The sequence below is a fragment of the Leucopleurus acutus genome (assembly GCF_964270905.1).
Source record: "Leucopleurus acutus genome assembly, chromosome: 15".
Classification (NCBI taxonomy): Eukaryota; Metazoa; Chordata; class Mammalia; order Artiodactyla; family Delphinidae; genus Leucopleurus; species Leucopleurus acutus.
In genome coordinates, this window is record NC_139157.1 from 19,492,961 (window position 1) to 19,637,139 (window position 144,179).

General features: G+C 38.2%; 1 protein-coding gene across 1 annotated transcript; it reads left to right on the forward strand.

The window, feature by feature from the left end:
• Positions 1 to 3,081: 3,081 nt before the first annotated feature.
• Positions 3,082 to 111,443, forward strand: EPM2A (EPM2A glucan phosphatase, laforin; the record flags this gene model as incomplete). The annotated part of the gene is made up of 4 exons (XM_082855611.1): positions 3,082 to 3,382; positions 64,697 to 64,871; positions 102,521 to 102,762; positions 110,753 to 111,443. 4 exons carry the CDS (start codon positions 3,082 to 3,084, stop codon positions 111,028 to 111,030), a joined length of 996 nt encoding a protein of 331 aa, XP_082711737.1. The 3' UTR covers positions 111,031 to 111,443.
• Between the last annotated feature and the right edge of the window lie 32,736 nt (positions 111,444 to 144,179).

Here is a 144,179-nt window from a genome sequence, read left to right on the forward strand (position 1 = left end):
AACTCAGTATGTTCTGACAAGTAATAAACTAATACTTATAATGGTTCCTAAACTACTTGGTTGAAATATGTTTTACATCAGTGAGTGTGTGAATACATACACAATATTATAAGGAAAAACATGATAACTCACTGACTAGTGAAATATTGCTTCAGAAATCATAAATTACCAGAGATCCAAGTAAGAGCTTTCCCGGGTTGGGGGGGGGGTGTGCTTTGAAAGAATTTGCATTTGAATTGCATCCTGAAACTCTAAATTTGAACTTATCACCCATTCTTTAAGATACATTGTAGTTATATATAAGATAGCACTATAGAAATGAAATTCAATGACAACAAATTAGTTTGGTCTTTTAAAAATTATTATCAGAATTATGTTACTCTGCTGGGCTAATTCTTGTTCTAAATTCAGCTTGTCATTATAGCATCAAGAATCTGACCCCAAATGGATTTCATAACTAATCTCTTTTAATAAATATCCCGAGTCATTGAAATGTAAAAGAAATCTTACATGGAGAACTCAACAAGGATAACGAGTTGGGAATAACACAGCTTAATAATTGGTAAATTTTTTTACCTTGCCTTCTTAAATTTGTGTTACTACTGCCAACAAGATAGGCATATTAAGGCATAAAAATGACCATTTTCTAGAACCTGAGGTCAAATCCACTTTAGATACCAAGATATTTATGTCTTTACAGATCTCATTGATCAGTTTAGACTGCCACTTATGATTCTTCTATTCCATCATTCCTAAGCATGAATTTAGTCACAGGAAATATTTACAGAAAGTTCATTTCTTTATTAAGAATTAATGGAGAATAACTTATTTAAATATGCTGGGATTTAAATGCATTCTGTAAATTATTTACTTATCAGAAATCAAATATTATGTTATCTTATCTTATCTTAACTATAAGATGAATGGGTGTCTTTTAGCATCTGGCTCTGCCCCTTCCTTGCTGTGGGCTGTTTACTGGACCTTCCTTGCTTGTTTTCTCGCATATAAAAATAGGGATAACAATTGCAGTTATCTCATAGGATTGGTGAGAGAATTAAATGAGATATATGAATATGAAAACCATGTATCTGGCACATAAAAAGGGCTCCATAACTATTATAACTATCATAGTTAATAAATTAAAATGATTGACAGTTAAAGTATGATTGAGACTTTAAAATATGTATTTTTATATTTTGGTATTTCTCTCTTTCCAATTGCATTTTACTTGGGGCGCAATGTAGCCGTCACATTCGTACTATATTTAAATCCATGCATGCCATAAAATAAGCTGTTATAAATTTTATTTACGGGCTTAAAAGGGTGCTTCCAACTGTTAAAATTACGCAACTTCTTTACGAGGAGAGAGGAGAAAAGGAAATAAAGTCTATTGAAAAATATATTGTTTTCTTTTTTGTCATTGTTTCATCTACAGAATGGGCAGTATTCCCTTTGGAACAGCTGATGGGAATAATGCCATTTGGAAAGTACACAACACAGCAGCATGGCAGAACACAAGAAAGTTCTGAACTGTCAGCTTCCAGGGTCCTTGCATGGCCAAATGACTCTTATTTTCCTAAAATTAAGAATATTTTGTAGCAGCAATTTGAATAAACGGACTCACTTGTCACTGTGATTTAATGTCTGCTTTGCTACTGAATCAGCCGTATTTGGCCAGCCCTGCTGTCTTCACATTTTTCTTTGTGTTTATCCCTAAGCTTAGCAACTAACCAAACACTGAGTGGAATATCAATATTTAAAAGTGAAATGTATTAATAGTTTACTGATTGTTCCACAGAGAGACTGAGTTTGTATGGTTTACATTTTTGTACTTCTTTCTGTTCTACTTATGATATTCTGAATGTCTGAAATTTTTTGACTTTCCCCCCACTATTCACAAGCTTTCAAATACTGGTAAAGACGTGTCTTTGTGTGTCTTTAGTTCACATAAGATTGCTATGTTAAGTGCTGATGAATATAGAAATGTTAAGACCACGAGAACAATTTTAATAAAGAATCAAAAAGTAACAGATTATGTAAACAGGACAGGTGGTTTTCTTAAGGTAGTGACCAAATTAAAGCCCCCCTCCTCCACGCCCTACCCCTAACAGTTTTCTTTTGATCAAATAACTATAAGCCTGTGTTTCTGGACACAGAATGATGTTTTAAGTTGAAAAAATATTACTGACTTTTACTGAAAGCAAATTCAAAGCAAAAAGCTTTATTTTATGCCATTTAAAAATTGTCAGTCATATATTTACAGTCATAGAATTACCGTTTTTGGGTTTTGTTTTACCTTGGAAAGGCTTGAAAATATTTACTTTAAACCCATTTTTATACGTACTAAAGTATTATAACACTCTTTCGAAAAAAGAAAGTGATCATGTGTCATTTCAGGCATCAAATTGGTCTAGGCAAGGGAAAAGTATTCAGTGTTTTTGCACGAGCTCTGGGCTCTGAATGGCGCCTCTTCCACTAATCAGAAGCAGGGTCTTTAAAGATCATTATTTTATACCCTCAGTTTACAGGTAAGAACCTGAGGCCCAGAGAGTGTAAGTGACCTGTTGAAGGTCCGGAGCTCTCCAGACACCGCTGCAGGATCTTTCCCCAACTTCACTATTGTGGAGGCTGCTTTCTATATGCCATTCTCTTCTTCCTACGACCCTCACAAAAATAATTTCGAGGTTTTTAGAAAGATTACTGGAAAATCTCGGGGCTTATGAGATGTTTTATTTCCTTTCTTAACCCCTTTTCCTTGCTTCCGATGCGTCCCCAGACGTCCGCGGAGCCGCTGGAAGAGGCAGCGGGCAGGGGCCAAGCTCTTTCTCCGGGAGAGACGGATGGTGGCCCCAGCTGACCACTTCCCGCGGCCAAAGGCCCCGGCCTGGATCATCCTCGGGCTCCTGGGCCGCGTGATGCAGCCCAAAAAAGGTGCAGCATCGCACGTGTCCCTGCCAGCGTCCGCGCCTCGCGCGTCCAGGCCTCGCGCGCCGCCGCCCAATCGCCGCTGCCGCCTGGCGCTCGGGTCGCGTCCGCCGGTCGCAGGGAGACTGGAGCCCGGGAGCCGCGCCGCCCGCTGCCATGCGGTTCCGCTTCGGGGTGGTGGTGCCACCCGCGGTGGCCGGGGCCGGGCCGGAGCTGCTGGTCGTGGGGTCTCGGCCTGAGCTGGGGCGCTGGGAGCCGCGCGGGGCGGTGCGCCTGAAGCCGGCGGGCACGGCAGCGGGCGCTGGGACACTGGCGCTGCAGGAACCGGGCCTGTGGCTCGGGGAGGTGGAGCTGGCGGCCGAGGAGGTGGCGCAGGATGGGGCGGAGCCGGGCCGCGTGGACACGTTCTGGTACAAGTTCCTGAAGCGCGAGCCGGGAGGAGAGCTCTCCTGGGAAGGTACTGGGAGCTGCGCCGGCCTGCATCCCGGCCTCGGCCTGGGCCTTGGCCTCGGCCTCGGCCTGGGGCGGGCCCCACAGTCCCCGCCGCGACTTCCCGGGCGCTTTGCCCGGCGCTCGGGCTTCACAAGCTGTCTGAACTCCCCGGGCGCCCTGGGCTGACCCTTCTCTGTCCGCCCACCTGTCGCCCCAGCCGCGCCTCCCGCACCCGACAGGTTCGCTAGATGGAGGCTGGGTTTCTGTCCTCCCGCCCCTTCGGTCTTTGCTCCTCCGACCTCTTTCCCACAAACACAGGACCCGGTTCGGGCCTCGGTCCCCCTCGCCCTCCGCCTCCTCCCTGCGCGGGTTCCCGGGCTGCCAGGTCCCCCGCCGCTCCTGGGTTCGCTCCTTAACTCTGCCTTGACTGTTTTTGTGCCCTCAGTTTCTTGCCCCGATTCACTAAAAAATGACCCAACCAGTGAAGCTACCCTTTTCGCTAATCCTAAACTGCAACGTGCTATCTCTAGTGTATTATTTTTTTCTTCTTTTCGATTTGAGAATGAACTACTGGAAAAACGTTGAGCGTTTCTCTTTTTGATTTTTTTTAAAGCCCCGAATATATGACAGTTGAGATAGGCTCTGATTTCTTAAAATATAAAAACAATACATGCTGGCTGTAAAAAATCAAAAACAAAAGCAAAAAATGTACAAAGTAAAAACTTGTGTCTTCCACACACCCTAAGTCCACTGCACACCGACCAATATATGATATGTATCTATCTCACACATAAATTGGTTAATATATTATTCTCTATCCTGCTTTTTCTTGCTCTGTAAAGGTTGCGGATACCTTTTAGTGCCACTCGTATAAATGTATATTTCATTTTTTAAATGGCAACGAAATATTCTGCATTTACCAATGTGCATTTAGGTTGTTTTCTGTCTTCCTCTGTTATAAACAGTAATAGCTTAATTGGAAATCTGTGTATAAAGTTATCTTTGAGCATTTGGGAATGTTCCTGTATGGTAGATTCTGAGAAGTGAAACTGTTAGGTCAAAGCGTTGGCCATATTTTACATTCCAGTAAGGACTACCAAATTATTCCCTGAAAACTTTATGCCAGTGTAGAATCCTGCCCGCGATGTGTGAATTTAGACAGTCCTTTCTTTAAATGAAATGTGCAAAGTTGGGGATTGGAGTATGTGTGGCTCAGTAGTTGTCTCTGTGGAAGTTTATATGAGAAAAATGGGCCACTTAGCCCATAATGATGTGGAATCAAGGAATCTGCAAAGAGCATGAGTGTTCTGTAATATGTTTATATATATTTTTTTTCCTTGTTCCTCTTTTTGTACCCCGCTGAGTTTCATGGTCTGGTGACATTTATTGTCCTTTTGTATTACGATGCCAGAACTGAAAGGTACTCTCATCAATTATGCCCTTCTTTACAGGATATTACTATTATTAATAGTATTATATAATTATTTTTCATAATAAAGTAATATCTGATCATTTTAATAAAAATTAGGATGGTAAAAAAGAAAGATTCTTCCCTTTCCCCAGTCTTTCTCCTTTTCTATTTTTAGTTTTTCTGATATTCCTCCCAAAGTTCTGAATAATTTGCTTATATTGCTATTTCTTAATATATCAACTTGAGTTTTTCTGTTTTTAGATTTTCTGAGTTACCATACAAGTTATATATTACATTTAAATTAAAATTAGACAATATCTATTGACAGCTGCTGTATACCCATTAAATTAACCATGATACTTGCTGTGAAATATGAGGAATTTAGCTCAAGTTCATTATTTCTCTCCTCCCTGCTGGTTTTTATATTATTATTTTATACTGCATATATGTAGTTTATTGTTGACTTTCTATTATATAGAAATTTCTGTATTATGCTTCTGTTACATAGAAAGTTACTCCTATGTAAAAGGATAAGAAAAATAACTCACCTACACATTCCTCCCCTTCTCCTTACTTTGGTTAATCATCATTTCTACATTAAGTTCTATTAATACATAATTTGTATTCTGTTTTATAATTGTTGCTGTGCCTTCTTGTTTTAGGTGGATAGGTTGGTTCTAAGAACTGTAAGTTAACAAAGAGCATCACGAGGCGCAGCATAGCCTATTTTTTTTGTTTGTTTGTTTTTTTGCGGTACGCGGGCCTCTCACTGCTGCGGCCTCTCCAGTTGCGGAGCACAGGCTCCAGACGCGCAGGCTCAGCGGCCATGGCTCACGGGCCCAGCCGCTCCGCGGCGTGTGGGATCTTCCTGGACTGGGGCACGAACCCGCGTCCCCTGCATCGGCAGGCGGACTCTCAACCACTGCGCCAGGGAAGCCCGCATAGCCTATTTTTAAGAGCAAGAATTCTAGAGCCAGAATGCCTTCACCAACCAGTGTGTGACCTTGGGCAAGTCACTTTACTGTGCTGTTGTTGAAAGGACTAAACTGGCTAATAAATCTAAAGAGCTTAGAATAAGACATATATTAAGTGTTAAATAAGTGTTTGTTATTGTTACTATTATGATTAGGAAATAATTAGTGTGGAACTAAGTAGTTCAGTTGCACTTATTAAAAGTTTGGAAATATAATTCTGTGACATGAAACCTGTGTACCAGGAGGAAAAGCTCTCTTCTCTTACACTGTAAATCATGCTCAGATTTTTATTTAAAGTGATACCAGAGTTCATTTTACTTTATATTTGGGTGGCCATGTTCTACACCTTGTTTCAAACTTTCTAGTTACTTTTTAAAAACAGAAACAGCATGTTGATCATCAAAATTTCCTAGCTTAAATGCAGTATTGGATGAATGCAAATTCCTCACTTTTTGAAAACATTCTTTTCTTGAAGGATTGGGATTTTTGTTCCAATTTTCACTAATATATAGCTTTCTGAGCACAACTGAGACTTTTATTTTTGTTGTTTTTAATTGAACTCCGATGTGTGTTGCATTGTTAAGGATTCCAAATCTTCCACTTTCTTGAATGTCTTAATCATTTCATTGGATTGTATCCTCAAATAATTTTTTTTTGGTAATTTTTTATACTTTTTTTTTTCACACACACACCCTGTATTTTATTTTTACAAGAGATAAATAAACTGACACCAAACATTGTAAATGGATGGCCACAACAAAAGCAACAATGATTGCAATTACCAAACACGAAACACACTCACACTATGTCATAATATTGACATTCAGTCCAGTAATCCTCCACTGTAACAGCTCCTTTACTTTGCAGTGAAAATTGATTTGTATATTTTTTGCCTCTGAGTCTTTGTGGGATTTTTTTTTATTCAAACAGAAAGTCACAAAACTTACAATCATCCTCATCAGTTCACTCAGTCCCATGTAATTAATTTTTTTTCATCTTGATCTTTTGTTAGCACTTTTATAAATTCATCAGTTTTCCATTAGAGTTCTGAAAATGCTTATTCATTCAGTTCAGCAGTATAGTCAGTTACCAGAAACCTGTACTTGTCAGAGTCTTTTCCATGAATTCCTTGAAGATGAAACCCTTTTATAGGAATATATTTGCAAAAGCATCAGAGTACACTCAGAACTGTCTGCAAATGACAGAAGACTTCAAAATGACCATGGTTAAAGATTTGATGAAAGTTCATAATAATGCAATTGACAAGGAAATTTAGTTATTTCTGAGATACATATATTAAAGTAATAACTAGAATAATGACTTATAACATTATACCAGAACATATAAGATTTTTAGAAATTTCATGTAATGTCTGAAACATTTATATTAACATATTTCCATACAAATAACCCAAAGAAAATTTAGTATTAGTTGTTTTTGTTTGTTTGTTTTTTTATACTGCAGGTTCTTATTAGTCATCAATTTAATACACATCAGTGTATACATATCAATCCCAATCGCCCAATTCAGCACACCACCATCCCCACCCCACCACGGTTTTCCCCCCTTGGCGTCCATATGTTTGTTCTCTACATCTGTGTCTCAACTTCTGCCCTGCAAACCAGTTCATCTGTACCTTTGTTCTAGGTTCCACATACATGTGTTAATATATGATATTTGTTTTTCCCTTTCTGACTTACTTCACTCTGTATGACAGTCTCTAGATCCATCCACGTCTCAACAAATGACTCAATTTCATTCCTTTTTTGTGGCTGAGTAATATTCCATTGTATATATGTACCACAACTTGTTTATTCATTCGTCTGCCGATGGGCATTTATGTTGCTTCCATGACCTGGCTATTGTAAATAGTACTGCAATGAACATTGGGGTGCATGTGTCTTTTTGAATTATGGTTTTCTCTGGGTATATGCCCAGTAGTGGGATTGCTGGATCATATGGTAATTCTAGTTTTAGTTTTTTAAGGAACCTCCATACTGTTCTCCATAGTGGCTGCATCAATTTACAGTCCCACCAGCAGTGCAAGAGGGTTCCCTTTTCTCCACACCCTCTCCAGCATTTGTTGTTTTTAGATTTTCTGATGATGCCCATTCTAACTGGTGTGAGCTGATACCTCATTGTAGTTTGATCTGCATTTCTCTAATAATTAGTGATGTTGAGCAGCTTTTCATGTGCTTCTTGGCCATCTGTATGTCTTCTTTGGAGAAATGTCTATTTAGGTCTTCTGCCCAGTTTTGGATTGGGTTGTTTGTTTCTTTAATATTGAGCTGCATGAGCTGTTTATATATTTTTGAGATTAATCCTTTGTCCATTGATTCGTTTGCAAATATTTTCTTCCATTCTGAGGGCTGTCTTTTGGTCTCGTTTATGGTTTCCTTTGCTGTGAAAAGGCTTTGAAGTTTCATTAGGTCCCATTTGTTTATTTTTGTTTTTACTTCTATTACTCTAGGAGGTGGATCAAAAAAGATCTTGCTGTGATTTATGTCAAAGAGTGTTCTTCCTATGTTTTCTTCTAAGAGTTTTATAGTGTCTGGTCTTACATTTAGGTCTCAAATCCATTTTGAGTTTATTTTTGTGTATGGTGTTAGGGAGTGTTCTAATTTCATTCTTTTACATGTAGCTGTCCAGTTTTCCCAGCACCACTTATTAAAGAGACTGTCTTCTCCATTGTGTATCTTTGCCTCCTTTGTCATAGATTAGTTGACCATAGGTGCGTGGGTTTATCTCTGGGCTTTCTATCTTGTTCCATTGATCTATGTTTCTGTTTTTGTGCCAGTACCATATTGTCTTGCTTACTGTAGCTTTGTAGTATAGTCTGAAGTCAGGGAGTCTGATTCCTCCAGCTCCGTGTTTTTCCCTCAAGACTGCTTTGGCTATTCGGGGTCTTTTGTGTCTCCATACAAATTTTAAGATGATGTTTTCTAGTTCCTTAAAAACTGCCATTGGTAAGTTGATAGGGATTGCATTGGATCTGTAGATTGCTTTGGGTAGTATAGTCATTTTCACAATATTGATTCTTCCAATCCAAGAACACGGTATATCTCTCCATCTGTTGGTATCATCTTTAATTTCTTTCATCAGTGTCTTATAGTTTTCTGCATACAGGTCTTTTGTCTCCCTAGGTAGGTTTATTCCTAGGTATTTTATTCTTTTTGTTGCAGAGGTAAATGGGAGTGTTTCCAGAATTTCTCTTTCAGATTTTTCATTATTAGCGTATAGGAATGCAAGAGATTCTGTGCATTAATTTTGTATCCTGCTACTTTACCAAATTCATTGATTAGCTCTAGTAGTTTTCTGGTATCATCTTTAGGATTCTCTATGTATAGTATCATGTCATCTGCAAACAGTGACAGTTTTACTTCTTCTTTTCCAATTTGTGTTCCTTTTGTTTCTTTTTCTTCTCTTACAGCCGTGGCTAGGACTTCCAAAACTATGCTGAATAATTTTGGTGAGAGTGGACATCCTTGTCTTGTTCCTGATCTTAGAGGAAATGCTTTCAGTTTTTCATCACTGCGAATGATGTTTGCTGTGGGTTTGTCGTATATGGCCTTTATTATGTTGAGGTAGGTTCCCTCTATGCCCACTTTCTGGAGAGTTTTTATCATAAATGGGCGTTGAATTTTGTGAAAAGCTTTTCTGCATCTATTGAGATGATCATATGGTTTTTCTTCTTCAGTTTATTAATATGGTGTATCACATTGATCACATTGATTGATTTGCATATATTGAATTTGCATATATTGCATCCCTGGGATAAATCCCACTTGATCGTGGTGTATGATCCTTTTAATGTGTTGTTGGATTCTGTTTGCTAGTATTTTGTTGAGGATTTTTGCATCTATATTCATCAGTGATATTGGTCTGTAATTTTCTTTTTTTTGTAGAAAAAAAGAAAATTTCTTTTTGTCTTTATTTTTTTGTAGAAAAAAGAAAATTTCTTTTTCTTTATCTGGTTTTGGTATCAGGATGATGGTGGCCTTGTAGAATGAGTTTGAGAGTGTTCCTTCCTCTGCAATTTTTTGGAAGAGTTTGAGAAGGATGGATGTTAGCTCTTCTCTAAATGTTTGGTAGAATTCACCTGTGAAGCCATCTGGTCCTGGACTTTTTTTTGTTGGAAGATTTTTTTTTTTTTTTTTTTTTGCAGTACGCAGGCCTCTCACTGCTGTGGCCTCTCCCGTTGCGGAGCACACGCTCCGGACGCGCAGGCTCAGCAGCCATGGGTCACAGGCCCAGCCACTCCACAGCATGTGGGATCTTCCCGGGCCGAGGCACAAACCTGCGTCCCCTGCATCGGCAGGTGGACTCTCAACCACTGCACCACAAGGGAAGCCCTTGTTGGAAGATTTTTAATCACAGTTGCAATTTCATTACTTGTGCTTGGTCTGTTCATATTTTCTGTTTCTTCCTGGTTCAGTCTTGGAAGGTTATACCTTTCTAAGAATGTGTCCATTTCTTCCAGGTTGTCCATTTTATTGGCATAGAGTTGCTTGTAGTAATCTCTCATGATCCTTTATATTTCTGCTATGTCAGTTGTTACTTGTCCTTTTTCATTTCTAATGTTATTGATTTGAGTCCTCTCCCTCTTTTTCTTGATGAGTCTGGCTAATGGTTTATCAATTTTGTTTATCTTCTCAAAGAACCAGCTTTCAGTTTTATTGATATTTGCTATTGTTTTCTTAGTTTCTATTTCATTTACTTCTGTTCTGATCTTTATGATTTCTTTCCTTCTGCTAACTTTGGGCTTTGTTTGTTCTTCTTTCTCTAGTTCCTTCAGATATAAGGTTAGATTGTTTATTTGAGATTTTTCTTGTTTCTTGAGGTAGGCTTGTATAGCTATAAACTTCCCTCTTAGAACTGCTTTTGTTGCATCCCATAGGTTTTGGATCATCGTGTTTTCATTGTCATTTGTCTCTAGGTATTTTTTGATTTCCTCTTTGATTTCTTCAGTGATCTCTAGGTTATCTAGTAACGTATTGTTTAGCCTCCATGTGTTTGTGTTTTTTATGTTTTTTTCCCTGTAATTCGCTTCTCATCTCATAGTGTTGTGGTCAGAAAAGATGCTTGATATGATTTCAATTCTCTTAAATTTACTGAGGCTTGATTGTGACCCAAGAAGTGATCTATCCTGGAGAATGTTCCATGCGCACTTGAGAAGAAAATGTAATCTGCTGCTTTTGGATGGAATGTCCTATAAATAACAATTAAATCTATCTGGTCTATTGTGTCATTTAAAGCTTCTGTTTCCTTATGTATTTTCATTTTGGATGATCTGTCCATTGGTGTAAGTGAGGTGTTAAAGTCCCCCAGTATTACTGTGTTATTGTCTATTTCCTCTTTTATAGCTGTTAGCAGTTGCCTTATGTGTTGAGGTGCTCCTATGTCGTATGCATATATATTTATAATTGTTATATCTTCTTCTTGGATTGATCCCTTGATCATTTTGTAGTGTCCTTCCTTGTCTCTTGTAACATTCCTTATTTTAACATGTATTTTATCTGATATGAGTATTGCTACTCCAGCTTACTTTTGATTTCCATTTGCATGGAATATCTTTTTCCATCCCCTCACTTTCAGTCTGTATGTGTTCCTAGGTCTGAAGTGGGTCTCTTGTAGACAGCATATATATGGGTCTTGTTTTTGTATCCATTCAGCAAACCTGTGTCTTTTGGTTGGAGCATTTAATCCATTAACATTTAAGGTAATTATCGATATGTATGTTCCTATTACCATTTTTTGTAACATCTTTATTGGAGTATAATTGCTTTACAATGGTGTGTTAGTTTCTGCTTTATAACAGAGTGAATCACGTGTACACATACATATATCCCCATATCATCATTAGTGTATAGTAATGCAAGAGATTTCTGTGCATTAATTTTGTATCCTGCTACTTTACCAAATTCATTTATTAGCTCTAGTAGTTTTCTGGTGGCATCTTTAGGATTCTCTATGTATAGTATCATGTCATCTAGAAACAGTGACAGCTTTACTTCTTTTTCTCCAATTTGGATTCCTTTTATTTCTTTTTCTTCTCTGACTGCTGTGGCTAAGACTTCCAAAACTATGTTGAGTAATAGTAGTGTAGTGGACAACCTTGTCTTGTTCCTAATCTTAGAGGAAATGGTTTCAGTTTTTTACCTTTGAAAACAATGTTGACTGTGGGTTTGTCATATATGGCCTTTATTATGTTGAGGGAAATTCCCTTTATGCCTACTCCCTGTAGACTTTTTATCATAAATGGGTTTTGAATTTTGTCAAAAGCTTTTTCTGCATCTATTGAGATGATCATATGGTTTTTCTCCTTCAATTTGTTAATATGGTTTATCACATTGATTGATTTGTGTATATTGAAGAATCCTTTCATTCCTGGGATAAACCCCACTTGATCATGGTGTATGATCCTTTTAATGTGCTGTTGGATATTGTTTATTTGTATTTGGCTGAGGATTTTTGCATCTATGCTCATTAGTGATATTGGCCTGTAGTTTTCTTTCTTTGTGACATCTTTGGTTTTGGTATCAGGATGATGGTGGCCTCTTAGAATGAGTTTGGGAGTCTTCCTCCCTCTGCTATATTTTGGAAGAGTTTGAGAAGGATAGGTGTTAGCTCTTCTCTAAATATTTGATAGAATTCGCCTGTGAAGCCATCTGGTCCTGGGCTTTTGTTTGTTGGAAGATTTTTTAATCACAGTCTCAATTTCAGTGCTTGTGATTGGTCTGTTCATATTTTCTATTTCTTCCTGGTTCAGTCTTGGCAGGTTGTGCTTTTCTAAGAATGTATCCGTTTCTTCCAGGTTGTGCATTTTATTGGCATAGAGTTGCTTGTAGTAATCTCTCATGATCCTTTGTATTTCAGCTATGTCAGTTGTTATTTCTCCTTTTTCATTTCTAATTTTATTGATTTGAGTCTTCTCCCTTTTTCTTGATGAGTCTGGCTAATGGTTTATCAATTCTGTTTCTCTTCTCAGAGAACCAGCTTTTAATTTTATTGATCTTTGCTATTTTTTCCTTCATTTCTTTTTCATTTATTTCTGCTCTGATCTTTATGATTTCTTTCCCTCTGCTAACTTTGGGTATTTTTGTTCTTCTTTCTCTAATTGCTTTAGGTGTAAAGTTAGGTTGTTTATTTTAGATGTTTCTTGTTTCTTGAGGTAAGATTCTATTGCTATAAACTTTCTGCTTAGAACTGCTTTTGCTGCATCCCATAGGATTAGGGTCATCATGTTTTTGTTGTCATTTGTTTCTAGGTATTTTTTGATTTCCTCTTTGATTTCTTAAGTGAGCTCTTGGGCATTTAGTAGTGTATTGTTTAGCCTCCATGTGTTTGTATTTTTTACAGATATATTCCTGTAATTGATATCTAGTCTCATAGCATTGTGGTTGGAAAAGATATTTGATAAGATTTCAATTTTTTTAAATTTATTAAGGCTTGATTTGTGACCCAAGATATGATCTATCCTGGTGAATGTTCCACAAGCACTTGAGAAGAAAGTGTATTCTGTTGTTTTTGAATGGAATGTCCTATAAGTATCAATTAAGTCCATCTTGTTTTATGTATCATTTAAAGTTTGTGTTTCCTTATTTATTTTCATTTTTGATGATCTTTCCATTGGTGAAAGTGGGGTGTTAAAGTCCCCTACTATGATTGTGTTACTGTCGATTTCCCCTTTTATGGCTGTTAGCGTTTGCCTTATGTATTGAGGTGCTCCTGTGTTGGGTGTATAATATTTACAATTGTTATATCTTCTTCTTGGATTGATCCCTTGTTCCTTATGTAGTGTCCTTCTTTGCCTCTTGTAATAGTCTTTATTTTAAAATCTGTTTTGTCTGATATGAGAATTGCTACTCCAGCTTTCTTTTGATTTCCATTTGCATGGGAAAGTTTTTTCCATCCCCTTACTTTCAGTCTGTATGTGCCCCTAGGTCTGAAGTGGGTCTCTTGTAGATAGCATATATCTGGGTCTTGTTTTTGTATCCATTCAACCAGTCTATTTCTTTTGGTGGGAGCATTTAATCCATTTACATTTAAGGTAATTATCGATATGTATGTTCCTATTACCATTTTCTTAATTGTTTTCCGTTTGTTTTTGTAGGTCTTTCCCTTCACTTGTGTCCTGCCTAGAGAAGTTCCTTTAGCATTTGTTGTAAAGCTGGTTTGGTGGTGCTGAATTCTCTTAGCTTTTGCTTGTCTGTAAAGCTTTTAATTTCTCCTCCGAAACTGAATGAGATCCTTGCTGGGTAGAGTAATCTTGGTTGTAGGTTTTTCCCCTTCTTCACTTTAAATATGTCCTGCCACTCCCTTCTGCCTTGCAGAGTTTTTGCTGAAAGATCAGCTGTTAACCTTATGGGGATTCCCTTGTATGTTATTTGTTGTTTTTCTCTTGCTGCTTTTAATATTTTTTCTTTGTATTTAATTTTTGATAGTTTGATTAATGTGTTGTGACATATTTCTTCTTGGATTTATCCTCTATGGGACTCTCTGTGCTTCCTGGCCTTGATTATCCTTTCCCATATTAGGGAAATTTTGAACTATAATCTCTTCAGATATTTTCTCAGTCCCTTTCTTTTTCTCTTCTTCTTCTGGGACCCCTATAATTCAAATATTGGTGTGCTTAATGTTGTCCCAGACGTCTCTGAGACTGTCCTCAATTCTTTTCATTCTTTTTTCTTTATTCTGCTCTGTGGTAGTTATTTCCACTATTTTATGTTCCAGGTCACTTATCCATTTTTCTGCCTCAGTTATTCTGCTATTGATTCGTTCTAGAGAATTTTTAATTTCATTTATTGTGTTTGTTCATCATTGTTTGTTTGCTCTTTAGTTCTTCTAGGTCCTTTTTAAACGTTTCTTGTATTTTCTTTATTCTATTTCCAAGCTGTTGGATCATCTTTATTATCATTACTCTGAATTCTTTTTCAGGTAAACTGCCTCTTTCCTCTTCATTTGTTTGTTGTGATGGGTTTTTACCTTGCTTCTTAATCTGCTGTGTGTTTCTCTGTCTTCTCATTTTGCTTCACTTACTGTGTTTGGGGTCTCCTTTTTGCAGGCTGCAGGTTCGTAGTTCCTGTTGTTTTTGGTTTCTGCTCCCAGTGGCTAATGTTGCGTTGTGTAGGCTTCCTGGTGGAGGGGACTGGTGCCTGTGTTCTGGTGGATGAGGCTGGATCTTGTCTTTCTGATGGGCAGGACCATGTCCGGTGGTGTGTTTTGGGGTGCCTGTGACCTTACTATGATTTTAGGCAGCCTCTCTGCTAATGGGTGGGGTTGTGTTCCTGTCTTGCTAATTGTTTGGCATAGGGTGTCCAGCGCTGTAGCTTGCTCGTTGTTGGCTGGAGCTGGGTCTTAGCGTTGAGATGGAGATATCTGGGAGAGCTTTCGCCGTTTGATATTACGTGGAGCCTGGAGGTCTCTGGTGGACCAGTGTCCTGAACTCGGCTCTTCCACCTCAGAGGCTCAGGCCTGACACCCGGCCAGAGCACCAAGACCCTGTTGACCACATGGCTCAGAAGAAAAGGGAGAAAGAAGAAAGAAAGAAAGAAAGAAAGAGTAAATAAATAAAATAAAGTTATTAAAAGAAAAAAAATATTAAATTTTAAAATTATTTTAAAAATATTAAGAAGTAATAAAAAAGAATAAAAAAGAAAGAAAGAACAACAAAACCAAAAAACATATCCACCAGTGATAACAAGCGCTAAAAAGTATACTAAAAAAAAAAGCAACAACAAAAAAACGACGGACAGACAGAACCCTAGGACAAATGGTAAAAGCAAAGGTATACAGACAAAATCACACGAAGAAGTGTACACATACACACTCACAAAAAAGCAAAAAAGGAAAAAATATATATAAAAAAAAAGGAAGAGAGCAACCAAATCAATAAACAAATCTACCAATGTTAATAAATTCTACATGCTAAACTATGATAAACATAAAATCAGAAACAAATTAGATGCAGAAAGCAAGGTTAAGTCTACAGTTGCTCCCAAAGTCCACCTCCTCAGTTTTGGGATGATTTGTTGTCTATTCAGGTATTCCACAGATGCAGGTACACCAAGTTGACTGTGGAGGTTTAATCCGCTGCTCCTGAGGCTGCTGGGAGGGATTTCCCCTTCTCTTCTTTGTTCACACAGCTCCTGGGGTTCAGCTTTGGATTTGGCCCTGCCTCTGCGTGTAGGTCGCCTGAGGGCATCTGTTCTTTGCTCAGGCAGGACAAGGTTAAAGTAGCAGCTGATTAGGGGGCTCTGGCTCACTCAGGCTGGGGGGAGGGAGGGGTATGGAATGCGGGGCTTCCCCCTCCCCTCATCTCCACCAGTGAAGCGGCTTCCTAGTGTGTGGAAAGTTTTCCTCCTGCACGGCTCCCTCCCAGAGGTGCAGGTCCCGTCCCTATTCTTTTGTCTCTGGTTTTTCTTTTTTCTTTTGCCCTTCCCAGGTACTTGGGGAGTTTTTTTGCCTTTTGGGAAGTCTGAGGTCTTCTTCCAGCGTTCAGTAGGTGTTCTGTAGGAGTTGTTCCACATATAGATATATTTCTGTTGTATTTGTGGGGAGGAAGGTGATCTCCACGTCTTACTCCTCTGCCATCTTGAACATCTCCCCTCAAATAATTTTGAAGAAACAGTAAGTGGGTGATAAAATATCTGAGTCTTTATTTATTTATTTATTTATTTATTTTGCTGTACTTGGGCCTCTCACTGTTGTGGCCTCTTCCATTGCGGAGCACAGGCTCCGGACGTGCAGGCTCAGTGGTCATGGCTCACGGGCCCAGCCGCTCCACGGCATGTGGGATCTTCCCGGACCAGGGCACGAACCCGTGTCCCCTGCATCAGCAGGCGGACTCTCAACCACTGCGCCACCAGGGAAGCCCTCTGAGTCTTTAAATTCCTGAAAAGGTCTTTCTTTTGATTTCACACTTGATTAGTCATCTGGTATCCCAGTCTCAAAATAATTTTCCCTTTGAAGGAACTGCCACAGTACCTTCTAGCACCTGTTGTAGCTGATATTTCTGATGTCAAACTAAGCCCCTTTCTTTGTAGGCACTTTTTTCCCCTCTTTTGAAGTTTTAACACTTCTCCTTACACTATTTTACCAGGAGGTATCTGAGTTTGGTTTTGTTCTTGTGACTTGACAATTGGTTGGTTGTTTTGATTCCAGGAATTGTTTTTTTCAACTCATGGAAATTTTCTATTATTCCTTTATTTCCTCCTCTCTGTTTTCTCTCTTCTTTTGTCTGAAATGTATGTTAGCCATATATTGTACCTTCTGCTTTTATGTGAGTATCTCTTAACTTTTCTCCTGTATTTTCCATCTTTTGTTTGAATAGATTTCCCTGGCTGTGTTTCCAGATCACTGTTTGGTTTTTAATACTAGCCATTCCATCATTTACTTCCTACACTATATTTTTGAAACTTTTGGCAATTGTATTTTTAATCTCCCACCTTTTTTTCTGTTATTCTCTGATTTCTTTTTTTCCAGAGCTGATCGTTCTTCTTGTATGGATAATTTATACTTGAATCTTTCTGAGGACATCAAATAGAATTGATTAAAAGTTGTTTTTGTCTTGCATTAACTTTTTTTCCCTCTCTGTAGTCAATTTTTTTTTAATGCTAAGGGTTTTCCTCAAGTATCTGGTAATCCCTAGGTGACCATTCATTTTTATGAATAAAGGTTATGTTGATTTGTACAGGCAGCTGTGCTGTTCCCTGTTGAAGTTGCTTATGTTTATCCAAAATCTTCTCTAAATGGGAGGACACTCATGCGCTACCATGTAATCTGGCAGATTTTGTGGAGGGAAGGTTTCTTCACTTAGGGTTAATGGTTGAGGATCTAGCAGGCTCCAGGTCCTTATCATTAGCAAAGTAAAGAAACAGAACAAACAAAAACTTGACTATAGGAAGAGATATTTCAGTCTGTTTTATTCCTGAATGGTGTTGCCTTTTTCTCTCATCTTCAGGTATGTCATTGGGTCCATAGATGTCTCAAGATCTGTTCTGTTCAGATATCTAGCCCCTATACCCACACTAGGGCCCTTTCCAGGAAAGCCATTCTCTACTGTGTTTATAGCACACTTATTTCATGTTAGGGGTAAGGTGGGGTGGAAGGAGGCAGGTGGGAAACCTTTCCTTCAACTCTTTTCCAGGTTGGCATCTCTCCATTTGTTACGTCTCCTCTTACAAGTCTTCCCTAACTACCTTCTTATTCTTTCTCACAGCACCTGTTTCTTTCCTTATATCTCTTATTATAGTTTAAAATTGCATTAGTTATGTTGGCTTGGACTCTGATTGCAAGTAATAGAAACTGAGTATGAACATGCCTATAAAAGAAATATTATTAACTCATATAACCAAATTAAAGAAGCATGGGGTCCAACCTCTTTCCTCACCTGCCCTCTAGTCTTCTCTCTCTTCCCTGTGCATTTGCCTTACTCAGGAACTTCATTTTCTGAAACTAACTGACTCTGTCAAGCTAGATTCCCCACACAGAGCTCCAGGCTTACATTCTTAGAACCAGAGAAGAAAAATATAATCTTCCCTGCCATCTCTAGTTAGAAAAATCTGGGGGAAAGACTGAAATTCACCTTGTTGGAACCAATCACTCTTGCCAAGGAAGTGGGAGTACAGTGATGAGCATTTCCAACAACAAACACTTCCTGGAGTTGGGAGGAGGAACTGCCCCTCCCCCCCGCCACCCCAGAAAGCATGTACTGTTTCAGAGGCAGATTGGAATGCAGTGGGCCACAGGTTAACAGAACACACAACAAGCCCTTGCTTTAAAAAATAAGGGTTTGTTTTTCTGCTGTAAAAAGTTCATTGGTGGGTGGCAGTGGAAATGGGCCATAGCTCATGGATGTCAGGTGAGGTGTCACTGCATTTTCTTGGCTTTTCCCTCAAGGCAGCAGCTGCTGCTCTAATCATCACATATGCATTCAGTGGAACATGGGAGGAGTGGGAAGGATGGAAATGTCAGTCATGGGTATGCCCATTTGTCTAGAAAACATTAACTTTGCCAGGATTCTCCCCACCCCTCAACATACATACAGGTATACCTTGTTTTATTGTACTTCACTTTATTGAGCTTTGCAGATATTACAATTTTTTTTCTTAAATTGAAGGTTTGTGGCAACCTTGTGTTGAGTAAGTCTTTAGGTGCCATTTTTCAACAGCATTTGCTCACTTCATGTCTCTGTGTCACATTTTGGTAATTCTTGCACTATTTCAAACTTTTTCATTATCATTATATTTTTTCTGGTGACCTGTAGTCAGTGATCTTTGATATTACTATTGTAATTGTTTTAGGGTGCCACTAACAGTGCCCATATAAGACAGCAAACTTAATGCTTAATGGATAAATGTTTGTGTTCTGTTCCACCGACCTGGCCATCCTCCCCTACCTTAACCCTCTCAGGCCTCCCTATTCCTTGGGACACAGCAGTATTGAAATTAAGCCAGTTACTAACCCTACAATGGCCTGGAAGCGTTCCAATAAAAGGAAGAGACACATTTCTCATTTTAAATCAAAAGCTAGAAATGATTAAACTTAATGAGGAGGCCATGTTGAAAGCCAAGACAGGCCAAAAGCTAGGCCTCTTGCATCAGTTAGTCAGGTTGTGAATGCAAAGGAAAAGTTCTTGAAGGAAATGAAAAATGCTACTCCAGTGAACACATGCATTTTAAGATAGCGAAAGAGCCTTATTGCTGAAACAAAGAAAGTTTTTGTGGTTTGGATAAATCAAACCAGCCACAATATTCCCTTAAGCCAAAGCCTAATCCAGAGAAAGGCCCTCACTCTCTTCACTTCAGTGAAGACTGTGAGAGGTGAGGAAGCTGCAGAAGAAAAGTTTGAAGTTAGCAGAAGTTGGTTCATGAGATTTGAAGAAATACGCCACCTCCATCACGTAAAAGTGCAAGGTGAGCAACAAGTGCTGATGGAGAAGATGCAGCAAGTTATCCAGAGACCTAGGAAGATAATTAATGAAGGTGGCTACACTAAATCCGATTTTCAGTGTAGCCTTCTATTGGAAGAAGATGCCATCTAGGACTTTCATAGCTAGAGAGGAGAAGTCAATGCCTGGCTTCAAATCTTCAAAAGACAGACTGACTCTTTTGCTAGGGGTTGTTGCAGCAGGTGACTTGAAATTGAAGCCAATGCTCATTTACCATTCTGAAAATCCTAGGGACCTTAAGAATTATGCTAAAATGACTCTGCCTGTGCTCTATAGATGGAACAAGAAACCCTGGATGACAGCACATTTGTTTACAACATAGTTTATGGAATATATTAAGCCCACTCTTGAGACATACTGCTCAGAAAAAAAGATTTCTTTCAAAATATTACTGCTCATTGACAATGCACCTTGGTTACCCAAGAGCTCCAATGGCGATGTAAAATGAGATTAATGTTTTCATGCCTGCAAACACAACATCCATTCTGTAGCCTGTGGATCAAGGAGTAATTTTGACTTTCACGTCTTATTATTTAAGAAATACAATTCATAAGGCTATAGCTACTGTAGATAGTGATTCCTCTGATGGATCTGGGCAAAGTCAATTGCAAACCTTCTGGGAAGGATTCACCACTGTAGATGCCATTAAGAACATATGTGATTCATGGGAAGAGGTAAAAATATCAACATTAACAGCAGTTTGGAAGAAGTTGATTCCAAACCCCATGGATGACTTTGAAGGGTTCAAGACTTCAGTGGAGGAAGTAAATGCAAATGTGGTGGAAATAACAAGAGAACTAGAATTAGAAGTGGAACCTGAAGATGTGACTGAATTGCTGCAATCTCATGTTAAAACTTTCACGATGAGGAGTTGTTTCTTATGGATAAACAAAGAAAGTGGTTTCCTGAGATAGAATCTACTCCTGGTGAAGATTGTTGAACTGACAACAAAAGATTTAGAATATTACATAAGCTTAATTGATAAAGCAGCAGCAGGGCTTGAGAGGATTGGCTCCAATTTTGAAAGAAGTTCTGTTATGGGTAAAATGCTATCAAACAGCACTGTATGCTACAGAAAAATTGTTCATGAAAGGAAGAGTCAATTGATGTGAGAAATTTCACTGTTGTCTTATTTTAAGAAATTGCCACAGTCACCCCAGCCTTCAGCAACCACCGCCCTGATCAGTCAGCAGCCATCCTCATCGAGGCAAGACCCTCCACCAGCACAAAGATTATGACTCGCTGAAGACACAGATGATGGTCAGCATTTTTTAGCAATAAAGTATTTTTAAGTTAAGGTATTTAAATTGTTTTTTAAGATATAATACTAATTGCACACTTAATAGACTACAGCATAGGGTAAACATAACTTTATATGCACTGGACAATAAAAAAATTCATGTGATTTGCTTTATTGTGATATTTACTTTATTTTGATAGTCTGGAACTGAATTGGCAGTGTCTCTGAGGTATGCCAATACTTATTTTCATGTTTAGAATTGGACAGAATGGTTGTGCTGGGCTACCTCTACTGCAGAAGAGACTGGAAAAGTACATTATTTAGCCTAGAACATTGCTGCCCTGAGGAAAATTAGGATTCTATTTACCAAGAATAAGGAGAAATGATTTTAGGGAGGCAGTTAACAATGTCTGCTACATTTTAAACAAAAGATATCAACTACAATATTTATTTGTTTAATGTATACCTTCCCACCAGACTGTGAGCTCTATGAGGGTAGGGACTATGTCTGCTTTATTCACTCTTTTATATCCTGCAATTGTAATTGGCACATAGTAGCTGCTCAATAAATATTGGTTGAATGAGTGAAGCACAAACAGAAAGATCAAAGTTTTTCTTAAGTATCTATCATGTGCTAATTACTTCTTAGGTGCTTTCAACTAAATTACCCTTTGTTCTCCCCAACTACGCTGTGAGGAGGAAGAAATTCAATTGCCTCTTACACAGATGAAGAGACTGAGGCTTTCTGCAGGGTCTAATCTACAATCTGCTATTAACCTCATCCAGTGAAATTTTTTTTCAGATATTGTGTTTTTCTTCTCTGAAAGTTTCATTCATACTCTTTTGCATATTTTCCTTTTGTTCTTATTTAGTTTATGTTTTTCTTTAAATTCTTGGCCACATTGAAATTATAGCTAGAGTCCATATCTTCTAGTCCCCTTATATTTGTTTTATATTTGGGTCTGATTTCTACTGACTAATTTTCCTGTTTGTTATTAATAATACTTCTCTGCTTCTTTTCATGCCTTTCCCCCTAATATAATGGAGCTTTATTTGTGGATTTTATTTTTACACATTTTGGACCATACTGCATGTATTTTTAAAATGTTAACTGTATTTGGAATGGTTTTAGCTTTACAGAAAAGTTGCAAAGATAGGGCAGAGTTCCCATACACTCCCCACCCACTCTTCTATTGTTAACGTTTTATATTAGTATAGTATACCTGTCAAAATTAATTAACCAGTGTTGATACATCATTATTAACTAGGGTCTATACTTCATTCAGATTTTTTTTTTAAACATACCTTTCCTCTTCCAGGATCCTATCCACAATACCACATTATGTTTTAGTCATCATGGCTGTGTTGGTTTCTCAGATTTCAGTTGTTTTTGAGATGACCTTGACAGTTTTAAGGAACTCATCAAGTATTTTGTAGAATGCTCCTCAACTGGAATTTTTATGGTGTTTTTCTCATGAGTAGACTGGGGTTGTGGGCTTTGGGGAAGAAGATCATAGAGGTAAATTGCCTTTCGTATCACATCATATCAAGGGTACATACTTTGAACATGATTTACCACTGTTGAAATTCACCTTGATCACCTGGCTGAGGTAAGTTGTCTATTAATCTTCTCCCCTGTAAAGTTACTCTTTCCCCCTCTTTTTCAATACTGTACTCTTCGGAAAGAATTCATTATGCACAACCTACAGTTTAGAAGTGAGGAGTTATGCTCCACCCGCTTAAGGATGGGCTATCCTCATAAATTATTTGGGATCCATCTGCATGCAGGATTTGTCTCCTCCAATTATTTATTTATTCAATCCCTTTGATTTTGGTATGGATTCATAGATATTTATTTTATACTTTGGGTTATAATCTCAGTATTTATTTTTTTATTGAGGGACAATTGACATTTAACATTATATTAGTTTCAAGTATACAATATAGTGATTCAATATTTGTATATATTGCAAAATGATCACCACAGTAAGTCTAGTTAACATTTGTCACCATACATACTTACAAAATTTATTTATCTTGTGATGAGAGCTTTTAAGATCTGCTCTCTTAGTAACTTTCAGATATGCAATATGGTATCATTAACTATAGTCACCATGCTGTACATTACATCCCCATGACTTGTTTATTTTATAACTGGAATTTTGACCCCCTTCATCCATTTTGCCCACCCTCCCATCCATCCGCTACCCCCACCTCTAGTATTTTATTTATTTTGTTGATCAGTTTGATCCAGCTTTGGCCACTGAGAGCTGTTTCAGTGGCTCCAGTGGCTCTTTGAGCTGCTCGCATCATTGTGTATGTGGTTTGTTTCTTTGTTTGTTCAACTTGAGCACTTCCTTACTTTCTGGTACTGCAAAGTACTCCAGGCTCATCTTTTGTATTTCCTGCCCTCATGCTAAATCAGCCATTTTTCCAAAGAGCTCTGGTTTGTTTTATTGTAGGATGGTATTAGAAACCAAGATCTGGGCACTGAGTACGCTCCTTGCTTCTGGGGTATTGCTGCTTGTAGGCCCTCTTAGCCAACAGAACAAAGAAATATGTATGTGTATATATGGGGAACAGATATACAGTTTGTAATATAAAGTTTTATGGGTTTTGACAAATGCACAGTTGTATATCATCCACCATTATAATATCATATAAAATAGTTTCAAAATTCCCTTGTCTTTTGTCTATTCAAGCCTCCCCCGTCCTCAAACTTCTGGTAGCCACTGATCTGTTTACCATCTCTATAGTTTTGCTTCTTCCAGAATGTCAAATAATTAGAATCATTCAGTGTGTAGGCTTTTCAGAGTGGCTTCTCTCACTTAGTAATATGCATTTAGGATCTACCCATGTCTCTCTGTGGCTTGTTAGATGATTTGTTTTTATTGCTGCATAATATTCCATTTTGTGGATGCATCATAGTTTGTTTATCCATTGTCTTATTGAAGGATATCTTGGTTGCTTCCAGGGCTGGTGATTATGAATAAAGCTGCTATAAACATTGATGTGCAAGTTTTTTTTTTTTTTTGGTGTCTTTTCTTTCACATTTAAAAAAATTGAAGTATAGTTGATTTAAAATGCTGTGTTAGTTTCTGGTATACAGCAAAGTGATTCAGCTATATATATATAGATATAGATATAGATATAGATATAGATATAGATATAGATATAGATATAGATATGGATATATATATATTCTTTTTCATATTATTTTCCATTATGGTTTATTACAGGATATTGAATTATTGAATATATTGATAGTTCCCTGTTCCATAAAATAGGACCTTGTTGTTTATCCATTCTATATATAATAGTTTGCAATTGATGTGCAAGTTTTTACATAAACCTGAAGTTTTCAGATCAGTTGGATAAAGACCTAGGAGTGGATTTGCTGGATCATATGATAAGACTATATTTATCGTTGTAATAAACTGCCAAACCATCATCCAAAGTGGCCATAGCATTTTTCATTCCCACCAGCAATAAATGAGAGTTCCTGTTGCTCCACATTCTCATCAGGTGGTTTTGTTCATTTTGGGGGTTTTAACTATTCTAATAGGTGTGTCGTGGTATCTCGCTGCTTTAATTTGCAGTGCTCTAAAAATAAATTATGTTGAGCATCTTTGTATATACTTATTTGCCATCTGTGTAACTTCTTTAATTGGATGTCTGCTCAGTTCTTTATTTTTTAGTTGGGTTGTTTGTTTTCTTATTACTGATTTTTAAGAATTCTTTGTGTATCTCAGATACAAACTCTTAAGAGATATGTTATTTGCAAACATTTCCTCCCAGTCTATGACTTGTCTTTTTATTCTCTCAACGGTGTCTTTTATAACGTAAAACTTTTAATTTTAATAGAGTCCCATTTACCATGTTTTTCTTTCATGGATTGTACTTGTGATTTTGAATAAACAACTCTTCCCCAAATCCAAGGTCATCTAGATTTTCTCATATGTTATCTTCTAGAAGTTTTGTAATTTTGCATTTTATATGTAGGTCTATAATCCATTTTGTGTTACTTTTTATGTGTGGTGTAAAGTCTGTATCTAGGTCTTTTTTTTTTTTCCGCGTATAGGTGTCCAATTTTTCCAGCACCATTTGTTGAAAATACTGTTCTGTCTATTTTGAATTGCCTTAATCAAAAATAGGTTGACTAGATTTGCATAGGTCTATTTCTTGGCTCTTTATTTGGTTCCACTAATCTGTGTCTATTCTCGCACCAGTGACACACCGTGTGGATTACTGTAGCTTAATACTAATCTTGAAATAGTGTAGTGTGTGTCCCCCAAGTTTGCTCCTCTTCAGTATCATGTTGGCTTTTCTTGGTTTTTTGCCTTTTCGTATACATTTTAGAATCGATTTGTTGAATCTACAAAATGGCTTGCTGTAATTTTGATTAGGGTTGCATTGAATCTATAGATCGAGTTCAGAAGAATTGACATATTAATACTATAGAGTTTTTCAATCTGTGAACATGGAATATATCTCCATTTAATTAGGTCTTTGATTTCTTTTATCAGTGTTTTGTAGTTTCCATATACAGATCCTGTACATGTTTCATTAGATTTATATGTAAGTTTTTTTAAATGCGGGGGGGTGTGCTATTTTTAATGGTGTATTTAAAATTTTTTCAGTTTTAAATTTCAATTGTTCATTGATGGTATATAGGAAATCAACTTTTATATATCTCTTGATTTTTGTTTGGATTGTAGACATTGTAGTTTTACATTGTTTCAAAGAAAGTTTGGGATTTTTTTTTATAGCAGTTAAGTTATTGTTCCTTCTGATGTTTATTTTGAAGGTTTATAAGAGCATAATTTCAGTAGCTTTTACTGTAGGGCTAGTTTAGCCCCACTACTAAGCAATGATCCTTCTGTGTTCTCCGCTGGATGCTTCACATATTAAACAAGATCTTCCCACTCTATCTGGTGGAAACTCAAATGTTTCCCAGTTCTGTGTGAGCTCTGCCAATTCTTTGGCTTACAATTTTCAGAAATTGTTCTTTTCTTGTCATTTGTTCTTTGTATGGCTCTGTCAAATATCAACTTATGCATCCACAGATAGGCATGAAACCAAAGAATCTAAGAGACCTTTATGAAGATTTTTAAAAATTAATTAATTAATTTGTTTTTATTTTTGGCTGTGTTGGGTCTTTGTTGCTGCACACAGGCTTTCTCTACTTGAGGTGAGCGGGGGCTACTCTTCGATGAGGCGCGCGGGCTTCTCACTGCGGTGGCTTCTCTTGTTGCAGAGGACGGGCTCTAGGCACGCAGGCTTCAGTAGTTGTAGCACTCGGGCTCAGTAGTTGTGGCTCGTGGGCTCTAGAGCGCAGGCTCAGTAGTTGTGGCGCAGGGGCTTAGTTGCTCTGCGGCATGTGGGATCTTCCCGGGCCAGGGATCGAACCTGTGTCCCCTTCATTGGCAGGCAGATTCTTAACCATTGTGCCACCAGGGAAGCCCGAGACCTTTATGAAGATTTATGGACCTCTTTGTATGGCTTTCTCGTCTCTAGAATTTGACCCTACAAATTTTAGTTACTTCATTCTCCCAAATTTGTATTTCTAGTTCCTCGATCAGTGACACTGTTGGGTTCTCTTTGGGATTCCATCCCTGTGTCATGGTTCAGAAATTCTCTATAGGCAGAAATCTGTGGCATTTATACTGTTCACTTTGTTTTTCTTTTCTCAGAGATTTCACTCCTGCACTGCCTTTTGTTCAACATCTCAAAACCATTGTTTCATATATTTTGCCATTTTTCTAGTTGTTGCTTTTATAGGCAGGAGAAGTCTCTGACTGATTTTTAAAAGTTTACTGTTAGATATTTTTATAGCATATTATTAAAAATTTTGTGAAATGGCAATTCCTGATTTTGTTATTTAATTTATTTCTAATATATTTATGTATGTGTGTATATATGTATATATGTGTATACACACACAGACACACACATATATGTATAGTCTAACCTATATCTTTCTTGTTAAAATTAGGTTATTTTATTTGGTAATAGCTTCTTTCATGCTGAAGATTCCTAACTAATTATAAACTGGCATTAAATTCTGTTTCCACTCATTTACACTCTGGATTAGGCATCCTAGTCTTAGATTTTAATGGCCATAAATTCAACATTCAAATTATCACTATTTCTTACTCCACTTTTATCCCTCTGCAAAAACTGTAATTTGTCTTCATTTCATATTACCTTTCATGCCACTACAAAGATTGTGTTAGAGTAGAATTGACATGTTAAAATTTCTGATCCTTAAATAATCTATTATAATTTAAGAAGATTAAGCAAATCCACATGCAACTTTATGTTTTTAAGATAATGCATTAGTTTGCTAGGGCTGCCATAACAAACTATCACAGACTGGATGGGTTAAACAACAGAAATTTATTATTTCACAGTTCTGGAGGTTAGAAGTCCAAAATCAAAGTGTTAGCAGGATTTGTTTCTTCTGAGGCCCATGAGGGAAAGATCTGTTCTAGATCTCTCTCCTCAGCTTGCAGGTGGTTTTCTCCTCCCTGTGTCTTCACATCACCTTCTCTCTATGTGTCTCTCTGTCCAAATTTCCTCTTTTTATGAGGATACCCATCATATTGGAATAGAGTCCACCGCAATGGCCTCATTTTAACTTTATTACCACTGTAAGGACTCTGCAAATAAGGTCATGCTGAAGAACTGGGAATTGATTAGGGCTTCAACCTGTGAATTCTGGGGACACAATTCAACTGATACCAATAGCAAATCTCTTCCAATATTTATTTAATTCATCAAATTGTTCTTTACATTCTAAATTATTAAAGAAGGTTATCATTTGCCTTTGGGTAGAAAAACTTATCCTAGAGCTACTTCACTGTTATCTGTATTCAAGATAAAAACATCTATTTGGAAGGCAATATAGAGGGACACCATAGTATAAAGAACAAATGTTTGCAATAAGGTAAACCCAGATTAGACTCCAGGTTCTGCCATAGACTTGTTGTATAACCTTACATGAATTACTTAACCTCATGAGTTTGTTTCTTTCTTTCTAAAAAGGGATGATTAACAACCACACCAGGGTTGTTGTGAGGACTAGTTTGTAAGGTGTCTGGAACAAGGTAGTAGGTATAACTTTAAGATAGCCAGCAGTTCTGGCAGCTGAATTACCTCTGCCTTTCCATTTTTACTAAGACGAAATTTCTTGATCTTAAAGACAGTTTATGTTCACAGAGGCATCAGTTTTATGTAATATTGGACTATTCCATACACTGACCCCAGACTACACCAATGTTCCAGTATATTCTAGACCATGCTGCAAACTCTTGAAAATTACTTGCATTGCCCATTTCTGCTTGTGTTTCTACTCTGACTGTGCTACGCCTTGGTGAAGACTGGGTTTGACTATGCCTACTACGCTCAAACTATCAAAGGAATCATTAAAAAGGGAATATAAACTAGTACCTGGTAGAGAGTTACATGAGATAGCTTAATGAAATAGATACGAAAGACAAGTATAAATAAAACTTTGAAGAGTGACGCATTAAATGGTCAAGAGAAATATTCATTTTGACAATAGTTTATTACTGTTGAATGAAAAATGCTACTCACTAAAAATTACAATAGGTTTAATTTTACTGTTCCTTGATCACCTGAAACCATCCAAGGAAACCTGGATCTATGTTGAACCATAACATCATCAAATTAACCCTCCTTATTTTTTTATTTTTATTTTTATTTTTTGCGGTACGCGGGCCTCTCACTGTTGTGGCCTCTCCGGTTGCGGAGCACAGGCCCCGGACGCACAGACTCAGCGGCCATGGCTCACGGGCCCAGCCACTCCGCGGCATGTGGGATCTTCCCGGACCGGGGCACGAACCCATGTCCCCCAAATCGGCAGGCGGACTCCCAACCACTGCGCCACCAGGGAAGCCCCCTCCTTATTTTTTGATGGAGAAAGTGGGACCCAGAGAGGTTAAGCTCACACACTGCTAGCCTGTGAGAAACACTGGGCTAGAAGGCTGGTGTCATGATTTAGCACTTTTCCTTCCAGATTAGATTACATCACCTCTGCTAGGCAGGGCATGGAGATGTGGTGAGTGAATTTTAATATCCTGTATATAAACTCTGAGCTCTGGGACTTCATAGCTGAGAAGTTCACGGTGGCTGTGTAATATCTGGGATATCTCTGCATGATCAGTGAGAAGGGAACTGATGGAGAAAAATGAGAAAAAATGGAGAAGTGAGTTGAGACTCTGTTCCAAATGGTTCTTTCTTTTAACATTCTCTTAGTCCTCTTCCCACCTTCTTTTTCTTCAGAGCATTTATTTAATGTGTCGCTTCAGCTAAAACGACCCAAAGTTTCGAGAACATCAATAAGAATGGTATTTAAATCAGAATAAACAGCATTTTTTCCTCTGCTCTTGGACCAAACCACGGTCTACCATATGTCCAAAATAAGTTGTGCCAGGCTAAAATAATCCAGGAATAGATATTACTGCAGTTTCTCATTCCATCTTCCCCAGTACCTGACCCTCCATCATTTGCCAGAGAGCTGAATGGGAGCTGAAATGAAAATCCTTGCTGCTTTTAGATGACTTATTCATGTCCCCAGAAGCAGAATGGGGTTCTCGTTTTAGGGAAAATTAAAGAAAATGTTGTCGCATGCTCACACAGTGGGGAGGGAGAGATGCTATGGAAAGTTTTTTTTTCAAAAAGTGGTAGAACAACTAAATGTTCCTTTGTGCTCCTGTAGAGACAAAATAATAAGCTGCATAAAGCATTAGTTTAAACCAGTATAACATTTTGTGGTGGGGAGTTTAGGGTAGTGAAATGCATATGGTGCAGATTTTATACTTCATTAATTATGTTTCTTTGTGTAAAGATAATGCTCATGAGTGTTTGGGACATGAGAGTGAATGAGAAAAAGATTTATAAATTGTGATTTGTAGAAAGCCAGAGATGGATAGCTTAATGAGATGAAAGAAGCCTGAGGAGATTTCAACTTTCTGTGCAAGAGATGGGCTTGGCTGGCAGGTCAGGTCTGACTAGCTGTGTGGGTCGCTGCTGGGCGTGAGAGGTGGCTTTGTCTTGGTACCAGTGTTGGTGCCAGTGCTTCCATACTCGTAAGCTCCTTAAAGTGTTTCATTATTCCAAGATGATCACCAATTTGAGTTTCAGTATGTAGAACATTTTCTCAGTTTTCTGCTCTGAATGGTGGGATCATTGGCCAGTATCCAGCTAGTTGAGGTCTGTAGTACAGCCAGTATACAACAGAATGAGAAGCTTAACATTTTCAATTCTATGACCTTCATGTTTTTAAATGTTAAATCATAATGTCACATTAACATAGAGCTTTATTCCGAATTTTACCTAATTAAACCATAGAGAATCAGAGGAATGGTTACTTTGAAATCATTTCCTTTTTCAGTGTAGTTGTAAAAGAGTCTATGCTATTTCTAGGAGAAATAATAGATCATCATTTGATCTGCTATTGCCAAAATTTCTGTATGTTATATTTGTAGATTTGTACCTTTGGAAAGGTTAATATAGCATTTACATTTGTGTCTTTTGCCATAAATTACCAATTTACTACCACCTTTATTGACTGCAATCACTAAAATCTATTTGATGAGTGTGAAAGTCATTATCCAGAACTAGAATAATTCAGGCTCCTGTATACAGAAAATTATATTTGGGAGTTAACACTGTTATTTCCATGATCTTAGATTCAGAACGATTCTATACATCACCTACTGAATTTTGAGGTTGTGCAAATTCTGAATGTGGTGCAAAAGACATCGGTTTAAAGTGTTGCTTTAAAACTTACTAGTTCAGAATAATTATGAGGAAGAATTGAGTTAATATATAGGAACATTCTTTGTAAATGGAAGTGATAAATATTTTGTATTAAAAATATTAACAAGATTTTGTCATTAGTTTATTTATCTTTATTATTTTTTGGTTATATTTCACATTTTATTTGCAATGAAGGAGTATCCCATAAAAAATTTATTAGAAGTCCTTTACCCCTGAGGTGTGTATACTTTTTTTCACAGACTTCTGTCTTTACTTAATCTGTTTAGTAATCTGAATCTGAAATTTTCACTTGATAATGTTGTCTTTTGATTGTGGTTGAAGAGGTTTTATTATTTCTCAGAGAGATGTACTTAGAATTCATTAATGGATCAAACTAATTAGGTGTGGGCAATGTAGAGGGACATAATCCAAATCAAACTTAAAAAAGTAACTCTTCTAGGTAGTCTGCTATTACAAAGGGAAAAAATGCCATGAAAATACAAATATATTAATATCATTAAACCTCGAATTTTAGTATTATTTAAAACCTTATTTTGGTTTTAGCCTTTGAGAAAGGATCTCTTTACTTTCCCTAACTCAATTAGGAAAAACAACCCCTAAGAAATCATAATCAGTATTGATTCATTTATTCAACTCATCTAACACAATTCTGAGGCTTAGTTATCCACCTGGAATTGCAATAAGTGCTGGGAAACAAAGATGAAAAATCACAGGTCTTGCATTTAAGAGACATATTCTAACAGAGGAAAAAAAAAAAAAAAGGCTTTCAATCAAGTAAGGACTGTAACAGAAATCTGAAGATCTATATGGAGTGTAGTGGAGCAAGTTTATCCTGGTGGGAATTCAGGAAAGGGAGGAAGATGGGAAAGTCTCTATAGAAGGCAGAGTATTTTGAACTTGGTATTTAAAGGATAGAAGCTTCCCTCGTTTATTTTCTTTCTGTAATTATGAAAATAAAAGCAAAATTATTTTTTAAAACCTGCCTGATGTGAATCCAACAGGAAATTGGTGCCCTGACTTTATCCTCCACAAGTGAGAGTCATGGTTTTACAAAACTGAGAAGGAAAAAAGCCCAGATCTGAGGGCTCAGAGGCACGTAAGCCTTTCAGCCTTTTGTGGAGGGGCTCCTTGGGAGCCCTGGGATGGAGTGGGGTAAAGTGTAGGAACATCAGTTTTTGGTAAAGGAATCCTGAGGGAGGTGCTTTAGGGGCATCTGGTGAGGACGGTGGGAATGGGGTCTGCAGGGGTCTGGGGGCATCCACAGGAGGGCCTTCTTTCTTGGGACCTGGAGGACGTGGGCAGAGATAGCCGCGCTTGCTGCATTGCTCATTTTGAGCTGTCTCTGTTGGCATCTTTTCCTTTTTTAAAATGTAACTCAAGTAACTCTCTGGTGAAGTTTCTCGGTACATCAATGATTCCCCAACCTGACTGAGCATTAGGATCACCAAGGGAGCTTTTTTTTTTTTTTTTGTGGTACGTGGGCCTCTCACTGTTGTGGCCTCTCCCATTGCGGAGCACAGGCTCCGGACGGGCAGGCTCAGCAGCCGTGGCTCATGGGCCCAGCCTCTCCGCGGCATGTGGGATCTTCCCGGACCAGGGCACGAACCCGTGTCCTCTGCATCGGCAGGCGGACTCTCAACCACTGCGCCACCAAGGAAGCCCTTTTACCCGTTTTTAATTAGGCTGTTTGCCTTACAGATGTTGAGTTATTGAGAGTCCATGTTTTTTTAAATTTTATTTTATTTATATTATTTTATTTTCTATTGCATTCCTTTTTTTTAACATCTCTATTGGAGTATAATTGCTTTACAATGGTGTGTTAGTTTCTGTTTTATAACAAAGTGAACCAGCTATACATATACGTATATCCCCATATCTCCTCCCTCTTGCCTCCTGAGGTGGCATGGATGCAGATATTTGGATGGATAATAGAAAACTATAGGATAGGCAGCTGGTACATCTAACTTGGGCTGAACATTGAAGCTTTTACTTTGAAATGCATGAATTTGTTTTTTATAGTGCTTCACTTTGTTGTAAACAAGTGGAGCAATTTGGTTTAATGGAATTATCTGTTAAATACATTTATCCTTTCTTGGCCAGCCCTAATATTAACATGTTCATCTTTCTGTGCACTACTGTTCAGTGTAAGTGCTCTTTAAGCTTCTTTCCTCGGATCACCTGTTATATTATGTTCTTTCTTTGGAAGACCTCCTCCAATCCTGTGATGGTATAGCTCTAGCTCTAATCCTTTTTTTTTAAATATCCTTATTGGAGTATAATTGCTTTACAATGGTGTGTTAGTTTCTGCTTTATAACAGAGTGAATCAGCTATACATATACATATATCCCCATATCTCCTCCCTCTTGCGTCTCCCTCCCACCCTCCCTATCCCAGCCCTCTAGGTGGTCACAAAGCACTGAGCTGATCTCCCTGTGCTATGCGGCTGCTTCGCACTAGCTCTCTATTTTACATTTGGTAGTGTATATATGCCCATGCCACACTCTCACTTCGTCCCAGCTTACCCTTCCCCCTCCCTGTGTCCTCAAGTTCATTCTCTACGTCTGCATCTTTATTCCTGTCCTGCCCCTAGGTTCTTCAGAACCATTTTTTTTCAGATTCCATATATATGTGGTAGCATACGGTATTTGTTTTTCTCTTTCTGACTTAGTTCGCTCTGTATGACAGACTCTAGGTCCATCCAGCTCACTACAAATAACTCAATTCCATTTCTTTATATGGCTGAGTAATGGTCCATTGTATATATGTTCCACATCTTCTTTATCCATTTACCTATCGATGGACACTTAGATTGCTTCCATGTCCTGGCTATTGTAAATAGAGTTGCAATGAACATTGTGGTACATGACTCTTTTTGAATTATGGTTTTCTCAGGGTATTTGCCCAGTAGTGGGATTGCTAGCAGATATGGTAGTTCTATTTTTAGTTTTTTAAGGAACCTCTGTACTGTTCTCCATAGTGGCTGTATCAATTTACATTCCCACCAACAGTGCAAGAGGGTTCCCTTTTCTCCACACCCTCTCCAGCAGTTATTGTTTGTAGGTTTTTTGATGATGGCCATTCTGACTGGTGTAAGGGGATACCTCATTGTACTTTTGATTTGCATTTCTCTAATGATTAGTGATGTTGAGCATCCTTTCATGTGTTCGTTGGCAATCTGTATATCTTCTTTGGAGAAATGTCTATTTAAGTCTTCTGCCCATTTCTGGATTGGGTTGTTTGTTTTTTTGATATTGAGCTGCATGAGCTGCTTATACATTTTGGAGATTAATCCTTTGTCAGTTGCTTCATTTGCAAATATTTTCTCCATTCTGAGGGCTGTCTTTTTGTCTTATGTTTTCCTTTGCTGTGCAAAAGCTTTGAAGTTTCATTAGGTCCCATCTGTTTATTTTTGTTTTTATTTCCATTTCTGTAGGAGGTGGGTCAAAAAGGATCTTGCTGTGATTTATGTCATAGAGTGGTCTGCCTATGTTTTCCTCTAAGAGTTTTATAGTGTCTGGTCTCAAATTTAGGTCTTTAATCCATTTTGAGTTTATTTTTGTGTATGGTGTTAGGGAGTGTTCTAATTTCATTCTTTTACATGTAGCTGTCCAGTTTTTACAGCACCATTTATTGAAGAGGCTGTCTTTTCTCCATTGTATATTCTTGCCTCCTTTATCAAAAATAAGGTGACCATATGTGCGTGGGTTTATCTCTTCTAGGCTTTCTATCCTGTTCCATTGATCTATATTTCTGTTTTTGTGCCAGTACCATACTGTCTTGATTACTGTATCTTTGTAGTATAGTCTGAAGTCAGGGAGCCTCATTCCTCCAGCTCCGTTTTTCATTCTCAAGATTGCTTTGGCTATTCAGAGTCTTTTGTGTTTCCATACAAATTGTGAAATTTTTTGTTCCAGTTCTGTGAAAAATGCCATTGGTAGTTTGATAGGTATTGCATTGAATCTGTAGATTGCTTTGGGTAGGATAGTCATTTTCACAATGTTGATTCTTCCAATCCAAGAACATGGTATATCTCTCCATCTGTTGGTATCATCTTTAATTTCTTTCATCAGTGTATTATAGTTTTCTGAATACAGGTCTTTGTCTCCTTAGGTATGCCTAGATATTTTATTCTTTTTGTTGCAATGGTAAATGGGAGTGTTTCCTGAATTTCTCTTTCAGATTTTTCATCATTAGTGAATAGGAATGCAAGAGATTTCTGTGCATTAATTTTGTATCCTGCTACTTTACCAAATTCATTGATTAGCTCTAGTAGTATTCTGGTAGAGTCTTTAGGATTCTCTATGTACAGTATCATGTCATCTGCAAACAGTGACAGCTTTACTTCTTCTTTTCCAGTTTGGATTCCTTTTATTTCCTTTTCTTCTCTGATTGCTGTGGCTAAAACATCCAAAACCATGTTGAATAATTTTGGTGAGAGTGGACAACCTTGTCTTGTTCCTGATCTTAGAAGAAATGGTTTCAGTTTTTCACCATTGAGAACGATGTTGACTGTGGGTTTGTCATATATGGCCTTTATTATGTTGAGGTGAGTTCCCTCTCTGCCTAATTTCTGTAGGGTTTTTATCACAAATGGGTGTTGAATTTTGTCAAAAGCTTTTTCTGCATCTATTGAGATGATCATATGGTTTTTCTCCTTCAATTTGTTAATATGGTTTATCACATTGATTGGTTTGCGTATATTGAAGAATCCTTGCATTCCTGGGTTAAACCCCACTTGATCATGGTGTATGATCCTCTTAATGTGCTGTTGGATTCTGTTTGTTAGTATTTGGTTGAGGATTTGTGCATCTATGTTCATCAGTGATATTGGCCTGTAGTTTTCTTTCTTTGTGACATCCTTGTCTGGTTTTGGTATCAGGGTGATGGTGGCCTTGTAGAATGAGTTTGGGAGTGTTCCTCCCTCTGCTATATTTGGGAGAGTCTGAGAAGGCTATGTGTTAGCTCTTCTCTAAATGTTTGATAGAATTTGCCTGTGAAGCCATCTGGTCCTGGACTTCTGTTTGTTGGAAGATTTTTAATCACAGTGTCAATTTCAGTACTTGTGATTGGTCTGTTTATATTTTCTATTTCTTCCTGGTTCAGTCTTGGAAGGTTGTGCTTTTCTAGGAATGTGTCCATTTCTTCCACGTTGTCCATTTTATTGGCATAGAGTTGCTTGTAGTACTCTCTCATGAACCTTTGTATTTCTGCAGTGTCAGTTGTTACTTCTTCTTTTTCATTTCTAATTCTATTGATTTGAGTCTTTTCCCTTTTTAAAAAAAATTTATTTATTTAATTTATTTTTGGCTGGGTTGGGTGTTCGTTGCTGCACGCAGGCTTTCTCTAGTTGTGGAGAGCAGGGGCTACTCTTCGTTGCGGTGTGTGGGCTTCTCATTGCTGTGGCTTCTCTTGTTGCGGAACACAGGCTCTAGGCACTCAGGCTTCAGTAGTTGCAGCACGTGGTCTCAGTAGTTGTGGCTCACGGGCTCTAGAGCACAGGCTCAGCAGTTGTGGCACACAGGCTTAGTTGTTCCGTGGCATGTGGGATCTTCCCAGACCAGGGCTCGAACCCGGGTCCCCTGCATTGGCAGGCAGATTCTTAACCACTGCGCCACCAGGGAAGCCCATCTTCTCCCTTTTTTTTCTTGATGAGTCTGGCTAATGGTTTATCAATTTTGTTTATCTTCTCAAAGAACCAGCTTTTAATTTTATTGATCTTTGCTATTGTTTCTTTCATTTCTTTTTCATTTATTTCTGATATGATCTTTATGATTTCTTTCCTTCTGCTAACTTGGGGTTTTATTGTTCTTTCCCTAATTGCTTTAGGTGTAAGTTTAGGTTATTTATTTGAGATATTTCTTGTTTCTTGATGTAGGATTGTATTGCTATAAACTTCCCTCTTAGCACTGCTTTTGCTGCGTCTCATAGGTTTTGGGTCGTCGTGTTTTTGTTGTCATTTGTTTCTAGGTATTTTTTGATTTCCTTTTTGATTTCTTAAGCGATCCCTTGGGTATTTAGTAGTGTATTGCTTAGCCTCCATTTGTTTGTATTTTTTACAGATTTTTTTCCTGTAATTGATATCTAGTCTCACAGCGTTTGTTGTCGGAAAAGATACTTGATATGATTTCAATTTTCTTAAATTTACCAAGGCTTGATTTTTGACCCAAGATATGATGTATCCTGGAGAGTGTTCCATGAGCACTTAAGAAGAAAGTGTATTCTGTTGTTGTTGGATGGAATGTCCTATAAATATCAATTAAGTCCATCTTGTTTAATGTATCATTTACAGCTTGTGTTTCCTTATTTATTTTCATTTTGGATGATCTGTCCATTGGTGAAAGTGGGGTGTTAAAGTCCCCTACTATGATTGTGTTACTGTCAATTTCCCCTTTTATGGCTGTTAGCATTTGCCTTATGTATGGAGGTGCTCCTATGTTGGGTGCATAAATATTTACAATTGTTATATCTTCTTTTAGGATTGATCCCTTGATCCTTATGTAGTGTCCCTCTTTGTCTCTTGTAATAGTCTTGATTTTAAAGTCTATTTTATCTGATATGAGAATTGCTACTCCAGCTCTCTTTTGATTTCCATTTTCGTGGAATATCTTTTTCCATCCCCTCACTTTCAGTCTGTATGTGTCCCTAGGTCTGAAGTGGGTCTCTTGTAGATAGCATATATACGGGTCTTGTTTTTGTATCCATTCAGCCAGTCTGTGTCTTTTGGTGGGCGCATTTAATCCATTTACATTTAAGGTAATTATCGATATGTATGTTCCTATTACCATTTTCTTAATTGTTTTCGGTTTGTTATTGTAGGTCTTTTCCTTCTCTTGTGTTTCCTGCCTGGAGAAGTTCCTTTAGCGTTTGTTTTAAAGCTCGTTTGGTGGTGCTGAATTATCTAAGCTTTTGCTTGTCTGTAAAGCTTTTAATTTCTCCGTCAAATCTGATTGAGATCCTTGCTGGGTAGAGTAATCTTGGCTGTAGGTTTTTCCCTTTCCTCACTTTAAATATGTCCTGCCACTCCCTTCTGGCTTGCAGAGTTTCTGCTGAAAGATCAGCTGTTAATTTCATGGGGATTCCCTTGTATGTTATTTGTTGTTTTTCTCTTGCTGCTTTTAATATTTTTTCTTTGTATTTAATTTTTGATAGTTTGATTAATATGTGTCTTGGCATGTTTCTCCTTGGATTTATCCTATGTGGGACTCTCTGTGCTTCCTGGACTTGATCAGCTATTTCATTTCCTATATTAGGGAAGTTTTCTACTATAATCTCTTCAAATATTTTCTCAGTCCCTTTCTTTTTCTGTTCTTATTCTGGGACCCCTATAATTTGAATGTTGGTGCATTTAATGTTGTCCCAGAGGTCTCTGAAGCTGTCCTCAATTCTTTTCATTCTTTTTTCTTTATTCTGTTCTGCAGTAGTTATTTCCACTATTTTATGTTCCAGGTCACTTATCCGTTCTTCTGTCTCAGTTATTCTGCTATTGATTCTTTCTAGAGAATTTTTATTTTCATTTATTGTTTTGTTCATCATTGTTTGTTTGCTCTTTAGTTCTTCTATATCCTTGTTAAACGTTTCTTGTATTTTCTCCATTCTATTTCCAAGATTTTGGATCATCTTTATTATCATTACTCTGAATTCTTTTTCAGGTAGACTGCCTATTTCCTCTTCATTTGTTTGGTCTGATCGGTTTTTACCTTGCTCCGTCATCTGCTGTATGTTTCTCTGTCTTCTCATCTTGCTTCACTTACTGTGTTTGGGGTCTCCTCTTTGCAGCCTGCAGGGTCGCAGTTCCCGTTGTTTTTAGTGTCTGCTGCTGGTGGCTAATGTTGTTTCAGTGGTTTGTCTAGGCTTCCTGGTGGAGGGGACTGGTGCCTGTGTTCTGGTGGATGGGGCTGGATCTTGTCTTTCTGGTGAGCAGGACCATGTCCGGTTGTGTTTTGGGGTGCCTGTGACCTTATTATGATTTTAGGCCGGGTTGTGTTCCTGTCTTGGTAGTTGTTTGGCATAGGGTGTCCAGCACTCTAGCTTTCTGGTTGTTGAGTGGAGCTGGGTCTTAGTGTTGAGATGGAGATGTCTGGGAGATCTTTTGCCATTTGATATTACGTGGAGCCTGGAGGTCTCTGGTGGACCAGTGTCCTGTACTCAGCTTTCCCACCTCAGAGACACAGGCCTGGCACCCAGCCAGAGCACCAAGATCCTGTCAGCCACATGGCTCTGAAGAAAAGGGAGAAAAAAAGAAAGAAAGGAAGAAAAAAACAAAATAATATAAAATAAAGTTATTAAAATAAAAAATCAAAAAGGAATAAAAAGGAAAGAAAGGAAGAAGAGAGCAACCAAACCAAAAAACAAAGCCACCAATTAAAACGAGTGCTAAAAACTGTACTAAAAGAAGAAGAAAAAAAACCAAAACGGACAGACAGTACCCTAGGACAAATGAAATGGTAAAAGAAAAGTTATACAGACAAAATCACACGAAGAAGCGTACACATACACACTCTCAAAAAGGGAAAAAATATATATATTGTTGCTCCCAAAGTCCACTGCCTCAATTTGGGATGATTCATTGTCTGTTCAGGTATTCCACAGATGCAGGTACATCAAGTTGATTGGGGAGATTTAATCCGCTGTTCCTGAGGCTGCTGGGAGGGATTTCCCTTTCTCTTCTTTGTTCCCACAGCTCCCGGGGTTCAGCTTTGGATTTGGACCCGCCTCTGCATGTAGGTCACCGGAGGGCGTCTGTTTTTCGCTCAGACAGGACGGGGTTAAAAGAGCAGCTGATTCGGGGGCTCTGGCTCATGCAGGCCGGGGGGGAGGGAGGGGCACGGCGTGTGGGGCGAGCCTGCGGCGGCAGAGGCCAGTGTGACGTTGCAGCAGCCTGAGGTGCGCCGTGTGTCCTCCTGGGGAAGTTGTCCCTGGATCACGGACCGCGGCAGTGGCGGGCTGCACAGGCTCCCGGGAGGGGCGGTGTGGAGAGTGACCTGTGCTCGCACTCAGGCTTCTTGGTGGCGGCAGCAGCAGCCTTAGCGTCTGATGCCCATCTCTGGGGTCCGTGCTGATAGCCACGGCTTGCGCCCGTCTCTGGAGCTTGTTTAGGTGGTGCTCTGAATCGCCTCTCCTCGAGCACCCTGAAACAATGGTCTCTTGCCTCTTCGGCAGCTCCAGACTTTCTCCCGGACTCCCTCCTGGCCAGCCGTGGCGCACTAACCCCCTGCAGGCTGTGTTCACGCCGCCAGCCCCAGTCCTCTCCCTGCGCTCCGAAGCCCGGGCCTCAGCTCGCAGCCCTGCCCGCCCCGGCGGGTGAGCAGACAAGCCTCTCGGGCTGGTGAGTGCTGGTCGGGCCTGATCCTCTGGGCGGGAATCTCTCCGCTTTGCCCCCCGCACCCCTGTTGCTGTGCTCTCCTCTGTGGCTTCGAAGCTCCCCCCTCCGCCACCCTCGTCTCCGCCCGCGAAGGGGCTTCTTAGTGTGTGTAAACCTTTCCTCCTTCACAGCTCCCTCCCACTGGTGCAGGTCCCGTCCCTATTCTTTTGTTTCTGTTTTTTCTTTTTTCTTTTGGCCTCCCCAGGTATGAGGGGGAGTTTTTTGCCTTTTGGGAAGTCTGAGTTCTTCTGCCAGCGTTCAGTAGGTGTTCTGTAGGAGCTGTTCCACATGTAGGTGTATTTCTGATGTATTTGTGGGGAGGAAGGTGATCTCCACTTCTTACTCTTCCGCTATCTTGAAGGTGTCCTCTCTAATCCCTTTTCTACATTCCAAGCTTATATATTCTATTGTCTACAAGACTTTTTCATCTGGATGTCCTGCAAGTACTTTAAACTGAATATATTCAAACCTCAGCTTATAATCAACCTTTGCAAAGCTTGTTTTTCTTTGTTCCCGATTTAAAGACAATATAGCTTAGTCACTCAACTATATGGACACATATGTACTTCTTAGCCTGGGCTGCCTGCATCATGAGCCCCTGGGGCATTTTGTAGGCCACATCCTTAAAGATCCTGATTTAATAATTCTGGAATTGTCCAGGGAATAAGAATTTGACAATTTCCCCAGGTGCTTTTGATAAGCAAGTGGCTTGGGAAATCACTGAAAGTGCTTCTGCAGTTGCAATATTTCAATCTGCACCCCACCCCTTTTTATGTTCATCTTCCTGCCTTTTGCCAAAGTTTGGTTCCTTTGCATTTCACTGGCCTTCTACAGATCTAATTCCTTTGCATCCCTTCTCTATTCATTCCTTCCTCCATGCTGCTGTTTTCCTAAAGCACAGATTGGATAATAGCCCATGTGTGATTAAAAACTCTTTGATGATTTCTTATTACCTATAAAATAAGTCTGAACTTCTTAGTATGACCTTTCAGGTTCCTTATAATCTGGCAATTATGTATTTAAAAAAATTACTTTTGCCTGTACTTTTCCTGCCACTTCTAAGAAAGTCTAAGTTTCAGCCACCTAGACTCTTATTTTTCTCCAATATTTTATGCAATTCTTTATGGATTTCTTTCAAAACCATGGCAGTCTTAGATCTGCAACAAACCATGCCACATTATTCCATTGGCTTTGGTGGAATAATATGAAAACCAGTTAGAGGTAACCTCTTGAAAAAATTTATATTTATTATATAATTCTAAGTACAACAAATGATTGTATAATGTAAAATTATTGAATCTGTCTAAAAAAATCTTATGACTAATGCACAACACACACATGCATATATATACTTCTTGGGATTAGGGATATAGGGGATGAGTTTCTTACTCTCTAAGGGGTGTCTGTCACAGTCCATTGGTGGCGTTTGTAGGTAAGGTTGCTTTCTTTTTCTCTGGCAGCTGTCTAGGTTATCAGTGTTGGTTAGATTCAGTATGAAGGTTTTCATTTTAGAGCTTCTGGTCAGAGACTTAACCTTCCAGCATTGGCAGAGAGAAGGAACAATATGCATCCCTCCTGCTAGAGCAAGTGTTTTGAGCTATGAAAATAACATGCAGTTTAGTGAACTCATATATTTTGGTCATATATGTGATTAGGGCACCTGCTGGCTCTGTTGACCCCACTTAACTGGTTGTGGGTTTCACATACATGTAAGTTAAGCATCCATTTGAGTTGACGCTGGATATAATTTGCATACATCTGGCTCTGATACCCCACCCACTTGGCTATAGTTTTGTGTTTATGTAAATTAAGTAACCCTGCCATGTTGCTTCTGATGAGATATGGTATCCTTCACTGAACACAGGCAACTTCTGTGAGTTTGTACTGATAAAGTGCTATGTCCAGAACTAAGAGTTGTAATTCATACTTAAAAATATTCTAAATCCCTTTTCTCTGTCTACTTGTTTAATACATACTCATTTATATCTCACATATCTGAAGCATCAATATTCCAAGTCCTCTAGGCTTCTGTGATAACCCTTTCTTTTGATATTTAAGTAAAGTTGCTTGAATTCCCATCCCATATATTGAGGGATCTGACCTCTTTCCTCTGTGTTACCCAGCACCACCTTTTCTCAGCATATTTGGAAAAGTTGGCGTGTGTAGATGATTATCGTTTACCAATATCCACACCATGTCCCTGTGGGAGGATTATTCTTCTTTGCCCTGTTAAAGAAGTATACCTTTGTCACGTGGCTTGCTTTGGTCAATAAAGTGTAAGAGGAAATGATGTGTGTCATTTCCTGTTGTTTTGCCTCACTTTTTTCTCTCTGACAAGAGAGTACTATTGATGTTCTAAAAATGATTGCTCTGTCTGATGGTCCCAATATGAAGATATTGGCAGTGTGAAGAAGAGCCCTTACTTAGTCAATCTACAATGAGCTCTAGCATGGGAGAGAAGTGCTTTTCTATGCCACTGCTAACTTAGAGTTGTTTGTTATCACAGTATGTCCTAGGATCTAAAACAATGCCGGGCATTTGGCAGGTGTTCATTAAGTACTTGATGAATGAATGAACTTGAACAAGGCAATTTCCCAGTGTCTCGAACTAGTACAGTCATACTCTCTGTCTTCCCATCTTTGATGTGGTCCTGGACTAGTGAGTCTGTAGCACAGGATAGAAATGCACCATTGTCTTAAAGCAACACTTTTTGTAAAAGATCTTTGAGGAAAAAAACCTCATTATTTTCAGATTAAAACAGACATGCATATGATATGGAATAGAACACAGATTCCACAGAAATTTTAAAAGGAAAAAATACAAGAATTTTTATGACAGTAGGGTTCTGCTTTAATCTATATTCCTATAGATTATATATGCCAGTCTATATATTAGAAATGTTTGAGAAACCCTGATAATCTCTGAGTCTCACTTTCCTCCTCTATGAAATACAGGGTTTGGACAAAGGAAGAGATGTCAGAGTCTCTTTAGGAGGAGCTGTGTGGTGTAAGCAGCAGTGGACTGAGAGCCAGAAGCTTTGGGCTCCAGCGCTTCCTTTGCTGCTGGTTAAGCATAGGACTCAGTCGTCATGGAATCTGCTAGAATCTCAGACTCAGGAAAAAATGTACTCACACGTCTGCTATCTGTCCCACTGGATTTTTTTTTGAGGAATAATATATTTGGAAGTACTTTGAAAATTATTAAGGTCTATTATCCCAATTGAAAAGTTATATGAAATTCTTGGCAATCTTTTCATTCAAATTTGAAGATTTTATTTATATTTTAAGTCCACTGGGTGGCAGTATTTCACTTGTACTCTATTATAATTTTATAGTTTGCATTAATCTCAAAGAAAAGAATTTAATCACCATCTCATTTTCTCCCAACCTTATCTTTACCCTTTCCCATCCTGTGCACTCCCTATCTCCCAAAACAATTCTGAGAAACTGTTACCATTTGTTTAAAAGTGATTTAATGACATATATGTGAGGACAATCGCAAAGGCTTAGCAATTTATGCAGAACTTTTGCGTCTTTTGGGAAGAAGTGTTAGGTAACCTAATTTTGCTCAGATGTAGGTAAATTAGTTTGATGTAGGTAATTAAAATCAGTAAAATCACCTACAAATTTCTTGCCACTGGCTTTTTTTGTGAATGCTTTAACAATTTTTTTCAATAAACTCATGTAGACGTTTTTGACTGATAATACCACCGATGCTTATTGTATCCTGTGTATCCTAAGATGATAAAGTTGTTATGCTGAATCTTTTGACATCTATGACATGTTTGTGAAACATGTTGTCATGGTTCCACATCAGTTTACTTTGCGTCAGCATTTCTTAGAAAATTAATTCTACAAGATGAGTTACATAGGAAAAGTATACTTGTAAAGCTTGATAAGTTATTCCTTGCTAACTTCTGTTGATATTAAGGCTTCCATATAAGTGATGGTCTAGGTCTACTAGAGCAGTCTTTCCCTGTAGCATGAAAAAAATATAAAGATTCTTTAGCAGTATAATGGATTGCTAGTTTTTAGTTGTAAGGAGACCATCAGTGCAGTTTTAAACTGCCGTAATCACTGCATTCTGTACAAGAGAAAGTAGCTGCTTTGAAAATTAGGCTGTTGAAAAGTTGCTTATAAAATGGTGTGGATAGAGAAATCTTATTTTTAAATGGCTGACATTTGATAGAAAATTTTAATAGTTTTGTGCCAAATAAACTGTTGCTGTTTTCACGGAGGAAAAAAAATGTTAAATAGATAGATGTCTAAACATGAATTGATATGTTAATGAAAATTTCATTTCTTTCTCTTATGGTCATAGTTACGAATCAAATTTCCTCTCTTCTAATATACAGGATAGTGATAAGCTGTTTGCACTGTGTGCATGAACAGTTAAAAAAATTTTTTGTGGAAGATGAGCCATAGCTTTTTACTGCTTATCGAAAGGATTTACGACCCACAGTAGTTAAAAAAAAAAAAAAACCTCTGGTATTTCATCATCATTACATATTTTAAAGTAGGTTTAAAAATTGTTTTAGAAGTTTTACCTCAACAAATATCCATCCTCATTTGTACAAAGGGAAAAAATGGAGGAGCAGTGTATCTTAGTTAAGGATTTTAGAAAAACCTCTCAATTTCTTTGTCTACAAATTAGGAAACGACTGGCTGGCTAATAGATTAGTTAGGTGGATTCATTGCAAGTTGAACAACTGAACCTAAAGTGCTCTGATTAATAAACCAGTAGGAACATGAGGGTGAATGCAACTGGCATTTCACATGTCACTTTATTCTAGGTCCTTTCCTGCCAAATCTTTTTATTAGTAATTTAGGAAGCATGCTTATCAATCTTGCTGATGAGAGAAAACTGGGAGAGAGAGTTGCTATTTCATTTGAGAGCAGCAGTCTTGAAAAATATTAAATCCCAAAGTGGGAATAAACCAGTGAGAAGAAATTAATAAAGGTCAAGTCTTGTATTTGCATTAGTAAGTTATTTTATAAAGATAGAGAACTAGAGAATTTTTTTGAGAACAATTCAAAGTGAAAAGATTTGGGAGTTTCAATTAGTTTTGGTTTTAGGGAGAAGTTAGCATGGTTTGGAAAGAGATTGATCAGAATTTGTAAACTAGGTGAGTTGCTGGAAAAAAATGGGTGATCTTATCTTTGGAACATGTAGGTCTGGACAGAGCTGTTAAAACAATTTGAACTTATTTTAGGGGTATACCTGTTTTGCAAATCAGTAAACAGTTTTGCAAACAGACTAGGAGAGGAAGAGTTGTAAGAGAAGGCTAGTCAAAAGTTCTTATAGAGTTGTTATTGAACACCAACTGTGGTAGGTCCTGGGTTAAATCTTTAAAAGTATCATCTGATTGACTTTCCTCACAACAGCCCTATGACATGGATAGTGCTACAATCCCTTTTCCACAAACAGGAAAACAGAGGCACAGATTGCTTAAATAACTTTCTTAATACTACTTACAAACAGTAAATGGTATAACATGGGATGGAGTCTGAGTCTGGACCTTGAGTCCATGCACTTAACTGTTATAATATACTCCCGTCCTGGGAAAGAGTATTATGCAGCCAACAGAGGAGACTTTCAAACAGAGTGGCCACTATCATTACATGCTGCAGGCAGGTAAAGAAAGGTGAAAAATGAATCTGACATGAGATGACTTCATTTAAAGTTTTTTTTTCCAGTGGGGTGATGAGGGCAGATGTCAAATTGTAGGCCCCTGAAGACTGAATAGGAAATAAGGGTATTTGTTGGGGACCAGCCTAGTTAGAAGAAAAATCAGGTTGTCAGAGATGGCGGTGGGGCAGAGACTAAAGGAAAACTTGAAGAGGAAGGATGTGGAGAGATTTAAGGCTAGGAGTAGAAGGGAGGAGAGTCTGTGTGATAGCAAAGAGGTTATACAAGACAGGCACAGTCAAGAACTAGAGAGCCTGTAGTCCCTCTCTCTCTTTTTCTTTTTTTTTTTTTTTTTTTTGGGTGAGGGGTTCGTGTATGGGCAATTTTTAAGGTTTTAAAACCTTAAAATGCTTTTAGTTGATTTATTTTCCTGTTGATTTATTTTAAAATAGTTTACAATTAAAAATTTAATGCATTGGGTACTATTGAATTAAATCAGGTAGAGACAAGTGCTACCTAAAGAAATGTGGTTTATCTTCCAAAATGATCTGCTGGAGAAAGATGATGTGTTCCAAACCACTACCATTACCATCAGTGGCCTAATTAGCATTTGTTTTCCCCAGCTTTCCCAGGATAGCAGAAATCCTGATTTGTTTTGGTAGCAGTGGGATGAAACATTATTACTTTAATCAGTTATGGTACTCTTATTCATCTTGGCTAACAATTGGTCTAAGGATGACCGTGTTGCCTAGTTCTAGCTAATGAGATGTGAGAAGTCTTTTGGGTGAGGCTCCCAGGAAAGCTTTCAATTTCTCATGAAAAGGACCAAGGGCACTTCACTCTTCTTCATGGCTAGTGGAGTGTCAGACATTATGTTTAGAGGTCACCCTTTGAACATGGGTTGACAAGCATGACAACAAAGTCAATGTGTGAAGGATGGCAAAGCAGACATTTAGAAGGCACTTGGTATTTCACCAGTTCTGGACTGCCTGGCTTTGCACCTCTTGTTACATGAGAGATATATGTGTATTTGTTGAAGTCACTGTTAGTCAGTTTTTCTGTTGCTTGTAGTCAGATGAAGGACTCAGAGAAGCAAAATTCTTTATCAACGTTTCTTATACACATGTAGTTTATGGCTTTGGTAAATTTTAAGATAATCTACCTAATAGACACTTTTCTTTTTACAGCCTATATGTCTCATTAAAAAGGTTTTAATCTGGCTTATCAATTTCAGAAACAATTTAGTCTTTAAAACTGTTTGACCACTTTATTCAATTAGCTGTTCATTTCTAGTTTCTTTTCAGTAACTAGAGCAGTGCCTCTGTGATGTTTACATCAGCTGTATCTCTATACTATCAAAAAAATATTTTTGCCATGGAAGAAACCAAAGCATGAAGCAGAGATGGTTTTCACATCAGATCTAGATCAGCTCAAGGGAATGTCTCATTAAACCATTTAGTCCACATTCTAGAAAATCATAATTGAAGAGAGATTTCATGCCAAAGCATTTACTTACTATGAAACTACTAAAATGCCTGTCTGCTGGGTGAGCTGGGTTAGGATGGGGTTAAATGTAAAATAATCCTCAATGTTCTTCAGAGTTCCTGGGATGAATATGACTATTTTATGTTCTTTGCATCCAAATGTTGGACACTTGAGATATGGCTACTAGGGAAGGTATTGCCTTCTGCCTCAGCATTATTTGACTTAAAGTACACAAAGATAGGTGACATGAGAGCTTTTGTCGTGGGCTTCACAGTATGTCAAATGAAGTAGTGAAATCTGGTTAGGGGAATTTGCTTCATATAGTGAGTCTAATATTAATATAGATGCTTTATTTTTATAGTGTGACTTGGATTTGTGTTCAGACAATGAAACACAATGAAATTTCTAGTCAATTCTGAGAGTGCTATGGAGAGAAAAATTGACCTGACAATTTAACAACAGAAGTCTAGACACTATTATAAAAATTATTTAAATGACAGTAGGAAAATCAACATTAAAAATAATTAGAGAAATCAAATAAAAATACATTAAACACATGAATAAACATCTCTGCATGTGACTATAGAAAGTAAACGCAGTATGTAGAAATATATCCAATTCTGCAGAGATGGAGCATTTTAATATTCCCATCTTGTTTAATCCCTTGAGTCATGGCATTATTAGCTACCAAAAGATTTGATCACTTCAAATCAGGTGGTCAAATCTTTTGGCTTCTCTCTAGATTATCATCACATTGAATGAATTATTAATAATTCAGTCTTGATGCTTTGAGTAAGCCTATTAAGAACAATCTAAGTTTCAGATTTTCTCTAAAAATTATATAAAAAGGAGAGCTCTGTTATTGTATTTAATTTTAAATGGAAGCATAATTGCCTGGTCATGACATTTTGGGGATGTTTTTAAAGAGAATCTTCAATCTCTGAGATGCTTCCCATTTTAAGATGTGTGTATCCTCATGAATCACTAATTAATGTAAATTGTCTACAATAAAAAAAGTCTAACTTCCTAAATAATGGTTAGAAAAGTGGTAATTCTCTTTTTTGCTTTTCCAAGTCATGAAATCCAGTTGTTTTACAGTGCTTGCTTTAGAATTTGGTAAGTAATATGAAATCCCTATGAGTCCATATTATGTTGTCACTTTACCCACTGAAGTAAACGTTTGTTCTTGTTATCTGTTTTCTTCTTCGAATCATACACATTCATACATTGTTGTGCTCTTTGTTATGTATCTAAAGCATACTCTGTTGTCATCACAGTTTGAGACCCATCCCCTTTATCACAAAACTTTCTCAGTAGATGTAGCTCATGCTGATACTCTATTTTAGTCTTCTATATCCATGTACACACTGCAAATCTATCATAGTTTCCTAGTGAGCCAATTACTCCTTAAAATAAATCTCAACATAGCATTCCAGCCATCATACACTGAAAAATGTCATTGGAGATGCAGCTTATTTGCAGTCCTTGAACAGTCTGCTCATGTATCAGTGTCCTGAGTAGTTTTAAAATTATTTTCACCATTTAGTTTAGTTTTGTTTCATTCACTAATTGCTTTGTGTAACCTTTGTCTAATCAACAATAGTCAATTCATTGTGACAATCATGTTTTAAATTTCATTTGTCTACCTCAGTTTACCACAGGACTGGATATACAACAAGCTCTCAATAATACTTGGATATTAACTGGATTAAATTCTAGAATATTTCACATATATGAGTGCATTAGTCTGTTCAGACTGCTATAACAAAATACCATAGACTGGGTGCCTTAAATTACAGAAATTAATTTTTTCACAGTTCTGAAAGTTAGAAGTTCCAGGTCAGGGGGCCAGCAGATTTGGTTTCCGATGAGGACTCTTTTCCTGGCTTGCAGATGGCTGCCTTCTCACTGTGTCCTTTCCTCTTTGCCTGCATGGAGAGAAAGATCTCTGGTTTCTCTTCCCCTTCTTATAAGGACACCAGTCCTATTGGTTTAGGGCCCCACCCTTATGATCTCATTTAACTTGAATTCCCTCCCTAACAGCCCTATATCCAGCTACAGGCACATTGGGGATTAGAGCTTCAACACATAAATTTTGGGGGTACATAATTTAGTTCATAACAATGAGATATTAAATTATTAGTAAATCTTTAAGAAAAGAACTATTGAATTTTGCTTTTCCCATAACCATTTTAAAATTATATTTCTTCAACCTAGCTTGATCTAAGCCTCCACTTCACCTATATCTTCTTATAATCATGGAAATTTTCCCTTCTAATGTTTTCTGCTCTGTATGGCTTGGCAGGTGTTAAGTTTTTTTTTTTAATTCTTAGCTGGAACTGATCAAGCCTCTTTGGGGAGTTTTACCTAAAAGATCCCCTCTGGAGACTTGGTAGAGAGTGAACCCAAGGCTAAGCTTTATTAATCACTCCTGCTGTTCCTGTTTTCCGCACACCTCAAGCTCACCTTTGAGAGAACCAACACATCACACCTGCCTACTAAACAACCATCTCAAGGACTTTTGTCGTCTCATAGCATTTGAAGAATATGTGAATCGTTTTAAGTCTGATTATTAATGAGAGCAAGTGAGGCCGGACCTATTATGTACAAAGCTTGGAGACCCCTGACTTGTGGTTCTATCAAGTAATTGTCTAAATTTTGACTGAAAGGGTTAGACAGTGTACAGATTTACAGAAAGGATGATGCTTATGTATCACATTTCAACTTGCTATTCGCCATAAAAATAATGATCACCAATAATAATCAGTTTTTTACCTTGAAAGACAGTCACACACATATACATATTTGCATGCATGCACGCACACACGCACACACACACGCACGCGCGCGCACACACACACACACACACACACACACACCCTGAGTCAGATGTTTGATTCATTACCGTAATCATCCTGTCACATTTGATGTTTTCCTTTCTGGTCCTCCAAACTCTAGCCTCCTTAACAATAATATTTTCTTATCTATTGTAGAAAAACCTTATTATCTCTAAATCTAGTTCCTATTTTCATCATTGCTAAGTGTCTTTGTAGTCATTATAATTATTTTAAACCAAAACTCTTGGAGCTCTTTCCTGAATTTGTTGGATTGTTTTGTATTGGATTTTTCCTAGGAGTTATTTTAGCTTTAACTCTTGGCATGGCACTTGACTATATACACCTCCTATTATTTTAATGCAGTATTATTATATAGAAACTGGACTTTTGTCTACATACCTACCTGAGTTAGTATAGAGTTTTTTTCATACCCGCAGGTAGTCATTGATTTCCTAATTTTCATTAGCCAAATTTCATTTTCTTACCATTAGCATGAAGTGTTGTCTACTTAACTCTTTGCATATAAGGGTTTTGCGTTCCTATAATCAAATGAGATAAAAATCTTGTAAATCAAAATATTCTTCCTAAATCTTGTATTATTTATTATTTTCTTATTAGCTTTCCTTGTTTTCTTTCTTAAAATTTTATTTATTTATTTATTTATTTGCGGTACACAGGCCTCTCACTGTTGTGGCCTCTCCCATTGTGGAGCACAGGCTCCGGAAGCGCAGGCTCAGCGGCCATGGCTCACAGGCCCAGCCGCTCTGCAGCATGTGGGATCTTCCCGGACCGGGGCACGAATCTGCATCCCCTGCATCGGCAGGTGGACTCTCAACCACTGTGCCACCAGGGAAGCCCCTTAAATTTTTATTTTGTTGTGTGTGTACAGATTCTGAAAGCTTGTAAAGACTGTATAATTACATAAGTTAGATTTTAACTGTGGTCTTCCTCCTTATGACATCTATATATCTAAATATCTATACATCTATATATCTATGTATATCTATTTAAGTCCCTGTTCCTATAGATTGGGGAGGATGGAACCCTCTCTAAGATGCCTGTGTAGGAGGGAAGGTTTAAATCCTCCTGTAAGGATTTACATTTGCTTTCCTGCTTCTGCTCTGCTTAGCAGATAAAGCTTCTTGTTGCCCTGTTATACATCATCAACACAGGCAAGAAATTGAGTTTTTAAATAAATTTTCATTAATGGACTATCCTCTCTGTCTCTCCACGCAAGAAATTTGTGTGTGAATGCAGTAGGTTGAATTGAAGGTTGGGTGGGAGGAGTAGAGAGGAATATTACAGAAAGGCAAAAACAATCTTAAATTAAGTATTAAAATGCTTGCCTTTACCTGCTTTCTGGTGGTCTCATGACCAATGTGTTTGAATACTCACTTTATGTAGTTTGCCAGCTGCATCTTGCCTTCTCTCTTCTCTTTCTCCATCTCACCTTTCCTTCTCCTTCTCAATCTTCACACCATTTTTCCCCATCCTCTCCTTTGTTGATCGCACCTGTGTCCTCTATTCTATCATGCAGTTTACCTGTCTCCCATTGCTACTCCCAAACTCAGCTATTTTCTACCCTTGCATACTGCAATTTACCAAAGTGCTCAAGCAGAACAGGATCCACTCTCTTAAAGAGGCAGTTGGTTGAACAAAAAGATTTTTTGCATTTTAGTTTGTTTTGCTTTTGCCCTTGGAACAGAAAATCAAAATACCAGAGTTGGTAATGATTATACCGTATTTGTACAGCTTTATGCACCAATAGTTTCTGAAGTAGTAAGTAACAGATGGGGCATGAGAGAGATCTGATTTGGGTGAATTACTAGCTAAAATTAGAGATTAATGTGTTAGGTTCAAAATTGATGTTCATGTGCTGGAAATAAAAACTGCAAGGTAATTAAACTCCAAAGAGGATAGATTCAAATCAAATAATATATGCAAAATAATTAGAATTTTAATTTTAAGTAGACTACACTATCCAATAGATTTTCCTTGTCCAATATAATTTCAAGCCTTCTGAGTTTATAAAAAAAGTCATTTTTAACTTGAACTTTCAAACTTATAGAACTATTTAAAATGTGTTAGTCCAGATTTTTAAATTTTTGAGGTTTCTTACTTCTCTGTCTTTAATTGGAGTGGCAGAAAGCAGGCCTCTTACTCCTTCACATTTATTTGCTTTATTTTAACTTACCCAACTTGCTTCAGTGAACAAATAATATTATGGCCAAATCTGCTCTAAGGAAATAGGTGTTTATTGTTAATTAAACCAACCGTTTTCTACTTTTCTGCCAATAACACGTTAGTTTATCCTGCCTTAGTGAGTTGTTTGTATGTTTATTTATTTTAAATTAATACTAATGAATGACTGGCAATGGGCGGCTCCAATGGAACAGATAATTCACCTCCTACAGGCTCCCTCCCCACCCCCATCCCCCCTCCAAAGAAGCCACAAAGTTACTCCTTTAACCTTGTTACAACACAGCCAACTGACTCCTTTATGAGGTAGAAGAGACCTGGAAAAGTCAACTGAACTTCTAGGCGTAAATGATTACTGTGGTAGTAAACAATGTGTTATACATTGTACTCTTAGGCCAGTCCTATGGAAAAGAAAGTGAGTTGGAAACTTAAAAATTCTCCAGTCTATTTGGAAAAAACAGACAAACCAAGATTTATTTATTTTTTAATTAAACTTTTTATTTTGAAGTAATTGTATATTCACATGCAATTGTAAGAAATAATACAGAAAGGAGTTCCGGGAAGATGGCGGAAGAGTAAGACGCGGAGATCACGTTCCTCTCCACAGATACACCAGAAATACATCTACGCGTGGAACAACTCCTACGGAGCACCTACTGAACGCTGGCAGAAGACCTCAGACCTCCCAAAAGGCAAGGAACCCCCCACGTACCTGGTTAGGGCAAAAGAAAAAACTAAACAGAGACAAAAGAATAGGGACGGGTCTTGCACCAGCGGGAGAGAGCTGTGAAGGAGGAAAAGTGTCCACACACTAGGAGCCCCTTCGCGGGTGGAGACTTCGGGAGGCGGAGTGGGGGAGCTTGGGAGCTGCGGAGGAGAGCACAGCAACAGGGGTGCGGAGGGCAAAGCGGAGAGATTCCAGCGCAGAGGATCGGGCCGACCGGCACTCACCAGCCGAGAGGCTTGTCTGCTCGCCCGCCGGGGCGGGCGGGACTGGGAGCTGAGGCTCCGGCTTTTGTCGGAGCGCCGGGAGAGGACTGAGGTTGGCGGCGTGAACACAGCCTGCAGGGCGTTGGTGCGCCGCGGCTGGCCGGGAGAGAGTCTGGGGAGGGGTCTGGACCTGCCGAAGAGGCAAGAGACTTTTACGTCCCTCTTTGTTTCCTGGTGCACGAGGAGGGGGGATTGGGAACGCTGCTTGGGAGAGCTCCGGAGACGGGCGCGAGCCACGGCTAAGAGTGCGGAGCCCAGAGACGGACATGGGACGCTAAGGCCGCTGCTGCTGCCGCCAGGAGGCCTGTGTGCGAGCGCAGGTCACTAGCCACACGCCCTTCCGGGGAGCCTGTGCAGCCCGCCGCTGCCGGGGTCCCGGGATCCGGGGACGGCTCCCCCGGGAGAGCGCACGGCGCGCCTCAGGCTGCAGCGTCACGCCGGCCTCTGCCGCTGCAGGCCCGCCCTGCACTCTGTGACCCTCCCTACCCCCCGGCCTGGGTGAGCCAGAGCCTCCGAATCAGCGGCTCCTTTAACCCCGTCCTGTCTGAGCAAAGAACAGACGCCCTCCGGCGACCTACACGCACAGGCGGGGCCAAATCCAAAGCTGAGCCCCTGGGAGCTGTGAGAACAAAGAAGAGAAAGGGAAATCTCTTCCAGCAGCCTCAGAAGCAGCGGATTAAAGCTCCACAATCAACTTGATATACCCTGCATCTGTGGAATACCTGAATAGACAACGAATCATCCCAAATTAAGGAGCCCTGTGGATGAAAGGCTCTTGGTGCTGCAGCCAGGACTCAGTGCTGTGCCTCTGAGGTGGGAGAGCCAACTTCAGGACACTGGTCCACAAGAGGCCTCCCAGCTGCACATAATATCAAACAGCAAAAATCTCCGAGAGATCTCCATCTCAACGCCAGCACCCAGCTTCACTCAACGACCAGCAAGCTACAGTGCTGGACATCCTATGCCAAACAACTAGCAAGACAGGAACACAACCCCACCCATTAGCAGAGAGGCTGCCCAAAATCATAATAAGTCTACAGACACCCCAAAACACACCACCAGACGTGGACCTGCCCACCAGAAAGACAAGATCCAGCCTCATACACCAGAACACAGGCACTAGTCCCCTCCACCAGGAAGCCTACACAACCCACTGAACCAACCTTAGCCACTGGGGACAGACTCAAAAAACAACAGGAACTACGAACCTTCAGCCTGCAAAAAAAAAAAAAAAAAAAAGGAGACCCCAAACACAGTAAGATAAGCAAAATGAAAAGACAGAAAAACACACAGCAGATGAAGGAGCAAGATAAAAACCCACCAGACCTAACAAATGAAGAGGAAATAGGCAGTCTACCTGAAAGAGAATTCAGAATAATGATAGTAAGGTTGATCCGAAATCTTGGAGATAGAATGGACAATAGATTGGACAAAATGCAAGAATCAGTTAACAAGGACCTAGAAGAACTAAAGATGAAACAAGCAACGATGAACAACACAATAAATGAAATTAAAAGTACTCTAGATGGGATCAATAGCAGAATAACTGAGGCAGAAGAACGGATAAGTGACCTGGAAGATAAAATAGTGGAAATAACTACTGCAGAGCAGAATAAAGAAAAAAGAATGAAAAGAACTGAGGACAGTCTCAGAGACCTCTGGGACAACATTAAACGCACCAACATTCGAATTATAGGGGTTCCAGAAGAAGAAGAGAAAAAGAAAGGGACTGAGAAAATATTTGAAGAGATTATAGTTGAAAACTTCCCTAATATGGGAAAGGAAATAGTTAATCAAGTCCAGGAAGCACAGAGAGTCCCATACAGGATAAATCCAAGGAGAAATACGCCAAGACACATATTAATCAAACTGTCAAAAATTAAATACAAAGAAAACATATTAAAAGCAGCAAGGGAAAAACAACAACTAACACACAAGGGAATCCCCATAAGGTTAACAGCTGATCTTTCAGCAGAAACTCTGCAAGCCAGAAGGGAGTGGCAGGACATATTGAAAGTGTTGAAGGAGAAAAACCTGCAACCAAGATTACTCTACCCAGCAAGGATCTCATTCAGATTTGATGGAGAAATTAAAACCTTTACAGACAAGCAAAAGCTGAGAGAGTTCAGCACCACCAAACCACCTCTACAACAACTGCTAAAGGAACTTCTCTAGGCAAGAAACACAAAAGAAGGAAAGGACCTACAATAACAAACCCAAAACAATGAAGAAAATGGGAATAGGAACACACATATCGATAATTACCTTAAATGTAAATGGACTAAATGCTCCCACCAAAAGACACAGATTGGCTGAATGGATACAAAAACAAGACCCATATATTTGCTGTCTACAAGAGACCCACTTCAGACCTAGAGACACATACAGACTGAAAGTAAGGGGATGGAAAAAGGTATTTCATGCAAGTGGAAACCAAAAGAAAGCTGGAGTAGCAATTCTCATATCAGACAAAATAGACTTTAAAACAAAGACTATTAGAAGAGACAAAGAAGGACACTACATAATGATCAAGGGATCAATCCAAGAGGAAGATATAACAATTGTAAATATTTATGCACCCAACATAGGTGCACCTCAATACATAAGGCAAATACTGACAACCATAAAAGGGGAAATCGACAGTAACACATTCATAGTAGGGGACTTTAACACCCCACTTTCACCAATGGACAGATCATCCAAAATGAAAATAAATAAGGAAACACAAGCTTTAAATGATACATTAAACGAGATGGAGTTAATTGATATTTATAGGACATTCCATCCAAAAACAACAGAATACACATTTTTCTCAAGTGCTCATGGAACATTCTCCAGGATAGATCATATCTTGGGTCACAAATCAAGCCTTGGTAAATTTAAGAAAATTGAAATTGTATCAAGTATCTTTTCTGACCACAATGCCATGAGACTAGATATCAATTACAGGAAAAGATCTGTAAAAAATACAAACACATGGAGGCTAAACAATACACTACTTAATAATGAAGATATCACTGAAGAAATCAAAGAGGAAATCAAAAAATACCTAGAAACAAATGACAATGGAGACACAACGACCCAAAACCTGTGGGATGCAGCAAAAGCAGTTCTAAGGGGGAAGTTTATAGCAATACAAGCCCACCTTAAGAAGCAGGAAGCATCTCGAATAAACAACCTAACCTTGCACCTCAAGCAATTAGAGAAAGAAGAACAAAAAAACCCCAAAGCTAGCAGAAGGAAAGAAATCATAAAAATCAGATCAGAAATAAATGAAAAAGAAATGAAGGAAACAATAGCAAAGATCAATAAAACTAAAAGCTGGTTCTTTGAGAAGATAAACAAAATAGATAAACCACTAGCCAGACTCATAAAGAAAAAAAGGGAGAAGACCCAAATCAATAGAATTAGAAATGAAAAAGGAGAGGTAACAACTGACACTGCAGAAATAAAAGAGATCATGAGAGATTACTACAAGCAACTCTATGCCAATAAAATGGACAATCTGGAAGAAATGGACAAATTCTTAGAAAGGCACAACCTGCCAAGACTGAATCAGGAAGAAATAGAAAATATGAACAGACCAATCACAAGCACTGAAATTGAAACTGTGATTAAAAATCTTCCAACAAAGAAAAGCCCAGGACCAGATGGCTTCACAGGCGAATTCTATCAAACATTTAGAGAAGAGCTAACACCTATCCTTCTCAAACTCTTCCAAAATATAGCAGAGGGAGGAACACTCCCAAACTCCTTCTACGAGGCCACCATCACCTTGATACCAAAACCAGACAAGGATGTCACAAAGAAAGAAAACTACAGGCCAATATCACTGACGAACATAGATGCAAAAATCCTCAACAAAATACTAGCAAACAGAATCCAACAGCACATTAAAAAGATCATACACCATGATCAAGTGGGGTTTATTCCAGGAATGCAAGGATTCTTCAATATACGCAAATCTATCAATGTGATAAACCATATTAACAAACTGAAGGAGAAAAACCATATGATCATCTCAATAGATGCAGAGAAAGCTTTTGACAAAATTCAACACCCATTTATGATAAAAACCCTGCAGAACGTAGGCATAGAGGGAACTTTCCTCAACATAATAAAGGCCATATATGACAAGCCCACAGCAAACATCATCCTCAATGGTGAAAAACTGAAAGCATTTCCACTAAGATCAGGAACAAGACAAGGTTGCCCACTCTCACCACTCTTATTCAACATAGTTTTGGAAGTTTTAGCCACAGCAATCAGAGAAGAAAAGGAAATAAAAGGAATCCAAATCGGAAAAGAAGAAGTAAAGCTGTCACTGTTTGCAGATGACATGATCCTATACATAGAGAACCCTAAAGATGCTACCAGAAAACTACTAGAGCTAATCAATGAATTTGGTAAAGTGGCAGGATACAAAATTAATGCACAGAAATCTCTGGCATTCCTATATACTAATGATGAAAAATCTGAAAGTGAAATCAAGAAAACACTCCCATTTACCATTGCAACAAAAAGAATAAAATATCTAGGAATAAACCTACCTAAGGAGACAAAAGATCTGTATGCAGAAAATTATAAGACACTGATGAAAGAAATTAAAGATGATACAAATAGATGGAGAGATATACCATGTTCTTGGATTGGAAGAATCAACATTGTGAAAATGACTCTACTACCGAAAGCAATCTATAGATTCAATGCAATCCCTATCAAACTACCACTGGCATTTTTCACAGAACTAGAACAAAAAATTTTGCAATTTGTATGGAAACACAAAAGACCCCGAATAGCCAAAGCAATCTTGAGAACGAAAGAAGGAACTGGAGGAATCAGGCTCCCAGACTTCAGACTATACTACAAAGCTACAGTTATCAAGACGGTATGGTACTGGCACAAAAACAGAAAGATAGATCAATGGAACAGGATAGAAAGCCCAGAGATAAACCCACGCACATATGGTCACCTTATCTTTGACAAAGGAGGCAGAAATGTACAGTGGAGAAAGGACAGCCTATTCAATAAGTGGTGCTGGGAAAACTGGACAGCTACATGTAAAAGTATGAAATTAGATCACTCCCTAACACCGTACACAAAAATAAGCTCAAAATGGATTAAAGACCTAAATGTAAGGCCAGAAACTATCAAACTCTTAGAGGAAAACATAGGCAGAACACTCTATGACATAAATCACAGCAAGGTCCTTTTTGACCCACCTCCTAGAGAAATGGAAATAAAAAGAAGAGTAAACAAATGGGACCTAATGAAACTTAAAAGCTTTTGCGCAGCAAAGGAAACCATAAAGAAGACCAAAAGACAACCCTCAGAATGGGAGAAAATATTTGCAAATGAAGCAACTGACAAAGGATTGATCTCCAAAATTTATAAGCAGCTCATGCAGCTTAATAACAAAAAAACAAACAACCCAATCCAAAAATGGGCAGAAGACCTAAATAGACATTTCTCCAAAGAAGATATACAGAGTGCCAACAAACACATGAAAGAATGCTCAACATCACTAATCATGAGAGAAATGCAAATCAAAACTACAATGAGATATCATCTCACACCAGTCAGAATGGCCATCATCAAAAAATCTAGAAACAATAAATGCTGGAGAGGGTGTGGAGAAAAGGGAACCCTCTTACACTGTTGGTGGGAATGTAAATTGATACAGCCACTGTGGAGAACAGTATGGAGGTTCCTTAAAAAGCTACAAATAGAACTACCATATGACCCAGCAATCCCACTACTGGGCATATACCCTGAGAAAACCATAATTCAAAAAGAGTCATGTACCAAAATGTTCATTGCAGCTCTATTTACAATAGCCCGGAGATGGAACCAACCTAAGTGTCCATCATCGGATGAATGGATAAAGAAGATGTGGCACATATATACAATGGAATATTACTCAGCCATAAAAAGAGATGAAATTGAGCTATTTGTAATGAGGTGGATAGACCTAGAGTCTGTCATACAGAGTGAAGTAAGTCAGAAAGAGAGAGACAAATACCGTATGCTAACACATATATATGGAATTTAAAAAAAAATGTCATGAAAAACCTAGGGGTGAAACAGGAATAAAGACACAGACTTACTAGAGAATGGACTTGAGGCTATGGGGAGGGGGAAGGGTAAACGGTGACAAAGCGATAAAGAGGCATGGACATATATACACTACCAAACGTAAGGTAGATAGCTAGTGGGAAGCAGCCGCATAGCACAGGGAGATCAGCTCGGTGCTTTGTGACCGCCTGGAGGGGTGGGATAGGGAGGGTGGGAGGGAGGGAGACGCAAGCGGGAAGAGATATGGGAATATATGTATATATATAACTGATTCATTTTGTTGTGAAGCTGAAACTAACATACCATTGTAAAGCAATTATACTCCAATAAAGATGTTAAAAAAAAAAAAAAAAAGAAATAATACAGAAAGATCCTGTGTATCTTTTACCAGTTCCCTCAATGGTAACATTTTCATCACCACAGGGATCTCCCATGTTCCTGTTTTCTAGCCTCACCTACTTTCTTCCTTCCCCAACCTCTAACCCCGGGCAACCACTAAACTGTTCTCCATCTCTATAATTTTTTTTTTTCAAGAATGTTATATAAATGGCATTATACAGTATGTGGAATTGGCATTTTTTTCACTCAGCATAAGTTTTTGGAGATTCACCTAGGTTATTGCATTATCAATAGGCCATTCCTTTTTTTGGCTAAATTATGGTATCCGATGTACCACAAGTTGTTAGATCATTCAATCACTAAAGACATCTTAACACTTTTTCTGTGTTTTGTTTTGTAGATTCCACATTTAAGTGAGATCATATAGTACTTGTCTTTCTCTGTCTTATTTATTTCATTTAGCATAATGCCTTCAAAGTCCATCCATGTTGGACTGATACTTTTGGCACCATATAGTTTCCCTCCCTATCTCTGATTTTCTTTGCTCTGAGGTTCTACTTTACATGATAATAATATAACCATTTCTGCTTTCTTTTAATTAATGTTTGCATGGTGCATTTTTTTCTATACTTTTACTTTCCACTTACCTGTATAATTTGAAGTGAGTTTCTTCTGGGCAGCAAATAGCTGGTTCACTAACAAAAAAATCTGTTCTGACAATCTCTGTATTTTAATGTGTATTTATTTAGACAGTTTACATTTAAGGACATTATTGGTATGTTAGGACTTAAGTTTGCTATTTTATTTTTTGTTTCTGAGGTTTTTTTTTTCTCTCTGTTTCCTTTCTCTGCCTTCTTATGGCAATATGGTTCATACTTAAACATTTTTTAGAATTCCGTTTTGATTTACCTACATTATACAAACATAACTTGTCATAGTTAACTGGTTTCATCATTTTGACAGTTTAAATGAATTGGAGGAATCTTATTTCCCTCTTTATTTCTTTGCCCTTCTCCATATAACTGCCTTAAATATTTCCGCTACATCCATGTAGGGCCACATCAGAGAGCATTGTAGTTTTTATTAGAAACTCACGAGGAGAAAGAAAGTCTATTGTATTTACCCATATTTTCTTACCGTGTTCTTCTTTCCTGATGTTCAACAATTTCCTTTCTGTTTATAGAGATCTTCTGTTTAGCCATTTTTTTTGAGAAGCCTACTGACATTAGAATGGTTGTTTTCCTAAATTGTTATTTTTCTCTGGCTACTTTCAAGATTTTTCTTTGCATTTAGTTTTCAGAAATTTAATTATGATGTGTTGTGGCATGGATTTCTTTTTGTTTACCCTGTTTGGAGTTTGTGCAACTTCCTGAACCTGTAGATTTATGCTTATTGGCAAATTTGGAAAGTTTTGAGACATTATTTTTCTCAAATATTTTTCCACCATACCCTCTTTCTCATCTCTTTTTAGGACTCCAATTACTGGAATGTTACATCTTTTGTTACAGTCTCACAGGTCCCTAAGTCTCTGTTCTTTTTTTTTTTTTTAATCTGTTTTCTCTCTGTTGCTTAGATTGGGTAATTTCTGTTGTTCTATCTTGCAGCTTGCTAATTCTTTCCTTTGTCCCCTCCATTCTGCTCTCCCCTGAAGTTATTATTTCAATTGTTAATACTGATATTTTTCAGTTCTAAAATTCCATTTAGTTCTTATTTCCATCTTCTATTTCTTTGCTGAGACTTTGTGATTTTTCATTTGTTTCAAATGTGTTCAGTGGATTGTTGAAGCTTAAAATCTTTGTCAGATAGTTCTAACATCTCTGTCATCTTGATGTTAGCATCTTTTGAGCTTTTCTTTTTTCATTCAGTTTGAGATCATTGTGATTCTTGATATAATGAGTGACTTTGTATTGAAACCTCGACATTCTGAGTATTATATAATGAGACTGTACATCTTATCAAACCCCTTTTGGTTTAACTGGGTTCCTCTGATGCTGCTCCAGCAGGAGAGTGGGGGTACCACCTGATTACCCAGGTTCCTCACCCAATCTGCATTGAGAGCTGGAGGGATTGGACTCCTTATTACTACTGAATGGGTTGGGAGTTCCTGCTCTCCCCTACACCTGCACTGATACCTCCCTGGCTGAGAGAGATAGATGTGTCTTGTTACTTCTCCTAAAACATGTATGTGTAAAAATGAATAATTCAGAAAACTAATTCTAGGAATGAAGAATTCTTAGGAAGTCAATGTTACATACATACTTTTGCTTGAACAGTGTAATTTATGTATATTTGAGCTCCTTGATAATTAAATTTATTTAAGTTACATTTAAATTGTTGTAAGCCTCTTATACTGAACAGTAGGAGCCATAGATATTATTCTTTTATTACTAAAAAGTAATACCTTCCCTTTGTAGCAAATCCAATGGATTCAAAATAGTTGAAAGTAGTCCTTCCATTCCAATTACATTCTTCAGATGTAACTACTGTTAACAGTCAGACATGCATCCATCAAGTTTTTAGTCTATGTTTACAGTTTCAATCATGCTCCCCCACCTCATTTACTCACTTCTAGTTTTCCTCTCCAGCTTCTCTTTCTGTGCCTCCTTTGTAAGCTCATCCCTCTGTCCAGCTTTTAAATGTTGAGATGCTTTTAAACTTGGTTCTAGAAGGCTTTTCTTCTCAATCAATATTGTTTTTCGGGGCTTCCCTGGTGGCAGAGAGGTTAAGAATCCGCCTGCCAATGCAGGGGACATGAGTTTAAGCCCTGGTCCGGGAAGATCCCACATGACACGGAGCAACTAAGCCCGTGCACCACAACTACTGAGCCTGCGCTGTAGAGCCCGTGAGCCAAAACTACTGAAGCCCGCACACCTAGAGCCCGTGATCCGCAACAAGAGAAGCCACCGCAGTGAGAAGCCCATGCACCGCAACGAAGAGTAGTCCCCGCTTGCCGCAACTAGAGAAAAGCCCTTGCGCAGCAATGAAGACCCAACACAGCCAAAAATAAATGAATAAATAAAAATTAAAAATAAAAGAATGTATAAAGTATTGTTTTTCTCTGTGACTCACCTATATCCTTGTCTCAATTACCATCTATACTTAGATGACTTATAAACTTATTTTTCTAGTTCAGATCTCTGGTCTGAGTGTCAAATCAATAACTCTAACTCTCTACTTGACATCTCCTTTTGTATCTAAATAGCACTTCAAGCCCCAAATGCCAAAACCAGATTGATGATCTTTCCTTGCAACTCTTCCAGATTTCACATCTCAGTGACTGGTACCACTATATATTGAGTTGTATTTGCCAGAAGCCTAGGAGTCATTATTGGTTCCCTTTTTTCTTCACCTCCCATATCAAATTAATCACCAAGTCCTGTGGCTTTTCCCTGCTGCATCTCCCCACTCCTTTCCATTTCTGCATCCAAGCTTTTACCATCTCTTTCCTGGGTTAATGCAGTATTTTCCTAAATGGACTTTCTATTTCTAATCTCATTGTGCTTGAATTAATATTTTACTCTATAACCAGAGAGATGTTTTCAAAATAAAAATGTGGTCATGTCACCTGTCTGCTTAAAATATTTTAATGTTTCATTGCTCTTATGGGAAATACCTAAACCTTTAACATGACTTAGTATAATGCCTGTCATATAGTGAACATTCAATAAATATTTGTGGAAAAATGTATAGATGAACTTACGTAGTTTACAGTATTGCTATTAAAATAGTATTGCCACACACACGTATGCATCTATGTATCTTTCTTTAATCTTATATTTCTGTTGGATATACTTCTAGAACTGAAATTGCTAGTATAGTTTGATTTTCATCTATTAAATATCAAGGTTAATAGGGCAGTTACAAGGTGTAGTGCCTTGTAGCCATCAAGAGAAAAAGAGGAGTCTGAGCTGGGAAGATCAATGATGATGTATTAAAGGAGCCATCCTGTACCTTCTATCTGATGGAAGGGAGTTACATTCTAAAGAACTGCCCAATGACTTAAGGATTTTTTAAAAGAAATTTTATGCCAAATAACCTTAGGTAAAATGTTTTGTAAGATAGAGCAAGGAACAAATGAGTCGAATTTTCATATTCATAATAAATGTGACTTTTCCCGTTTTATTTTGCTTACATGTTTTTCTTATAAATGACAATATATGGAAATTAGGTAATTTAAGGAAAAGAATTATTTGAAATGGGGTGGTCACATAAGGGCTAATAAAAATAATGTACAAATTACAATTTTCATAGAAATAAAAGGTCTGTTTACTGGTGTAGTTGATACTGGGGAGAATTGTGATATCGGCAAGTAGTGTTTTCAGAGACATGTTCTTCTGTCTCTGCTTCTTTTGCTCCACTCACTGGAAAGAGGATGTGTGAAGTAGGCGGAAAACAGCATGAAGGTGTCAGGTGCCTGAAAGTTGGGGTCTAGGTTTATCAGTTTACTGATAGCTCTGCACTTATTAGTTCTGTGACCCTGGACAAGCTAGTTAATCCCTGTGATACTTAGTTTTCCCATTTGAAGATAATACTAACCACTGATTTACATGCAAACTGGATTGGATGTGATATTTGTTTTATTATTTATTAATGTGTTTTTTAAAATTGATTGCTTAAACTGATACTGAAACACTTTATTACTGATTTTAGTCATAAATTTGCATACCAGGAAGATAAAAGTATGCAGTGCAGGGACAGTAATGGCTTTAAAAACCCTTTTCAGCAGCTTATCAGGCTACAAAATGACTCACAACAGGCTCTTAAGGCACTGAAAGGTCCCAAGAAATTCTGAGTTAATATGCTTTTGGAAATATTCATGTATTCAAAGGGAGCATAGGACTCTATGAAATTCACAAGTAACTCTACAAATTGTTACTGTGTTCCCTATTACTCTAGTCTATTTTTGTTTATACTGAAATCTGTAGATTATACAGCTTTGTATTTATTTTCATCTTACTATTAATTTTGCATCAGCAGCTCTGTGGCTGTTTAAGCAAAACATTGATGTAATTGCTTTGTTTGTCATTTCTTCTTGTTCTAGGCAATGGGCCTCACCACGACCGTTGCTGTATTTATAATGAAAACAACTTGGTGGATGGTGTTTACTGTCTCCCAATAGGACACTGGATTGAGGCCACTGGGCACACCAATGAGATGAAGCACACAACAGACTTCTATTTTAATATTGCAGGCCACCAAGCCATGCATTATTCAAGGTAAAAATAGTGCCATGTTTATAAGCATAGAAGTAGGACAAGGGTAGCATTAGGACAATGGAAGTATTCACTGTGTGTAAAACTGCAGTATCTCCCTTTGGAGGGTTATATAGGCCTGCAGTGCTTTGAGGAGGTAAATTACAGTGAATTACTGTGTGAGATTTTCTGGTTCTAGATGTGAAGGATCCTTTTTATAGAATTCTTTTATTAAGTATACACCCTGGCATCAACATATTTTGACCAGACAGTACTTTACCAATCTTTGTACTTACATAGTGGATTAAAAATAAAAACCAGACTAAAATATCATAAATCAGCATTTGTATCTTTTATGCTACAGACCAGCTGTGAAACAAAAATTGCTGTCTCTTTATAAAATATTATCCAAATAAACATATGTGAAAATCTAGACATAAAACTAGATAGGATGTGATCATCTGCTCTATTACTGGGAGGGCTAAAAAGTGCCTTCGGTTTTTTAAGTAAAAATAAAAGAAACATTTTTCATTTTCACCAAGAACTTTATTGAACAACGTATTCACCCTTTTGTTCCACTACCTTCTGCCATTTTTCAGGCAACTTCATAATTCCATCTTCCCAAAACTTTTTATCTTTTTGAGCAAAGAACTGTTCCAGGTGCCTTTTACAGTCTTCCAGGGAATTGAAATTTTTTCCATTAAGAGAATTTTGTAAAGACCAAACTAAATGGAAATCCAAAGGTGCAATGTCTGGTGAATACGGCGGATGAATCAGAACTTCCCAGCCAAGCTGTAACAGTTTTTGCCTGGTCATCAAAGAAACACGCGGTCTTGCATTATCCTGATGGAAGATTACGCATTTTCTGTTGACTAATTCTGGACACTTTTCGTCAAGTGCCGCTTTCAGTTGGTCTAATTGGGAGCAGTACTTGTTGGAATTAATCGTTTGGTTTTCTGGAAGGAGCTCGTAATAGAGGACTCCCTTCCAATCCCACCATATATACAACATCACCTACTTTGGATGAAGACCGGCCTTTAGTGTAGTTGGTGGTGGTTCACTTCGCTTGCCCCACAATCTCTTCCGTTCCACATTCTTGTACAGTATCCACTTTTCATCGCCCGTCACAATTTGTTTTTAAAACGGAATGTTTTCATTATATTTCAGTACAGAATTGCATGAGGAAATATGGTCAAGAAGGTATTTTTGCTTAACTTTAATTTGTGGAACCCAAACATCAAAGCGATTCCCATAACCAAGCTGGTGCAAATGATTTTCAACGCTTGATTTGGATATTTTGAGTATGTTGGCTATCTGCCGCGTGGTATAGCGTTGATTGTTCTCAATTATTGTTTCAATTTGATCGCTATCAACTTCAGCTGGTCTACCCGACCGTGGAACATTGTCCAGTGAGAAATCTCCAGCACGAAACTTCGCAAACCACTTTTGACACATTCAGTCAGTCACAGCACTTTCTCCATACACTGCACAAATCTTTTTGTGCATTTCAGTTGTGTTTTTCCCTTTCTTGAAATAATAAAGCATAATATGCCGAAAATATTGCTTTTTTCTTCCATCTTCAATATTAAAATGGCTACACAAAAATTCACCAATTTTGATGTCTTTTTAAAAAATTCATGCTGATATGACAGCTGTTACGTAGAATCTAACAAAATTGTTTCGAATGAAGTTAAAGACAACTAAGCACTACTAGGGCCATCTTATGGAAAAAAACGAAGGAACCTTTTGACCCACCCAGTATTTATTAATAGATTTATTTTTATTTGTCTATTTAATTATTATACCAACAATATGTGCCAAAATACAAGTTCAAACACCAAAGAGGATGCTAAATGAAAAGTTAGGTTCAATATACTTTCCTTCATTCCCACTCACCAGAAGTGATTATTTTTAACCATTTTATGGTTAGTTTTTCTGGAGCTTAAATCCAAGTCTTAAATAATATGCATATACTTTATTTGTTAATATGTCAATTTAAAAATAGCTTTTGATTCCCCTCTATGACATGAGAGAAATTTAGCTCACTTATCTTCTCTCCCCACTTCCAATCCCTACCAAGCTCATGAAAAAAATTCTTTTGTTATTTAGCTTCATAAAAATTCTATTTCTTGACTCGTACGTTTTTGACAGTGCCCCTTGATTTCCTACTGTGTGAGATAAGAGATTTACTGCCCCTATATCTTCCTCCACATCTACTTCCACCCATTAACTCTTGTTTTTCATTACTTTTACATTTCCAAGGGTTATAGAACTTAGATTTAATTTAGCAAATATAAATGAGTCTTTCATACTCAATGTGTACATGTGCATGTTTGATGAATCTAGTAGATCTACAAGCTTTATTAGGAAGAGAAGTCTGCCACTCGCCCTGCCTCCGCACCTCCTCTCATTTGGTCTGTCCACAGGCAACCGCTTTCACATCTTTAAGCTGATTATTTGCTAATTACTTTCAGTTAAATGATAAACAATATGATTATATTACTGCTTCTTGATTTTAGTTTTTGGTATTATTTATTGATTTCACACCTGAAAAATGAAAATGTAGCTCTTTTTTCTTCCCCTTCCCCCACAAACTTCAGTGACATCCTTCTGTTGTTCAATCCTCCCAACATAGTTATGCCATCATTCTGATGAGATTGGTATGCCACATGTTTATTTGTATGCCTGTGTAAATTCCATTTAACACCCCCTAACTGATCACACATGTCTAAGTCTTCTGTGAAGAATGTATAGCTTTCTGGTTTGCTGCTGAGTAGTTGAAGCCTTTATGGCTCCTAACCCTTTATGTTTGAGCTGAGTTTCCCTCCCCCCACTCTGGAGAAGCTGTCAGAATCTTCATTTTCAATATTATGAAATTTCATAATGGAATGTCTTGATGTGGTTACTTTTTATGCATTCTGCTAACCTCTCAGTGAGTAGATTTTTTAATTCTGTAAATTCTGCAAATTCTGCAATTTCAAATGTTTAAAGGTAAATTACTCGAATTATTTCTTTGATGATTTATGTCCCTTTCTGGACCTCCTATTATTTAGATATTGGAAACTTGGTCTGAGTATTTTATATGTTGCATATCTTTGGGGTTTTTTTTTTCTCTCCTTTCTAACAGATTTTCTCAACTTACTTAATCATCCATCACTACTATTTAGTTTTTTTTCCCCCAATTAATTAATTTATTTATATTTGGCTGTGTTGGGTCTTCGTTGCTGTGCGAGGGCTTTCTCCAGTTGTGGTGAGCGGGGGCCACTCTTGATCGCGGTGCGTGGGCCTCTCACTGTCGTGGCCTCTTCCGTTGCGGAGCACAGGCTCCAGACGCGCAGGCTCAGTAGTTGTGGCTCACGGGCTTAGTTGCTCCGCGGCATGTGGGATCTTCCCAGACCAGGGCACGAACCCGTGTCCCCTGCATTGGCAGGCAGATTCTTAACTACTGCACCACCAGGGAAGCCCTACTATTTAGTTTTTTATTGTTGCTATCATTTTTGTTTTCTGGGAGCTCTTCATTTAATTATCTGAGTGTCTTCCAGTCCAGAGACTTGTTTAACCTTCTCCAGAGAATAAACCTCCAGTCTTTTGTCAGGACTGGGGAGGGAAAGTGTCCCAGCTGAGGAGAGTGGGAAGATGAATCTAAGGGTCTGGCTGCGTTCTAAACAGACTTGCCAGTTTTCCTTATTCTTTTCACCCACATCCAGAAGTACCTGGAAATCCCAGTTTCTGAGCCTGTTGGGGATTCTGTAGTGTAATTCCAGACAGTTCTCAGCTTTCTCCACTGTTGGCCTTAGGACTTAGTTTTTCTCAGTCTGCTAAATTTTTCAGTAATCAACCAATTGCTTTACAGTTTCCACAATTTTTTTTTGTTATCTTTGCTCCTGTTCTCTCTTTCTTGGGTTTTTATGTATTTAATTTTCTACAAAATCTCTTTATGCTTGTTTTAAAGGGATTTGGTGAAAGTTAGATGTGTGAAATCAAATTTTCTGCAATAAAATTAAAGTGAAATAAAGTATTAAAAGTGTCTAACATAAAACTTCGTAAAGCGTAGCTCAATAAATAGTAAATACATTCATTATTTCTAACATTAGTTTGTATTCTGTTACTCTGACCCAGATAAGATTCTACCATGTTAGCATGAGATTTTAAAAATCAATGTGTACTTCCATATTCAGCCTATACTTGGTATCAAACTACATCTTCCTCTTCAATAGATTTTTTTATGCAAAAGAATGAATGTTTGCATTAAAGACACAGATAACTAATTTAATTAGACTTTAGTGGAAAGGAACTGTATCTTCTGTATCTTGAAAAGGCTTATTGCCACTTAAACACATTTCAAGAGCCATAAATTAGACTTTATGAAAGGCACACTTATATTCTTATAAAAATATTACAGTTTAGAAAATGTATTATAAAAGCTCGTTTATTGTTCGCAGCCTCTTTGGCTTATAAAGAAAAGATATACAGTAATTTTCAAACCTCAAAATTATTTTATACACTGTAGAACAATACTTTCACACATTTTTGATACTGTTTCGTCTAGCACATTTTCCAAATGAATGGGATTAATTACTTTCGAGAAAGAGTGAGGAACTTGGTGCCAGCCCAGCTCTCTCATTTACTACAGGGCAACCTTGGGACAATCCTGTAACAGTTCTGAATTTCAGTTTCCTGATTTGCAAAGTGAGTTGGTTAAACTAGATGAATACTGAAGTCAGTTCTGGAAATAATCAAGGATTAAAGTTAATTTAAAAAGCTAAGCCTTATTCAACATTTTGCCAATATATTATATTGACTTAACAGTGACTATACTCCGTATCAGCTTCTTTGGTTTCAGGTTCAGCCGTCAAATGCCTGCAATCCAGTGCTGCCTCTAGGTGGCACTTTCCTTCATTTTTGTAGCCCAGGACATACATTCAGTCCAACACTACAGAAATATTTGGAAATATACATACGTTATAGTCATTTTACAATTAATCCCTAATAAGTATGTAAATACTTATTATAAAATGATATTTTACATTGCTTATATTCATAATCAAATTTTGACAGGAGATCTCTTTTGGACTAAATACAGAAAAATCACAAAATTCTGTGTGCAGCAGGACCTAATTACATTGTCCTGCTTCTGTAGTTCACAATCAAGAAATTACTGGCCAAAGGACGAATCTAATTTCAGTTGTTATTTGCATCTGATTGAATGATTTGAGATTTTTCTAAACAGTAAAACCAAGATTATAATTGTTCATCCTACTAGGAAAGGAAAACAGCATAATCTTCCTTCTTACTGAGTTCTTCTGATCGGGCAATGATTTTTATTGAGTATTAACTGAGTGTGTGAGATTTCCTTGAAGAGTTCCTTTTCCCTAAATAAATAATGCTGTTCATATTTTATGAGGTCAACTTAATTGATGGATGTCCCCTTTTTCATATGATTAAAATACATTTTTTTTTTTTTGCGGTACGCGGGCCTCTCACTGTTGCGGCCTCTCCCATTGCGGAGCACAGGCTCCGGACGCGCAGGCTCAGCGGCCATGGCTCACGGGCCCAGCCGCTCCGCGGCATGTGGGATCTTACCGGACTGGGGCACAAACCTGTGTCCCCTGCATCGGCAGGCGTACTCTCAACCACTGCGCCACCAGGGAAGCCCTAAAATAACATATTTTTATATAAAACATTTAAATATATTAAAATAGATTATATATTTTATATTAAGTATAGTTACATTGGGATGATTTATTTTCAGTATCATATAAAAAAATTAGTGATAGATATTAGCATCCTAATGGTAATATGAACTAATTGTAAACATACCCCTTAATTCTTGTTTCTTAGAAGTTATTTAAAACATATTTGCTAAAGTTTATGGAGAAGTCAGTTTTTGCTGATAGTGCTGTTGTGGGTTCAGTATGATTATAAAGGAAGCAGCTGGATTCTTTGCTGCCTTTATATTATCAACAGCATTGTTATTTAAATTATGATTGAAATGTCTCTGTCAGGCCAATGAGAGAGAAGCTTGATTAAAGGAGAGAACTTGGTTGTCAGATCTCAGATTGTGTCTATAGGAATGGTAGTAAGAAAAAGGGAATATTCTATCATATAAGTTAAGCAATTTGGATTCCTAAGTCATTATGTGGGGAAAACTTGGCAATTTTACTATAAAAATATGAATTTTTACTACAAAAGAGAGCAGAGAAACAAGGAAATTTAGGATAGGGGAAGGTAATTTATAAGGTGGGTGCTGTTAAAGAATGTTTGGATGTTAATGACAATGATGTCATAGAGTGGAGAAAAATTAATGATTAAGAGGAGAAAGGGGAGAGTCATAGGGGCAAAATCTTTTTGTAAACAAGAGTGATCTGAATGCAGGAGAACAAAGAGTTCATCCATGGTCCTTGAGGAAGCAGAGAATTGGCATGGGTGCAGGTATGTCAGTGAAGTAGTGAGGGCATGTGGAAGTTCAGTTTCTGATTTCTTCTCTCATTTTTTTTTTTACCATCTTTATTGGAGTATAATTGCTCTACAATGGTGTGTTAGTTTCTGCTTTGTAACAAAGTGAATCAGCCATACATATACATATATCCCCATATCTCCTCCCTCTTGCATCTCCCTCCCACCCTCCCTATCCCACCCCTCTAGGTGGTCACAAAACACCAAGCTGCTCTCCCTGTGCTATGTGACTGCTTCCCACTAGCTATCGATTTTACATTTGGTAGTGTATATATGTCCATACCACTCTCTCCCTTCGTCCCAGCTTACCCTTCCCCCTCCCCGTGTCCTCAAGTCCATTCTCTACGTCTGCATCTTTCTGATTTCTTCTGTTTTCTCCATGAAATAGGAAGCAAGGTCATCAGATGAGAGTGAGAAGAGAGAAGAATTTTAGGTTTGAATGAGATATATAGACTGGGTAGCTAATGGAATGTGAATGTACTGACTCATGAATTTTTATTTTTACAAGACTTTCCCAATTCCAATATTACAGTGACTATGACAAACAAAGAAGTTATTCTCTCATTTTAAATGAGTACAGAAGACAGACAGAATATTTTTGACAGTTTTCTGTGTGACTCTAGCCAGATCAGAAAGAAGTCTAAGTAATATGCTAAAATGGAGGCTTTGTAGATTGGGAATTATATGACATATTTTTCAGAGCTAGAATTAACTTTATTATGCTGGCCATTATGGAAGGTCCACTTCTGGAAGAACAATGGATCTATTTATATTGGAGTCAGTGAACACATTGGGGAATGCTCCTTTCTTATTTTCAAGGGGTTGGTGTATTTCTATCACTTTGCCAATCCCTGTGATCATTTAAATTGACTGAAAATGATTAGTTTCTTAGAACATAGTCTCATCTTTGGTTGAACAGAATGCAAAGATTATGAAACCCGTGGAGGAGGGGTCAGTGAAGAAAGAGTAGTGAAAATGCATATGTTACATACTAAATAAGATAATCAGTTTCCCTGTTGACTATTTCTATATCGTAAAGGTCCTATAATGACTTGTACGTTCACGGACGTTTTTTGAAAAGCAAAATCTTTATTTTCATGCTTTGATACATTGTGAATTGCCTTTCTCAACCTTCTTTCTCAAAGTTAATTTTTTTCTTTGTATGTCTTGTAGACTTATCGTTCTTGATAAATGAATCAATAATTTAATTGATTAGCATATGTAAATGCTAAGTGTTTCACCACGTAGTTGATAAATACTCTGAAAAAAAGTACTGGGTGTAGCAACACACACACACACACACACACACACACACACACACACACACACACACACACTGGTAACACCTACTTTGCAGGCTCTCCATTTTATAAGGAAAGGATTGTTTTCTACCCGCAGCCACATGATGTGTTTGACAGAGTGCTGGGTGGGGCACAACTCTCAGATTCAGGCTAATGAAAGCAGGGGGTAGATTTTAGGTGTTGTCTGAGGATTCTGTTGGGCAAGTAAAACCTTAATCATGCTTTATAACCCTGAGCTACTTCTGACTATGAGAGAAAAGGCATCCTACACAGTATCCCCTCCTGTTGTAGAGAAGCAAAATGGGAATCAACTCTACAAGGTCCTGCTCTGAGGTCACGACAGCTGACCCCATTCTCAGACTCTCCTCCACGTGCCTCTGTTTCCTCCTCCTGAAATGGGGGCTCTGTTTTCTTCTACCATCGCGTTCTGCCGTCAACTTCTGATCCAAATACACATCTGAACACAAATAAATGACAAAAAATTCCTGCTTATTTTCACGAATCAACGTTTAAAGTTTAGATAGTCTGTATAAGTCAAAATAAATTGAATTAATTATAAGAAGTACCTAAAAACGTTTTCTCTCCCCAAAACGTTTTCTCTCCCCCAGCACCTTTATGCCACTTTTTGGAAATTGCTATTTATTCAGGCATCAACTTACCTCATTATCCTTCCTCACCGTATAATCTTAAGTTGTAGTATTAACTGCTTGTCTCATTTTCCCTTTTCCTAGATTGCAGATCCTGTCCCAACACCCTTTTCTTCCAAAAGATTCATTTGTTTGGGTTGTTTTGTTTTACTCCAGCAATTATTATTAATCTTCTTAATTTAATCACTGGCATTTCCATTGCTACGCCCTCTCCTCAGACATGTTTACCCCCCTGCCCCATTATGAATAGGCTTATTAATGGTAGAGGGAGACATTTTATGAGAGGATCTTCCAGTATAAACTACATCACATTGTTTTTCTGCTGCTACTCCAGCTTAGTTATAGTTGGTGTGACTCCTCATGCTAAGTTCTATGGAAACGATATATAAAATCCCAAAGCTCAAAGAGACATTTTTGCATTAAACAGGAAGTCACCAGAGAATTTACATAAATCGTGACCTCCCCAAGGATCTAAGAGTTTGTTTCCAGACTTTTATTTTTCAGTCTAGTTTTAGGAGGGAAGAGAAACAAACCTAAAGCCAAAATTAATGATTAATCAGGAATGAAAATTAAGCATCTCAAAAATGATAGAGAGAAGCATGATCAATTTGTTACAAAATAATAGGTTTATACAACTTTTTAAGGACCCATTTTGTTGTGCAAAGTGAAATATATCTATATCTATACAGCTACTTGTATGTTTGTAGTTGCTTCTTCATCATATCCTAGAAAAATTAGAAAGAAAAAAGGAGGGAGATGGAGAAGAAAGTGGGAAGAATGAAGGAACATAGACTTGGCCACTTGTCACTTAGCTATTCTATGATAACAGGGGGAACCATGGATTATTTTCTCAGTCCCATTTCCTTCCTTCACCCTGTCCCTTTAAAGTTCACCTTGATTAATCTGTTGTTTCTGACGTTACCAGAGGTTTGAAAATAGGGCCTCTTTTGTGTCTCATTGCTTTTAGCCATGACAGTGAGTTTTTATTACTTCAGATCTTTAAAAACAAAAAAAAACAAAGCTCAGGGATGCAGTGAAAGTGAAAGAACCATTCTGAGAGGGGTCAGCAATGCATTGATCAAGGATCTGCAGCCATCATCATAGCTATTTACAGTTGCTGGGGTTTTGAGAGCTGTCCTTTAATTCAGGATTTTCAAATAATATATTGTTAATTAAGTCAAGATGGAGTAAAAAGGATGATAAAAATGGTATCACAGAAGTGGAAAATACATGTAAGTAATCGATTATAGAAATAGATTTGAACATCAGAACACCAACTTTCAGAATGCCCTTTTCATGAGACTAACATTCTCTACTTTAAAAAAACCCAGCAACCTCAAAAGCTGAATTTAGAAGTACCATTTTGATTGTATACCATGTGCCCAGTACTGTGTTAGGTACTGTTAAAAATTTTCAACTTAAATAATAATGAAATGATGTGGTATTTGTTTATATCACAAAAGTGTTCTTCCCTTTGTGAAAGGATTCTCTTGCTTTAGATAGTAGACAGTATCAGGATAGAGCTAATGGGAAAGGATCACTCCTTGGCCTGAACTAATAATAGGAATGTTTTTGTTTTGGCCTCTGCCACTATGACTAAGAAAAATTAATTACAGGGAAACAACCCCAAAACTGTGAACAGTAATTAACCAGCTAACTCACATTTCAAAGTTGAGTGATGAGAAGTTTAGACTCTGAAATGCATGGCCCTGGTGAGCTGCAGATTGCAGGAGGGCAGTTATAAATTTTTTGGTAAAAATGCACCTTTGTCTATTAGGTTTTGCCCTTATTCTTTGCCACCTTTCCTATTTCTCTACCGTTTTCTGTATTTCCAGTCTACTCCTCTCCTACCCCCACTTCCCTTTTTATTCCCCACTGTCTCTTACACTGTACCTGTTTCCCTGTTGGTCCTTTACCCTCTGTCTTTTCCTGTCCCCTTTTTTCTTATCTTAACGTCCTTGTTCCATTCCTTCATTTTTGTCTTGATATTTTATTAACTGACCAAAATATGGAATTGAAGTCCATGTCTAAACAAATATTTAAAACATTTAGTATTTTCTGTTCTTAATGTGGTAATCAGCTGACTTTGGTCTGTCTCCATTCATTTATTCAACTATTTATCGAGTGCCTACTTTTTGCCAGATGCCAGATACTGGGGGTACAAAGTTAAACACGACCTAGTGTCTCTCCTTCAGAAGCTAATAGTCCCACAGTAGAGATAAAACAAATATGTATTACTGTGAAAACCTTAATCCAATTAATTTAGTTCTTTTCTGAGATTTTTCACCCTATTTTCTTTAAGTGGCTTTGAGTGAATCAAGGTCTTGAATTTCTGCTGAAATCTCTCCACGTGTAAAATGTGACTTTGCTTACAAAACTTAGTTAATATTTAATTCTCAGGAACAGACTTTTTTAATAAAGGGAGAGACCATGATGCTTAACATTTTATAAGTAAGGAAATTAATAAAAGTGTTATTTACCTCACATTCTTATTTTCTCACCCTAATAAAATATTTTAAATAATTATTCTGTTGAAGTACAGAAAAAGCCTTCCGGGTGAAGTACAGCACTGTCTTAAAATTGGGCTTTAGATTTTTATCACTATTCAAAATAAATTTTCATAGAGGCTTGGGTCCAGGACCTTTTCTGTGCACAACTCCAGAATATATGATTCATATAGTAGTTTACGTGAATCCCCCCTCCACCCACCCTGCTACCACTCACTCTGTGCAGTGCAAAGCCTGCCTTGCTACGTGTGGGGGTCCTGGTTGGGTAATAATTTTAGACAGTACACACAAATCTATGTGGTGGGCATTATAATTTTTTGGATTGACATATACTTAAAAACTTTATAGTATGTTTTGGACCCAGATGTAATAACTTCTAAGAAATTACCTGTGTTAAACTATTTAGTTTGCAAGTCAATTGACTGATATTCCATCACATTTCCTAAGGGACTCTGAGTGAGTTAAGGCCTATTGTTGCCAAATCAAACTTGGGTCCACTTGCCCACACGCAGTAAAGCCAACCTACTGATAGCGGGTTGTGGTGAAAGAAAGTACAGCATTTACTGCAGGGTGTCCTATAAGGAGTCCGGGATAGCTAGTACTCAAAAAGCCCGAACTACCAGATGGGTTTTAGCAAAGCATTTTTAAAGGCCAGGCAAGGGAAGGAAGTCCCAGGGTATGATCAGCTCCCGCACAATCCTCTGATTGGTTGATGGTGAGGTAAAGTAAAAGGCCAGATAAGTCGTTGCAAATATTTCCTGGTTCTCGCCATACTGCAGAGGGGATGTGTTAATTTCTTCCACTTGGGGGGGCTTTAGCATCTGTAAAACTACCCGGGAAATGTGCATCTGATACTGTTATCTCCGTACTTCAGAGAGGAGCTAAAGCAGAGGGTGGGAGTGGGGGTGGCCTGTCCCGGGAAGGCCCATAACGTCCTGGTTGGTTACACTTCATGTTATATAATCTTCGCGTATGTCCAGTTTCACAGTGATGGGGTTTAGTATACGCTTCTCCAAATATGGCACCTTAGGATATCAAATATTTTAAGCTGAAGGAATTTGAGAAACAGCATGTATCTGAGATTCTTCTAAAGCAGGTATCAAGACCTTTGTGTGAATAGTGCCCTCCCTATACCCCTACACCTGGAGGAAAGGAGTGTCCTTGTCTCTGAAGACTGAGAGGAATCCAAATGCACATACCTTGCTAGTTTCCTCCAGTTCACCACCCTTAGCTCACATCCTTTTGTTCTATTACATTTTCCCACTACTCTCCACTCTTCATCAAACCTAGTATAAAAATGCTCAGGTTTAACCACTTCTTCAGGTCTTCGTGTCCCTGTGAAGGCTCCTGTGTCTTGTAAATTTTATATTAAATAAGTATATATTAATATAAATAAATTTGTATGCTTTTCTCATGTTAATCTGTCTTTTATGAGTTTGACTTATAGAGCTCCAGTCAGAGAACCTAGAAGGGTATTAGAAAAAGAATTTATTCCACCCCTGCAACAGTCTGAAAAATCTTCCTAGAATTTGCGTAGGGAAAAGTATCTAAGCCTAGAAACAAATATTTCTAAACACTACTTGAAAATGGAGATTAAAAAATTATATGAAGGCCCCTAATGTACTGGGAAGATTAAGAGTTGACATTAATTTAATTAAAAATCAAAGCCACTTTTAGATTTTGAATTTAGAAAACCATTATGGCTTTTCACTACATTAACTTATAAAAGGCAAAGTAGATTTTTCTACATATATGAGTTTTTGAAATAGCCTTATAAGGCATGTGTCATCCCAGAGTAGATTTTTTATTGCTTAATTATGAAATGAATTTTAGTGAAAACAACATAACTTTCATCTGGAATTCAGGGAACTATGCCATTACAGAAAAAGTTGTATTTTAAATGAAAAAGAATAGGAAAGTCCTCTTCTAGGCTTAGAAGTAAAAGTAAGGAAGAACTAACTCTCTGACTGAAACTATCTCAGAGTTCTAGTAATTGTAATGAGAAGGAGAAATAATGAGTTTAGGCATAAAATCCATCTATTGTATTGTAAATGGTGAATCCAAACTAACAGATCTTCAGTAAAAATAAGAAGCCCATACATTTAAAAAATGCTGTGGGCTAGTACGGAACAGGTCAGTCATTTAACGGAGCATATCTGTAAATAAAATGCAAAATAAAGAGACAGTAAAGTATGACTGCATGCTTGGACAGATGCCGACAGTATTTACTATGCAATTTTGGCTTAACGTAGTGACTAATTTCTTCAGCTTATTTAAAGACGTTTGTCTTAGGCTGCTGTCTTGCTAATTCAAATAGCTTTTTTGGGGAAATCAAGATAGCAAATATAGAGTGCACATAAAGGTCGCTATTGTACTAAGAAAAATTAAGAAAATGAAGTTTTATTCCAGACAGTCAAAGGAACAAACATAGTCTTATAATATACTAAGCTGATGGGAATTTGGTATTATCAGTTTAGGACAAAGTTGAAGGGCAGTCCCATGAGATACATCACCTGAGTGACTGTATGTCTGAGTTCAGCAGACTCTGGGAAGAGGGATTGTAAATCTTCTGCTATTTTAAGAGTGAAATGATAGTCTTTTGATTAGAGCATGAAATTGGCCCTTAAAATGAACTTGAAAATCTTAGCAAAAGGCTGCTTCGTGTTCCTAAAATTCTAGTTAAAACCTGCCCTGTAGTAGCTTGAGGCCCCAACTGACCAAAAAGATTATTACAAAAATGCCACTTAAATTGAAAGTCAGATCTCTGATTATGGATCAAGTGGTTAAGAGAAGCCAGCACAGAAGGAGCATGAGCAAATGGAAGAAAAGGAATAAAGAATGTAAATGAGAAAAAGCAAGGGCCAGAAAGAAAAACCTAAATACAACTTAATGATGAGAATAGATCCCGTCCATTAGATAGGAAGCATAGCTTCCATTAAAAGAAATTACAATACATGTCTGGAAAAAAAAATTAGAAAGATGAAATTTCTCAAATAAAAAATAATGATGGAGCCTATTCTTTTGTTTATTGTAATTTATCATTCTTCAAATTTTATTGTTGATTCTAAACCTATTATAAACATTCTCTAAAGTGAATCCTGCCTTGTTTTATGAGAGGACACTGAAAAAAATTTCTAACATTTCCTTAAAATAAGCTAATAAACATAAGGTTCAGGAGATTATTTTACCTGTAGAAGTACAATATTGAATTGTACCCATTTTTATCTACAAGATTGGGCAAATTTCATGCTGCCACACTGTCAAAGGAGTGTTAAAGAGCCTTGAAGAGCAGGGATGTTTTTGAGACTTAGAATACTATGCATGGCATTCTGCAGATAGAACACAGTCAGTCACACTGGATCAGGAAATTATCCCATCCGGCTTCATATGGCTCCTTTGGCAACAGCACTGTACCTGTGTCAACTGTTTTCCATGATGATGACATTGCGTCATCATGTTGACATATCCAGATATTGATCAGGCCCATTCTCTGATGCCACCTGCCCTTTCTCTGGTAATAAGAGTAAAGACTTTGTCTATTTCAGTCACTGTTATATTCCCAGTTACGGTGCCTACACTTTGTAATCCATCACTTCTTATTTCATATAAAAGTTATTTAATCATGCATCCTATAAGGCTATATACTCCTTCGATGTAGGATATATGTCTGAATTCAGCGTCACATCTATTCACTGCTTTTAACACAATGCCTTGCACATAACTGATGGTCATATGTATAGATTGAATGATGAACTTCATTCAGTGGCTCACTATTACTTGCCATCTAGGAACTTATCCAAAAGTTTTGCAACTCATAGGTAGGTCGTGTGCAGTGCTGGGGTGGGGGGTGAGGGGTGGAGGAAATGAAACTGAATTGCTACAGAGTCATAGCTTGGCCACCAGCAGGCACAATGCCTTCTCCCCTCTTTGAATCTCTAGAGTGCCAGAGAGTCTGACTCTGTAATGTCAGCAATTCAGAGGGGGTGTTTTTCAGAAATAACTAATGATGATGAGTACACATTTCAGTGGATAGAGTGAGTAAGCAGATGGGAGTAGATAAAGGTGAAGAAATCTAAATTATAAGAAAATTAAAAATATAGAACTGTAGAATATTATAGTGTCAATTCACAAATCATAGAGGGAAACTCAGAATGAGGTAGTTGAATGCTTCATGTTCACTGTGCACTGTGCAGAAAAAGAATAGTGCAGGTCTGAAATTGCCTATTCTTAGAAAAGCCTGCTTGCAAGGTTGGCCCTCTTGCTGGTCTTTGGGAATTTGGCTAGTAAACAGTCCCACACACTGATATAAAACTCTCCCTAAATACTATTTGTGGTTCACTGTGCCTAAACTGTGCAAAGAATATGTTTATACTTAACACCTGCCTTCCTTTTGGGAATCTAGAATTTTGGTACATACTGGCAGAGGATACCTACATACCAGCCTCCAAAAAAACCATTGGTGATGTCTCTAATGAGCTGCCCTGGTAGACAATACTTCCCATTTATTTTAACAACTTGATGCTGGAGGAATTAAGCATGTCCTATGCAATTACACTGTGTGTTTGGGGGACTCTTGGAAGCGTGCACCTAGTTTCATCTAGACTTCTCCCATGCACCTTTTCCTTTTGCTGATTTTCCTTTGTATCTTTTTACTGTCATAAATCTCAGTACAAGTACGACTATATGCTGAGTCCTGTGAGATCACCTAGCAAATCACCAAACCTGGAGTGATCTTGAGGAGCCCTGACATATTCACTTTATGGGATTCAGCCTAGCTAATGTGTTGAGCCAGTCCTGGCTAGGACTGCAGGCTCTCAGAAGGCCTTTCACCACCAATCGGTAGAGGTGCAGGTAGACTTTTAGCCTTAGACTGGTATCTGGTCATCTTGGTGCGAATCCCAGGTACATGCATCCCATTCTGTGTGAATGGGGTTTTTGGTTTTTTTTCCCACCATATTTTAATGTAGTCATTAAAAGCATGTGCTCTGAGTTGGGCTGCCAGGGATTGAATTCCAGCTTTACCACTCCCTAAGCAGTAGGACTTTGGGTATGTTACTTAAGTGCTGTGCATCATCTGTAAGAGAATGTTAATAGTAAACTTAAACCTTAATAGGCTGTTGCTAGGATTAAATGAGATAAAACGTTAACACAGTAAGTGCCAAACATGTTTAATTATTTTCATAACTGGCATTATAAACAAGCAACAAGTTTATTTTGTCTTCCAGAATTCAGTAGGGAAATTCTCCCTGGATAAAAATATAGGGAGGTCAATAATTTCTTTGGCCACTTATAGATAATAAAAGCTCTATATTCATTTAAGTCATAAAATACAATCTTAATTTTCTACTCAGAAGGTTGGCTCCTTTGAAACAATCAAATCTTTCAGTTTAATATAAAATGAAATCCTTTAATATTTTTGCCTTGAATTCAATCTTGCTTTCTATTAAAATCTTGTTCCTTGATTTATTTTTGCAAATAATAATTTAATGATAAATTAATAGTAAAAAGATAAACTTTTGTCTATCTATTTACTTTACCCATTTCCAAATTACATTGTTTTTACTTTGCCTTTTATATTTAATATGTAGTTAGATTTGTTTTTTGAATCAGTGGGAGAGTCATTTTTCTTTAATAGGTAAATATAGCCCATTAATATTTAGTGTTATAAAATGCTCAGTCTTAATTATACCATCTTAAGTCTCCTGTTTTTAATGCTTTTTAAACATTTCCTGTCATTCTGTCTTTTATATATGATCATCTTTCTGATAATTAGAAGATATATAGAATGTTTCTTGTTCTACTATAGGTTATCTTTTGAATGTGAACATACTGTTACTTCAAATTCAATTTAATCAATTGAAAGCACCCAGAGAGGCCTCCTTTTGAAACACCATAGATATTATTACATAGATAGATAAAGAACCCACTATCCCTTGGCTACAACCTCAGTTTTTAGTATTAGTGGGATTTTTCCCTGTCCCTTATAATTATTTATTTTTATTTTTAATATTGTATAGCTTTACTTTTATAAGTGACAACACATTGTTTTGTCACTATAATCAATTCTTTAGATTTAATTACATATTTAAATAAATTGCTTGACCATCATATCTTTTATATAAGGGCATTATCTTTCCTGAGTCTTTTTAAAGTCATCACTGGGTTGGTTAGATTAAGTCACAAGGTAGTTTTTCAAGAAGGATTCATGAGAGTTTATTTCTTAAATCTTTTACATATTTAATATGTCTTCATATTGTCTTTATACATACATGGCAACTTGATTAGATATAGAATTTTGAATTACTTTCAAATAGATTTAGATGTTGTTTTTAATCTCCTGACTTGATTATCGCTATGGAGAATTTTGAGGCCAGACTTATGTTTGGGGGGTCAATGAGGATTTGTAAGATTTATTTTATTTTATTTTATTTATTTATTTGTTTATTTTTGGCTGTGCCGTGCAGCTTGTGGGATCTTGGTTTCCCGACCAGGGGTTGAACCTGGGTCCTTGGCAGTGAGAGTATGGAGTCCTAACCACTGGACCACTAGGGAATTCCTGATTTGTAAGATTTAATGTGCCCACCCTTGACCCTATGGAACTGACATCTTTAGGGTTAGGAGAAGTTCAGATGGTAGTTATCTTTATGATGAGTAAGAAGGAGTGTGAGGAGAGTCTTCTAGGGCTTGGGAGAAGTTCTGTTTCTGAATCTGGGTGCTGGCTATATGAATGTATTATTTGTAAAAAAAATTATTGAGTAGTACACTTATGTGTATTTTTAATGTATATTACATTTCAATAAAAAGTTTTTAAAAGTTCATGTACCCAGTCTTGCAGATACTTAGAAAAATTGATAGGGTGCAAGCTCTTAATGTGTTACCAATATAAATAACCAAATTAACTTGTTGCAGAATTTCCCTTCAATAGTTTCCATAAACTAGTCCATAAGAAAATTAGATTCCCATTAGAGGCAAACAAAAAGGGATGGTAACGTATAGGCAAAGAAAAACAAATTTCCTTGAAGTCCATTAACTGATTCTCAGTAGATCCACATAAATTGTGTCTTAGATCTTTGGTACTGTACTTATTTTACTTGTTGATGTTCATCTCAAGAATGCAGAGAGACCAAAAGATTGTATTTGTAAAAGTGCTTTTTGATGTTCATTAAAACAGGATGGAAAAGCCAAAGTAATAGCCGTGTAGCCTTTTTATAGATCATAAAAGGAATAAATAAAGCCTCTTAAAAGTATGTTTGAAGCTTCACTGGTCCTAGTCAGAAAATGGAATTATTTAGTATTTCAATAAAGCAGTGGGACCATCCTCTTTTTATGAACCGTTAGTATCGTGCCAGCTGCCTGCTTTTAACGTCAGTGAAAAGAGGATGGATGGAATTTTCACACGCACAGTGTGTGTTGGAAACAATAAAACATACACGAACCTTTTCTACAGATCCCCTTTGACCTATTTAATAAAATAACAGAATCCCAAATTGTGAATTGTTTTTAAAGCACCTGAGTAGCTGAGAGATCTCATTGCACGTGGGCGGGTCACTAGGGCAGACACTAGCTCAGTCCTGTCAGTCACTGCCACACTCCCTTTTCTCTTTTTGTTATTTTATATTCATGACCATTCTTTCTTTCCTTATGTAAATATAAAGATATACCATTTAATTCCTGACTCTGTTTGCTAAACAGAGAAGGCAATTCATTAATGCATCACTCAGTATTTCTCGTTGTAGAAATGTTGTGCCTTGCTAAGCAGAGGAGAAGGCTCTCAGGAAGGCTTCCTTTACATTGATAGAAACAGGTGTTCTCTTTTAGTTGTCAAGTCAGCTCCCTTCTGAGAATCTCAGATAAGTGGTCCAAATTACATCTAAGAGGAAAATTTGTTAAAGCATAATTACTTTTCATCAGGGTGCCACAAATAATGAAAAGAACAGAACACTGGAAGTATATTGTAGTCTACTTAATCACCATCATTTTAAAAAGCTGATGTAGAATTCCTTACTTCAAGACAAAACTATATAGGTTTGGTGGTAAATTAGGCATATTTTCTAAACACTAAATTATATTTCTTCTAATTCACATTTGGCTAAGAAAAGCTGACTAGTCTTTGTAGCGGTGGAATATAAGTGATAAGATTTGCAGCTGCCATTTCAAACAGTGCATTTTTGTCTATTCTTCAGTAGCTTCCTGTGTTTCTATTCATCCTGAATGAATACCTTTCTTTATCTTTCTTGATAAATTTCAACACAGTTGCCTATCTATGCAGAATGCAGTCAGACTCCTTATATCACCTTGCCTATCCATTGCCCTCCTCCCTCACCCCCACCCAAGAGCTAAACTTGTGGAGATCGATAGATTGTTTGTATGGGTAGAAACAGTAAAGCTTTGCCCAGTGATAAACAATTATTTAGAATAGTGCATAAAAAATTCTGGTCATCAGAATTTTATCTAGCATTTATCTGCATCTAAGAGAATGTCTAAAACCAAATAACTTCAGCTGAGGCATAATGGAAAATCTGAGATCAGTGAAACTAGTTTTGACTAAGAGCTCAGCCATTGATCAGCTATGGGAAAGTTGCTTGAACTTTGCTGTTTATTCCTCTAAAATTAGGATAATAATTATATAACGAAACAAATAGCATAACATTTGACATATATACACTACTATGTATAAAATAGATAACTAATGAGAACCTACTGTATAGCACAGGGGACTCTATACTCAGTGCTCTGTGGTGATCTAAATGGGAAGGAAATCCAAAAAAAGTGGGGATATATGTATATGTATGGCTGATTCATGTTGCTGTACAGCAGAAACTAACACAGCATTGTAAAACAACTATACTCCAATAAAAATTAATAGAAAAAGAAACAAATAGCATAACAAAAGCATTTTCTAGGATTGTACTTGATTAATAGTAGTAATTATAAAAGAAATCTAATATTTTAGGGAGGATGAGTAGACTTTTGGAAGGTTATGGGAGAAGATGCCCATCCTATGTCAGCACCTTTAACTAGTGTCAGGGTCTTTGGGTCACCTTCTGTTTTTCCAATTGCTTTCTGTTTTTTTGCCATCAGCAGTTCTTCTTCTATGATCCTTGCTGTTTATCCTTTCCAGACCATATAATCGAGAACCTCCCACCCCCATACCCAGTCTCTTTTTGCATCCCACATTGATGACTGTTTCATCTCTCCAGCCAACTGGGCCGATGGAATAGAAATGCCTATTCATAAAATAAAATTTGTCTCGATTAAGTTACCATGGAGAAGAGCTGTAGGCTTTGCAGTACATTACACGTCTAAAGCAGGGATTGGCAAAGGGTCGGACAGTGTATATTTTAGGCTGTGTGGGCCATATGGTTTCTGTTGTAGCTATTCAACTCTTTTGTTGTAGTGTGAAAGTAGATATAGAAATATGTAAACAAATGAGAATGGCAGTGTTCCCTGAAAACTTTATTTACAAAAACAGATGGTCGTCTGGATTTAGCCCATGGGCCATAATTTTCTGGGTCTCTAAGACATGGGGATGAGTCATACAATACTAGTGTTTAAAGGGATATGGCAATCATGCAGTCCAGCTTTCCCTAATGTGTGATCCATAGACAGCTGTCCCCCTGCAATCAAAGGTTAACTGGTCAAATATATCTTTGAAGTGCTACATGATGTTCCCCCTTCTTAGAGGCTCACCAATACATTAGCAATACTCAAGGCCCTGACTTTCTTCAGGGGTGGAATATAAGTAATAAGAATGATAACTTATGCTTTAATAGTGCTTACTGTGTGCCCAGAACTATTCTAAATGCTTTTACATATATTTGTTCATTTAATCTCAAAGCCCTATGAAGTATGTAGTATTGTTGATACCATTTTATAGTTGATGAAAGTGAGGCACTGAAAGGTTAATTAATCTGCCAAAGGTAGCATAATTAGTGGTGCCTCGATACAGATTTACGCAGTCTGGCTCCAGGGTCTGTGCCCTCAGCTACCCTTCCACCTCTGTGTAATATCTAGACACTTCTGGGAAACAGTGTGAGCTAAGAAAGTGCTTCTTTCATCCAGTTCTCTCAGTTAACACATTGGAAAAGTGAGGTCTAGAGAGATTCAGGTGACTTTGCAAAGGTCACAAGTATAATTAATAACTGAGACCAGTCTACAAATCAGTTAAATCACCACCTGGTACTTGAAGAAATGCTCGAATTAATCCTTTGTAAAGACAGAAATCCTTTTAAAAATGAGTAATCGTCTCTAATTTTCCCTTTTTAATTCAGGCTTTTATAACCAGCTTCATTTCAGTGGGGTAAATACAGTTTGAGTTTTAAAAAGTAGAATTCTTTTCACTTTAAAAAATCTGATAGGCAATCTTCTGTTAAGAGAAATATGACCAATATTTATCTCTAACTTGGACCTCTTTCCCCGGCTCTGAGCCATTGATTCTCAAGTCTCAGTGTACAGTAGAATCACTTGGGGTACTTGGAAAAAATGATGGTAGCCCCCACCCTACTGCTTCAGAAATTACATTTTAATTGAGGATCTGGTGTAAGTGTCTCAAAAGCTGCCCCCGGGAGGTTCTTGTATGGAGCTGGATTGTGAATCACGTTTGTTATCGTCTGCTAAATTTGTCCACCTGTATTAACAGCTAACATTTAAAATGCTACATGGCATGAAATGAAACTTACGGCTATGGTCCATGGGTTATAATTAATAAAAATGTGACCACATTCCAAGCATGAATGGAACTTTAGCATTGCAGATAAATTGTACTGGTGGCTATAATATGCAGTCAGTTTTATGTGAGTGGGACGTTTGGATCGACGTGCATGGCTGCAGAACCAGACTAACCAGAAAACTCAGATTCTGATAGGTTGCCAGAAGTCTGTATGGCTCAGATAGAGGCTGGTCTTGACTTTTTAAAAAATTGAAGTATAGTTGATTTATGATATTGTATTAGTTTCAGGTGTACAGCAAAGTGATTGTTATTTTTTTTCTGATTATCTTCCATTATAGGTTATTACAAGATATTGAATATAATGCCCTGTGATACACAGTAAATTCTTGTTGCCTATCTACTTTATGTATAGTAGTTTGTTAACCCCATACTCCTAATTCGTCCCCCTCCCACCCTCGGTCTTCACTTTGATGTGGCTCTTTAATGCCTGGGACTTAAGGTGGAAGAAACACATACTTTGAAGGATTAGGTTTTGCCACCATTCTCTGCCTACTTACAAATGTTAAAATCATTTATAACAAAAGAATTTAGAGAATAAATCATGTGTAGTAAAGTAATTTAGGATAGAAATAGAACATTTATGAGACGAAATGGGATAGAAATTATCAGGGACTTGAGATGGTCTAATTACTACTATTGAACACTAAATTTGTCTTTAACTTTTTTGGTAGTTAAGGCAAAAAAAGGATATAAATATAGTTTTATATTTTGGCTAAAAACAGCTTTCACTTTGCAGAGAAAATTGTTATTTTTAAACTAATTTCAACCAGCAATTTAACATATATCCTTGGGATAACACAATTAAAAATATCTTCACCACAGTTTTGCAAAAGTTATGGAAATGCTGTTCAATTGGTGATAGTTGTAAGAACCATCATGTAGTTGAAGGAACCAAATATTTTGAGTAAGTAAAGACATTTCTACAGTTGTTCATTCACTCATTCATTTATTCAATCACCTGTTTGCTTTTAATTGCTAACGTTATGCTGGATACAATGTTAAGTTCTGGAAATAAGGTGATCAATAAGATGTCTGGCTTGTTCTCAAGGGGTACACAGTACAGTAGGAGAAATGCTCAGAAAACCCCAAATTTCTAGTGAGAGAGGTCAGAGACTGAAATAAAGGTGTGTATATGTTATGGGAACACAAAGAAGGAGGACCTAAGTGGAGGACCAAGGAAGATTGAATAGGTTTAATCAGATAGATGAGCAGTGAAAATGCATTCCAAGAGGAAGAACAGCAGGATAAATGTCAGGGAAGGGAGAGTGCGTGGTGCTTCAGAAGAATTACAAGTATCTCCCCTAAATTGGACGGTGGGGTTCATATGGGGCTTCAGAATGAGAGACCTACGTCGGGGTCAGATTCCAAAGGGTCAGGCCAAAGACTTGAGACTTCATATGAAAGTGATGGGTAGTCAGCTTAGTATTTTCGGCAGTAGGGTCATGTGATCAGATTTGTGTTTTAGAAAGATCACTTTAGCTACAATGTAGAAGGGAGACCGACTGGGAGATCACTTAGGAGGCTGTTAGTGTAACGCACTTCTTGAGTGTTGAGGCTCTGAAGGAAAGCAATGGGAATGGAGAACAGGGGACTGATTCTGCAGCTTTTCAGGAGTTTGACTTGTATGACTGGGTTAATGACTGTAGAGAGGGGAAGCAGAAAGAAGGAAGAAAAGTTTCCTGGCTTAGGTGACTGGGCAGCTTGTGGCACAATACATGGAAATCTAGAGCAACTGGGGAGAATCAGGTTTGTGGGTCGGGAGCAAAGATTGGAAGATGGTGAAAACGAGTTCAGGTGATACTTACGGGACTGTAAGTGGAGAATTCCAATAGAGTGTTGAGATCTGAGCTGGAGGCAGTAGATTTGGAATTTACCAGCATGTAGGTGGCAGTTATAGATGGCAACGTATATTAGTGAGATAACTTAAGAGTATATAAATCGAAGAGAGACCAGAGTTTGGAACCCTGAGAAACACTCACACTTAAGGCTTGTAGAGGACACAGAGTTTATGAGGGAAACAGAGCATAAGTATGAATAAACTAGGAGTATGTGGGATAATGGAAGTGGTCAATAGGATACATGTAATTTGGGACAGAGATGTAATTTGGGATAATATAATAGGGATGTAATTTGGTAATTTGATAGATGTAATAGGGAGGTAATTTTTTTTTTTTTTTTTTTTTTTTGCGGTACGCGGACCTCTCACTGTTGTGGCCTCTCCCGTTGCGGAGCACAGGCTCCGGACGCGCAGGCTCAGCGGCCATGGCTCACGGGCCCAGCCGCTCCGCGGCACGTGGGATCTTCCCGGACCGGGGCACAAACCCGCGTACCCTGCATCGGCAGGCGGACTCTCAACCACTGCGCCACCAGGGAAGCCCATAGGGAGGTAATTTGATAGATGTAATAGGGAGGTAATTTGAGACAGAGATAGAAAGTGTACATTAAACTGTGAAATATCAACTGTGTCAGATGGGACTTGATAGGTGTTGGGTCTCTGGCTGCTGGACTGAATTCTCTTAGTAGAAGCCTATGGATGATTTATATTATTTAACGGACAGATGTTTTAGATATCAGATATGTTTCAAAAGTTTGAAATCCTAACATTTCTCCACACACTTAAGCCCAGGTGTGAATGCAGAATAACGTTCCTGAAAAATCTTGAAAACATCTAAGCACAGCAGTTGGAGGTGATGATGTCCTTGACCATGAAACATGGAAGAGACAATTTTAGCTTAAAAAATGTAAAACCAGTTTTTCCCAATTAAGCACTTCAATGGATGGAAGCTAATATATGCTCAGTGGAATGGATGATCTGAAATAAATCTGTATTGTGAAGCTATTGCCAGAATGAATTAACTGCATATAAGGGCACCACATAACTGAATGCACTCTCGTGATGATTAGGGTTATTTGAAATTCACCAATTTAAATATGACAGTTTTAGTTTGGGTATTATTGGTGTTTAATTGTCTTTGTGAATTGTATTAGACTACATGCCCGACTGTTTATTTAAGACCTTTCCTAGTTAGAAATAATGTAAGTAGACCAAGTATCACTGATATCTGGCATATCTGTGGATTTTCTTCCCTATCTATGGATTCTCAGAATCTGTGGGTAACATAAAGTGAACAGAGGCCTTTTTGATTTGTACCTCCTTAAGTGGGTTTATTGACTGTCATGACTTTGTTTTGGTCCTCATGAAATATATGTGCCCTGATTCCAGGCTGAATGAAAGAAGCAAAACTTCCCAGGGATTTTCTAAGTCCCAATATTATAGTATTTGTAGCTATGAATCTCTCTTCTGTACCTGTCATCCAAACTACTTACATCTCATAGGGGAGAGGAGGTGTTTCTCTTTGTCTTTCTGGAAGCTTATCTAGTTTCTGACACTCCTGACTGCAACACTGCTAATTGCATCAGAGTTCTCAACCATTTAAATTCCTTGGTGTTCCCTAAATTTCAAGTCTTGTGTGTATCATCCCCAGTTTTCAGCATCCACATGTAAAAAATCTCAAGCTTCACTTTAAAAAGATAACACAAAAGGGAATTTTCCCCCCTATCAAGAGGCCAATGAGCGCTGTAAATAAGGAGAAAAGAGGAATGTTTTAGAACCAAGGAAGGTCATTATGTAAATACAACCATTTGGCTTCCTACAGATTCTTCACTGAGAAATCAAGAAAGAGGGCTAAAGAGATTTAAAATTTTTTCTGTAATTAGTAGAATTTTTAAAAATAGCAAGCCTCTCTGCAGTTATTAGACCTCCAGTATTAATATCAACAGTAGAGATAAAATGCTTCTCTTTTTGTTTCTACTTGCAAGAGGAACCTTATTTTGTTTACTTCTCAGGGCACCTGAGCATTATGAATTGCATTGATCTATTGTAGAATGATATCATAATAGCATATAGATTGAATATCACTATTAGAGTACTCCTTGCTACTCAAAGTGTGTTCCAAGGGCCAGCAGCATTGATATTACAGGGGAGCTTGTGAAAATGCAGAATCTCAGGCTCTAACCTAGATTTACTGAATCACTATCTGCATCTATCATAATCCCCAGATGATTCCTCTGTACATTAATATACTTTTTTTAAATTTATAAATTAATTAATTTTTTGGCTGACTTGGGTCTTTGTTGCTGTGCATGGGCTTTCTCTAGTTGCGGCAAGTGGGGGCTACTCTTCGTTGCGGCGCGCGGGCTTCTCATTGCAGTGGCTTCTCTTGTTGCGGAGCACGGGCTCTAGGTGCACAGGCTTCAGTAATTTTGGCATGCGGGCTCAGTAGTTGTGGTGAACGGGCTTAGTTGCTCCACAGCATGTGGGATCTTCCCCGACCACGGCTCAAACCTGTGTCCCCTGCTTTGGCAGGTGGATTCTTAACCACTGTGCCACCAGGGAAGCCCTGTACATTAATATTTAAGAAACACTAGTCTAGATGAATAATAACCGTACAAATACCCCAGATGATTATTTTTGGTCAAGAAAATTATAAGGAAAGCGCCTACTGTGGCTCAAAGTACATAACAGAATTCCTTTCACAATAGAACTTCCTTGTAGTTCAGTAAATCAAATGATTAGTTGGCAATGATGAAGAATTAACATAAAAAAGAAAAAAAATCATTTTTTTCACTTTTCCAACCGTCTTGTTTTCTAAATTCATTTTTGTTCCAGAGCTGAAATAAAGACCCACAGGTGCAAAGAATAAATTTAAAAAAATAACTCTTTAGAGAACTGATTAAATAAATCAATCAGTTTCATTGTGTATCAGTTTGCCTACAATGGATATTTCCTCAATGTGAGTTAAATCTAATTGATGGGCAACATATCCTCTGTACAAAGTTCTTACATCAAAAAAACAAAACAAAACCCTACCTTATTAACATTTCCATAATAGAAATGAAAGAGTTGAGTGGAAAACTGAAAGGAAGTTTGAATAGTTTGATATTCTCAAGACTTTGGGCATATGGATGCCATTAGCATGATGTCTAGTCAATGAAATGTTGGTTAATCTGAAACTTGTAAAAATATGCAGTAAGGAAACTTAGAGAGATAGGCTTCATTGAGGGCAGACCTGGTTAAGCAATTGTAAATTATAATATTACATTAGTAAACTTAGAGTCATTTTATAATCTTCCCTTTTCTCAATCCTTTCATCCAATTAATGTGCAAGTTCTGTTGGTTCCACTGCTAATGTACATCTTGAATTAATCCACTTCTCTATCTGTACCACTAACTATATTCCAAGCTGTCACTATCCAAAAGGTCTTCCCTCTTCCTCATAGCAGCCAGAGTCACCTTATAAAAATTATGAAATAAGTCCATGTGACTCCTATACTTAAATATCGTTCATTGACATTTCATTGCTTTTATATTCTTATACAAATTCCTTAGTACATCAATGAGGCCTGGCATGGTCTTTTCAACCTGTCTCATGCCACACTTCTTCCTTATTCCCCTCACTCCTGTCTCTACGTTTCTCTTGGTTCCTAAAGTATATACCTCTCTTCCTCACCATAAAACATTGTATGTCTTGCTCCTTTTTCTACATCATGTCTCAGGGGGTTTTTTGTTTGTTTGTTTGGGGTTTTTTTGGCCATATCAAGCAGCATGTGGGATCTTAGTTCCCCGACCAGGGATAGAACCTGTGCCCCCTGCAGTGGAAGCTTGGAGTCTTAACCACTGGACCACCAGGGAAGTCCCTCTATATCATGTCTCAGTTTTAATGTCACCTTTTCAAGGGACATTAAACTGTCTGTAGGAATGTAAGTTGGTGCAGCCACTATGGAAAACAGTATGGAGGTTCCTCAAAAAACTAAAAATAGAATTACCATATGATCCAGCAATCCCACTCCTGGGCATATATCCAGACAGAACTGTAAGTCAAAAAGATACATGCATCCCTATGTTCACAGCAGCACTGTTCACAATAGCCAAGACATGGAAACAACCTAAATGTCCATTGACAAATGAATGGATAAAGAAGATGTGGTACATATATGCAATGGAATACTACTCAACCATAAAAAGGAATGAAATAATGACATTTGCAGCAATACGGATGGACCTAGAGTTATCATGTTAAGTGAAGTTAGTCAGAAACAGAAAGACAAATACCATACGATATCACTTATATTTGGAATCTAAAATATGAGACAAATGAACTTATCTACAAAACAGAAATGACACAGATATAGAGAACAGACTTGTAGTTGCCAAGGGGGAGGGGGAGTGGATGAGGGATGAGGGAGGAGTTTGGGGTTAGCAGATGCAAGCTAGTATATATAGAATGGATAAATAATAAGGTCCTACTGTACAGCACAGGGAGCTATATTCAATGATAAACCATAATGGAAAAGAATATAAAAAAGAATGTACGTATATGCATAACTGAATCACTTTGCTGTATGGCATAAATTAACACAACATTGTAAATCAACTATACTTCAATTAAAAGAAAAATAATGTCACCTTTTCAGGAAGGAACTGCCTGATTGTCTTACTTGAATTCTGATTCCTCTGTGGTTCCTATTTTAACTCCCTGTTTAAGTCCTCAATAGCACATGACAAATTAATTTATAAATTTTATACATTTTGGATATTTGTTCATTTATTGTCTGTCTTCCTCGAAGAAAGTAGGCTCCAATAAGGGCATACCTTGACTGTCTTGCTCACCACCGATTGTTGGCAAAAAGCAGGCATCATTACACTTTTCTTGAATAGAAAGGATGACTGTAGAATAAATATAAAAAATTTCACATGCTTAATTTTTTATTACTTCCTTGGTCTTCTGTGGTTCCTAATTCATTATGCAAGTGATTAATTTTGAAGAAATCCTTTCAAGTTCATTATGTGAAGAAATATTAAACATGACATTTTACTCTTTCAAGGAATGCTCAGCATTGGAAACAAAATTAACATGCCAAGAGGGTATTTTAATGGAACATTTTGTTGAAATTTGTATCAAGGGAACCAATTGAGGCTGCTAGCCTAGTTATTTGTCTTAGTCTGTGGTACCTTGTGATTGACTTTAAGAAAGTGAAGTGTGCTAGTTGCCGTATTTACCAGTACAATCTGTCAATATGGCATATAAACCAAATTTCAGGCCAACACATATGCAAAACTAAGAAGACCAAACTCTATGGGACTAAGAGTCTGAAGAAATCATGAGTCTGAGAGACTGTGCTCTTATACATTTCAGGTAATTCTCCAATGAGGCGCATTCCCTGAAAGCCAAGCAAAGGGGCCCAAGACTCTACTGTATTTATCAAAACTATTGATAGATACCTCAGGACTTTAGAACTGAGTTATTAGAGCAAGAAAAAAGACAAATAGCCCAGCCAGGGGCCTGATGGTCTCTTCCTCTACATTGGAGGTACTCAGGTGATGGATTGAAGGACCTGAGTAAAGGAAGGAGTGTGGGTAGTATTGTGTATAAAGAACAATTTGGCACCACAATCAAACGTTAGTTGCATTTTTAGAATTCCAAATATCAGGATGAAAGGTGAAAAATATCTATTCAAATGCTTAACTTTAAGTGCACCTGATATATGGATATTTGAAGAGTCTGGATAATTGTATATGTTTTAAGTCTGAATTTTACACCTTATATTCATTTCCTGGGGCTGCCATAAAAAAGTGCCACCAACCAGATGGCTTAAACAGCAGAAATTCATTGTCTCACAGTTCCGGATGCTAAAAGTATGGGATCGATGTGTCTGTAGGGTTGATTTGTTCTGAGGGCTGTGAGGAAAGGATCTGCCTCTTTCCTTGCATTGGAGATTGACATCTTATTCCTTTTATCTTCACATCATCTTCTCTCCATATGTGTCTGTGTCCAAATTTTCCCTTCTTATAAGGACACCATTCCTATTGAATTAGCCTACACTAGTGGCTTCATTTTAACTTGATTATCTCTGTAGAGAACCTTCTCTGAATAAAGTTACATTTTAAGGGATTAGGACTTCAACACAGGAATTTTGGGGAAATGCAATTCAACCCATAACAGACCTTCATAATTAATTTACTTAAATGCCATTTTATAATATAGAAAATAAAAGAACATGTCAAAAATATTTGCTTTATGTGGCCAAAAACTACACAGCACATCCAAAAAATCTAAGAAACTAACTGCACTTATAAAAATTCACATATGCTCTATATAGACTATAGTCTATGACCTATAAGCAAACTATAATAAAACTTTTTAATTGGGACTTCCCTCGTGGTCCAGTGGTAAAGAATCCACCTTATAATGCAGGGGACGCAGGTTTGATCCCTGGTCTGGGGACTAATATCCCACATGCCGCGGGTCAACTAAGCCCTCATGCCACAACTACTGAGCTCGCACACCTCGACTAGTGAGCCCGCGTGCTGTAAACTACGGAGCCCACGCGCTCTGGAACCCATGCATCACAATTAGAGAGAGAAAACCCAGACGCCACAGCTAGAGAGAAGCCCACACGCCACAATGAAGAGCCTGCATGCCACAATGAAAGATCCCGCATGCTGCAACTAAGACCTGATGCAGCCAAAAAAACAAATAAATCTTTAAAAAAATGTATAAAAACTTTTTTATTGAGGAAGTTAATTAGCATCATTCTTTAAATTGGAATTTGTCTTTGAGCAGTTATTCAGCCTTAACTGGAGTCTGTTATAAGCACCCTTTTGGGGTAGAAATTTGGCATTAATAACTTAACACCTGACACCAGAGAACACATTTTCAGTGGAAGGAGCTATATGTGCTAATGAAGCTTGGAGCTTACTAGAGGTTGATTTTAATGTTTCTCTTGCTTTCTCCCTAATGAGATCTAAATTACGGCACTAATAGACTTATTTTCTTCACCTATTATTTAAAAGCCAGATCACATTGTAATTGCACATCGAATTGCCCATAAAATAATAAATAAGGTAAAATGCAGCACAATTATCCATCTTAAGAAATGTGCTAATCTCTTTTTGTTCCTGAATTCTTAGCTGGATTTTGTGAAGGACCTCAGCAAAATCCATTTTCTCTGTCTTTGAAATGGTGCTGTGTTTGTACGGCTAAGAAGAGGGTGCTACGATTCAAGAGTTGTGGTCTCTTGGTGTGATAAGAAATAAACAAAAGCCTATGTTCATACATTGATCCCACCATTCCTGTGGTTTTCCTAATTTTTTTCCTGTGGACAAAAAATAATGCTAATTTTCACCTTCAGGAAAAGGTTATTCTGCCATTTCTTGTGGCCATTAAGGATGGAACCTGCGATGTGGAGTCTATTCAGCTTTCTCCTTTCCTGATATCTCTTGTCTTTTCCACGCTCCCTCCTCCTGTCCGTACCCTGTGATGTTTTTGAAAAGTGCTCGGGTGCTCATTCTGCTTGATGTACTCATTACTGCCAGTGAGGCCTCCTTTGACTGACAGCTGAGATGGAGCAAGTGAGTTCTGATTCATATGCTTCAGTAGCTGTTGTACCGTAGGTCCTAGCCTGACAAATGAAGCAATTGGTGTAGTATTGCGATGTGATTACCTGGAACCACAAATCCAGATTCACTCAAATGAATGAAACTGATTTTGATTTGCAATCCAAGAAAGTAAGTTTCCAGAATGTCAGCCATCTATTTCTTTCCCCTGCTCTTTAGCCAAGTTGTGATATGACTAGGATGGATTTTATTTAAATTCAATCTTGTTGAATCATAGTGGCAATAGTCAAAACCCAAGTGAATAATTTTTTTCTACAATAATACATTCTTAGTGGATATAACTGTGTTAAGTATTTGGCATGACTCAGAAAGAGATTTAGTTTTGCTGTTTTGGAAGATAATATGCATTAAACATAAGGACACATGTTCTCACAACTACTCTCTTATAACAGAGTTTCCCATTCCTCACTCTCTGTCTAGGAATCAGTTGCAGTCTTGAAACTATTTTTGGAGAAAGTAAGGGCTTCACTTTGTATGTCCATGTGTAGAGCTGAGCAAGTCCACCTCCTCTCATCTCCATATTTTTCACCGCTACTAAAAGGTATTGAGATCTATATACTCAGCTCCTTCTGGATGTTTATTGGGATCTGCTAGGCTAGTGGTTCTGGAATCTAGCTACATATGTAATATATGTAATATGGTTAATTTCTAAAAAAAATAAAGTAAGAATCAATTCACAGAATCTGAGGCCTCCCTTTAGAGCCACTTTATGAGTAGCTCTGGGGTAGATCCTGGTAATAGAAGTTTTTATAAAAGCACTGCATGTGACTTGAATGCAAAGCCAGATCTGGGAACTTCTGTTCTGCATTGACTGAGTGGCAATGCCCATTTGGTACAGTGGTTTCTCTTTGACCTTTCCAAATAATCTATAGTGGAGCTGCGAGAAATCTCTGCTGTAATTCATGATTGATAGTGAGTTATTCATAAAATAGTTCTCTGGAAGTTTTATGATGTCATTTACAATATAATTTTAAGCTCTGCTTCTTTTTTTTGTTTGAGTACACAGGCCTCTCACTGTTGTGGCCTCTCCCGTTGCGGAGCACAGGCTCCGGATGTGCAGGCTCAGTGGCCATGGCTCATGGGCCCAGCCGCTCTGCGGCATGTGGAATCTTCCCGGACCAGGGCACGAACCCATGTCCCCTGCATCGGGAGGTGGACTTTCAACCACTGCGCCACCAGGGAAGCCCTAAGCTCTGCTTTTTATTCTGTTATTGTATCTTTGAAGTTTGGTATGTCTTGCATTAAAACTACCTTTACAGAAGATTTTTTATTCCCTAAATCTTATATTTCAACAAATTTCTTCTCACCTTTACAAAAAAATCCTGATTTAAAAAATCATTTAAAGTATCATTGACACCAAAAGAAGATTAAAACTAAGATGAGATCAGTAAAAATTGACTTTTAATGGTGTCAAATCATTCTCTTTTGAATGAAGTAAAAGTTTAATTACTGTTTAGAAAGGACATCATGCATCTTATTACTGTAGTGTATCGTGTAACTAGAAATGTATCACCTACTATTAGAGACAACAAACTGAAATAGGATGCATATAAAGGGCACTTTAGCTGTCTAAGTAGAATCTATTGATCTGTGTGTTTCCAACAAGTCCAGTATTTTGTCTCTATATCCCATGTAATGGTTCAGTATAATTTACTTTACAACTTCAATTCTCTATCCTTCACTACACTGCTTGTTTTCAGAATTTATCTTTAGTTATCCGCCTCCTAGTTTCAGAACATCTTACTCTAAAAAAATCAGGAATTATTTTATATTAATTTCTTGAATATGTACTCTGACTTATAGCATTGTTAGAGGAAGAATTAATTATGTTAAATGAAAGTTGGAAGTATCTGGTATAGAAACTGGTGTTATTTGTGTGTGAGTATGTGTGGGTGTGTATTTCAAGGGCTTATTTCCATTAGAAACTTGATGTGGGAAATATATATGTTAGGGTACCAACTCTGGGCCTATTTATCTTTGATTTGTTCTGAGTTTCTTAAGGTTACTGGCTAGTTTAAATGCATTTGAAGGCCAGGGCTGAATGAGATGATAAAATAACACCTTTTTATTTAGCAACACAATGTGATCTATATATTGAGTCTGGTTTTGGATTCTGATTTCTTATTTTATAGGGTCAAATGTCCTGATTTACCCTTTATATCTCTCTATGAGCTACTCTTTGGTATATATGCAAATCTTGCATGCCAGCCACTTTGTTTTGGCATTTATTTACTAGTTGAATACTAAGTGCTCCCACTCAAAGAGTACAGTACTCAAGAGAACTCTGGATAACATTTGGAACTTAGCTTACCTGTCATGAATATTCATTCTAATATGTAACCAGTCCACTTCAAGATTTGGACAGTAAAAGTACACTGTTGTTCAGAAGGTTGTATAACTGAGGTGTCCACTTCCTTCTTCTTCCAGCTGAGTGTTCTCAACTACGCTCAGTTAAACCCCAAAGTATAGGTAAAGCAGCCCAACACTATTACCTACTAGGCATCCAGCAGGTTGCTGCAGGAGGAATCTTTATGGAATAATGGAAGGAAGGATGGAACATCTACACAGGGGAAGGTTCCTACTCTCACTGAACAGCCAGAGTGTAGGGGCAACGACCCAGGGGATGTGAAGTTTCCATTCCTGCAAAGACCAAATACTCAGCTAACAGTGTCCTGGCCAAGCGTAGCTCTGGGATACTCTAAATGTGTCCCTGCTGGTGGTCTTTCTCTCAGTTCACTGGGCCCAATGGGGTGTCTGAGAATTCTTTGGAGTCAGAAATAAAGTTTAAAAAAAACCTTTGGATCCTGTGCCCTTCTTCACAGCACCTGGGTTTCTCTTTGTTTGAAATTGTATCCTTTTATTGCTTCCATAATAATCCTCAATATCCACAAGGAAATTCCTAGTAACCTATTATACTTAGAACCCAAGCGGCAATAAAAATTGGTTTATCCTCTCTTGGAGAGTAAGTAGGGTTCAAGCTTTAGAAAGATGATGCTTGCTCTTGTAAGATATTTTCATTGAGGATGAATAATACCCACATTTGAGGATTAGTCAGTTGGCTTCTTAATGTTAACATCCACAGTGACAACAACAACAACCAAAGGAGAATAACTAGCTGGATTTCATATTATAAAATAGGGTGAATAGTCTATGCTCTGCCGCATTCAAACGAAGGATATATAGGACAATGAAAAATTATATAAATAGTCATTTCAATATCAAATAAATTACTAAAATAGGTAAATTATAATAACTAGACATAAACTCCACTGGTATTTATTGTGTATCCACTAGTGTCAGACTTGTTCAAATACATTACTTAATTGTATTTACTCCTTACAAAATTCCTGTGAATTAGTTATTTTGAGATCCATTTTAAAGATGAGCACACCAAAGGCTCAGAGATGATAAGTAGGTTGGCCTAAGGTCAGACAGTTATTACCAAGTGCTTTTAAAAATACTGTGCTAAAATTGGTATTTGAACCTAGTTTTTCTAGCTTGTGTTTAGTGCCCTTTCCATTATGCCACACTTAACATGTTATCCTGCTGTTCAGCTATCTAATATTAGGCTTTTGCTTCATTCTCTGTATCTCTCTTCATATACACACATACATGCATACTTACATATTTCCAAATATGACATGGAATCATATTATCATCAGAATATTGTAGCTGATGAGCCACAAACTCTGTGTCAGGTATGTTGGTCTTACTCCAGCTCCACATTCCTTTTCTTCCTACAAAAAGTAAAGAGTTCTAGTCCACTTTTATTCCCCTAAATGAAGGTTTCCTAATCTCCACTTTATTGACATTTTGGAGAAGATAATTCTTTGTTGTGGGGCTGTCCAGTGCATTGCAGGATGCTTAGCAACATCTCTGGTCTCAATCTACTAGACGTCAGTAGCACCACCCAGTGTGACAATCAAAAATGTCTCCATAATCACTGTCAGATATCCTTCGGGAAGCAAAACTGTTCCCAATTGAGAATGACTGCTCTAAACTTAAAATGAAAGTAACTAAATAAAAGCGTAGTCCCTCTGCTCTGTTTCTTCCCTGCCTATTAGAGACTTTAAGCAATTAGCTTATTTAGGCTTTATATTAGTCAGAACAAGTCAAGTTAGGCTGTGGTAACAAACAATGCCAGAATTGGCTTAACACAATGAGCTGTTAGCTCTCCGGGCTGCTGTCCTCCCTGAGTTAGGTTACCATCCAGGTGACTTCAGCTCCTAGAAGCTCAGCTCCACATGTTCCTTCATACTCATCGCAGCAGGGAAAGAGGGAGTGGAAGGTCACGCATAAGGTCTTAAGTATGTCCCTCTGAAGTCACACTGGTCACTTCAGCTTACGTTTTATCGACAAAAGCAAGTCATGTGGCCATATCTAACTTTGAGGTGGAGAGGAAGTTCAGTCCTCCATGCTTGAAAGGGGATACCTGGGAACACTGGTGAGCATCCGTGATGCCCGCCACCGTCATCTAAGGACTATTGTCTGAACGCCCTGTAATGAACCTAGTAAGGTTCTAGGTTACATGAATCAAGTAAGGTTTGAAACAGATTATTCACCTATTAGTTCTGGAGAGAATGTACTCATGTGAAATAATCAGAACAAGACAACATATACCATATGCAACAGATTATAATAACATGTGTTCAATTTATATATTAATTTGGAAAATATTTACATTTTTAAGATACTTACATTTTAGGATTTTAAGTCTTGCAACTAAAGAGCATGGTATATCTTTTGGGTTCTGGGACCTAATTGCAATGTACGGGGTAGGGAGTGTTCTCACATATCCAAGCAATTCTCCAGAGACCAGCTTGGTGTCCTGCAGTTCAATGCAATTCTGACACTACCTACCTACAAACAGCATCAGATTCCACAGGTTAAGGGTTCAGTCACACAAGACCCAGCCCCCAACCTGCCTTCAGAAGCCAGTCGCAAACCCAGGTTGTTACCCGTGTTTCTGACTGGCTACGGATTGGAGATTCCCCATACCTCTCCTTAGACTCGAGTTTCATTAATTTTCTAGAGCAGCTCACAGAACTCAGATAAACATTTTACTTCCTAGATCACCAGTTTATTATAAAAGGATGTAACTCAGGGACAGTCAGATATAAGAGACACCTAGGTGAAGCATGGGGAAAAGGGCAGGGCCCTCTCTCAGTTCCATGTGTTCACCAACCTGGAGGCTCCGCAAACCCTGTTCTTTTGGGTTTTTATGGAGGCTTCATTTCATAGGCATGGGTAATAAAATCATTGGCCAAAGGTGACTGATTCAACCTCCAGCCCCTCTTCCCTCCCAGGAGGTCAGGGGGTGGGATGAAAATTCCAACTCTCTAATCACAAGGTTGGTACCCCCTGGCAACCAGCCTCCATGCTTGGGTGTATTCCAAAAGTTACCTCATTAACAAAAGACAACGTTACAGCTCTCATCACTTAGGAAATTTCAATGGTTTTAGGAGCTCTGTGCCGGAAATGGTTATGAAGAGCAAATATATATTTCTTATTATAAATCACAATATCACAGTATGTCTCTCTATTTATTCGTTGTTGTTTTCGTAATGTCCTCTAATAAAATTTTATAGTGCTTTCTCGTTAAAGGTATTCCTAGATGTTTTATAATTTTGTTTTTTGTTTGTTTTGTTTTTTGTTTTGTTTTTGCGGTACGCAGGCCTCTCACTGTTGTGGCCTCTCCCGTTGCGGAGCACAGGCTCCGGACAAGCAGGCTCAGCGGCCATGGCTTACGGGCCCAGCCACTCCGCAGCATGTGGGATCCTCCGGACCGGGGCACGAACCCATGTCGCCTGCATTGGCAGGCGGACTCTCAACCACTGCACTACCAGGGAAGCCCTTGTTGTTATTTTTGAATGAAATTTTCCCTGGTCCTCCTATTCTATTTCTACCTGGCTATGGTAGTACAGAGAATGGTTGCTTGATTTTTTATATTTTTCTTCATCCAGATATCTTAATACTTTTAATATTTTTCATAGCTTTTGTAGTTTAATCTCTTTTTCAGAGTTACATTTCCTCTTCTTACATTGTAGCATTAGGTGAATCATACAATGTTGTTACTAATGGAAATCATCTTTACTTTAATTTTATTTAAAAGAAGATTGTTGATTATTAGTTTCTGTTAATCTCATGCTATTCAAAATTTTTGTATAGAGTTTTAAACAGTGATGAATGCTGAATTTTAGCACATATTTTCCAGAATTAATCATAGGAGTTTTACATTTAATTTGTTAGTATTTGAAATATGTTGATGGGTTTCCTAATATTGAACCACATATACATTCCTGGAATAGGTATAACTTGGTGGACGTACTTTAATATATTGCTAGATTTGGTTTGCTAATGCTTATTTCCTGGCGTTCTAGTTAATTGAATCATTTGTTTCCCCCAAAACACCGCCACCAGTATTTCAGTCTTTTGTTAATAATATTGGTTCTCATATTCTTAATACAGCTTTTCCTGTTCCAGCTTTAAAGGTTAATTGCCTTTTAACACTACATGTTTTATGCAGCTCCTATAACACCAACAATAGTAATAGTTGACTCCATGTGTTCTTATCAGAATTCTACCAAATATCTGGCTGGGTAGCTGCCCTCGCCAAGTGGAACATGTAACCATCAAACTGAAGCATGAACTGGGGATTACGGCTGTAATGAACTTCCAGACAGAATGGGATATTGTACAGAATTCCTCAGGCTGTAACCGCTACCCAGAACCCATGACTCCTGACACTATGATTAAGCTGTATAAGGAAGAAGGCCTGGCCTACATCTGGATGCCGACACCGGATATGAGCACTGAAGGTAAGCATGAGAAGGAGCTTTCTGGCTCCTCGTTGAATGTGTTTCAAAGAAGCCCTTGCTGGTTTTTCGCCTGTCTGTCTGTCTATCTGTCTGCCTATCTACCTACCTACCTTGCTGTCTATAATTGAATGACTTAAACGTGAGTGACAGATATGGAATAAATATAAGGTTTTTGGTTTAATATATTTAATATGTATATCTTTTGACACCTTGGCTTAGATTCTGTTTAACATGGGTCCTTCGATTTATTTATTCATTAAACATGTATTTACTGTGTATCAACTATGTGTGGGGCTCTAGGCTGGTGGTTGGGAATATAACAGTGAGGAAAAGCAGGCACAACTCCTGTCCTCATGGAACTTCTAATTCTATAGGGCAGACAAGCGTTAATCAAATGACTACAAATAGAGTTGTAAAGCTATGATGAGTTTTTGGTTAGAAAGATACATAGATATTGCTGTGAGAGCCTAGGCAGGCAAATCAGACCTAGGAAGAAGGGCCAGAGAAGGATTTCTCGGGTGTGTTTGAGCTGAGATCTGAAGCGGGAGTTGGCACGGGTGAGGTGGGAAAGAGGCTTCCAGGCAGAGGGAGTAGCTTGGGAAGAATCCCCGTTGCAGGAGAGCACAGAGTGTTGGAGGAACTGAAAGAAGGCCAGTTTGGCTGCAGGGCTGGGAAGGAGGGAACAGAGTCTTCTTGCAGGATTTGGGGCACAATAAAAACTTTAGATGCTATCCTAAAGCAGTGAGAAGCAGTTGAAAGGGTGGGAGGCTGGGAGATGTCAAGTTAACTTTTTTTTTTTCCCCTCTAAAAGTGCCCTTCGTTTGCAGTGTAGAGAATGTCGGAGTGGGCCCCAGCTGATCTGGGGACGCCAGTTAGGAGACGACTGCAGTAGGTAAGGCGAGAGATAACGAGGGAGAACGCAGCTCGGGGCAGGGTGGCAATAGTGACGCTTCATTTACTGCACAACACTGGCTGAGCATGTCTTTGTGAAGAGGGAAGTAGGGTGTGACGTGGCTGCTGCCAGGGAAACAGAGATAAATAGGCACACTTTTTTTTTTTTTTTTTTTTTTGGCTGTGTTGGGTCTTCGTTGCTGCACACGGGCTTTCTCTAGTTGCGGCGAGCGGGGGCTACTCTTCGTTGCGGCACGCGGGCTTCTCATCGCGGTGGCTTCTCTTGTTGCAGAGCACAGGCTCTAGGCGCCCGGGCTTCAATAGTTGTGGCACGTGGTCTCAGTAGTTGTGGCTCATGGGCTTAGCTGCTCCGCGGCATGTGGGATCTTCCCGGACCAGGGCTCAAACCCTTGTCTCCTGCAGTGGCAGGCGTATTCTTAACCACTGCGCCACCAAGGAAGCCCAAGGCACACTTTTGATCTCATGGTAAGAGGCAGTAAGGCAAGTTCAAAACTAATTATAGTAGAAAGAAGAATGTGATGAGAGAGATGAGCCCTGCGCACTAGGAGGGTTATAGCGTGGGAGGAGCTCTTTTACGGTAGAGCGCAGGGAGGCTACATGAGTATCCTGGGATTTGAGGTGGGCGTGGCAGGTCCAGTTAGAGGGAGAAAGAGCATGCCAGGTGGAAGAAACAACCAAGGCCCAGAGGCATGGTATTTTAGAGGAACGATCTGTATTTCAGCCTGGCTGTGGAGGAGAGTTCTTGTTTGTAGAAAGGAGTGGAGCCAAGAGAACAAGTTACACGAATCATATCAACCAGATGTCAGCAGGGGGCAGCAGAGAGCTATGGACTGGTGCAGGCTGAGGGAGTTTGGTGAACTGCTATTCTGGGGGAAAGAAGGAAGACAGTGATGGCCAGGGAGGAAGCGTCTCTATCATCAGCCCTCTTCCCCGCAAAGTACATTATGTATCAAACACTCTTCTCAGTAATTTCATACATTAACTCATTTAATTCTCAAGACAAGAGTCCAGGCAGATGTTGCAGTTATCTGCATTTTGCAGAGGAAGAGAATGAGGTACAAAAAAGTTAAGTAACCTGGCCTATGTCACATAGCAGAGACACAGCCTGGATTTCAACCCAGGCAGTCAGGCTCAGAACATTGCTCCTGACACCATATGATGAAGCTTCTCTACATGCTCACGTGGACTCTTCATGCACTTTCTGCAGACCACCACCCGCACTTTCAGTCTGTCACGTACATCGTCAGCTGAAGTTAGACAAAGTCACGAGTTTCCAGGGAGGTAGCTTGTCACCCCAGAGTGTCCCAGGACCTTGGCCATCTTGGCTCTTAATGAATCTTTATGGTCCTCCTGTCTGGGCTAGACCCCTTTGTGGGTCTGTCTGAACTGAACTGTCACTGGGGATGTATAATTTTTCTTCCTGAAGGAGATAGTTTGGTTACTCTTTTTGGTAATTAATGCCGATCCAAAGGAGCTTGATTCAGCTGCAAGAGCTCTGTCTTTTTTCAAGGAATTAAAAAAAAAAAAGCCACCTTATTTGCACAGAAGAGCCCTGGTCGAATCTAGGTCATATTTGCCCTGTCCAGTTTGTTTCTCTGGTTTCAAAATGGAGAAGGTCGTTAGGACAGTGTGCCTGTAGCTTCTTGGGAGTGTTTTGATTTTGGCTTCTTTGGTTGTCATCTTAGAGCATTGTTATCCTGTTGGAGTAGGATGTGAGACGAGGCTCAGAGAAGCTGAGATGAATATAGCCTGGTCCACCCCATGCACTGATTCTCCAAAACCCTGCTGACTGATAGGCAATTTGCTTGATAGTTTGGGAATATACAGAAGCCTGATGGAAAATTCTACCTCCAAAGACCCACTGTAATGGTATTAAAACCTTTGTCGGGGGTAGGGGGGGGTGGGGGGGTTACAGAGTCCCCAGGACCCAGTCATACAACGGAGCGTCTTCCACCCTGAGGCACTTTGGAAACATGAAATGGCAGCAAAATGAAAGCTCCCACTTGAAAAAGGCCAAACCCCAAGACTAAATAAAGGGTTTCTTTGGTTCAGCATAACCTGGGGGAGTAATCAAAGAGTTAACGACACTCCTGAGTCGCCGAGGAACTTCTGACCAACAGATCAATCTCTGTGGCTCACAGCATCAGCACCATGAACACACAGATTAATTCAGCTGAATATTTTTAGAACTCCAGAGAAAAATCCATCTGGACGTGTTTTGAGCCGCAGCATAATGCTGTCAGATAAAGTCTGAGAAAGAAGACAGTCTGTTAGGCCTGACTGTCACCACTGGTTGTCACAGACCTGGTACAGTCAACTGTGCCATCGATTCTTTCTCTTGTACTTCTTGTCCTATGCAGTGGGACTGGGGCTGTTTAGGTTTTTTCTTTTCTTTTCTTTCCTTTTCTTTTTCTTTTATTTTATTTTGATTTGTGTCTTTCACCTGAGGAACAAAAAGCTCCCAAATCTAGCACTCACCTGAAAACATAAAATCTGTTCATTAAAAGTCAGTTTTCCTTCACACGGGAAGTACTCAGATTGGGTTTTGACCTCTGTATGCGCAGTGCGGTTTATAACAAATGGTTTACCCTTGTCTCCCAAATGGGTTAACATGCTCCCCAGAGCCACCCATCTGTGGTCACAGTCTTAGTTCTTTCTCTGACTCAGCACGCTAAATTCAGTGCTGCCACGAGGCGGAGACACTGGCCTTGGAGCCTCACCGCCCGGGCTTGAGCCTTACCACCATCGTGTGATACGGGCAGGCTTGTTCCTGCACTTGGAAAATGGGGAAGAATAATTGCAGACTTACACGGTTATAACAATAGAATAAAATAATTGATATGAAAGTGCTTTCAAAATTCCAAAGTTGGGAGTATAATATTAGTGCCAAGTTCTTCAGTTTCTACCAAAGGGCGTTACAGATAACATAGACCTTATCAATATTAAGGAAAAGAAGATATGCTTAAATAAAATAGTAATATATTCAGCCATAAATCTGCCTCTGGATTAAGAAAGGAAAGACGTGTGTGTGTGTGTTGGAAGGCTGAAAGTTGTGCCAGGGATGATTTCTTTCAGGGTCAGACTTAGGTCAACCTCAGATATCTTTAGGGACTCCCCACTCCCACTGATTTCAGGCCCCCCATGCCTCAGGCTGCCCCGCCATGCCCTTGTCCCCTTTCTCCCCTGTGCTTTCTTGCTCATTGCATGTTTTCAGGTAGCTTTTAATCATTCCAGAGTTGGATTAGCCTGGAGGAGATGTGGACCAGAAATTTAGATAAGAGGGGTCTCGGACTGTCTCAGATCAAATCGGTATTAATGGGATTTTTTACATTGTTTTAATTCATGTATTTAATGAGTGTTTATTGAGCATCTGTGGAGAGTCAAGGCCTGTTTTAAATTCCAAAGTAAGAATCACAGATGGTAGAGTGTTTTGTTGGACCTGCACAGGCTTTAAAATTTTCAACTTAGTTGCCAACACTTAAAATTTGGAATATTTCACATTAAAAAATCAGTGGTTCTCTTTTGCCTTGGGGTGTTATTGTTTTTAAAAATGGAAACATTTTATCAAATTAAATTCTATATGGAGCCTAAATATATGAAACATAAAAATTAGGGGATCTGGTTGACGCTGGCTTTACTGTGTGAGCCCTGACCCTGGGGACCGTCTTGTGATTACTTGGTGGGTTACGTATTAGCTCAGCCTCCCTAGGATGGGTTTTCAAGCAGAAGGACGTGCGCCTGTAGGGCACAGATGGCCCCTCTAGGGTAGGGGCAGAGGTGGTGAATCCCACAGAGGGTGTTACTGTCCCACAGGAGTGAGAGCCGCAGCATGACCAGGTAAGTGGGGGGGCAGGGACTGACTGAAAATTCAGATTGACAGCATAGTGGCTAGCAGGTGCCACTGACCGGGTAGGTTAGGGAAGGACAGTAGTACAGAGGATAAAACCAGAGGCTTTAGAATCTGGATGGCTGGGTTGGAGGTGGCCATTAGGGAATAACCTTGGGCAAATCTCAGATATAACTGAGGATAATAATAGTACCAACCTCATAGCTGTTGAGAGGTAGCCATAAAGGAGCTATTGCACACAGAGTGCTTAGATCAGCGCTTGGCAGGTAGAAAAGGCTCAGTACGTGTTAGCTGTCATCAATCAAAACAGGGTCAAAGTAAAGGAGGGCTCCAGCTGAAGCCAGGCTGAGAGGGGTGGGCCCCCTAGACTGACTGCTTCTCCGGTGCTCCTTTTTACTCTTTATTCATTCTTTATGTTATTTAAATAATTGTTTGACAGTTCTTAAGTGGGACGGCCGACTGATTCTAGGAGAAGACCACTGGTGGGTGAGACCTGTGTTTAAACTGGGAGCCTGCTGGAGTTTCCACGTGGCAGCTGACAATTACATTCCAGGATTATGTGTCTGAGCTCACTGAACCTTAAACTAACACAAATCCCTTTTCAACTTCTAAGCTGTGTACATACCTGTTGAAGAATCTTTTACAGATAAAAAGGAGAGGGGGAGATACTAGGTCATTTCGGCCATTTGGTGCAGACCTTTCCTTGGGGAACCTCTGGCCAGAGTGAAGGTCAGCGGAAGAGATCCTGATGGGTCCATATAGACGTGGCCGGGGCAGGCTGGCTCCACGGATGCTGCAAGAGCTGAGCATTGACTCTGGGACTCTGCAGCAGCTCCTCCTGCAAATGTCCACTGTGGTTTACTTGTGTATTTGCCATTTGATGAAAACCCATATTAAAAATGTTTATGTTTATTTCCTGGCAATGAACATGGTAACTGGAGAGGCAGCCGTAACAGGGAACTTGAAAAGGGATGCCAGCTGTGGCAGAAGCAGGAGTGACCCAAGCTTCCCAGATCCGTCACTGGTAGTTCCCTTCCTGGACAACATCACTTAAAGTAAACCTCTAACATGCCCTCAGCGGAACAAAAGCTGTGCCCTTGGACAGAACTCACCCTTATCAGCAGGGCCACTCAAACAGACCTTGGAGGTTTCGCCGCCTCTGATCTCCCAACTCAAATGGTGGACCAAATAAACAGTCCTTTCCCTGAGACATACAGCGAGACACCTCTCTGGTACCTATGGTGTCTTCTGCCTTGTTACATCTCCGGAGATACTTACTGCCTCTAGGAGAGGGCCATGGGTAACTGACTGAACGGCAGGCCCACCTAGCTCTAACCTCAGATCACCCTGCAGCCAAGCGCAGAAGCATAGATCAATGAAAGTTTATGGCTCAGTTTGGACTCTGAGAAATCAGTCAAGGCTTGGAGCTGGTGTGTCTCCAATTCAGATGCCTTCAAGGACAAGGCAGGGAACATGAAAGTGTGGCAACAGGTACTGGCAAGAGATGGAGCTTCAGGAACTTCAAAGTGTGCTCTGCCTCAAGCATTCCTGTTAAAAGCATCTCTAAACTGCCGCGTGGGGCCTTCAGATCCCTTAGTCAGAGGCAGCAACAGAGCACCAGGAGAAACTAGAATACTATCTGGCTTCCATATAGATCTCCTGCTCTGATCCCAGAGCAGGCTGAGCCTGAAGCTAAGTGCTAGCCCCCTCCACCCGCTGCCCCAGCAGGGAGGTGACTTCAGGCCACAATGGGATTTTGGTAACTTTCTCCTTCTAAGGTGGTGATGCCTGATTGCAATGTGTTGTGTTGGTCCCTACAAGGCATTTTTAAAAAGGACATCTAAGGAAAGTCTAAACTTACTTGAGCAGCTCTCATGGGAGAATTCCAGGCCTCATGAAACCATTTGAGGGAGGGGTTTTTCCCACCTCTGCCGTCATCCAACGGGATGGCAATGTGAGGGCTGGACAGGGCATTCTCTGTGGCCCTCGGAAGATCGCCCCAGGACTGTGGTGTCTCCATGTGGTTGAGGACGAGAGCAGCTGGAGAATGTGAGGTCATAACACAGAGTTTTCATCCAGGACTCTGTATAGTTTCCCTCTTTAACCGCTTCTTGAAGCAATTTATAATGACCATCCTCCACTCTCCAAAATAATCCACTAAATTCATTTTGCTCTGAGAATCTGTGAGCAGAAGAAACTCCAGGCATCCAGGAGTTTGCTGGTTTTAGGGGGCTCTCTGTCCCTAGGATGATGAAAAGGGCCTGAGTCCAACGAGCCTCAGCAGAGCATTGTATATCCTGTCTCAGTGTGACGAGGGGAAGACATTGGATCCTCTAATCATCAAGATAGTAGCCATAGAGCAGCAACACCTATAATCATAATTGCACAGTAAAGGAGAAATTGAATCAGTTTTTTTGTTTGTTTGGTTTGGTTTTATTTACGGTACGCGGGCCTCTCACTGTTGTGGCCTCTCCCGTTGCGGAGCACAGGCTCTGGACGCGCAGGCTCAGCGGCCATGGCTCACGGGCCCAGCCGCTCCGCGGCCTGTGGGATCCTCCCGGACCGGGGCACGAACCCATGTCCCCTGCATCAGCAGGCAGACTCTCAACCACTGCGCCACCAGGGAAGCCCTGAATCCGTTTTAATACACACTGCATCGTGAGGGAATGCATGAATGACTGGCTATCCCACATGTATCAGTTAATAAGTTAGCCATTTCATTGGACAAATTAAAATTAGCCTATGTTGAAAGAGTCAGATTGACTCCTTTAACCAATATGGACCAACTCTGTTTTGATTTACCTGGAAGATCCTTTTGGATTAAAGGAAATTCAGGTGACAGGACCTGTGAGCTTCTCTTTGAAATCCTTTAAACCTCTGCCCAATCTGTACAGACCATTCTGATGAATGTAAAAATCCATTCTTCTGAGGATAGGCGGTAGTGAAATTATCTTTGAAGGGAGATTTGCACGGATGCAGACGTCCTTCAAAGGAAAATCAAGTGAAGATTCAGAGCTGACCTATTGCCTCTGGCTGCTCTTTCCACTTTATAATTAGCAGGTTTTGGTATTGTCTCACCTTTTCTTTCAAAACAAAGGAGTGAAGCAAGCTCCGACATCCCTGCCTCTCTCGCCAAAACATTGTGATTTCCCCGTGCGCTGGAGGAGTGACTATTAGCGGCAACACGGGGTTCACTTCTCACTGGTCTGTGCTGTGCTCTCTCAATCCCAGGCCGCGTCCAGATGCTGCCACAGGCGGTGTGTCTCCTCCACGCGCTGCTTGAGAACGGACACACCGTGTACGTGCACTGCAACGCCGGGGTGGGCCGCTCCACCGCCGCCATCTGTGGCTGGCTCCAGTACGTGCTGGGCTGGAATCGCAGGAAGGTGCAGTACTTCCTCGTGGCCAAAAGGCCGGCTGTGTACATTGATGAAGACGCCTTGGCCCGGGCAGAGGAGGACTTTTATCAGAAATTTGGGAAGGTCCGGTCTTCTATATGCGATGTATAGGTGATGGATCTGCCTCCCCTCCCTCCCGGTTTCCTGACGAAGCCTGGAGTGATGCTTGTAAATGACCTAGAAACCAAGAATCTTCCTCAACTGCAAAGACGAGTCTCGGCTTCTCCCCTGACCTGCCTTCTTTAGTCTGGCATTGACTTTTGGTTACACCCTGGTTGAGCTGTATCTTTTTTGGAATATGTTACAAAGGAAGCTGTAATTGACACACAAGAAAAGTCCACAGGCAGCTGGACTGTGCAGTGTGGTTCTGGCATCAGACAGAAAGTGAATGGGTGCAGTTCTGTGCCTGCAGGCGGCTCGGCCCCTGCAGCGTGGTGGCTGCCTTGCGGTACCGTGAATGCACGACTGCCCTTGCTTGTTGCGTTGTGACTTGGCTTGCGGAAGAAAAGGTTGGGAGTTACGTAGATGGCATCACTGTGTGTGTCCATGCACACACATGCACACACACACACACGTACATACACGCTCAGCTTTTCTGCTGAACTGAGATGGAATTATAAAGTAAGAGAGTTGGTCATTTGACCAAAGAAGGGAATAAGTGTGGGCGGGAGCCTAGGCTATGATAAAGTAAGAGCCTCATATGACCCAAAGTGATGACTTTCTAGACTTTTTTTTTTTTTTTTTTTTTGCATTCTGCTTCATGGTTGTTAAAATGTGTTCCAAGGCCTCGCCTTCCTTCTCTACCCACAGCCCTGTGTGACAGCCTCAGTAGCATTATTACCTCTATTTGTTTTAGCTGAGGCTCCGGAAGCAGAGGGAGCGTGCCCAAGGTCTCATGGCTGGTGAGGGACAAGCTGGAGTTTATCGCCCGGGTTTATTTCACTCAGTGCTTTTTCAACACAACCTGTGGTTTTGCCAGCACAAAGTTCAGTCTCTGTCAGAGGAAGGTCGATTTTTTTGCAGCAGTTGTTACAGTAAGAAATGGAACAGCGTTCTGATCAGTTGCCATAGAATTCAGGAAAGTAGTTATCCTAATTTAAACCTTGGGGGCTGTCTCAAGGCCAGAGTGGCCTGAGCCATACATAGCCCACAAGAGGAGCTGTATTCCCAAAAGAGCCCCAAGTGCCAAAGTCCACAGACAATTGTTCCACAGTTTAGGAGTGATCCACAGTTTAGGAGTGATAACATAGGCGTTATCCCTCAGTTTAACACAAAACACAGTTACTCTGCCTCCAGACTATGCAACTCACTATCCTGGGTTCTATAGGAAATATAAAGATTAATAAGATGTTGTCTTCAAAAAGCTCATAGCCTAGAAAAAGCCCTGTGTTCAACCAGGTGCACTGCAGGGTTGAACTAGTAATGATTTGCTGGAATGCGGAAGGGGAAGTAACTTTTATTGGGTAGTTCTTATGTGCTAGATGCTTTAAATCTTATTTAATGTAATCTTCACGGTACCTTATGAGGGAGATTTTATTTTCTCCATTATATAGATGAGGAAACTAAGACTCAGAGAGATTAAATCAACTGTCCTCTATCACATGGTGAATTAACAGATGAAGTAAGATACAAAACTAGGTTTGTCTGACTCAAAGCCGATACTTTTTCTGTTAAACTAAAATGCTTATTTATTTTTCTCCTCCTCCTTTTCTTCCATAAACATTTATTGATAGACATGAGAGACTCTGATTTAGGAAGTATGGGGAAAAGCAGGACGGAAGGCAAGTCCCAGTGGAGTTCAGAGGAGGGAGAGGCATCTTATAACTGGGACTCAAAGGCGATGGCATTTAATTTGAGAAGGCTAGACAGTACACATGTATCCTACAGTTTTAAAACTGTATCCTACAGTTTTACAAAGTCAGATTTATAAGCCAGGATTAAGTAATGTGAAGTCTAGTTCTCTTGCTAAAAATAAGTAGAAATAACTATGGTATTCGAGTAACCCGTAGTCACAATGTGTTATGTAAAATTTAATCTTAAAAATGGAATATTTCTAACTAATTACATAAATGTGTGTGTGTGAGAGTTTCTTGAATGTCTACGAAGTCCAGCTACGTAACCTCCACCATAGAAAGACTTTTTTGGGGTGGATTTCCCCCTTTTTTGCTTTGATAGACAAAATCAGTTTAGGGCTATTGAAAATGTTTTGGAAAAACTTCTCATCCTCAGTGAATGGAATGTCCAATGTATTTCAAAATCACCTGGAACTTTTGCTAAATAAAAGCATTAAAAATGACCTCTGTGTACAGGATTTTTTTTAAATGTTGTTAATTTAGTCTGAAATCCAGAAGAACAAACTGTGTTTCCTTATTTGTCAAAAGAGGCATTCGGCTGAGCTAAATTGTTTTTTCCTTATCGCTCTCATTAGCTGATCAAAACTGGCAGTTACAGGACAAAAGAAAGTCAAAGGTGAGGCCACCACAGAGAAGTGAGGATGGAAAGCTCAAGGGTGTGTCAGAGAAAATCAAAGCAGATGTTGTGCCATCAGCTGCTTGTCACTGGCATTAACAAAACTTTCCAGTCACAGATTTTTCAAAGAACAACATAAGATCTCACTCAGGGTAAAGAGATGTCCCAATAAGTTTACTTTCTTTGAGACTTGAAACATTATCCTTCAATTATTTTGTGTGCTAATGTTAGGAAAAATTTAAGAAAAGAAACACTCTTTTGACCAACATTAAGGGGTGGGTGAAAACCACTTGGCTTGGCCTAAGAAAGAATGATGAAAAAATGTGGTTAGGACTTTGGAACCTATAAAGAAGTAATGAAAGGAAACATCGAGGATGAGCTAGCTAGGAAATGAGAACTTCCACACATGAAAGAATACTGAATAGCTAAACGTAGAGTAAGTTTGATCAAAAGTTAAAACTGAAAGTATCTTTGGAGATAATCTGTTTAATTCCTTTATTTTATAGAGGAGCAAACTAAGTCTCAGAGACCTCAAATGGGTCTTCCTGCCGCAAAAAGCTTTAGTTGAGGGAGGTGGAAAGGGATGAGCTAGGTAGATAGGTCAGAAGATTTATTGCGGTATTGAGGGGTCATAGGAAAGTTCATGGGAGTGAGAGCAGACAGTATTGTTAGTGGGGAAGAGTTGGTGGGAAGATTAATGGAAACTAGAGTAAGTGGAAGAAAAGTGGCTAAAATGAGAAAAAGCAAAGGGCAGCAAAATTTCCAAAAGAAGAAAAAGCAGGTGGTTCCTTTCATAACGATACTATTGGGGGGATTGAAAAGGAAGATGTGCATGTAGGAACAGGCATTTAGGGTCAAGTTTATGTTCCCAGGATAGGGGGTCATGCTAAGTATCCATCTATAATACTTCTCTTTGGGACTAAATCACAGTAGGAAAAGGGACCAGTTTGATGTAATGTGCTGACCAAATAGAGGGGAGGGATGCACAGAGGTTTATTACCTGCTGGGAAAAAGAGAAAATCTGATAGGAGATGGGACTAAGAATAAAATGGGAAGGACTGATGAATCTACCTCTCATTACAACAATAATAATGGCAATAATAATAAAGGGAAAAAGAAGAACAACAATAACAACTTTGTTCTTTCCTTCCCCAATTACTCCAGCCCTCTTTCCCAACTCGTTTCATGGAAATATGCTTCCAGAGTCTCAGGTTCAAACCTCAGAGACATTCTTAACTCCGTTCTTTCTTTCAAACATCACATTTAATCCATCAGGAAAACCTATCACCTCTCCTGTTAAAATATCTATAGCCTGACTATGTTTTACCTCTTCCTCCAAACCCCCCTAGGTAGAGCCACCATGATCTCTAGACTGGACCTCAGAAACAGCCTCCTACCTGGTCTGCCTGTGTCTTGCCTTCCCTCTCCCTCTGCCTCTACTATTCTCATACAGTGGCCAGGGTGATCCTCTAAAAATGTATGTCAGATCATATCATTCCCATGTTCAAAACCTCCAAAGTCTTGCCATGTCGCTCAAAATAAAAGCCAAAGACCTCTAAGAACTTACACAACCTGGTCCCCTGTTATGTCTCTGACCTTACCTCCTACTGCTTTCCACCTCACTCTGCTCTCCCCACACTGGCCTTCTTGCTCTTTGCCTATTCCAGGAAGGCTCCTATTTCAGGGCACTCGCACTTGCTCTTCTCTCTGCCTGGAATGGTCTTTTTCCAGGCGAGCACATGCCTCACTCCCATCCCTCCTCCAGGGATGCCTCTCTGGACCACCCTACTGAAAACTGCCGCACCCAATCCCAGACCTCCCTCTCCTCATTCTCTGCTTTATTTCTCTTCATGGAACTTACTACTGGCCAGTATATCACATAATCTGTTTATTTGTTTTATTCTCTACATCCTCTCACTACAAATGTAAAAATCATAAAGGCCAAAATTTGTATTTGTTTTGTTTGGTGATGTACTTACAGCTCCTGTAATGGAGCTTGGCATGTAGCTCAATGAGTCAAGGCCAAGAATAACTAGTAACTATTGAGAGCATATATGGTCTATGTACTTTTCTCCAAGTGCTTTACCTATACTTGGAAGCTTATTTAATCTTCCCAGCAAATCCTACGAGGTAAATATTATTATTATCCCTATTTGACAGTTAAGAAAGCACAAAGAAAATGTGACCTTATTCTAAGGCAAATAGGACAGTTTCACTCCTGGTTTGGTGGAGAAGCGCCTATATGAATTCTGGGCACACCACATGTATTAGTTTGTTAGGACCTTCATAAAAATGTACTACAAACTGAGTAGCTTAAACAACAGAAATGTACTGTTTTCAGTTCTGGAGGCTAGAAGTCCAAGATAATGTATCAGAGGGTTGGTTCCTTCTGAGGGAGAATCTGCTCCAGGCCTCTCACCTGGTTTCTGTGATTTGCTAGCAATCTTTGGCAGTCCTTGGTTTGTGGAAGCATCACCCCAACCTCTGCCTTCACCTCCACATGGTATTCTCCCTCTGTGTGTCTGTGTCCAAATTCCCCCTTCTTATGAGGACTGGTATAGTCACATTGGATTAGGGGCCCACCCTACTCCAGTATGACCTTGTCTTAACTAGTTACACTGCAGAGACCTTATTTCTGAATAAGGTCGTATTCTGAGGTGCTGGAGGTTAGGACTTCAACATATGAATTTTGGTGAGGATGCAGTTCAAACCATAACACTACAGAAAACAGCTTCCAGTAGACTATGATGAATGAAAAACCAGGCAGGTTGGAGAAGAGTGGAAATGAGGAAGAAGGGATCAGAATGGACTAAGTTTCCTGTTTTTACCAGTTTAGCCTGATGTCAGGCCACAGTCACAGTAAAACACTTGACAGGAAACACTCTCCTCCTTGGTTCAGGAACCCAGAGTTGAGTAAAATTAAGTATTTCCCTGGTAATAGAGATGAGTTCAGGAAAAATATGTGACTTAACACGGGCCCCTGACATACATAAAGCATTTCTGGGGGCTTCTGGGTAAAGTTTTCTCCCTCTTGAGAAAGAACTACAGGAAGAGATGCTCTTTCTTCCTTTGGCGGTTGTTTTGTATAGATATGTGATCCAGACTAGTGGAACCATCTTCCTACCAGCCTGAGAATAACACAAAAGGAGAGAAAAGAGAAATGGTGAAGCTGGAGCTACTAGATAGGTTAACCTGAAGTCTTCCCAACTTCTTGACTTCAGTTTTGTGTGATGACTTATTTGTGTATAAACCAGAGAGTTGGGTTTTCTATTGCTTACAGCTGAAGGCATTGTATTTGGTTCATTACCGATATATAAGTTCTAGTTTTATGAAAAAAAAAATTTTTGTCATAACTTGTGGCATTAAAATGTATTCTGATTTCTGATGTCACTTAAACGGCTTATGTTTTAGATTTGCTGCTACTGGGATATTGCCCAATAGCAGTGGTTTCACTACCGGGTTTCAGACGGTAGTTCTTAAAAGGAAGATGGAAGCTCTTAAATGATGATCTGCAAATGAAAATGTTAACAGAGAAAAGTCGTTCGTGATGAATTTCTTAGACTTAGAACATTTTTCTATTTGTGATTTCCAGTTATTGTCCTTTGAGTAGTGGTTCTTACCTAGCTAACTGAAAGCCAACCCAAAATGAAAGATATTGAAAACTCACCATTTTTCTTGGCAATAAATAAATATACTCCACAGGATTACACCTTCAGATAGTCTCCATGCCTTATGTGAGCCAGGTAATCTTAATATCTAGCCAAGTAGATGATGAAAAATTAAACGGACTTGGGCTGACTTGAAGTTTATCACTTCTTTTCCCTACCTTTAGACATAAATTATACTGAGTATAAAGTTTTTTTTTTTAAAGAAGAAAAGAAACAAAAGGAAAAAGTAGCATGTAAAGGAAGAAGCAGTAAAAATAATGGACTTTCACAAATGGAATCATTAGCCCCTTAATATATGAACTGGGTTTTACATTTTAAAAGCAGAATTTTCAAGTAGGTAATTTAGATGAGGGAAACTTTAAAATATGATTCATATGACAATGTTCAGTGTTTCTAGTTGTATACTTACACTGTAAACTTGGACCAAGTTTTTAATCTAATAAAACTTATATTCAAAACCCTAACACAAAACACATTCAAAACTTTCCTTGGATGAATTATTAGCTATTATTATTATGTGAGATCATTTAGAGTTTGGTAAAAATGTATTTGTGTGTTTCATATTATTAGTCTTCTACTGAGCAGCTCTTTTATACCTTCTAAAGATGTCCCATTAGTCTAGTTTGTTTTTCTTTGATTCCTTAGCATTAATTTAGTGTCAACATAAAATATGTGGTTAGTTTACATTATAGTAGGCATGGACTAGCTCTGGGCTCCTGTAGCTAGAGGGTATAGAATATCTAAGAATATGTCCAATGGGGGAAAAGCTTTAAGCTCAAACATGATCTGGAAGTTATCATTTGGCCCAAAGGACAGAAACCCAAGAAGAAAATCCAGAGACAGCTGAAAGAATAGCCGGAGGCAGACAGAAAATGTTGGGCCATTCAAGTAACAGGCAGGATGAATTCCTGTACTATAGTTGTATCAGGCATTATACCAATATTACTAAAGGAGTACTACTTAGCATTCAGTGGATAAGATTGTTGTCATTTAAAACCTGAGCTATAAATAATTAGTATTAAATGATCTGGCCTAGCATCAAAGTGGTATGGATTACAAAAAAGAAATTCAGAAGAAACTGGACAGTGAAAGAGTAAAGAGCTGGACCTAGCACAGAACAGAACAGATAATTGTCATTGTCACACCTATCAAGGCTTTCATCAATTTCTAGTGAGAGAAAACTCAGAACTCACTGAATAAAATTTAGTTTGCTGTATATAATTATTTAAGAAATTGGAATATATTTTTCATTTAATAGAGATCCTTATTGTTGCTTTCTTAAAGTTAAATGACAAATCCAAAGATGGATTCATGGCCCAGATAATTGCAGTGAAGATTTTGTACCAACTGTGGACAAACAAGATAAGTATCCTCCATTTCTTATAGAATGGTATTCAAACAAAGTTTACGTCTGCCCAGCACCTCACGTGCTTCGGGGACTTAAGCCATTTCTGTTTATTATGATTACTGATATATTTGAACTTGTTTCTATTGTTTAGTTTTTATTTCAAAATCTTTCTGCTTTTTCTATGCCTTATTTTCTCCTTTCTTGCTTTTAGTTTTGACTTTAATTATTTCCTCTTCCTTAAAGGAAAGAACATTAATGTTGACCTACAGCCACTTGTGTTTATCCCTCCTTCCTGTTGACATTATTACAATTATAATTATTTTAGATATACTTTCTTTTTTCCTTTTTATATTCCTCTTTTTTAATTGTTAGGAAGGGCAAAGCAAATGTTGGTGAGGACGTACTCTTTATCGCCAGACTTATAATTACCACCCCATCTCATTTTTGCCTTTCTATATCTCCCAACTTCCATTATATTTGAGAACTTTAAGCTCAGTGAGTCTCAAGGTTCCAATGAGCACATTATTGCCCATCTTCCTGCAGTAAGACATCTCATTTGGTGATGAAATGTCTTATCTGCTGGTCATCCTTCTTAACTTTTCTATTCATTGTTGCAGGTGGATTTCTATCCTCAAATTTTATGTTGTAATTTCCATTCAGATATCTGGAGGGATAGCATGTTTGCCATTTTAAATCAGAATTTTCTCAATCATCATCTATACCAGTGACACCCAAATCTCAATTCTAAAGCTCTTTCTTGAGTGCCAGGCCCATATATCAATTTTTTTTTTCTGAACATTTTTATTTGGACATCTCCCAGGATAGCTTTCAAATTCAACATGCCACAAAATGAAGTTTTCTTTCTTTTGCTGAACTTCCCACATTTTCTCCTTTGGGCAAACAGTGACAACATCTTCCCCCCAGTTGCTCAAGTCAGAAGATTGAATGTCATTTTTGCCGTTTTCCTCCCATTCACCATCCCTGTAATCACTCAGCAAGTTCTTTCACTTATACCTCCTAAATATCTCATAAGTGTGTCCACTCCCAATGATCAGCTCTGCTATAGATTATTAAAACATTCTGAGTTATCTTCCTACTGTTATTCTTACCCCTTTCCAGACCATTCTTTATGTGGCTACCGGAGAAACCCTTCTAAAATTCAAATATGATACTGTCTCTTCCTTGCTCAGTGTTTCTCAATGTCTCCTCATCGTTCTAGGGAAAAAGTTAAGAAGTTCTTATTGGGACATATAAGGCCTCTTATGATCCAGACCATGTCTTTCTCTCCAGTCTCTCTTGTCACTCGTGTAACTATCTTCCAAGAGTACACTCCAGTCACAGTGAATTACTTCAATGTTCTATGAACTTTTTTACCCTCTGGTTTTTGCACATACTCTTTCCTCTGCCTGGAACCCTCTTCCCTCCCATCTATGTCTGGCCTGTCCTTTGTTCTCCAAGGTCACCCTCTCTGAGATGTCTTCGTGGGTCCTCAAGGTTGCTCCTCCCAGGCATTTTCATAGGACCCACGTTTGCTGCTCTTCAAGCACTTAACACACTGCACTCTAACATCTTTAGGTAGGAATTGTAAATAGTGTTTAGCAACACAGCCTTTTGCACGTTCTCAGATATCATTTAAGCCAAATACTTCTTTGGCTCCTGTGCTCAGATCTGATGTATATTTTAACCTAAGAGAAATATGAAGAAAACATTTCAGAATAACTTTTTTTCATGTAAGTTAATGATTGGGTAATTTATTGAAAAGTACTATCAGAGGCTTCCTTTTGTTGCATTTTGCTTAATATCCATTTCTATATATACCACTAGTGTTTAATGGTATTAAATCATACGAAATATATATCAGCAGCAGAAAGCCATGATTCTATAAAATTTTATATTGCATTTTCAACCCAATCTCTTGCTGAAAATTGCATTTATTCAATCCCCCTTTGGTTTGCCATCATAGGCTAATACTGATGGCATTCAAAAAAGAACAGCCTTGTGAAATACATCGCTAAGTGTACTAAGAATATTATTGATTGTATTGCACTGCACAGTATTCTCACAGTGAGTGATCTCATGGAAGAAATTTCCTTCTGGCCAAGGAATTAGGCACAGTTCTTGTTTTCTTGAGCAATAAAAAATACTTCATGCAAGTGTGAAGCTTATAAATACTGTTTTCCTCTTCTCAGTAACAATTAGGATTATGTAGTACAAATTTCTTGAACTAAATTTACTCCATGGTGTACCTTGTTTTTCTACCCATTTTTACTCCATTGCCTCATTTTTCTTACTTACTTAAAATTTTATTTTCATTTTGCTATATTGTTTGATTCATTATAAGTGTCATATTTAATTCCTTTTGGAGAAAGAGGTATAAATAAATACACAAATAAAATAGTTGCCATGTTAAAACACTTGCTCAATAAAGAATGAATATGAATACTATTTGTGTAAATGTCAAAAAGTGGTGAAATGTCATATATGTTTCAGGATAAAATTCCATATTTTGGAAATGGTACTCTAAAAATAGCATCATCCTTTATACTTTGCCTCATGGACACAAATATCAGATGATTGTCTCAAACCCACAGATTGTCTTCCTGCCTATGTGTTGATTTGATTGATAGATGCATTCTTATGATTAAGCAAGGATGAGCTAGAATTCAGGTCATCATCATAAGTTTCCTGTATGTCTAAAACTTTACAGAGGGAGGGATGTGTTTTTGTGTTTTTCTTTTCTTTTTCTGATTAATCCAACAAATTGCCTCATCTCCATAATTTCATTTATAATCAATGGAGTAAATAATCAGATGTGAACACCTGTTCTTCCTCTATACATTCGGTTGAGCATAGAAACAGCTGCAGCAACTTGCCTTATCAGGACCGGGTGGGGTAACGCCAGGCTTTCCAGGCAGGGTGGGCTGGGAACTACTTTCAGCCTCAGCTCTGAATTAATTCCCCTACCTGGGCGGTAGCACCAGAACCCTCCATGTGGTTCGGGCTTTTCTCGGGACGCTGTCAGCCCCGCCTACCCACCTCTCAGCTCCAGCGCTGTTGGCTGCACAGCTTCCAGATGTCCGCTCCTTTGGTGAGATGGAGCCGGGAGACGCCTGCCTCAGCTCTTTGCCTGGGTGGGCAAGTCAGGCTCTAGGGTCAGCAGAAATCCTCGTTTGAGGGTCCCACCGAGTTCCCTGGTCAGAGTGCTGCAGCTGAGCGGAGTGGCTGCTTGGGAATACTGCTCAGGTGCTGCAGAAAGCCTTCTTGGAATCTAACATGTTATCACTTTGGGACCATTAGCCAGCTGCTCCTGACTTGGCTACATGAAGCCTCAGACTGTCCCAGCTCTGAACTGAAGAGAACCAACACTATTAGCATATCTCTCACCACCATAAATGCAAGCTTTGTCCTGTGACACATGTACCTTCAGCTGACTTTTGAAAGCCTGCTATTTTGGAGGTCATAATTTTGACTGATGGGCCTATAATTAGTATTTCAGGGAAGACTATCAGGAGGACATCTACAAATCCCAGACTGGCATGTGCAAGTTCTGAGGAATGGTGGAGTAATCCAATGTATCTGGGTGACCTTTGGAGATAGCTGAGACAGAGCTACAACAGGGCAGTGGCTAACACACAACTCAGAGCCCATCTTCTCCAGCCGTGTGGCTGACAGGGTCATGTTGCTCCGGCCAGCCAGGCCTGAGCCTCTGAGGTGGGAGAGCCGAATTCAGGACATTGGACCACCAGAGAACTCCTGGCCCTATGTAATATCAATTGGCGAGAGCTCTCCCAGAGATCTCCATCTCAACGCGAAGACCCAGCTCCACTCAACGACCAACAAGCTATAGTGCTGGACACCCTATGCCAAACAATTAGTGAGACAGGAACACAACATCACCCATTAGCAGAGAGGCTGCATAAAATCATACTAAGTTCACAGACACCCCAAAACACACCACCAGACACGGTCCTGCACACCAGAAAGACAAGATCCAGCCTCATCCACCAGAGCATAGGCACCAGTCCCCTCCACCAGGAAGCCTATACAACCCACTGAACCAAACTTAGCCACTGGGGGCACACACCAAAAACAACAGGAACTATGAAACTGCAGCCTGCAAAACGAAACCCCAAACACGTTAAGCAAAATGAGAAGACAGAGAAATACACAGTAGATGAAGGAGCAAGGTAAAAACCCACCAGACCAAAACAAATGAAGAGGAAGTAGGTAGTCTCCCTGAAAAAGAATTCAGAGTAATGATAGTAAAGATGATCCAAAATCTTGAAAATAGAATGGAGAAAATACAAGAAACATTTAATAAGGACCTAGAAGAACTAAAGAGCAGACAATGATGAACAACATAATAAATGAAATTAAAAATTCTCTGGAAGGAATCAACAGGAGAATAACAGAGGCAGAAGAGGGATAAGTGACCTGGAAGATAAAATAGTGGAAATAACTGCCGCAGAGCAGAATAAAGAAAAAAGAATGAAAAGAAATGAGGACAGTCTCACAGACCTCTGGGACAACATTAAATGCACCAACATTCTAATTATAGGGGTCCCAGAAGAAGAAGAGAAAAAGAGAGTGAGAAAATATTTGAAAAGATTAGAGTTGAAAACTTCCCTAATATGGGAAAGGAAATAGTCAATCAAGTCCAGGAAGCACAGAGAGTCCCATACAGGATAAATTCAAGGAGAAACACACCAAGACACATATTAATCAAACTATCAAAAATAAAATACAAAGAAAAAATATTAAAAGCAGCAAGAGAAAAAAACAAATAACATACAAGGGAATCCCCATGAAATTAACAGCTGATCTTTCAGCAGAAACTCTGCAAGCCAGAAGGGAGTGGCAGGACATATTTAAAGTGAGGAAAGGGAAAAACCTACAACCAAGATTACTCTACCCAGCAAGGATCTCATTCAAATTTGACAGAGAAATTAAAACCTTTACAGACAAGCAAAAGCTTAGAGAATTCAGCACCACCAAACGAGCTTTACAACAAATGCTAAAGGAACTTCTCTAGGCAGGAAACACAAGAGAAGGAAAAGACCTACAATAACAGTTAAGGCCTACAATTAAGAAAATGGTAATAGGAACATACATATCAATAATTACCTTAAATGTAAATGGATTAAATTCTCCAACCAAAAGACATAGGCTTGTTGAATGGATACAAAAACAAGACCCATGTATATGCAGTATACAAGAGACCCACTTCAGACCAAGGGACACATACAGATGGAAAGTGAGGGGCTGGAAAAAGATATCCCATGCAAATTGAAATCAAAAGAAAGCTAGGGTAGCAATTCTCATATCAGACAAAACAGATTTTAAAATAAACACTATTACAAGAGACAAAGAAGGGTACTACATAATGATCAAGGGCTCAATCCAAGAAGAAGATCTAACAATTGTTAATATTTATGCATCCAACATAGGAGTATCTCAATGCTAAAAGCCATAAAAGGGGAAATCGACAGTAACACAATCATTGTAGGGGACTTTAAAACCCCACTTTCACCAATGGACAGATCATTATAAATGAAAAAAAATAAGGAAACACAAGCTTTAAATGACACATTAAACAAGATGGACTTAATTGATATTTATAGGACATTCCATACAAAAACAACAGAATACACTTTCTTTTCAAGTGCTCATGGAACATTCTCCAGGATAGATCATATCTTGGGTCACAAATCAAGCCTTGGTAAATTGAAGAAAATTGAAATTGTATCAGGTATCTTTTCCAACCACAACACTATAAGTCTAGATGTCAGTTACACAAAAAAAAACTGTAAAAAATACAAACACATGGAGGCTAAACAATACACTACTAAATAACCAAGAGATCACTAAGGAAATCAGGAGGAAATCAAAAAATACCTAGAAACATATGACAATGAAAACACAATGACCCAAAACCTATGGGATGCAGCAAAAGCAGTTCTAAGAGGGATGGTTATAGCAATACAGTCCTACCTCAAGAAACAAGAGAAATCTCAAATAAACAACCTAACCTTATACCTAAAGCAATTACAGAAAGAAGAACAGAAAAACCCCAAAGTTAGCAGAAGGAAAGAAACCATAAAGATCAGATCAGAAATAAATGAAAAAGAAATGAAGGAAACAATAGCAAAGATCAATAAAACTAAAAGCTGTTTCTTTGAGAAGATAACTAAAATTGATAAACCATTAGCCAGACTCATCAAGAAAAAAAGGGAGAAGACTCAAATCGATAGATTTAGAAATGAAAAAGAAGAAGTAACAACTGACACTGAAGAAATACAAAGGATCATGAGAGATTATTACAAGAACTCTATGCCAGTAAAATGGACAACCTTGAAGAAATGGACAAATTCTTAGAAAAACACAACCTTCCGAGGCTGAACCAGGAGAAATAGAAAATATAAACAGACCAGTCACAAGCACTGAAATTGAAACTGTGATTAAAAATCTTCCAACTAACAAAAGCCCAGGACCAGATGGCTTCACAGGCGAATTCTTAGAAACATTTAGAGAAGAGCCAACACCTATCCTTCTTAAACTCTTCCAAAATAAAGCAGAGGGAGGAACACTCCCAAACTCATTCTATGAGGCCACCATCACCCTGATACCAAAACCAGACAAAGATGTCACAAAAAAAAGAAAACTATAGGCCAATATCACTGATGAACATAGATGCAAAAATCCTTAACAAAATACTAGCAAACAGAATCCAACAGCACATTAAAAGGATCATACTCCCTGATCAACTGGGGTTTATCCCAGGAATACAAGGATTCTTCAGTACATGCAAATCAATCAATGAAATAAACCATATTAACAAATTGAAGGAGAAAAACCATATGGTCATCTCAATAGATGCAGAAAAAGCTTTCAACAAAATTCAACACCGATTTATGATAGAAACCCTCCAGAAAGTAGGCATAGAGGGAACTTACCTCAACATAATAAAGGCCATATATGACAAACCCACAGCCAACATCATTCTCAGTGGTGAAAAACTGAAACCTTTTCCACTAAGATCAGGAACAAGACAAGATTGCCCACTCTCACCACTATTATTCAACATAGTTTTGGAAGTTTTAACCACAGCAATCAGAGAAGTAAAAGAAATAAAAGGAATCCAAATTGGAAAAGAAGAAGTAAAACTGTCACTTGTTTGCAGATGACATGGTACTATACTTAGAGAATCCTAAAGATGCTACCAGAAAACCTCTAGAGCTAATCAATGAATTTGGTAAAGTTGCAGGATACAAAATTAATGCACAGAAATCTCTTGCATTCCTATACACTAATGATGAAAAATCTGAAAGAGAAATTAAGGAAACACTCCTATATACCATTGCAACAACAAAGAATAAAATACCTAGGAATAAACCTACCTAAGGAGGCAAAAGACCTGTATGCAGAAAAGTATAAGACACTGATGAAAGAAATTAAAGATGATACAAACAGATGGAGAGATATACCATGTTCTTGGATTGGAAGAATCAACATTGTGAAAATGGCTCTACTACCCAAAGCAATATGCAGATTCAGTGCAATACCTATCAAACTACCAATGACATTTTTCACAGAACTAGAAAAAACTAGATCTTTTTGAACTAGTAATTTGTATGCAAACACAAAAGCCCCCAAATAGCCAAAGCAATCTTGAGAAAGAAAAGCAGAGCTGGAGGAATCAGGCTCCATGACTTCAGACTGTACTACAAAGCTACAGTAATCAAGACAGTATGGTACTGGCACAAAAACAGAAATATAGATCAATGGAACAGGATAGAAAGCCCAGAGATAAACCCACACACATATGGTCACCTTATATTTGATAAAGGAGACAAGAATATACAATAGAGAAAAGACAGCCTCTTCTATAAGTGGTGCTGAGAAAACTGGACAGCTACATGTAAAAGAATGAAATTAGAATATTCCCTAATCCATACACAAAAATAAACTCAAAATGGATTAAAGACCTAAATGTAAGGCCAGACACTATAAAACTCTTAGAGGAAAACATAGGCAGACCACTCTATGACATAAATCACAGCAAGATCCTTTTTGACCCACCTCCTAGAGGAATGGAAATAAAAATAAACAAATGGGACCTAATGAAACTTAAAAGCTTTTGCACAGCAAAGGAGACCATAAACAAGACGAAAAGACAACCCTCAGAATAGGAGAAAATTTGCAAATGAAGCAACTAAAAGGATTAATCTCCAAAATATACAAGCAGCTCATGCAGCTCAATATCAAAAAGACAAACAACCCAGTCCAAAAATGGGCAGAAGACCTAAGTACACATTTCTCCAAAGAAGACATACAGATGGCCAAGAGGCACATGAAAAGTTGCTCAACATCACCAATTGTTAGAGAAATGCAAATCAAAACTACAATGAGGTATCACCTCACACCAGTTAGAATGGGCATCATCAGAAAATCTACAAACAATAAATGCTGGAGAGGGTGTGGAGAAAAGGGAACCCTCTTGAACTGTTAGTGGGAATGTAAACTGATACAGCCACTATGGAAAGCAGTATGGAGGTTCCTTAAAAAACTAAAACTAGAGCTACCACATGACCCAGCAATCCCACTACTGGGCATATACCCATAGAAAACCATAATTCAAAAAGAGTCATGTACCAAGATGTTCATTGCAGCACTATTTACAATAGCCAGGACATGGAAGCAACCTAAGTGTCCTTCGACAGATGAATGGATAAAGAAGATGTGGCACATATATACAATGGAATATTACTCAGCCATAAAAAGAAATGAAATTGAGTTATTTGTACCGAGGTGGATAGAGTCCAACTCACTAGAGTCTGTCATACAGAGTGAAGTATGTCAGAAAGAGAAAAACCGTATGCTAACACATATATATGGAATCTAAAAAAAAAAAAAAAGGTTCTGAAGAACCTAAGGGCAGGACAGGAGTAAAGATGCAGACAGGGAGAGTGGACTTGAGGACACAGGGAGGGGGAAGGGTGAGCTGGGACCAGGTGAGAGAGTGGCATGGACATATATACCCTGCCAAATATAGAATGGGTGGCTGGTGGGAGGCAGCTGCATAGCACAGGGAGATCAGCTTGGCGCTTTGTGACCACCTAGAGGAGTGGGATAGGGAGGGTGGGAAGGAGATGCAAGAGGGAGGGGATATGGGAATATATATATATGTATAGCTGACTCACTTTGTTATACAGCAGAAACTAACACACCATTGTAGAGCAATTATACTCCAGTAAAGATGTTGAAGAAAAGAAAAAAACAGCTGCAGCCCCCTGAAAGTCATAAATAAAACGCACAACTAAAAGATGAGGCTAACCTAATGCCACTCTCTCACTTTGTCCCAGCTTACCTTCCCCCTCCCCGTGTCCTCAAACCCAGAGATCTTTTTGAACTAGTAAATTCATCTTTTTTTTTTTTTTTTGCGGTACGCGGGCGTCTCACTGCTGTGGCCTCTCCCGTTGCGGAGCACAGGCTCCGGACGCGCAGGCTCAGCGGCCATGGCTCACAGGCCTATCCGCTCCGCGGCATGTGGGATCTTCCCGGACTGGGGCACGAACCCGTGTCCCCTGCATCGGCAGGTGGACTCTCAACCACTGCGCCACCAGGGAAGCCCCGTAAATTCATCTTTTTGAACAATCGTGTAAATGCTTACTATTTTCCAGGCACCATTTTGGACTTTCACTTAATACTCACAATGGCTTTGTTAAACGGATGTAATTATCAAAATATATAGAAAAGAGCTTAGGACAATTCACTTGGAGAAAAGAAGACTGTGGAAAGAAATAACACTCGAAATATTTGAAGAATTGACATATAAATAAGGCAAGTACCTTGCACTTGCTGCTCCAGAGGGCAGAAGAAAGATTCATTGCTGTGAGTTATAAGGTAGTAGGTTTTGGTTTCCTTTAAGGAAGAACTTTCTAAACAGAATTGGAAAATGGTAAAACGGATTGCTTTGTGAGATAATGAGCTTCCTGCCACTAAATGATTTTAAACCAGAAGTTGAAAAACCCCCTCTACAAATTTTTTAAAGAGGGTCGGTTCCTGGATGGAAGACTTGATCCTATGACTACTGAGGTCGTTTCCAAAGTTAACCATCTATGCTTCTAATTAGTGATTTATGTCAACTTTCAATTTCCTCTTTTCCCTTGAACATTAAAAAGCTACAAATTGGCATTTACCAAGGCAACCAAAGGACCTGAGAGGACAGTAAAAATGTTCTACAGTGCTCAGAAAGAAAACTGAACGCTCAACTGGCTCTTGCCCCTTCCTAGTGACGTTGCAGAAGATAGGGTAAAGGAATGAATGAATAATGAATGAATGAATGAATGTACAGATAAAAAATAAGTAAGTGTAAATCTTCTGAAGCTATGCAGGGGTCCACATTATGTGTGTAGGGAACACTAGAATAATATATCTGGGGCCAAATGGAATGAGCTGTGGATAGATTCTCCAATGAGAAGAACTTTAAAGGAAAAAGAGGGTCATAGCCTGCAAGAGAGGAGAGGCCATCTTTGCCACAAGAATAAACCCCTGAAATCATTTAGAGTTCATGTAATTGTCTTGATTGAGTATACATCATTATCTTCTCCACGCATTTTCCATGTAAAATTTTTATTCGGAATTCATGAAAATTTCACTTTAAAACATCTCTGACAAAAATCCAGTCTGGTGTCAGTAAAGCAAATTTAAATTTGATCATTCCTGGACACAATCCTAGTTTATTGGCTGACAGTTCTATGTTATATTAGGTATATTGACTGGTCAAGTCCTGCTCACCTATTCATTTGGTATTTTAACTTTGAGCTAAGCAATATATCAGCTCAATTAATTGACTCAGAACACTACTCAAGACAAGTGTATTAGACATGCCAGGATTTTACTAATTACCTAGTCTTGTGGCTAACCACCATCCCCTCCCTCTCCCTGGGAGAACTTGCTTCCTTTTACTGTTTCATAGGATGAGAGCTGTTTGCTGAGACGGTGTCTTAGCCAAGTAAAGTAAAGAGAAGAATACTTGTGAGTATAATCACATTTCTCAAATAATCTCCTGAGTAGTTTTCTCCCTATTTTCCCTGCTGTTTAGTTTTTTCCCTTTAATGTAATTTACTGCCTGTTCTGTTAAAGCAATTAGATACTTGTGTTAATTAGGTGTTTGTTGCCTATGCTGAAGTGGAGGCACTTAGCTCAGGATGGGAGCTGGCTCTCAGATGCTCATTCTGAGAGTAGCGTTTTGTTTTGCTCTTTTCTTCGTGGCACACTTGCATGTATTTCTTCAGCACTGTGTTATGGCTCTCTGAAAATACATCAAACTTAAATGGGCCCTCAAAGCAGCACTTCTTCTGTACTGTCTGTTGTTTAAAACTGTGTTGCTTATACTACTTTCTTTAGTACCACGGGAGAAGAGAGATGACCAACTAAGGAGGTATTGTGAACATTTCCTTATTTTCCACATTTCAACTGTTTATGAAGTGATACGTGTGAAACAAATGTAAGGAATAACAAAGATATTTTTATATGAGTAAGTGCAGAAAGCAGGAGTCATTTTACCAAAGAAAACGACGTGGAAAGGGCATTAATGAAATAGCTTCTTAAATTTAATACTGTTTTCTATCTTTGGAAGGTGTATGTATGTGCACGCATGCTTCAGTCTGTGTGTACATAAAACTATCTTTGAGGGCTTCCCTGGTGGCGCAGTGGTGGAGAGTCCACCTGCCGATGCAGGGGACACGGGTTCGTGCCCCGGTCTGGGAAGATCCCACATGCCGCGGAGCGGCTGGGCCCGTGAGCCACGGCCGCTGAGCCTGCGCATCCGGAGCCTGTGCTCCGCAACGGGAGAGGCCACAACAGTGAGAGGCCCGCGTACCGCAAAAAAAAAAAAAAAAAGAAATAAAGAAAAAACTATCTTTGAATCCTAGGTTCTGTCTTCCCCCTACACAGGCCAGATGCCTAACTACTGGGTAACTGATAGAGACAAAGGTTAAGAAAAGGAGAGAAGCAGCAGCGAGTTTAGATGGGAAGTGCTGACCTCGCATGGTGTCAAGAACTTTGAAGTACAAATGTAATTTTCCTTTTGCCTGCTCACACTCTTGATTTACATTTCCCTGAACATAGGATGAGTTGCGATGGAGATTCCATGTCAGCTGAAGATTCAAGAACAATGTTATGTTTTCCTTCAAATCCTCTGTTCCACCCTGCTGTCAATCAAAGCAGCTGTGTCATCATCTCTTTCCCATTTCAAGCCACAAACTAGTGTCATTTCACCTCTGCATTCTGTTCATGCATTTTATTGCTAAACTAAACTTTATTCTGCTTCATGCTTTTCCCTCGTATCTGTCCCATGTTTTTACCACCTGTCCCGAGTACTTTTCATTTTGTGTCTTGATAAATTTTAGTCTCCCTCTGGACTCTGCCTACAGCTGTCCTGCACTTCTCACTGTCATCCTGTGGTCAGCATGGTTTTCTTCATCCATCTCTTAGCCCCTTGAAGTTCTTCCTAAAATGCTCTTGCTTATCTCCCCCCAAAGCCTGATAGTGTCTTGTCACTGATTATGTTCTTGAGAACTCTAAGATCCACATACCGAGCTTCACAGCCCGTCAGGGACAAGCCTTGAACTTCATTTCCTTAGTTTCTATTCTTTGGTTCATGAGTCTTTAATCATGTTAGACAAAATTGTCTCAAACTCCCATGATACAGTTATTCCAGTCCAAATGCCAAGTCTTTAAGATAACAGCCTTGTAAGCCTAGATAATGTTCTTTTCTTTCAAATCCACCCAATTGTGTGTCTCCTCTCTTAAACTGTCACTGCTCTTCCATGAAGCCATTAACCAGAGGGGATCTGTACTTTTCTTTGTGAAATGCAGAATTCCCAGGGACTTCCACGGGCATCTCCACATCCCTTCCCATTTACCTTTAACCTGTTTCTAATGTCAGCACAGCACATCTGTAGATGATGTTCTTAACTGGTTATTTCAGAGTTTGGTACAGGCCGTTCTATTGCAGGATGTGTGTACATGTGCACATGTGTGGGTCTGCAGGTTTTGAGAGGACTCAATTGATGAACTCATGTACCTAGCAAAGCATCATGTGTCTATAAGTGCAAATTGATTCTTGGGGATGATAGTGAAAACAATACCAAGATATCTCCTCGGCTGACACTAGACACAATAGTAACAGTAATGGCTTTAAATGAACAGGGCTCATAACAATTCTTTGAGGTAGTTGCTACGATTGTTCTCATTTGCTGATGAGGAAGCTGAGGTACAGAGAGGTTAATACCTTCTGTAAGGTAAAACAGCTTGAAATTGTTAGAGGCAGAATTAAAATCAGGCTTTTTGATACCACAAACCCCTCTCTTAATCACTATGCCACATTGCCATTATAGCTGATTAATTTTTAAATTTGTATTGAAGACAACTCAAACTGTACACATGGTTTTTTAAATAGAAAAATAACATTTAAAATCGTTAATAAAAAACTATGAAGCAAATATTTATGTCTTGGCATAGCTCAAATGGATTCTGGTTCGTAATTTAGAAATGCTTTCTGCATAAAGTTTAATATAATATAAAAATATTTAAACATGAGAAATTAACATCAAATGTAAACACATGCTTTAAAAAGCATATATATTTTTAATTTATACCAGGGTATTGAGTATTATTTTTTCTACATATAAGAAGTGCACCAGTGGGGAAAAAGAATGACGGTGTCTAAAAAATAAAATAAATTACACAGTTAAGAAATGAAAAATTAAAGTATACATGTGTGCTGCCTCCAGAAGTTCATGCAGGGCACAGAAATAGCTGAGAAGGGGACACAAGAGCCATAAACAATTGGGTTTCTATTCATGTAGAGTCACACTTTTCTACTTTTGTTCCTGGATTTGATTTTCATTTTCTTCTTTTTCTCTTTGGTGGTTATGAAATTGAATAAGAATTTAGATGATTGCTAAAGGAATAATCAATTGGCAGAAGTAAATTTCCATAGCTAGTCACCTGGTTTGAGAAGTATCCCATGGGATAAAAAGCTGTATGATGAATAGTTCGGGTTATCAATGAATCTAAGGTGTGATGAAAGTTTCCTGTAGTTTTTTTTTTCACAATTTCTTCTTAACCATATTAAATATGCTGTCATTTGATGTATCACTTTTTGAGTTATTTCTTCTGAATCTGAAAGCATATTTTTTGTTTGTTTTTGACCATGGAGTTTTTAATTTTAAACCTTTTTAATTTTAATGTACATAAATGGTAAATTACAATATACAAATTTGATGCCAAGGTTACCACTCCCTTCTTGTATCTGGAAAGCCAGCATTATTAGTAAGCAATGTGTCTTTCTCTGCCTGAGAACACTCTCTTTTGAGTGTCAGTTTTCCTGAATTACAGTGATGTTGGTTTACCTCTGAGCCATATATAGGAGCCATGTATATTCCTTTTTGACACTTGCAGTCTGCATAATCATACTCTTACCTTTCACTGTGGCTGAACTTCAAAATGAAGAATTCCTATTTAGCATCCCAGCTTCAGAGAAGAGGTTAATGGAAGAGCCTGAGCTTATGAAGCATACATGTCCTAGTACAGGGCCAGTTACTGGGGGTTGGTGATATCAAAAGTTAGAGTAGTGCCCAAACTGTTCAGAGTATGTTTTTCTATGTTTCTATAAAAGATAAAAAAAAAAATTTTTAAATACTCAAGTGAGAACATGCTAAACCAAAGAGTATTTTATTTACTATGTATGGCATTTTGGTATAATTGTTATAACTTGTGAATAACTGCTGCTGTTGTTGTTGTTGTTAGAAATACTGAATGGTCTCTCAGAGGAAGGTGAACTCCAGGTTGGCAGTCAAAGCCACTTTCTGACTTTCAGAAGCAACTTTTCTGTGATAAGTAGACCACGAAACATATAATCTGTCCCTGGCAAAGTTGTAAATTTAATTTCTGCCATCATCTTGCTGTTCCTTTAAGTATCCATTACTGTTCTCTGTTCCTTCCTTCCCTCTCCCCAACCCCAGTGATACCAATAAGCCACAATATGAATGCAGAGATGCCTCATTCTGGTCCCCTAGGCCTGCCCTACTTGGTTATAGGTCCTCTCTTCTCATCTCTCCAGTCTAACTGATATTCCTTCCAGCTTGTGACTTACTTTCATGGTTGGGCTGACAGTATTCTAAGTTATAGGTGCAACATGATTGAATAGTAAAAGTTTGATATATTTAGTGATCCCCCCCAAATTAGACACCAAAAAGGGACCTGCTTCCACATGGCAAAAATCCCCAAGGAATGAATCCCTAGTAGTGAAATGTCTGATACTCTGACAGTCTAGCTGAGTTCATCGTTCGAGGTCAGTGGTCCTCATTACTGTTTCTCAGACTTAGATCTTTTTCTACATACTCATATTTTAGATCCACACAGTCATTTGAAAGTAGAGGTTGGAAGGAGTTGGAGGTAATATACTTTATTCATTCTTACAAAAGGAGGTAATCTTGTTGATTAAGGGATGTATTTTTTATGAGGATATGAGAAAGCAGCTACTTTCATTTACCCAGTGTTCTCAAATTGCCTTCCTTTTCTGTTTCTTTGAAACATCTTGATGAACTATTTGATTTATGAAAATTATTCTCAGGCTCTGGAGCAAATGCCACTAAATAAATTATTTATTTTGAAAATAAACAGATTTTCCAGTAGTTGCATTGTGTAGATTCAATATAGAATTTACATTTGTAAGAGCAGGGTAAAAGTTAAAACAGAATCTTTCAAATATACATGTTTTATTCTTTACCAGAAATCACACTTGTTAAAAGAGAGTTATGTTAAATGGTCCAATGTGCCCGAATATCTACTATATTCTCCTTGAGTATAATAGTAAGTTCCTAAAGGAAGCTTTTAAATCTTTGTGTACAGTAATACTACCCAGCAGGCATAATCACATTTCTCAAATTCCCAAGAAGTACAAACTACTTTATTTCCTGAAATGATAAGCTTTAAAAAATGCACACACATTTTAGGGATTTTTCTGCATGGCGCCAGAAGAGCATAAACTCTTTGTGGTTATCCAACTTGGCTTCTGTGAATAAACATTTTATTGTTTATACTTCTGTTGAGTAAAAATCAAATAATTGACAAAATTCTATCCTATATATTTTTATGGAATTTCTCCCCACATCTTCAAATTTACCCTGAAGGCCTTTTTTTCTCATTTAAATTGCTTAAGATATTGCTAGTGATTTGAGATATGAGAATGTATTTTATATTTAGAATCATATAACTTTAAGCTTTTTTAATTGGAAGGGATCCTAAGAGATTATTTCTATTCTAACTTCTTCACTCTACAGATTAAAAAAAAAATTGAATCTCAAAGAGGCTATGTAAGCCATCTGATATACGTGGCAGAAATACTAATTCCCAGTTCAGGGCACAGATCAGTTCAACAAACGTTTATTGAGTAGTTATTGGGGATTTTTAAATAATTGAGAAATAATGTTGAACTTCTAGGAGTTTATACTCTAATAGGGTGTGCAGACCAGTAAATAGATAATATCAACAGAATGTGTTAAATATGGTAAAAAAAAAAAAAGGCAAGTGCAGGATGAAAGCATAAAAGCAGAAGAATGAATTCATTGATAAGTGATTTTATTTCTCTTCAAATGAACATTTATTGGGCACCTACAGGTGATAAGTACTGGTGAAGTAAAATAGACATAGTCTCTGATCTCAGGATTCTTAGTCTTTTGGGGGACAGATGTCAATAAACTAATTGCATAAAATGTATAATGAAAACTAAAATTAGTGCCTTGAATGCAGCTCTAGAAGGACACATAACAAAATAATCTGACTAGCTTGGGGGTTCAGGAAAGGCTTCCCTCTCATCTAGTCCTTGGGATAACCCACAAATTGAAGGGGTCAGGCTCACTGAGTTTTAACAGTTAAGTTAAAATTTTTCTTTTATTTAGAAATAACGGATTATCTTCTAGACAGTTTCATTGTACATTAAAGGTGTTCACTAAGGCGTATTTGGCAGCTTCACAGGCTTGGGGGAGTCACAGCCAGAAATGATGTCCCAGTTGCACCACTGGGCAGCTTTGGCAGACATGCTGTTGTTTTCATGGCCAAGTATGGATACCGCAGAGTGCACTGCCAACATGGCGCATGTATGCCATCAGGAAGACTTCTGTTGGTCTGTCCCTGGACCCAGGACATCTCTGGCCACTCTACTGAACAGAAATCCAGGAGGAGCTTACGTCTTCATGTTGCACCCTTCCAAAATTGAAGTCTTAAGAGTAGAGGCAGAATTGTCATGAAGCTACTGAAGCTTAAACTCAAGCCTGCTCACTTGCCACGCCCTGGGTATGACAATGTATTCATTTGGGTCACATATTTTTGTAAAATTTGGAAAAGTAAACTACTTCAATTTCAACAAATTAAGACAGTTGTTTTCTTTTACTCCAACTTCCCCTCCATCACACTTCTGTGTCAGATGGTTTTGAAGTGGCCCCAGAGATTCAGTGGAGTTGGGGTATTTAATTTATATTTAATGAGGTGTGTTTATATAGTTTTCAGGCACTTCTAGGCAAAGTTAAACTATTAATAACCATCCTGGTATAGGAATGGCTTCCTGAAAGAAAAGTCTAAGGAATATAAGAGTAATGGACATGGGAGCAATACCTACCTCTAGGGCTGAGATAGAGCACACAAGGAAGAAACAAATATGGAAGATTCCACCTTCCTCTCCTCTTCCCTACCATGAGATTCGGACCTCATTGGAGAGGGTGCAGCCATGCCCCACTGCATGGTGGGGACCTTCCTGAAATCAATGTAAAACGTTCTGAGAATTTATTACATGATTTTACACTCAATCTGAAAGAATAAAGTAATCTGAGTAGCTATAAAAATTAAAGAAATTTAAAGGTAATATATCATTTCCATAACTAAAACAAGATGGTTCTGATGTCAGAGAAGAAAGGTATATCAAAAGAATGTAATAGAAAATACAAAACAGATCCCTAAACTTATAATTGAGTAACAATAAATTTAAAGATGAAGGTCAGTGGGGGAAACAGATGAATTGTTATTCCAGAACATACCATGCATTAAATACTCAGATTTTAAATTACATACATATTAAAAAAAAAAACTTCCTATGGCAAAAACACCAAAAATAGAGCTGAAAGGCAAATGACAAAGCAGGAAAAATCAGGTACAAAATAGGAAAAATTCTTATAAATCCTTACTGTATAAATCATTATTTTAAAACTTGGGAGAAAACCTAACGGAAATAAAACAAAATCACCAGAGAGGGTACATACAAGCTCAAACAGCTGTCTTAGATTATTGTGGTGGAAATAAAAATTAGGTCAGCTCTCTTGAAGGTAATTTTAATAATAATCATTAAAATTCTTCAGGATATGCACACCCTGTAATCTAGCAATTCTATTTCTAGGAATTTATCCTAAGGAAATAATCGAATAAGTACACAAAAATATACATACAAAGATGTTTATCCAACTTGGTCATGGTGTATAATCTTTTTTATGTATTTATGGATTCAATTTGCTAATATCTTGTTAAAGATTCTTCATGTATGTTCATGAGCAATGTTGGCCTGTAGTTTTCCTTTCTTATGATGTTTGTCTGATTGTAGTATTAAGGTAATGCTGCCATCATAGATCAAGTTAGCAAGTGTTTCCTCTGCTTCTATTTTCTGGAAGAAATTATGGAAAACTTGTGGTTTTCTGTATTCTCTTATGTCTCCAGTCTTCAGTGCAGCAGTTTGCCGTATGACCTCAAGTTTTTGATGGAGGTCATCGGTTTTGAGGTTTTTGTTGTTTTTTTCTTAATATTAAGGATGGGAGTGACAATTTCTAAGCTCTTTACATGTCAGAATGGAAACTGGAAGTTGGAGTTGCTTTTTGAAAGTTTTGTTTTACTTTTGTCATGCTTCTTTCTTTTAAAAATTTGAATTGTACGGTGACCACGCATTGCTTGAGTAACCCAGATATTAGCAGTCTTCTCAGCCATTCAAGTTGATCCTCTTTTGGCCTAACATCAATCAGTACATGAAATTCGACCCTTCACTTAGTTTCAGATGAAATCCAATTGCACTTACCATTCATCATCATTTTTTTCTTCTTATTTTTGTAAGCTCTACTTAAGAGTTATAGAGGCTCTGAAAAGGATGACAGTCACAACACTACACATCCTGCTCCTAGACAAATCTCCATTGAACACAGCTCTTATAAAATCTGTTTTGTTGCTACATCAGATAGCCTATTTCCAGGTCCCCTGGATACCCTTCATACCCTCCATACTCTCCCCAGCAATGAGACTCAGCTTCCACTTCTCTAGTAAAATTTGGATTCTACACATAAAATATATTATTTTGTGGAACTAAGCACATTTGTAAATGAGAAGTGAAATAATGAAATACTCTGTGCAGTTGCATTTCTGACCATCCTTTCCTCACCAGTAGCCACTTCCAAGTAGGTCTAATCCATCCGCAGTCTCTCACAGTGATGGGCTGCTTCTGTAAACCAACTCCACGCTGCCCTCATACTCCAAAACATGGGCTGTTTCTACAGAACGGCACTGTCCCTTTCCCTCTGGCAAGTTTCTTTGTCAGCAGCAGATTTTGTGTTCCTGTCATAGACATGCCCTTTTCGAAGAGGGCTAGATCTCGGCCTTGGTTGGGGGCAAGGTCCTCTCCTAGTCATTAGTTTCCATATTTTCTACTCTTCCTTAGCCTGGGGTAGTAGCTTTTGCATCTGCTACCTGTGGACCCCTTAGAGTTCTCTTTAATCTCCTAATTAATAATTCCTTGTAGTACAATTTCCTTGTTCAAATAACAGTGTGGTTTCTGTATCCTGATGGACCCAGTCCATTTGTCACAATGCATTGTTTCTGAGTCTTTACCTGTTGCTTTATGATACTAAAAGTTTAAGTTTAAAGACTATAAAACATAAGTCATAGACTATATTTTGGTCATCTTTTAATGTTTAACATCTTGCACTATTTCTGGCATGCAGTAAGTGTTCAAAAATCGTTTGGTGAATAAATAAATGAATAATGGTGATGATTTTTTTTTAGCAGTAACCTGGGGATGTTTATATACATTTATGATACAAAAGGAAAACCAACTTAGAGCAATGAGTGATAGTTAACATGATTATTTTAAAACTTTCATACTTCAAAATTTTCCCAAGTTTGAATTACTTTCAAATTGAATAAAGTTTCCTGAAGGCACTTTCTCAAAAATAACTCAATTCTCCAAGTTAAGCATGTCCTACATGAGGAATTTAACTTCTGTTCTCTAGGAATAAATTCATGAATTGCATGATTTGTCCATTCTTGTTAAATGAAGAATATATAGGCCTCCAAAGTAAAACTAATTTATTTCACTACAGCACTTATGCTTTTTATTAGGTTCTTTCCAATATTAAAGAATGTTAAACTGTGAGATTGTATTTTTTTCCCAGAAGATAAACATGTCAATACTATACTCAATGAAGTCTAAAAAATCCTGTATTTGGCAATGAAGACACATTACTAAGGCATTCCAGTCATCTGTGTAGTTCATCAGAGAAACTTACCCTGAGGTTTTTGGTGTTCATTGTTAGCAGTTGATAAGCATGCCCTCAATACATTTTGCAACAGAGTGAATGACAGCTAAACCTGTAAGCAGTTTTCCAAACAGGCTACTATCTGATTTGTGCATATATAATTTATATTTAATTCAGAAGTTTATTTATGAGATTTCACTAACATTTTCAAATCTCTTGATAAATTGAATTATAGAGAGTAAGATGGATTTGTTTAAGAAAAATGGCGTACCCCTCAAGGTTTTAGATATTTTGTTATCTTTTATACCTCATCAAAAGTTCCTTTACTCAAATTCTTGGTTTTTTCTCCTCTTGGGAATGATATGAGTTGGGTAAATTGAGATTTATGCTCAGTAATGACAATTAGAATATATTAATTGGGTACTCATTTTGTGTGATACGTTACAAGGAATTACAAATATGTTTTGGGCCTAGCTTCACCAGTTTGAAAAAAAAAAAAAAACTCCCTTCTCTCCCCAACTTGCTGTACTGAGAGAATTCTTATCTAGAAGTCAAGGAACAGATCTTTGCTAATGGATCACAGCAGGCGAATAAACACAGCAGCCTGTGCAGAGGATATTTTTCACTCTTGCGCAACTTGTTTCTCAATATTTTGTCCTCTGTTGTGGATTATAAAGTGTGTATGTGAGAGTAAACATCAGGCAATCACTCTTCCTCTCCCTGCATGAGGAATAACACTTTGAGGCATATGAGTAATTCATATATTCTGAGCCATGTGCAATACAGTTCTTTATTGAATAAAATGGGGACAAAATAGAAACATGGATTGAGTTTACTTTTCTCATTAATCATAAGAACATCATGTTAAGGTGGGAATATTTCTTTCAAAATGGGACATCCCTGATTTGGCTGTTTCTATATTCTACTATATTATGTTGTTACCAATTACTTCATGCCTTTCATAATTACATGGCTATTGTAATAGTCTAGGTGAGATATTATGAGAGTGAACCAGAAGAAAAGTGATTGGAATAAGAAAATTTCAAGAAGATAAAAGTTTTCAAGGGTTTCAAATACTTCAAAGAAGTCATATATAAAAGAAAAAAAAAACCTAACCTAAGAACTCTAATTAAATTTGGCAATTAGGAAGGTTTTGGTAATGTTTCAGTATACTTGGGAGCCATACTACAAAGGATAGAGATTTATTACTGATTAGTCTTTCAAAGAGATTGGCATTAAAAACCATCAGATTTCATTTGGAGTTTTGTTTCAGATAGAGTAGGCAGTATGCATTTCTTTGGATTGGGAATAATCTGGAAATATTCCTATCATATTAATTTTTAAATTATCATATTAATTTCTAAAATTTTCTGTTTGGAAGTTGGGTTAGGGCTATGGAGGATGCTTAGAAATTACGACTAAATAAATAGGAAAGATCATTTTGGGGGGCAAGGGATTGTCTCCACATCATACAAAAATCTAAAGGAATAGATCTTTGAGTGTGTATCTTGTACATAATTTACCATGTCACTTTATCTTCAAATATAGTGGCATTCACTGCTGTTCAAAAAGTAGATGCTTGGGCTATAGCCTTAATGACACAGAGAGTTAAGATATTTTCAAAGCATAAATAGTTCTGAAGGGATGTTATGGTATTTGATAACCCCTTGCTATTACACCTAAATTCTGTTGCTCCTTCCCTGAGGGCAAGCCCCCATTCTGAGTGCCAAAGTTTAGCTCATAAAAATATAGAAAAAATAAGCTCTCTATAAAAAAACACTAAAGTTTTTTTTTAAAAAAGGACTGTGAGTATGGTATAACAGGAAAAAGATTTATCATCCCACATTAAAGAAGCAAAACACTAGATAAAATACATGAAAAAATAGTCAAGACACTATACATCAGGTAATGAAGGTAAATGACCCTGAGTGATGAGAAACAAGTGGCTTGAGCCCAGTGACTGCCCCAGAATACTGCCTTAAAAGTGTTTCCAGGCTGCAGCCCAGGGAGGGGGAATCTAGGAAGCCGAGCAGATGCCCTGAGTTGAGGAGATGGACCGAGGATTTAGGCTGATTAAAGAAGCTAGAGTTTGCAGGACAGAGTACTGAAGAGGTAAGAACTAGATTGAGAGAAAAAGAAGAGATGTGAAAGTTTCAAGCATTCATGCAAAGTTGGGAATTGTGCCTGTTCCTACTAACCAGAATGGAAAACCTGATAATTCGTGGGAAATTGGATAAGTACATAGAAGAGATTTGCAATCAGTAATGAGGCAAAATTAGCCTTAGACTAAAGGTTGTTCTTATCCTCCTTGAAATATTTTAAACACAAGACCCCAAAAGATCAAACTGTTTCCAAGTAACTTAATTTTATACCAAAAAAATCCTTTAAAAGATTTACAGATACCTATATTATAGTCATGTAGCAGACTTACACTATGTGAAGTAATGAATAAAGTTCATTAGATGGACAATAATACCAGATGGAAATACGCATCTAACCAGAGAAATAAAGAGCACTGAAAATAGTAAATACACGGGGTAAATTTATAAGAACTTTTTATTATTATTTAAATATTTTTGAAAAAAATTGACTCTAAAAAATAATAAAAATGTAGTCTAGGATTTATAACCTATGTAAAAGTCTTAAAGACCAAGATAAGAGATAAGTGGAAGTATTCTACTGTAAGGTTATCATATTTTACCTGAAGTAGTATACTATCACTAAAATATAGACTATTATATGTTAGAGATGTCTACTGTAAAACTAAAGCAACCACAAAAATAAATATACAGAGAATAATAGCTAATAAGCCAAAAAAAAGATAAATTGAAAATAAAATTCATTTAATCCAAAATACAGAAGAAAAAGAGAGACAAGGGAAACAAATGTGGCAATTAAAAAACAAACAGCAAGATGCTTGGTTTAAACTTAACCATATCAGTAAGCACAATAAATGTAAATGACCTAAATATCCCATTAAAAGGCAAAAGTTGTCAGACCCAATTATATGCTGCATACAAGAAAGGCTTTTAAATAGAAAGACACTACTAGGTAAAAAGTTAAAATACAGATAAATACACACTATGCTAACACTATCAAAAGAAAGCTGTAGTAGCTGTATTTCTGTCAGACAAAGTATATTTCAGAGCCAGGAATAGTACAAGGGGTAAACAAGATCATTTCATAGTAATAACAGGGTAAATTGGTCAAGAAGACATTACTGAAGAAGACAATACAATCCTAAGTGTTTATGGGTCTAGAAATAAAGGTTCAAATACCTTAGGAGAAGGCTGATAGAACTGCCAGGAGAAAGACAAACAATGATAGCTGGTGATTTCAGTCTCTCAATAGTTGATAGAATAAGTAGTCAGAAAATCAACAAGGATGTAGAAAACACAAACAACACTACCAACTTGAGCTAACATTTATAGATCATGTCATCCAACAATAGCAGAACATTCGTTTTCAAGTGCACATGAATCATTTACCAAGGCAGACTGTGTTCTGGGCCATAAAACAAATCTCAGTAAGTTAAAAAAGATTCGGGTCATGCAAAATTTTGATGTATTCTCTGATCACAATGGAATTAAATTAGAACTCAATAAGAAATCCTTGAGAAATTACCAGATATTTGGAAACTAAACACCACACTTCTAAATAACCTACTGGTCAAAGAAGAAATCAAAAGAGAGATGTGAAGTATTTTGAACTCAATACCAGTACACCAGAATTTGTGGAATGACTCTAAAATCATACTTAGGGGAAAATGAATAGCACCAAATGCCAATATTAGAAAAGCAGATCTTAAATCAATGACCTCTGCTTCCACTATAGGAAACTAAAAACATAAGTGAAAATTAAACCTAAAGTAAACAGAAAAAAAGAAGTAACAGAATTAGATTGGAAATCAATTAAATAGAAAGCAGAGATACCACAGACAAAAATCAATTAAACCAAAATTGTTTCTTTGAGAAGATCAGTGAAACTGATAAACTTCTAGCCTGAGTGATCAGAAAAAACAAAGAAACAAATGAATCAGATCAGGAATGAAAGTGGTAACATCACTATAAATTCTTACAGTTATTAAAAGCATTAAAGGAAATGTATGAACAACTCTATCCCGTAAATTTGACAATTTAAATAAAATGGACAATTTACTTAAAAGACACAAACTACCAATTAAATATATTATAATTAATTAAATAGAATAATTTAATTTATTAATTTACAACCAATAATCTTATTAATTAATTATTAATTAATTAAATTATTAATTTTGTAAGTAAAATTTTTTCCACAAAGAAACTCCAGGGCCAGATGTCTTCATAGTTATTTTCTACAAAACATTTTAAAGACATATTCCTAATTTTACAGGGACACTTTGAGAAAATTGAAGAGGAGGGAATAACTTCCTAACTCATTCTATGAAGCCAGAATTACTCCAATAACAAACCAAAGATCTAACAGGAAAAATTAGACTATAAACCAATATCCCCCATGAGCATAGATGCAAAATTTCTAACCAAAATTTTAGCAAATTGAATTAATCATATATAAAAGGAGTATAACATCATGACTAAGTAAGGTTTACTCCAGGAATTTCAGGTTTGTTCAACATTCAAAAATCAATGAAGGTAATTCACGTACTACAAAGCAAAAAGTAAATCTATATGATTATCTCAATAGATGCAAAAAATATATCTAACAAAATCCAAAATCGATTTCTGATAAAAACTGTCAGAAAAATAGGAATAAAAGCTTCAATATGAAAAAAAGGGCATTTACCAAAACTTGGGCTACCATCATAACTTAATGATGAAAGACTGAATGCATTCCCCTCAGGGTCAGGGACAAGACAAGTATATTCACTTTCATTATTTTTATTTAACATTGTACTGGAGGATTTAGCCAGTGCAATAAGGATAGTATTTAAAAAAAATACTTGATCAAAATACTGTAGATTGGAAAGGGAAAAGTAAAACTGTTGCTATCTGTAGACAACGTGGTCATCTATGTTGAATATCTGATGATATCTATGAAAAATCTTCAAGAACTAATTAATAATTTAGTAATATTGTAGAAAGCAAAAGCAAAATACAAAAATCAATTGTGTTTCTTTGTACAAGCAATGAACAATCGAAAACTAAAATTTTAAAAGTGTTTCATTTACAGTAGTATTAAAAATGAAGTACTTATGGATAA